We start from the raw sequence: 144179 nt of genomic DNA, 5'->3' as shown, positions 1-144179 counted from the left end.
GAGAAAATCTGTGCAGAGTATTCCAACTAATGCCTAAACAACACTCAGGGATGATCACAATAATTACTTTCCCGCACTTGGCCATCTCCATTTCTTTCTTATGGCGTTAAAAAATCCTTCTCTATATACTGCCACTGATGCGAAATTTACAACTTCCACTAGACAGGAAAGAGTAAACCATGTTGCTATGGGTTTGCAGTTACACAGAGACCTGACCAAGGAAGGATAACCCGTTGCCTTCTCTAAAGGACATGATGCAAGCAAATGGGCTTCTGTTTATTATAAATGATGATGATTTATTTTAAATTGCATCATTTTGATTCATGAGACATCAACAGATTATTATTCTGTGCATCTATATTAAGAGTCAATGACTTGAGTACCATGCACTATCTTCCTGTCTGACAGATTCTATGGAGAGAACAAGTTAAACATCTCAAGTACAATTATCTTGTCAAGGACATGTGGTTAGAAGGGACTGTAAACAGGTGAATCCAGATTCCATAGTGACACAAATAAAGACGTTTTTTCAGAAGTTGCACTGCGGCTGACGAGAAGACCGGTGCATCACAATGGTGGTACTGGGCAGGATTAATGAGTGGGGAGGATATGGAAATGTAGATCTGTGCAGGGCTATAAGTATTATGGAGTTTGTGAACAGTCCCATTCTTTCTCGCATATCAGTGAGCAATTTATAAATAGTAATTTGCTTTCTCGAATTTATCAGGAAGGGATTGTTTGATTGTAAGTGAAGACACTGATTTCCCCTTTTCCAAAATTTACCTAACATGAGCAGAAACACAGTTCAACCCGGTTTAATACACAAAGAGAATGACTTACTAGGAACACCGACTATAGCGAGGATGGGATAGTAACCACCTTGTATAATCCAAATGATATCTTCGATCCGTGATGCTAATGACATCCAAGGCTGAGAAAGGTAGTAAAGACCAAAGGATAAACTCCTGTCCATTGTTGCAATATTCCAGTCAAACGTTCTCAGATTCTGATCTGTTGTTGGAACGTTCCAGTCTATTGTTCTCAGATTCTGATCTCTCCTTCCCCTCTCTCTGGAGCTGCTGATCCCTGTTAGTGCTGTCGGTGATGCTCCTGCTAATGCAATGGGCTATCACATCGAAAACAGTCCTTATTTGAAGAAGAGGCTAATCCTCCAGTGACACATTTAGGAATCATAGCGACAAATATTAATCAAAGTCGATGAACAAATAGCTCCAGTTAACCCCTTTCAATTCAATACTGTTATTACTAAATTTCAAAATAACGTATAAAAGTTACACATTCGGAATGGGACATGTAAGGATGACTGAGGGAAGGAATATTGGAGACGGTATATTGATTGTGTGTTATCATTCAATCTGAATTGGATGTGGGAGTAATGACAGAGGATTGTCAGAACATAATTGAGTTTCTCTGTTTATAATTGGCAACATGCAGTCTGGAACTAGTGATCAGTCATTACAATATAAATACAATATTGACAGAACTTTTATAGTTGATCATCTGATAGGAAAATGTGCCTACATCAACATAGGGTTATAATAGACAAACGGCATGGAAATGTTAACAGAGAATTGTCCCTGACAAATGCAATTCAGATTGTTGCTCCAAGATCAGAGAGGACAGGTGAGGGTCATGCTGTTGATTTATTAACGCCAACCAACTGTGATGAAGTGCCACTTACTGGACTTCAATTGCAATGTGATTATGGCATGGGGGAGGATACAGAAAACAGACGGAATTGGGGGACATGGCTGCTGAGACGAGAGTGAGAGAACATGATTTTGCCCATTCATCAGTATTAGAACGTTTCTCGTCATAAATCATTTGAGGAAGAGATTCAAGTATAAATCTACAATGAGGACTGAGGAGAGCTAATATTACTAAAGTCCGTATGACCACAAGACATAGGAGTAGAAACTTGGCCATTCAACACATCCAGTCTGCTCCAGCATCAATCAGAGCTGATGAATTTCTCAAACCCATTCTCCCCATATCCCTTGATCCACTTTACAATCGAGAACCTATCCTACGCAGGCTTAAACATTCTCAATGTCCTGGCCTCCGCAGCCGTCTGTGGCAGTGAATTGCATAGACTCACAATGCTCTGGCTGAAGAAGTTACTCGTTATCTCTGCTCTAAAAAGGTCTTCGCTGTGGTCTATGTCTGTGCCTCGGATCCTAGTGTTTACTAACAATGGACACATTTTCCCAAAATCCACTCTGTCCAGGTCATTCAGTGTTTTGTAAGTTTCAGTTAGAACCCCCTCATTCTTCTAAACCCCATCGAATATCGACCCAGGCCCTCAAACGTTCCTCATATGTTAAGCTTTTCATTCCTGGGAGCATCCTAGTGAACATTCTCAGAACACTCTCCAGGGCCAGTACATATCTGCTGAGCTATAGGGCCCAAAACTGCACACAATAATCTAAATGTGGGCCTGACCAGAGCTTTTTAGTGCCTTGTAAGTACATCACTGCCTTTCTATTCAATTCCTCTCAAAATAAATCCCTTCATTGTATGTGCCTTCCTAACTACTGACTCAACTTGCACGTTTACCTTGAGAGACGCCTGTACTTGGATTCCCAAGACTTTTTGCATTTCAGACATCTGAATTTTCTCCCCATTTAGAAAATAGCCCGTGCCTTTATTCTTCGTACCAGAGTGCATGACCTCATACTAGCCCATGTTTTACTCCAACTGCCACTGCTTTGCCCATCTCCTAACCTGTCAAATCCTTCTGCAGCTTGTCTGCCTCCTCAGTGCTACTTGTCCCTCTTCATATCTTTATAATGTCTGCAAACGTAGCCAGAATGCCCTCCGTTCTATCATCTAGATCATTAATGTAAAATGTGAAAAGTTGACCCAACACTGAGTCTTGCAGAACACATTTTGTCAACGACTGCCATCCTGAGAAGGACCATTTTATTTCCACTACCTGCTTTTTGCCAAGCAGTCAAGCTTCTATCCATGCTAGCACCTTGCCTCTGTCACCATGGGCCCTTATCATAATCAATAGCCTTCTGTGTGGCACTTGTCAAAGGCCTTCATGAGGTCCGGGTAATAACATCCATTGGCTTTCCTTGTTCTATGCTGCTCGTTAATTCCTCAACAGGTTCTAGCAGATGTGTCAAGCATGATCCCCCCTTGATGAAACCATGCTGACTTTGCCATATACGACCATACACATCCAAATATTCAGAAATCTCATCCTTCCCGATCAGTTCCAGGATCCTAAGAACGACTGAGGTTAGGCTGTTTGGTCTGTAATTTTCCGTCTTCTGCCTTATTCCCTTATTAAACAAGGATTTTACGTTAGTGCTATTCTAGTCCTCTGGGACATTCCCTGATTCTAATGATTCATGAAAGATCACCACTAACGTCTCCACTACCTCTGAGCTTTCTCCCTGAGAACTCTATGGTTTAGTCCTTCTGGTCCAGGTGATCTATCCATCTCAGCCCGTTTAGCTTTTCTACCCTCTTTCACTTGGAGATGGGTGACGTACTGAGCTTTGGCCCTTCACACTCTTGAATTTTTGGGAAATTATTTATGTCCTCAGCAATTTCTTTCTTCCCAACTACTGTCTGTCCAGTGTCATTTTCCAGCAGCTCAATGCTCACTTTTGTCTCGCGTTTGCCCTTTATAAATCTAAAGAAAATCTTACAATTTTACTTGATTTAATTGGCAAGCTTACCCTCATATTTAATCTACCCCTTCCATATGTATTATTTTGTTGGTCTTTGTGAGCTTCCAAATTGTCTGGTTTTCCTCTGCCCTTCGTCACATTATATGCTTGCTCTTTTGCTTTTATTCTGTCCCTGACTGCTGACACAAACACCAATGAAGGAGTGGAGCTCCGAAAGCTAGTGTGCCTCCAATTAAACCTGTTGGACTATAACATGGTGTTGTGTGATTTTTTAACCTAATCAGCCATGGTCGCTTCACCCCAATCTCCACACCCCCCCCCCCCACCCTCCCCCCTCCCCCCACTCCTCCCCGCCACCCACCCCCAACCCCGCACCATGCTTCTTTTTTATCTTGGGAAAAATCTCTGTCATGTCTCCTAAATTACTCCCAGATACTCCTGTCATTGCTGTTCCACTGTTTTTCATGCTCGGCCTTTCTCCCAGTCAATTCTACCCAGCTCCTCCCTCATGCCTCTGCACTTGCCTTTATTCAGCTGAAATACCTCAAATTGCAGCATAAATTCAAACATATTATGATCACTGCTCCCTGTGTGTTCCTTCACCTTAAGTTCTCTTAAATAGTCTGCCTTAAAACTAAATCCAGCATTGCCTGTTCCTGAGTGGGCTCCAACACAAGCTGCTCCAAAAAACCCGATTGAAGATATTCCCCAAATTATTTTTCTTGCAAAACACTACCAACCTGATTTTCCCAGTCCACCCATGTATTGAAATCGCCCATGACTATCGTACTTTGCTTTTTTACCCATCTTTTCTATCTCCTGGTGTGTATTGTGCCGCAGCTCCTGACTACTTTTCAGAATCATGGACATAACGCCAACTATGCTTGCTTTTTCAATCTTTGGTGATACTCAATTCTACCCACTCTGATTTTGTGCCATCTGACCCTACTTAAAGTCATACAGTCAGAGAGATGTACAGCATGGAAACAGATTCTTCGGTCGAATTCGTCCATGCCGACCAGATATCCCAACCTTATCTAGTCCCATTTGTCAGCATTTGGACTATATCCTTCATACCCCTCCTATTTACATACCCATCCAGATGCCTTTTAAATGTTCGAATCGAACCAATGTCTACCACTTCCTACCAAATTGTTTCCATACACACACCACCCTGTGCATAAAAAAACTTGCTCCTTTAGTCCCTTTTAAATCGTTCCCTTCTCAATGTAAACCTATACCTTCTATTTCTCCCACACCCTAGGGAAAAGGGTGCCCCTTGTGATTTTCTAAACCGCGATAAGGTCACCCGTCAGCCTCTGATGCTCCAGTGAAAACAGCCCCAGCTTGTTCAACTTCTCCCTGTAGCTGAAGTATTCCAATCCTGGTAATATCCTTGTAAATATTTTCTGAATCCTTTCACGTTTCACAACATCCTTCCAATAGCAACGAGACCAGAATTCTTATGATTGATTTATTTTCATTCTTACTAATATGGCCACCGCTCCCCCCACGCCACCTGTCTTTTCGATAGGATGTATGCCCTTGAATATTCAGCTGTCAGTCCTGATCCCCTTGCAGCACGCCTCTGACAATTTCAATCTCTACCACAAGCTCATTTACCTGGTTTCTTATATGGCATGCATTCAGATGTAACACTCTCAGTCCTGTATTAACCGTTCCTCCTCTCAGTGTCATTTGTCTGTCCACTGTGCTTGAAGTTTGATTGCTTACACTTCCAATACACTCTGTCCTATTTGTGCCTGTGCTACAGGTTTTAATAACCCCTCCTGCGTTCTGCACTGTTCCGTCGTCCTTTAATTCGAGTTTTCTAATTTCCCTGATAACTTAAACCCCACCCAAAACCAAAGAAAATGTTGAAAGATCTGTCCACAGCCCTAGTTATGTGATTTGCTCGGACTCTGGTCCCAGCACTGTTCAGATGAAGACCAGCCCATCAGAACAGGTCCCTTCTTCCCCAGTAATAAAATATGCTTATGCAACACAAAATACAGGGACAAAGTGACTTTTCGTACAGTCCAAAATCTGGAAAATACAAACAGATAAGATTGTTAAAATACACTCATGACCTTGAGCTAAATAAATTGAAATGTGAATTCCAAAACCATGGAGGTGTTGTGCAAACTTTATCAATCATTATTCGGCCCACAGCGGAGATGCTGAGTTCCCCTATGTCAGTGATCTCCCTCACTGAGATTCTTTGGTCCACTCCCACACACAGTATCTCGGGGTGTTAGCAGTTCCTGCTGCTTGTCGCCCAGTCTATTTAATTTAATCCACCTTCTCCCTGGAACCAATCGATTGGTCGATTGTATTCTGTTTCACTGTCAGCAACCCAGCTCTGTGATGTTACTGGTGATAAATGATCTGGGAAGACAGCCAGTATCAGCACAATGCTCACAGGGTATGGCACCAGACAAAGGGTTTGCAGTCCAGGGGAATTTCTAAATAAAATTTCCATCTTCTGACTATTTTTCTCATGCTGTATCCTGATCTATCCAGCTTCACTCTCGTCTAACACCCGTTCCTCTTACTCAGTCTGTCGCTCCACTTTCAATCCGCTCTGTTGATCTCCCTTCACATTCTTTCTTTTTGTATCATTCTCTCTCTCTCCCTCTCTCTCTCTCTCAGTCTGTCTCAAATAACTCTCTGCTTTCAGATAGTACAGTTGCAGAGTTTGTGGATGTACAATGGGCTGAATTGCCTCCGTCTGTTCTGTATTAATTCTGAGGTTCTCTGACCCACAATAAAGACTTTCAGTGCCTGGAGAAACAAGCTGGTCCTGTGAAAGACACAGGACACAATCATCCATTATCTCTTCCTGTTTTCTGTCATGTAGTGCCCTGGAAATATCTGTCAAACAAAATAGATTCAAATTCAAGCAGATGTGCTGTCTCCCCTACCAGCTCTTTGGCCAGGTTGATTTTATCTGTACTACCTTCCTGATCCTAACATCACTGGCAAGTGACATATTCTAGTCTCTCCAAAATTCAAATATCTTTCAGCATAACTCCGGCAAGATATTTCCTTTATCTTGGTAAATATATTTATTAGCAATTTTTCAACCTTACAAACATATGAACTTATTGTAAAATGCAATCAATAACAATTATCAGTGTAATAAAGAGAAAAAAACACCAATTACAATACAGCAATTGTCTCCTAACTATTAACCTACCCTCTGATACAAAACAAACCCGAACACTGTGCAAAGCACCACCAATCGAAAAGAAAAAAAATCACAAAATACAAAACAGTTATGCTCGGCACAAAGCTCCCAAACAGAGGAACAGGAGCATTGTATATATATCCGTATTAACTCAGGAGACCCTCCTCCAGGGCCCAGGGCTTAACAAATCTAACCATTCTGTTTAAACAAACACCATAGTTAAGACAACTGGCAAATCCGTTTCCAAATAACTCAAGTAGTGCTGCCATGCCTTATAAAAATGGTCTGTTGTGTGCTGCACCATGTTTGTCAAAAAAGTCCAAGTGAATGTACTCCATAATTTATTTCTGCCATCCCAGTAAGCCTGGTTGGTTCTCAGACACCCAATTCATTGGAATTTTATGCAGTATGCAAGAATATTACATAGTTTCTTCCCATGCCAGTCTAAAGAAGGTAAATTCGGTAGACCTAAGAGGAGAGATATCAGGTCTAGTTTGACTTCAGTCCTCAATACCCTCCCTATCTGTCCTGCCACAGAGCTCAAGTAAACACAAAGCCTATGGCATGTCCACAAGCAATGGTTAAAAGTACTTACACTTATTTTACATTTGGCGGAAACCGAAGATGCTCCTTTTTTAAACTTTGCTAGATGTTCTGGTGTCAGATGAGCCCTGTGCAGAACATTTAACTGTGCAGCACATGTCCTATTTGAGATCTCTTGACTATTATCCCATATGTTTTCCCATGTTTCAGAAGAGATCTGGACTCCTCTCTCTTCCTCCCAGACCTCACACAACCGGTTAATATCCAGCCAGGCCCTGCCACCCAGCAGATGATAGAGGGCACTAACCGAAAGGGTGCTTGTGGAATGTAGGAACAAACTCTCTGATCGGGCTTATAGGGTTAGTGAGAAGCATAGTCTTCTTCCGGATGAAATTCCTAACCTGAAAAAAACGTAAAAGTCTCTGCTGGGCAACCCGTATTTGCAGCTCAGTTGCTCAAAAGACATCATAACCTCCCCCTCAAACAAGTCTTCCAAACTAGAAACTCCTCTCGCTGCCAATACTTCGAACCCTGACTTCATCATCCCAAGTCGGAACCCTGGCACGCCAAGTATGGGTGTAAATGACGAAGTCATAGATCACTCTGATGCATTGCCCTCCAAGCCCTGACAGTAATAATGGCAATAGAGTTCTGGAAGTGGTTCATAACTGTCCTCATCCTATCCATGATGAACGGATTCATAAGAGGGCAATTTGCTTGGGAGGCCTCAATATCCAGCCATATTGAGTTTGGATCGTTACCTATCCATTCGCAGATGCAGGACAGAAGGGAACTTCATTGATACCTTCTAATGTCTGGGAAATCAACTCCTCCCCCTCAACGTGGCAACTGCAAGTTAGTAAGTTTGATGAGGAGCCGCCCATGATACCAGACAAAGGAACTAAACCACCCCATAAGTTTCCACAACGTTGACCTGGGAAAAAATATAGGGAGCATACACAAGGTATAAAGCAAACAAGGAAGAACATTGATCTTAATGAGAGATATTCGGCCCAGCCATGAAATTGGAAGAGCCTCATATCTCTGAAGATCTCGCCTGATATTGTCGAGCAAGTGAACCAAGTTAGTCCGGAATAACAGATCAAACTTGGGGGTAATAAAAATGCCTAGGTACCGGAAATCTGCCCGTGACGACTTAAAAGGGAACTTAGGGCCACCTTCAACTTCTGGCACATCCTTAAGGCTCTCCAAAGGCATATCCTCCGATTTTGCAAAGTTAGTCTTATATTCTGAAATAGCCCCAAATGAATTGATACATTGTATCGAATGAGGTACAGAGGTCATCGGGTTCGATAGAAACCGAAGGACATCATCCACATACAGTGTAATCGTGTGTGCCCTCGATCCCACTTCCGAAGCAGTTATGTGGACGTTCTGACGAATGGCCTCTGCCAGCGGCTCTATCACCACCGTAAACAACAACGGTGAGCGGGGGCAGCCGTGCCAACTACCCCGACCAATCCTAAAATTCCCAGACTTCTCCCCATTGGTGATGACCGCGGCCAGAGGGTGGCAATATAAAAACTCCACCCATCTCGCGAAGACTGCACCGAACCCAAACTGTTCTAAGACGTAAAACAATGCGTCCATTCCACCCAGTCGAATGCTTTCTCTCCACCTAGGGAAATCACCAACCTCTGAATTGATCGTTGCTGACAAACTTGGACCACATTCAGCAACCTTCTAATGTTATGAGAGGACCTACAGCCCTTTATAAAGCCTGTCTGGTCGTTTTTATTAATATGAGGCAACACCATTTCCAATCTCAGCGCCAGGATCATGGACAGAATCTCCCAATATGAATTTAATAGGGAGATGGGCCTGTATGAGGCACAATCCTCAGGAACCTTCCCCTTCTTAAGAATTAAGGAAATATTAGCTTCTCTCAAAAATGGTGATAGGCATTCATGCATATAGGAGTGATTGGACATCTCTAAACATCAGCCCTCACAGAATCCCTTAAACTCCTTATAAAATTCACCCGGAAGACCATCAAGGCCTGGCGCTTTCACACTCTGAAGTTGCCTTGCGGCCTTCTGCATTTCCCGAACTGTCAAGGGGCTATTAAGGAAAGCGGCCTGTTCCAAGGTTACCCCTGGGAGGACAAGGTTCTTAAAAAGGTCTCCATTTTAGCCATCCTGTCCTCGCAACCTTCAGACCGATACAATTCAAAGTAAAAGTACTAAAAAGCCCCATTAATCTTTTTAGCATCGGATGTGAGGACCTCAGTGCTGCCTCTGATTGTAGGAATGGATTGGGGAGCACGCTTTTTCCGAGTCAGATATGTTAAATACTTCCCTGGCTTTTCCCCATATTCGAACAGTCTTTGTTTGGGAAAAGCAAGTTCTTTCTTTCCGTTTTGTGCCGGTATTGAATTCAAGGCAGCCCAAAGGGCGGTGATCTGCTGTAGGTTAGTGACCAAAGGCAGCGCAAAATGTGCTGCCTCCGCAGCTTTCAACTGCATCTCAAGTAGACGCTGCTGTTCCGCCTTCTGTCATTTCTGGCTAGCCAAATAGGAAACACCTAATCCCCTAGCAAAGGCCTTAGCAGTCTTCCGTAGCATGGACGGACTACTAGCCATGCCTGAGTGGATAGTCAAGAATTCCTGAAACTCCTTCAAAAAGCATTGCTCAAATTTGTAATCCTTAAGGAGAAAAGGGCCCAAATGCCGGTGCTGCAAACCTAGCCCTTCACCCTTGGTCTTTATCTCCAAATCTACTGCCGTGTGATGAGAGGTAGCTATATTTCCAATTTTACAACCCATAATCGAATCCAGAAGAGCCGAGGGAGCCAGAAAGCGGTCAATCCTCATGTGACATTTATGTGGATTTGCAAAAAAGGTGAAGTCCCTGCTGGTAGGGTGAAGACATCGCCAAATATTCACCAGCCCCAACTTCTCGCATAAGTCAACCACCTGCTTGTCTTCCGAAGAAATAGTTGGGGGACCACAAAGCATCCTGTCCACTGTCGATCCAAAAGACAATTAAAATCCCCCATAATAATGCGTCGTGTTCCAAAAGCACTCAAATTAGAGAAAGCACGAATCAAAAATTTGAGGGGATGCACTGGAGGGCAGTAGACTTCTAAAATGTCATATTCCTTCCCATGTATCAGGGCTTTAAGTATCACAAACCATCCCTGCTCATCTTTCACTGGCTCTAATAATGTGAATGGAAGAGTTTTCTGGATAAGTACCGTCACTCCCCTACTTTTATTAGTAAAGGATGAAAAGAATATCTGGTCATAACATTCATATTGTAATTTAAGGTGTTCCCCAACATCAAGATGGTTTTCCTGCAACAAAGCGATGTCAACCCTTTCACTTTTAAGGCTAGAAAGCACCTTTTTTCTCCTTTTAACAGGCAAATGACTTCCCTTAATGTTCCAGGTGCACCATGTAATAAGACACTTAGCCATATCCCCTTTCAGACAATCTTGAACCCCCTAGAGGGAGAACCCTGCTTAGAAAGAGCCGAGCATAAGTAAATAAAGACTCATAGAGTTGAAGAACTATATATACAAAAACTACTCTATCATAACTATGAACAACTATTCCTACCAAACAAACTAGAAAGAAAACCTACTATAAAACCTTGAATGGAAGACTCTTCCCCCTGCCCATAGGGTGCACTCACCCTACACACCCCCTCCTTCTCAGCTCCTTCAAACCCGGACTGTGCCCCAGCGTTAGGCCAGAAATTTAAAAAAACAAGAAGATGATCCTTAAATCAACAGAAAAAAAGACAAAGTCAGGATGAGCACTCCCCCCATCCCTGGCTTCATGTCACCCCTAGTTGTGATTAAAAGAGAAGCAGAACAAACAAAAAAGGGGGAGAGAGACAACAAAGAACATCCACAAGATTTCCCATCAGAAAACCTAGTTATTAAAATAAAGTAACAACTTATTCCAAAGTCTTTTGCCCCCTTTCCAAAAAGGAAATTAATAGGGAGAAAGAAAGGAATAGAAAAAGGGGAGAGAAAACATGGGGAAAGATAGAAAAGAGAACAAACATTAACCGTATTTTTCAGGCCAATCGTCCATTTTAAAGTGTTCACAAAGTTTTTAGCCTTATCCACTGAATCAAATGTATAGACTGAGTCCTCGTGGCTGAAACGAAGCACGTGGGGTATCTCATGGAGTATTGGATGCACAGGTTCCTCAGCATCTTTTTACCTTCATCAAAAGATTTCCTCTTTCGAATAACAGCTGCAAAGAAATCCTGGAAAAACCATGATTTTTGGCCCTTTGTTCAGCAGCACCTTCGGATGTTTTCCCACGGATCTGGAAACGTCTATGACTTATTGCTTGTTTTTATATGAGTAGACGTACACTAGGACTGAGCGGGGGCACTGCACGAGCCCTGCCCTGTGCACTGTAGCCCAATAAGCCCTTTCAGTCTGAAGCCTGCTGGACTCGACGTGAAGGCCCAAAAACTTTGACACCCAGCTTTCAATGAAACTGATTGGCTGCTCACCTTCCTCACCTTCAGGGGGCCTGGCAATTCGGAGATTTATCCTCCGACCACGATTTTCGACGTCATTGATATGGTCTTGCAAGGTCCAAACTTCTTGCTCCGGCACCTGGAACCGACTGATGAGGACTCCCTCTCAGCTTTCGAGGCCTTAGTTCGACTCTCCACCTCCTCCAGTCTCTCCCCGAGGCTCTGGATCTCCAGCTCATGCTTCTGCAGCATGGATGCGATCGGTTGGACCTGGGCAAGAATCTCCCCAAGGATTTATTCAATCGCAGCCCTAACTTTCAAGTTAACTCTCTCCATCGACGCAGCCAATTCATGTGAGTCTGTTAAGTTGCCAAGGGGTTTAGGAGAGGTTGCTGCTGCTGTAGCAGCCTCTGGAATGCCTGTTTCTGAAGGGGAGGGTCCTCCCTGCTGCTGTTTGCTTGCTCCTTTTCCCTTTGTTATCCTTCCGACTCCCAAATAGTACAAAATATGTGTTCTGTAAGGTTTTAAACTAATAATTCCACCACATAAATTGGCAAGGGATGGCAAAAAGTACCACTTGGCCTTGGCTGTTAGGCAGAGCTGTCCACAGCAGTTCAAGAGAATCACCCGCCATCTTGCCGAGTCCTATTAACTCCTCTTTAATGCCCCAATATTCACGCCCCTCGGCTCTCTGACAGGTCAAAAATCTTATCTAACTCCTGGTTAAATGTTTTCAGTGGTGCAGCTCCCCTAACTCTCTAGCACAGATAATTCCTGACATTGATGTCCCTCTGTGAGAGGTAATCACTCCCTATGCATACACCATCACCGATTGATTGAAACAAGAGACAAACACAGGGGCTCAGGGCAGAGTGAGTGGCCTTGATATCAAGGCAGTATTTGACTGAGGATGTCATCGGGACCACCTAATTATTTGAGCTGAATGGGGATCTGGTGTAACCTCCCCTCTGGTTGGGGTCTTTCAGAGCACAACGGGAGATGTTTGTGGTTGGTGGCCAGATACTGCACATTACCAAAATTAGAAGAGGCGCTCATTCAGCACCTCAAGCTTGTTGCACACGGATATCTAGAATCCGTTCATCACATCGAAACTACTGAACAAGAAGAGAGACAGCCCATTCAATCCTTTTGCTTGTTCCACAGTAAGAGGAAGGGTCTGGTCAGCACATTAAGCTGTTAATCAGGAATAGTCAGTGCTCAGTCAAACACATGAACCTGTTCCATGGGACCAGGTGGAGACCGTCCAACCCCTTGAAACACTTATCCAGGAATAGAAGGTTGTCATTGATGCTCCAATATGATAAACCAATGGAGCAGAGACTGCACTCAGAGACGGCTTCACGATGTACCTTGTGGCTCCATTGCCTGTGGTGCACATGATACTTTATCGTGGTTTGCTGGCATTGAGGAAGGAAGCGAAACATTTTGTGTCTATTCTCAAGAAGGCATCTTTCATCTCCGAGAAGACATGTCCATGTTTTCCGTGGACATCAGAAGTTGGTGGGAATAGTTAACTGTTTTCGAATGAAGGTATTGTGGCTGCTGTCGGGATTATGGCTAGCGTGACGTTCAGTGCAGGATCACATATCAACTGTACTGTATTAACGTGGGGAGAGTTTATTCGAAGGCTGGATTAGCTGAGTAAAAGAAAACATGGAATTTATCGCCGTATCAGTGTCTGTTTAGTACATCGTGAGTGACTGTCCCTTCCCCTCCAGTTTCAATGCAAACACCTCTCATTCTCTCACCGCACTAGAGATTAATCTTCCCTCACTCCTCACGGTACTACCGTCCCAGGGATTAGTCTGGTGAAACTCCATTGCATTCTCTCTGTGGCAAGGTGATCATTCCTTATAAAGGAGAAAAAAAAATCATCCACAATATCCCAAAGACTGCCTCAACAACACTCTCAAGGTTGATCACAATAACTACTTTTTCCACACTTACACATCTCCGTTTCTTTCCTGTGTCATAAAAAAATGCATTCCTTCTTGATGCACCGTGAATGATGTGGAATTAAGAAATTCCTTACATCTGTATGTCAGCATCAATACAGCAGCACTAGAGATGCAGATGGAGATGAACATCATGCTCGGGGAGAGACGAAGAAAGAATGCACTTAATATGGGGAATGGTCATCTGCCTGAATGAGAATGAGCAGAAGGCATACAGGAAAGAGTCAGAGGAAGGGATTTACCTTTCCTTTTGTTCTTTCTTTACGAGATGTGTGCAAGACCTGGTCAGGCCAACATGTTTTTCCGATCTTGTACTGAGTTGCTGGTTCACATGTTTCACAGGACGGTAAATAGTAAAACACATTGCTGTGGGTTTGCAGTCACATAGAGGTCTGACCATGGAAGGATGACCCATTGCCTTCGCGAAAGGACATGCGGCAAGCAGATGGGATTTTCATAATTAATGATGATGGCTTCATTTCAATGGCACCAATTTCCTTCATGTGATGTATCAACAGATTATTATTCTGTGTCTCCTGCCATTACATAGAACATAGAACAATACAGCACAGAACAGGCCCTTCAGCCCATGATGTTTTGCTGATAATATTTTCCCAAGGGTGCAATGGAGGCTGATATTAATAAATATTTTACTGGACAGTCAATGCGACTGTGTGATAGGTTTGAGGTGCGGAATGGTCTATGACTCCTCTCATTTGTTTTGCCCTTATTTCTGAAAAGAGGAGATAACTTGCTGTGAGGTAAACACAATTTCAAATTAAAGGGTCTCCCATGAAGATTTGAGATAACGTTGTTCCATTCTCATTCAGATTGTGCGATCCATAGTGCTGTCATCCCCAGGGAACAGTGAAGACTGGTCATTGAAGATATTCAAGGCTGACCTTAAGTGATCTTTGATGGACAGAAGAGACAATATTTAGAGGGAACAGACAAGAATGTGGTGGTCAGCTACAGTCAGACCAGCCATGATGCTTCTAAATTGTGCAGCAGGCTGAAGGTGCCAAATGGTCTACTGCTGATCCTATCCCACATGTCGACCTCCCAGTTCACATCTCGAGGCTGTTCCAGAGAGAGACAGAGAGGAAGACCCCTTTCAGCCAGTCAGAATCGTTATACTGAGTCAGGAGGAGGCAATTCTGTCCCTCTATGGAGTTACACAGGAATAGAATATAGTCATTCAACTCATTGACTAAATTACACCGCCCAGTAGAAGGCCATACAACCTTTCTAGGCAGTTACACAGGAACAGGGGAGCCCTGGTTAGCTAACCTGAAATACAGATTTGAGATAATTACTTGTTTTCAGGTTGGAAAGCTGTAACTAGTAGAATTCTTCAAGGATCAGTGTGAGTTTATCAACTGTATACACTCTAGTTTAATGCCTTGAATGAAGAGGCTGAATATATTGGAGCTCAGTTTGTTCAAACACCAGGATAAACATTTAAAAAGATGTCAAGTGGAGGCAGAGCGTCCGCAATAGGATACAGATAGGGGAGGGCAGTGAGTAAACTTGCGACAAAATAAATATCAGAACGATGTGGGTGACTGGAATTTTGTGTTTTGCGAAAATGACAAAACAGCAGCAAATAATTTAAATGGAGAGAAAATGCAGAACTTGGTAGGACAGAGGGATTTGTGTGTATTAGCACATGAAGCACATCAAGTTACTGTGAAGATGTAGCAACTGATTTGGAAGGGAAATGGAACGATGCTGGTCGGGTTTGATCTTAGCGATGTTTTCCTGCATCAGTACAGGGCATTGCTGAGGCCACATCTGATGTATTGTTGGAGGTTATGAGCCCAAAATTGAAAAAAAGCTAAATGATTTTCAAATTTTTCGAAGATGTTTCTTTTTACTTGGCCTAGTGATGAACGCATTATGCCATGAAGGATGAACAGTTCAGGACTGAGAATGAGAGATGTTCTTATTGACCATATACGATCATGAGCAGCGAGTAGCTGGTGAATACCTGATGGATATTTCATCTTGTGTGGGAGAAAATAATTGGGTATGTAATTTGAGAATAAGCTAGTTTCTGAGACAAGGTCGCTGGACCAGAAACGTTAACTCTCATTTCTCTTCAGACATGCTAATAGACCTGCTGAGCTTTTCCAGAAATTTCTGTATTGGTTTAAGATAAGACATTCATTTTAATGAAGATTTTGTGAAGACATTAAGCTTTTTATTTTTATATTGTGCAGGTACATATAAACACATCTTCACATCCAAAAGAGGCTAATTATTTGTTAATGAAATGAATCTGTATACGACAGCAGCATTGATGCACCTGCATGGAGCAGGGAATGTGATGGAGCCATAATGTTCAGACAACGTTCAAGGAGAGCACACATAGTCCAGTCTGATTTCTGATAACATTTTTGATTCAACTTAGGATGGGAAAATGTAACCTACCTGAGAAGGAACAGTCTGTTTCTCCCTTTCTCTTTCCCTTTCCCTCATCACAGCAATATGTGTGCGCTAAAACAAAAACCCCAGTCGGTTTTCTCACTCACGGTTTTCTCACTTGAAAGTGCTGTCACAGGTAGACAGCGTAGTGAAGAAGGCACTTGGTGATCTTCCCTTTATTGGTGCGTGCTTTGAGTCTAAGCGTTTGCAAGACATGTTACATCTATACAGGACATTGCTTTGGCCACTTTTTTAATACTGCCTTTAATTCTGGTCACCCTGCTGTCGGAAAGATGTTGTCAAACGTGAAAGGATGCAGAAGCGATTTAAAAGAATGTTGCAGGCGTTGGAGGGTTAGAGTTATGCGGAGAGTTTGAATAGGCTGGGACTATTTTCAACTTTTGCGGCTGAGAGGGGACCTTAAAGAGGATTATAGAATCATGAGGAGCATAGATAAGGTAAACAGTCAACGTCTTTTACCCAGGATAGGCGAGTCGAAAATTAGAAAATAAAGGTTTAAGGTGAGAGGGGAAAGATTTAACAAGGGACATGAGGGACAACATTTTCACACAGAGACTGTTGTGTGTATAGATTGAACAGCCAAAAGAGGTGGTGGAGACAGATACAGTTACACCATTTAGAAGGCCTTTGGATGGATACATGCATGGGAAGTGTTTAGAGGGATATGGGCCAAGTGCTGGCAAGGGGGATGAGATTTATTTAGGATAGTTGGTCGGTATGGACGATCAGACCGAAAGGTATTTTACCATGCTGCACATCTCTGAGACTTTATTGTCTCTTGAGTGTATAACGCAGGAACAGGAGGAGGCTATTCAGATTCTGAATTCTGTCAGTCAGCTTGTTTGCTCAATTACTGTGAGTAAAACACAGAAATACATCATTCAGATTTTGATGATGTTTTACAGAAACAGGAGAAAGGCTTTTAGTCAAGAGATGCTGTAAGGAATGGGAAGAGGCCATTCAGTCCCTCAACTCAATACCACAGGAGCAGCAGGTGAGCACAGAGATATTGGAGCCTGTTACTCAGTAGCAGGAGGAGGACATCTACTTTCACAAACCTTGTATCAGGAGGCAGTCACTCAGTTGCTCAAGATTGGGACATAGGAACAGGAGGCAGTCATTCGGCTGCTTGAGACTGGGGCACAGGGAAAGGAGGGAGTCACTCAGAGCTCGAAACTTGGACACAGGTAACTCTGGAGACTAGTGAGGCCCGAGGATCCTGTTATGCAGGAACAAGAGGAGATAACTCAGTCCCCAACAGTATGGGACACTGGGAGAGAAGCGGAGTTTTCTTGGAACAAACAGAAATATATGAATAAGTTGCATTAGTGATCCATTCAATTCTGCCCCACCATTCATAAAGACCACGTCTGATCTGATTATGATTCCCTCATTCCATTAAACCGAGACTCCCCTCTCTGCAGCCTCTGCTCCATTTGTTGGTCATGTTGCAGACCCAGATGCTGCAACAACACTCACCATCACTCATCCAGAGGGATGGATCTAACAGGATGAATCAGGATTTGAAGGGTCCAATCACAAGAATGAAAATACAAAATAAAGATATTGCCAGATGTTTACTTCTCTCACATTCGCAATCCAACTCACATAACCACTCCATCCATTATACTTTCTGGATGGAGCACTGTGTAGATCCGGCTAGTGACTGCTGAGTGCAACCCAGCAATATCCAGAATGGAACTCTGTGCAGCCCACACCAATGCTTGATCCATAATCCTGGACTAAATATCCAGCGTGGGGAGCTGTGCAGTCCGCACTGGTTCATTCATATATAAGCCCAGGCTATTGCATTGTTCGGTAACACTGTGTTAGATCACTGCCCAGTGTGGGGAAACTTGCAGCCAATTTTGGAACTGACAGGATGTGCAGTTCCAATCCATTTACAGCTCCATATCTCCACTGTACCTTGAAAAGGGGTGCTGTGTATATAAAAATCACTGCGAGGAAGAAATGCAAATGGAAACAATTTAAATACCAATAGTTCTGATAAAGACGCATATCACTCTAGAATTTAATGATGAAATAACTGAGATAATATCCAATGAGGTTTTGTGAACTAGGCAAAGAAGTAAGAGCGGGATGGTGATGTTATAGTGGTTACACTATAAGCCTCTAAATAATCAATGGGAATTAGAGGAAGAAATATGCAGGGAGACTGGCGAGACTTGCAGGAGCAATAGGATTGTCATAATAGGTGATTTTAATTTTCCTAACATAGACTGGGACTTCCAGATGATTAAGAACTTAGATAGAACGGAATTTGTTAAGTGTGTTCAGGATAGTTTCCACAAGCAATATATAGAGGGTCCTACTGGGGAAGGGACAAACTCAACCTACTGTTGGGAAATAGGGGTAGGATAGGTGACGGAGGTAAAGTGGGGGAGAATTTTGCGAAAAGTGACTAGAGCTTTATTAAATTTAAAATAGTTATGGTAGGGATAGCATTGGTACACGGATTCAAGTTCTAAGTTGGGGAAAGGCGTATTTTGTTGAAATTAAACAGGGGATTGTTAGGGATGATTGGAGTAGTTTGTTTCCAGGTAAAAGGATCCTGGGCAACGGAGCGGGCTTCAAAAGTGAGATAGTTCGAGTTCAAGGTCTACATGTTCCTGTGAGGGTGAAGGAAAAGTGAGGCTGGAAGAGAGAACCCTGGATGACAAGCGATATTGAGGCTCTGACCAGCAAAAAAAGGTGTGGCTCCGTTACAGGCAGCTGGGACCAAGGGAATCTCTGGAGGTACATAGGGGATACAGGAGTTTACTGAAGGAGCAAATCAGCAAGGCGAAAAGGGGGTATGAGATAGCCTTGGCTGAGCAGATTGGTGTGAATCCAAATTCAGTATAGTAAAGAAAAAGGACAATCAGAGGGAATAGGACGTCTAACAACCAAAATGGGCATGCATGTGTAAAATCTCAAGAAATGGTTGAGTTCCTCAATTCCCCCTCTGTGTTTATCATGAAGAAAGACATGAAGACCTGTGACCTTTGCGGCGTTAATTGTCATATATTGGGACAGTCCATATCATTAATGGTACTAATGGACATATTAGAATGCTTAAATTCAGATGAATCTCTTGGTCCTGACCAGACAAATCCAAGAACACTGCAAGAGGTGAGAGAAGACAGTTCAGGGTCTAAGGACCCGGAAGGCTGGGCCGTAACAAACATGCCCTTATTCAAGAAGGGCTGCAAATAAATGCCTGGGAAATATAGACCAGTATGCTTCACATCTGTTTTCGGTAAACCACTTGAGAAGGTTCTGAGAAAGAAGATATGCATGCATTTGGAAAGACAGAGTTTGACTTGGAGCAGTCAGCATAGCTTTGTGCGTGGCAGATCATGCCTTACACATTTTGTTAGCGTTTTTGAGGAAATGACCAGAAAGGTTGACAAGGGCAGGGTGGTGGACATAGTCTATATGGATTTCAGAAAGGCCTTTGATAAGGTTCCACATGGTAGGCCGCTCTGGAAGGTTAGATCGCATGGACTCCAATGTAAACTGGCAAATTGGCGACACAATTGGCTTGACGTTATGAAGCAAATGGCTATTGTGGAGGTATGCTTGTTGGACTGGAGGCCTGTGACTTGTGGAGTGCCTTAGGGGTCGGTCATGGGCCCATTGCTGTTTATTATCTATATCAGTGGTTTGGACCAGAGTGCACAACGCAAGGTTAGTAAGTTTGCAGATGACTCTAAATTAGGAGGCATCATTTACAATGAGGAACATTATCAGAAATTGCAGCAGCACCCTTGTCAGGTGAGGAAGTGGGCTCAGAAATAGCAAATGGAGTTTAATAAAGATAAATGTGTCGTCTTGCATTATGGAAAGTCAAATCCAGGTTGGAGTTTAATGATGAATGAGAGGATCTTAAGGAGTGTAGTGGAACAAAAGGAGTTTGGAGATCAGGTGCACGGCTGTCTGAAATTTGAGTCCCAGATACACAGGACAGTGAAGAAGGCTGTTGGGGTACACTGGCCTTCATCAGGGCATTGAGTATATATGTTGGGATGTTATGTTCCTGTTGTACAGGATGTTGGTAAGGCTGCAGTTGGAGTATTGTGTTCAGTTTTGTTCACCTTGCTCTAGAAAGGATATTATTGAACGAGAAAGAGTGTAGAAGAAATTTACAAAGATATTTCCCGAGCTAATTGGGTCTAAATTATAGGCAGAGTTTGGACAGGTTAGAACTTATTTCCTTACAGCGTAGGAAACTGAGAGGGTTCTTATAGAAGTGTAACTCTTATAAAATCATGAGCGGCGTGCATGGGGTGAATACTTCAATTTTTTCCCCAAGATTGGGGAATCGAGGACTAGAGGACATCCATTAATATTTGGAAAGGAAAAAATATATACAAAGGAACCTGAGGGGCAACAATTTTACAGAGTGTGGTACGCATATGGACTGAGCTGCCAGTGGAAGTGGTAAAGGTGGGTACAATAACAACATTGAAAAGGCATTTGAACAAATACAGATAGGAAAGGATTAGGGGGATACAGAGCAAGGGCAGGGAAATGGGGTGAGTGTGGATACAGAGCAAGGGCAGGGAAATGGGGTGAGTGTGGATACAGATCAAGAGCAGGGAAATGGGTGAGTGTGGATACAGAGCAAGGGCAGGGAAATGGGGTGAGTGTGGATGGAAATTTTGGTTGGCATGGACCAGCTGGGCTAAATGGTCAGCCATACTGGCATTCTCGTGCAGTATGACTGTAAGTGAGTGTGTTTTGGAGTGGAGACACGGTGGGGGAGACTGAGAAAATATGTCATGGAAGGATATGTTCACAGGTGTCAGAATACTGAAATGAAGCCATTTCGATAGTATCATGCAACACGGGTCAGTATTATGAAGAATTATGAGTGAAGGGGATATTTCTGTGAGTTCAGGCGATGGAGAGTTTTGGATGAGCGTTTGTTTTGCAGCTTTGTAACTGGGAGTGAGGACAGTAGAGTCTTCGCCTCACTGGGCTGAATCTACCAAAAAACAGCGAGTAAAAAATGAGGTCTGCAGATGCTGGTGATCACAGCTGGCAAATGTGTTGCTGGTCAAAGCACAGCAGGCCAGGCAGCATCTCAGCAATAGAGAATTCGACGTTTCGAGCATAAGCCCTTCATCAGGGCTTATGCTCGAAACGTCGAATTCTCTATTCCTGAGATGCTGCCTGGCCTGCTGTGCTTTGACCAGCAACACATTTGCAGCTACCAAAAAACTGTCTCAGTGACATTTTCATTGAGTGTGACAGAGGGGTTGTATGCACGAGGCCGAGCTAGTTTCCTGGTGCTATCTTACCAAACTCATCTCATTAACTACACACCCCACTCCATAGTGTCCCTCTCATACAATGCCATCCCGGTTCTCCCACCCATCATGACTGGAGGTATTCACAGTCGCCTGGATGCCCCTGGATATTCTGTGATTCTTGGCAATGATGTCATCTATAAAAGGCCAATTGTCACACGGTTGCGCTTTCTCAGTTTGGAGCTGCCCTGCACAGTTTACCCGAGCATGGCAGCTAAGGGGAAATTACACCATGGTTTGTTGACAGCAGCACGAAGGTCGCGGCGGATGGGCTAGTACAGAGGGGGACCATTCTCTTCCCAGAGGGGGCCACACCACCAGACCCATCGAGCGTGGTCTGACTTCACCACCCAGCTCAGTGCAGTATCTGCGGTCTGAAGAAATGTCCAGCAATACAGGACCTGCAACAATAACCTTCCCGGCTCTGTCAGGATAAGTCACCGTATTCTCTCTGCTCCCTCGCACTCACTGTATACCTGTTATAGCACCGACCCACGAACAAGGCTCATGCTCCACCACTCTCAACGCTGCATGCATCATCTTCCCTCTCTTTCTCTCTTGCATTTCTAATGCCCCCCACACAGTTATAGAATATTCTGGAGAATGCCAATAATGGAATGTTCCAGATAATGTTCCAACTTAACATCTGGATAGGAATAACGTGATCAAGGATGGTCAGCATGGTTTGTGAAGGGCAGGTCGTGCCTCACAAACCTTATTGAGTTCTTTGAGAAGGTGACCAAGGAAGTGGACGAGGGTAAAGCAGTAGATGTGGTGTATATGGATTTTAGCAAGGCGTTCGATAAGGTACCCCATGGTAGGCTAATGCAAAAACTACGGAGGTATGGCATTGAGGTTGCATTAGAGGTTTGGATTAGGAATTGGCTGGCTGGAAGGAGACAGACGGTAGTGGTTGATGGTATAGGTTCATCGTGGATTGCAGTTACTAGCGGTGTTCCACAAGGATCTGTTTTGGGACCATTGCTGTTTGTCATTTTTATAAATGACCTAGAGGAAGGGCTTGAAAGCTGGGTGAGCAAGTTTGCGGATGACACGAAAGTCGGTGGAGTTGTGGACAGCGAAGAAGGATGTGGCAGGTTACAGCGGGATATAAATAAGTTGCAGATCTGGGCAGAAAGGTGTCAAATGGAGTTCAATGTAGCTAAGTGTGAAGCATTTCACTTTGGTAGGAGTAACAAGAAGATGGATTACTGGGCTAATGGTAGGCTACTTGGTAGTGTGGATGAGCAGAGGGATCTTGGTGTCCATGTACACAGATCTCTGAAAGTAGCCACCCAGGTAAATAGTGCTGTGAAGAAGGCATATGGCGCACTGGGCTTTATTGGTAGAGGAATTGAGTTCCGGAGTCCTGAGGTCATGTTGCAGTTGTATAAGACTCTGGAGCGGTCTCATCTGGAGTATTATGTGCAGTTTTGGTCGCCATACTATAGGAAGGATGTGGAGGCATTGGAACGAGTGCAGAGGAGGTTTACAAGGATGTTGCCTGGCATGGTAGGAAGATCATATGAGGAAAGGCTGAGGCACTTGGGGCTGTTCTCATTGGAGAAAAGAAGGTTTAGGGGAGATTTGATAGAGATGTACAAGATGATTAGGGGTTTAGATAGGGTTGACATTGAGAACCTTTTTCCGCTAATGGAGTCAGCTGTTACTAGGGGACACAGCTTTTAATTAAGGGGTGGTAGATATAGGACAGATGTTAGGGGTAGATTCTTTACTTAGCGGGTTGTGAGTTCATGGAATGCCCTGCCAGTGGCAGTGGTGGACTCTCCCTCTTTATGGTCATTTAAGCGAGCATTGGATAAGCATATGGAGGTTATTGGGCTAGTGTAGGTTAGGTAGGACTCGGTCGGCGCAACATCGAGGGCCGAAGGGCCTGTACTGCACTGTATTTTTCTATGATCTATTATTCCCAATTTCAGGAAAACGGCTGTGCCCGAGTGTGTAACACGTAAGAGGGTGGAGTAGAGACGTATATTTTTCAAATCACACACAATTAAAATCCATCATGAGGCCATTCAGTGCTTCAAATATGCACAAACATTCATTACGTTCGGTGGTGATCTGATGGTTTTCTCCGCTCCATGTCACAGGAGCTTTCCGAGCAGACGATTCTCAGAAGTTTTTTTTACCCCGGTTTTCTTTCAGCTTGCGTTCAGATGGCATTTCGCATGGGAACGGAATCTCCGAACAATATATTTCATATACATTATAAAATCATGCAGCAGTCAGCATGCTTTCCACAGACCAATCAAAAACATGCACTTATTTTATGGTTATCAATATCCAATCACAATTAGTCATTCTGGTGATTTCACTTGTCTCACCTTATTGTATTCAGCCAAAGATACCTTCCAAACACTTGTCTCATTATAAAATACAATTTCTAGCAGAAAATATTTTTATCCTCAGCCGTTATCATGACCGTTACATCAAATATACATTTTGCCTTGTCATGAAAGTTTATCTTGCCCCTTGTCTGTGACTGATTCTATGTGTAACAGTTAACACAGTCTCCCACTCAATTGGCTGGATGGTTGGTTTGTGATGCAGAGGGAGGACACCAGCGCAGGTTCAATTCCCCACATTGACAGAGATTACCATGAAGGGGATGCTCTCTCAACCTCACCCCATCACCCAATTGGTGATCTTCAGCCTAAACCACCAATGAGAGTTCTTTGGAACTCTATTCTATCAATGTTAGCATTTTAATTTTTGAAAGAAAAAGTTTTATCGAAGAAGAGATTTTTAATGTTATATTAAACCAATAACAAAGCAACTCAAATAACTGAACAAAATTACACCCTTGTGCATGTAGATCCAAAATAAGTTAAAGTCTATAAACGGACAGAAGAAAAACAAAAATAAACAATAAATAATTCGGCTCAGCATAACACAATGATAGCTCTCATTCTTCGAGAGCATTACACATTCATATGTTCATAATTCTTCATATTTGATTCATTAGAGAATATCGTCATGGCTATATAAATGCCCTTATTACAGTGGTGGATAAACCTGTATCGCGGTAATCCAAAAAGGGTTGTCATATCTTATATAAATCTGCTTTTCGGTGCACCACACTGGTGAGAAAGTCCAAAGGGATATTTCCCATGACGAGCTTATAATGACCCAACAGACCCAGGGTGGGGGAGCTTTCAGACATCCAACACAACAGAATATATTTCCTAGCACAGGAAGTATGGGGGAGATACAATACGAGTATTTTGCATCTGTATTTACTGTTAAAAAGGATATGGAAGTCGTAAAATGTAGGGAAATAGATGCTGACACCTTGCAAATTGTCCATTTTCCAAAGGAGAAAGTGTTGGATGTCTTGAAACAGGTTCCAGGACCTGATCAGGTGTACCCTAGAACTCTGCGGGAAGCTAGAGAAGTGATTGCTGAGCCTCTTGCTGAGATATTTGTAACATGGCTAGTCATAGGTGAGGTGCTGGAAGACTGCACGCTGGCTAACGTGGTGCCACTGCTTAAGAAGGGCAGTTAGGACAAGCCAGGGAAATATAGACCAGTGAGCCTGATGCTGGTGGTGGGCAAGGTGTTGGAGGGAATCCTGAGGGACAGGATTTACGTGTATTTGGAAAGGCAAGGACTTATTCGGGATAGTCAACATGGCTTTGTGTGTGAGAAATCATGTCTCACAAACTTGATTCTATTTTTTGAGGAAGTAACAAAGACGACTGATGAGAGCAGAGGGGTAGATGTGATCTATATGGATTTCAGTAAGGGTTGTGATAAGGTTCCCCATGGGAGACTGCTTAGCAAGGTCAGATCTCATGGAATGCAGGGAGAACTAGCCATTTGGATACAGAACTGGCTCAAAGGTAGAAGTCAGAGGGTGGTGATGGACGGTTGTTTTTCAGAACGGAGGCCTGATACCAGTGCAGTGCCAGAAGAATCGGTGCTGGATTCACTACTTTTCTCATTGACATAAATGATTTAGATACGAGCGTAAGAGGTACAGTTCGTAAGTTTGAAGATGACACCAAAATTGGAGGTATAGTGGAAGCGAAGAGGGTCACCTCAGATTACAATGGGATCTCGACCAAATGGTCAAATGGGCTGAGAAAATGTCATATGGAGTTTAATTAAGATAAATATGAAGCGCTGCACTTTTGAAATTTTAGCAGGACTTATATACTAAATGGTAAGGTCGCAGGGAGTGTTGCTGAAAAAAGAGACCTTGGAGTGCAGGTTCATAGCTCCTCGAAAGTGGAGTCGCAGGTAGATAGGATAGTGAAGAAAGCGTTTGGTATGCTTTCCTTTATTTGTCAGAGTATAGAGTACAGAAGTTGGAAGATCATGTTGCGGCTGTACTGGACATTGGTTAGGCCACGGTTAGAATGTTGCGTGCAATTCTGGTCTCCTTCTTATCGGAAACTTGAAAGGGCTCAGGAAAGACTTACAAGGATGTTGCCAGGGTTGGAGGATTTGAGCTATAGGGAGAGGCTGAACAGCCTGGGGCTGTTTTCCCTGGAGCATCCCAGTCAGAGTGGTGACACTATAGAGGTTTGCAAAATTATGAGTGGCATGGTTAGTGTAAATAGGTAAAGTCTTTTCCCTGGGGTCGGGGAGTCCAGAACTAGAGGGCATATGTTTAGGGTGAGAGGAGAAAGATATAAAAGAGACCTATGGGACAACTATTTCACACAGAGGGTGGTGCATGTATGAAATGGGCTGCCGGGTATAGTGGGGGAGGCTGATGCAAGTGCAACATTTAAGAGGAATTCGGATTGGTAAATGAATAGGAAGGGTTTGGAGGGATATGGGCTGGGTGCTGGCAGGTGGGACTAGATTGGTTTGGCATATGTGATTGGCATGGATGGGTTTGACCGAGGGGTCTGTTTCCATGATTTACATCTCTATGCCTCTATGACACTATGAATTATAATAATCTCTGTTTTTGGTGCACCATTCTGTTGAGAAAATCCAAGGGGATATTCTCCATGGTGAGATTACAAAGATCCAACCGCCCCGGGGAGTTTTCAGACATCCAACACAACAGAATATTTTTCCGACCACAGAAAGTAAGGATATATATATATATATACATATTCCAATGTGCGTCTGCGAAGTATACTCTGGACATGTCCAGGAAAAGAGAAACCGGGTCCATCTCCAATTCGGTCCCCAAGACCCACTCTACCACACCTGACACAGTGCTTCAATATATATGAAAACTGCAGTAGGGCCACATGCAATAAGTAAGAGTGTCTGTAGTTATTCTGCATTTCGGACATGCTGAAGATAATCCCACTTTGAATTTTGAGAGAAAATCTGGTGTCAGATAGACCCTATGAAGAATTTTCAACTGCATGGAATGGGGCCTATTACAGATAAAATCCTTTGAGCATTTTCACAAATATTCTCCCATGTCTCCGAAGACATCTAAACCCCCAACTCTCTCGCACAGACGTCACGAAGCTGCACAGTCTTGTCTGAGGTGACACTCTCCAAATAATGATAAAGGGTACTGACAGAGAGGGTATTCTTAACAGTATAAATCAACTTCTCTATATCGGATCTATAGGTGTCTGTTAAAAGTAATGTTTTAATCAAACCTCTAATCTGAAAAAAAAACAGAAGAAGTCTCTACTAGGTAGTCCATACTTACGAGTTATTTGATCAAATGATATCATTGTTTCTCCCTCAAGTAACACGTGGTGGCTCAGTAGTTTGTACTGCTGACTCACAGCACCAGGGTTTGGTTCCAGCCTAGTGTGACTGGCTGTGTGGAGTTAGTATATTGTCAACTGTGTCTGCGTAGGTTTCCTCCCACAGTCACAAACATGTGCAGGTTAGATTATTTGGTCATTGCTAGAGAGCTCATAGTGTTCCATAATCTGTGAGTTGGGGAATTAATCAGGGTAAATATAGCATGGTAGGGAAATGGGTCTGGGGGAGTTACACTTCAGAGGTTGGAAGTGGACTTGTGGGGTCCAAGAACCTGTTTCCATACTGTAGGGATTCTACTAATTCTAAATCACCCAAGCAATGTACCCCCCTGCCTGCCCACAGTTTACACCTGGAATCCACTATCCTCGGTTGACAATGCGGTATACCAATTATGGGGTAAGAAACATGGTTTTGGCTGTATTGCCCTCAATCTGACGCATTTTCCTTCATTCTTTAACAATATTGATCATCATTAATTTATGACAATACTCTATAAAGGTTGTCATTTTATCTAATAACACGAGACTAATAAGGGTTCAAGAAGCACAATCCTCCAGGGTCTTCCTTTCAGAGAGGTATGAGCCTCTCTTAAGGATGGAGGGAGGGGTTCGTGACTGTATGAGTGACGGAAAATGTTAAACATCAGCCTTGACAATAGGTTCATATAGGAGAGCTCAATGTCTCGCCATATTGATGCCGAGACCTCAGCGGCCCAGGCACTCAAATAGGATGAGAAAAAACTTAATTGATTGTTTTTAGTCCGAAAAATCAACTCCCCACAGTTTGTGGGACAGTTGCAATTTTGTTAGCTCGATAAAGAATCGCTTCTAGTGCCAAATAAAAGAGCTAAACCAGTCATTCTTTTCCTAAAAAAAATGTTAGATTAAATTACTTACAGTGTGGAAACAGGTCCTTTGGCTCAACAAGTCCATACCGACCCACCATTCACCAAGACCCATTCCCCTACATTTATGCCATTCAACCAACAATTTAGCATGACCAATTCACCTGACCTGCATATCCTTGGACTGTGGGAGGAAACCCACGCAGGCACGGGGAAAATGTGCAAGCTCCACACAGTCAGTAGCCTGAGCCAGGAAACGAACTCGGGTTATTGGCGTTGTGAGGCAGCAGTGCTAACCACTGTGCCACTGTGCCACCTGGCCACCCACATGCGTCATCTGTTTGGGAATTTTCAAAGAAAGCATTCACATGGGGTGTAGGAAATGAGAAAGGACATTCATTTTAATAACAGCTATCTGACCTAGCCAGGATATTGGAAATGCCTCCCATCTTTGAACGTCTTGTTTAATTTTGTCAAACAAATGGACATAGTTCACGTTAAATAACTGATCAAAGGCAGATGTCATGAATATACTGAAATAGGGAATCCACCCCTGTGACCATTTAAAAGGAAACCAGGATTTGGCCTCAGTATCAGGGATTTCCATAAGACCTCCCATAGGCATGGCCTCCAACTTTGTAAAATTAATCTTATCACCCGGAAAGGCAACAAGTGATTTAATGCATTGCATCACATGGACTACCGAAAATGCGGATTTGACAAAAATACATAAGACCCTCATCTGCATACAATGTAATCTTACGAGACTTCTATCCCAATTATGGGTCGGATGGCCTCCGCCAGTGGCTCAATCACCAACGTAAACAACAATGATGAAAGGTGTCAACCTTGTCGGCTGCCTGGAGAAATATTAATATTACTGATTGGCACACAATTAGTGAGAACCGCAGTCAGAAGATCGCGGTAAAGGACCCTCACCAACCTGATAAAAACTTTACGTAGACCAAACCGTTCTAATGTACAGAAGAGATCCGGCCACTCAACTCAATCAAATGCTTGCTCTCATCTAAAGGGATCAATAATCCCTGGATAGATTGTTGTTGACACTCTAGATCATATTGATTAAACTCTTTACATGTCGGAAGTTCTGCGGCCCTTTATTTAACCTGTTTGTTCCTCTTTAGCAACGGAAGGCAGCAATGATTTCAGCCTTCATGCAAGTGTCTCAGATAGGATTTTGAAATCAACATTTAAAAGTGAGATTGGCGTGTAAGAAGCACAATCCCCCAGGGTCTTCCTTTCTTCAGCATCAGATAGGTATGAGCCTCTCTTAAGGATGGAGGGAGGCGTTCGTGACTATATGAGTGACGGAACATGTCAAACATCAGCCTTGACAATAGGTTTATAAATTATTTATAAAATTTACTAGGAAATCTGTCAGGAATATATGCCTTTACTTTCTGCAGCTGCTTCACACCTGCTGCACTGACAATGGTGCATTAAGACACACAACTTATTCAGGGGTTACTCCTGGAGACCCAGGTTCTTGAAAACTGACTCCATCTTAATCCATCTATTCTCATTATGGCAAGTCTGAAATACCTCGAACAGGAGATATTATTTTTTTTAATTGAAGGTAATTGTCCCAGTACCTTCCCTAATTGAGGTACTGGCTTGAGAGAGGCGGTCGTTTTCCTGGCTAAATACTTGCCTGGCTTATCACCATGTTCAAACTGCCTTTGTTTTGCAAAAGTAAGTTCCTTCTTGGCTGTCTGTGTGAGCGTGGAATTCACTGTAGACCGAAGCATTGTGATCCTCTGCAGCTTAGCCACTGAGGGTCTATCACAGTATGCCCTCTCGGTTGCCCTCAGCTGTGCCTCAATCCAACGTTCCTGCTTCCCCTTCTGCTGCATCCTCAAGAATAGTTATTTCCTGGGCATAAGCCTTAGCAATTTCCCATAGAATGGATGGGTTACTGGTTGAATCTGAATTAACGGCTAAGAAAGATCTGAATTAATTACAGAAATATTCAATGAACTAACTAGCCTTCAGAATAACGGGATACATTCGCCGGTGTCTCGAATCTGTTATATTGCCCTTAACCTTAATCAATAAGTATGCTCAGAAATGGTAATATTCCCAATTGTGCAGCATGCCACCTAATCTAAGATTGTTGCAGGGATGGGGAAGATATCAACCCTCGTGTGGCAGTTCAGCGGGTTAAAGAAGAAAATAAAAGCCCTACTTGTGAGCTAGATGTGCCTCCAGACATCCACCAACTCTAGTTCTGCACACAAATCTTCCAATTACTAACATTATAACGAGGATTTTGAGGGACCTTTGGACATTCTGCTCACCGTGGAGTCCATAAGACAGTTGAAATCTCCTTCTATGATAATGTGCCATGTTGCAAGATAACTGCATTTGGAAAATGCATCTACCAGGATTTTTAGAGTGTGCGCCCGGGGTGGGGGGTGGGTCGCAAATACCATTTAAAATATTGGATTATTTACCATAGTTCAAGGCGTGGGGTATTATGATCCTCCCGTGAGTATCAAATACAATCTAGTAATTTAAATGGAAGATTCTTCTTATCCAGTATGGCTTCTCCCCTACTCCTAGTATTAAAAGACGCAAAAAAACGTTCAAATTCGCACTGTTGTAACGTCAAATGTTCCTTGTCATCAAGCTGCATTTCCTGCAATAGGAAACATCCACCCTCTCTACTTTTAAGACTAGAAAGTAAATTTTTCCTCTTGACTGGCCAGTGGATCTCCTTAATGTTCCAGGTACACCATTTAAGCACATCATTATCCCCAACACACTGTAGCAACATTTGAACTCGAGAGAGGAATAACTCTAATTACTAATTAAAAAACAAAGTCTCATCGAGCTTAAAAATTACACAGTCTAAAACTATTACAACTGACAAGCTCACAAAATTAAATATATATAAAAAAAAACAACAAACTGAACAAAATCGACCGGGGAATTTAAAATGTCCACAAAGTTTTTGCTTTCTCTGCACAGTCAGACAAGTTCATGGATCCATTAAATGTAATACAGAGAACTATTGGGTACCAGTGGGAATACTGATTCCCGAGTTCCCTTACTCTTCTCTTGATAGGTGTTAGTTTTGGAAGTAGGTGAGCACTTTTGTGATAGCGATCACAATTTCTGTTATGCTTTCTTTAGTGATAGCAAGGGATAGGTGTAGAGCAATGGGCAAGAGTTACAGCTGGGGGAAAGGCAATTACGATGCGATTAGGCACGATTTAGGAAGCAGAGGAGCGAGAAGGAAACTGAAGGGGATAGGCACATTAGAAATGTGAAGCTTATTCAAGGAAAAGCTACCGTTTGTCCTAGATTAGTATGTACCTGTCAGGCAGGTAGGAAGATGTAGAGTGTGGGAGCCATGGTTTGTGAAGCAAATGGAATCTCTGGTCAAGAGGAAGAAGAAGGCTTATGCTAGGATGAGATGTGAAGGCTCAGTTAGGGCGCTTGAGGGTTACAAGGTAGCCAGGAAAGACCTAAAGGTAGAGCACAGAAGAGCCAGGAGGAGACATGAGAAGTTGTTGGCGGATAGGATCTGGGTAAACTCTAAGGCTTTCTATATGTATTTAAGGAATAAAAGAATGACGAGAGTAAGATTAGGGCCTATCAAGGATAGGAGTGGAAAGTGGTGTGTTGAGCCAGAGGAAATAGGGAAAGCACTAAATTTTTTCAACAATATTCACTCAAGAAAATGACAATCTTGTCGAGGAGAATACTTAGATACAGGCTACTAGACAAGGTGTGATTGAGGTTCACAATGAGGAGATATTAGAAATACTGCAGAGTGTGAAAGTGGATAAGTCCCCTGGGCCGGGTGGGATTTATCCTAGGTTCCTATGGGAAGCCAGGGTGGAGATTGCCGAGCCTTTAGCAATGATCTTTAAATCGTCATTGTCTACAGGACTATTGCTAGAAGACTGGAGAATGGGAAATGTGGTTGCCCTCTTCAAGAAGGGGAGTAGAGATAATCCTGTTACTTATAGATCAGTGAGCCTTACTTCAGTTGTTGGTAAAGTGTTGGGAAAGATTGTAAGGAATAGGATTTATAATAATCTAGAAAAGAATAAATTGATTATGGATAGTCAGCACGGTTTTGTGAAGGGGAGGTCGTGCCTCACAAACTTTCTTGCGTTCTTTGAGAAGGTGACCACACAGGTAGATTAGAGTAAAGCGGATTATGTGGTATATATGGATTTGAGCACCGCATTCGATAAGGTTCCCCATAGTAGGCTATTGTACAAAATGCGGAGTAATGGGATTGTGGGAGATATAGCACTTTGGATCCGTAATTAGCTTGCTGAAGGAAGTCAGTGGGTCATGGTTGATGGGAAATGCTCATCCTGGATTTCAGTTAGTAGTGGTTTACCTCACGATTCTGTGTTGGGTCCACTGCTGTTCATCATTTTTATAAACGACCTGGATGAGGGCGTAGAAGGGTGGGTTAGTAAATTTGCAGACAACACTAAGATCGGAGGAGTTGAGGATAGTGAGGAAAAATGTTGGCGGTTACAGAGAGACATAGATAAGCTGCAGAGCTGGGCTGTGAGGTGGCAAATGGAGTTTAATGTGGACAAGTGGGCGGCACGGTGGCACAGTGGTTAGCACTGCTGCCTCACAGCGTCGGAGACCCGGGTTCAATTCCCGACTCAGGCGACTGACTGTGTGGAGTTTGCACGTTCTCCCCGTGTCTGCGTGGGTTTCCTCCGGGTGCTCCGGTTTCCTCCCACAGTCCAAAGATGTGCGGGTTAGGTGAATTGACCATGCTAAATTGCCCGTAGTGTTAGGTAGGGGTAAATGTAGGGGTATGGGTGGGTTGCGCTTCGGCGAGTCGGTGTGGACTTGTTGGGCCGAAGGGCCTGTTTCCACACTGTAAGTCTAATCTAATCTAAAAAAAAAGAAGTGTGTGGTGATTAACCTTGGTCGGAGTAACAGGAATACAAAGTACTGGGCGAATGGTAAGATTCTTGGTAGTGTGGATCAGCAGAGAGATCCCGGTGTCCAGGTACATAGATCACTGAACGTGGCCACCGAGATTGACAGGGTTGTTAAGAAGGCATACAGTGTTTTAGCTTTTATTAATAGAGGGGTCAAATTCCGGAACCATGAAGTTATGCTACAGCTGTACAAATCTCTAGTGCGGCTGCACTTGGAGTATTGTGTACAGTTCTGGTCATCACATTATAACAAGGATGTGGAAGCTTTGGAACGGCTGCAGAGGAAGTTTACAAGGATCTTGCCTGGTATGGAGGGAAGGTCTTACGAGAAAAGGCTGAGGGACTTGAGGCTGTTTTCGTTAGAGAGCAGAAGGTTGAGAGGTGACTTAATAAAGACATATAAGATAATCAGAGGTTTAGATAGGTAAGCCTTTGTCCAAGAATGGTGACGGTGATCATGAGGGGGCATAGCTTTAAATTGAGAGGTGATAGATATTTAAAGTCTGGTTGAAGATTTGTAGCTCGGGTGTCCGTTGTTGTGGTTCTGTTCGCCGAGCTGGAAGTGTTTGCTGCAAACGTTTCGTTCCCTGGCTAGGGAACATCATCAGTGCTATTGGAGCCTCCTGTGAAGAGCTGCTTTGATGTTTCTTCCGGTATTTATAATGGTTCGTTCTTGCCGCTTCCGGGTGTCAGTTTCAGCTGTAGTAGTTTGTATGTGGGGTCCAGTTCGATGTGTCTGTTGATGGATGTTCTTGCTGCTTCCGGGTGTCAGTTTCAGCTGTAGTGGTTTGTATATGGGGTCCAGGTCCATGTGTCTGTTAATGGAGTTTGTGGATGAATGCCATTCATGAATGGCATTCATCCACAAACTCCATTAACAGACACATGGACCTAGACCCCATATACAAACCACTACAGCTGAAACTGACACCCGGAAGCGGCAAGAACATCCATCAACAGACACATCGACCTGGACCCCACATACAAACTACTACAGCTGAAACTGACACCCGGAAGCGGCAAGAACAAACCACTATAAATACCGGAAGAAACATCAAAGCAGCGCTTCACAGGAGGCTCCAATAGCACTGATGATGTTCCCTAGCCAGGGAACGAAACGTTTGCAGCAAACACTTCCAGCTCGGCGAACAGAACCACAACAACAGGTGATAGATATAGGAGAGATGTCAGAGGTAGTTTCTTTACTCAGAGAGTAATAAGGGTATGGAATGATTTGCCTGCAAAGATAGTAGATTCGCTCTCTTTAAGTGCATTTAAATCGTCATTGGACAGGCATATGGATGTACATGGAATGGTGTAGGTTAGATGGGCTCAGATTGGTATGACAGGTCGGCGCAACATCGAGTGCCGAAGGACCTGCACTGCGCTGTAATGTTCTATGTTCTATAACATCAAATGATTTTTTTTCAGAATCACCGCCGCTGAAAATCCTGAAAGGACATAATCCTGGACCCCGTGATTTAAAGCCATTGGATCTTTCCCCTGGGTTCTGGAAGCTTCCATTAGTCTTTGTTTATCCCCATAACTATGTAACCGCATGAGGACAGGGTGAGAACGCTGGTCTGAGCCTGACCTGTGCACCGTAACCCGATGAACTGTCTCAGTCTTCATCCGTGTCTCTTCAGTTTCGAAGTGAAGGAATCACTGCAGCCAGTTCTCGAAAAATACTGACTGGCTGACCACCTGCTGTCTGGGCCAACAGACCGACGATGTGAACATTCTTCATCCTGCCCCTGTTCTCAATGTCATCATCATGTTCAGTAAAGATACGGACCTGTTTTTCAATGATGAGGATCCTCTCTTGTGAGGAATTGATCACAGACTCTCTCATGCAGTTTGGCGCTTGACATCGTCCATTTTGTTTTCAAGGCTGTCAAGTTGCTTCTCAAGTTTTTGGAGCGCGTCTGAGAGTGGTAGTATTTCTAGCCACGGCTGAACTTTTCTTTAATCATGCCTTCAATCATTTTATGTAACTTGATGAACTCAGTGACCAAGACCTGGGTGAGTAACTGGGTCCAGGAAACGAGCAGAGTGGGTTGCAGATATCGCCTCAGGTATGCTCGATGCTTCTGACGGGTGCACCGTGTGTTACGACTTACTCATCCTTTTCCAAATTCTGTCATTTCCACTTGATAAAATGGGATTAATAAAGATTCTATCACCCTTTTAGTGTTGAATTTTTTGTAAATTGCTGGAATAGAGTAGGTTCGGGAACCACTTTGCCCGTGCTGTGATGCAGGGCCCAACAAAGAAGACCTTCTGGATCGCCGCCATCGTGGATTTCTCCTTTAACATTTTATCGATATTATCATTTTGGTTTGCATTATATTCCTGGATGTTCTGGAGAAGTGTGATTTTGTACCACTGTCTACACTTTCCCCCACACTGCAAATTGCTGCCCATTCCTCGATAATCCTTGACTCTGTTGTTGTTTATGAACCTTCTGTCTGTGCCTCAAAAATATTCAATATCTCTGCCTCCAATGCTCTGTTGGGACGAGAGTTCCAAATAGTCTCACCACAGAGAAAACAAAAATTAACCTCAAGTGAGTGTGAGATTATTTTTGTCTCCTTACCTGAGAAAGGATATAATTAATTTGGAAGCAGTTCGGAGATGCTTCACTTCATGTATTCCAGGGAAGAGGTTCTTATATTATGAAGGCTTTAACAGGTTACTCTTGGAATGAGAGGTAATGTTATTGAAACATACAAAACCTAGAGGAGAGTGGATCAGATAGATACCCACTGGGTGTTTGTATAATCCAAACTTCTCGTCATTTTTATAGAATCTCTACAGTGTAGAAGCAGGACATTCCGTCTATCATGTCCACATTGACCCTCGGAACTGTATCCCTCCTGGACTGCCCTCCCGTTCTCTATCCATGTAAACCTGCATTTTCCATCATTAACCTATCTAATGTACACATCCCTGGGCACTATGGGCAATTTAGCATGGATAATCCACTCTAAGCTGCATATCTTTCGACTGTGGGAGGAAACTGGAACACTGGGAGGAAACCCACGCAGACATGGGGAGAATGTTCAAAATCTAGGTTGTCCGAGGTTGGAATTGAACGCAGCTCCATAGCGATGGGAGGTAACAGTGCTAACCACAGATCGACCACGTGGTGCATCCGTTAGTTCTATTAGTTACGTGTGGCTGACTAAAGAAATCTCCCTGTCTTGTTCCTATCGCTGAACCTCACCCAGTCTGAGAACTTTATCATCAGCCAAATCACCAACCTGGTTACATTTAAAATTTGTTGTGAGCAGTGGAGGAGTGGGATGAGAAAAGGAAGCAGTGACACCTTCCAACCTCATTCAGAGCATGAATGAGGAGAAATTCATAAAGAGATATTTCATTCCAGTGGGAATTCTCTTTCCCAGAAGTTTGGGCTGGCCAGATATTTATATTATACCGAGGCCGGCTTTGTCTGTTTGTCTACAGACAGGTGACTCAGGGATAATGGTGCATGGAGAGCAAAGTGCAACTGGGAACGCAATGAGATGTGCCACGACCTTATTTACTGGTGCAGTAGTGCCAAAGGGCCGAATGGCCCCCTCGTGTCCCTCAGCCCTGTATTCTGCTGTTCCATTCAGCCCTTCGGACCTGCTACACAGGGCCAGATCGAGGTCAATCCCATGGTTAGGTGCAGTTGTGGAAATGTCCTTGGAAAATGTAGGCTGGGCCAGAAAGTGCCCCCACCACCCCCAATCCCTGTTTCCAGGCTTCCCCTCACTGTAACTTCTGCTCCAAATGTGGGACATATTGCAGCCACAGATATGCTGCGAATACAGCCCCATACTCCACCCAGGGTTAAAACAACAAATCCTCTGCTCTCCCTGAATGCAACATTTTACAACACGATTTCCTGGAAAATAACGCGTTACTTTCCAAAAGCAGAGCGTATTAAATTAATAAATAGGAACAGGAGTAGGTCAATCGGCCTCTCAAGCATGCCCTGTCATTTAATAAAAGTATAGCTCATATACTCCAGGGCTCAGCCCCACTATCTTGCCGACGCCTTGTATCCCTCCACACCTCTCTGGGTCAGGGAATTCCAGCCATTCACTACCTTCGGAGAGAAGACATCGGTTTGCATCTCAGATTGAAATCGATGTTCCTTATTCGGTATCTATATCCTCGAGTGCGACAGTCTGCCCAGGAATGGAAACAACTTCTCAATATCTACCTTCTCAAGCCCCTTCTGTGTCTTGTATGTTTCAGCAGTATCACTCATCATTCATTTAAACCCCAATGGTTGACCGCCTCACCATTTTAGTGATTCTCAATAACTAAACCCTTTCATCCCAGGAAGCTGCCTAATGTCCCAACCTAGTTACTTGCTGCATCAGCATGCTGACTTTATGTTTCATATACAGGAACCCTCCAATCCCTTTGTACTGCTCCTTTTCTGGAAATCCTCTCCATTAAGTAACAAACTGCCTTTTGATTCTGTGTCATCCTCAAACTCGGATGTATATTGCACTCAGTTCCCTCCTTCAGGCTGTCAGTATAGAGTGTAAACAACTGATGCCATCGGACTGATATTTGTGGTACTCCAGCATATTCCCTTATCATAAAGGTCCATTAATCCCGACTCTTCGATTTCTGTGTTAACCAGTTATCACCCCATGTTAATACAATATCCGACGTCCTAGGACTTCTGTTTTGTGGAAGAACTTTTATTTTGTAATACCTTGTTGAAAATCTCTGGAAAGCCTGGTGTCTACCAGATTCCCTTTATCAAATCCACTTGTTACATTTTCAGGCATCTCCAGAAACACTTTACATGATTTTACCGGGTAAAATATAATTTCCCGTTCACAAACCCACACTGACTCTGCGTGAAGCTTTTCTAAATGTCCATGCTAGGCAAGTTTTCCAAACTATACTAGTCCCATCTGCTTTCATTTGGCCCATATGCCTCTAAGTTTTTCCCAGTCATATGTTTGTCCAAATGAGTTTTAAATGTTGCAGCTGTACTTGCACCTCTCACTCTTCCTCTGGCAGCCCATTCCATACCCACACCACCCTCTGTGTAGAGACGTTGTCCCTTCGTCCCTTTTAAATCTTCCCTCTTACACCTTATACCCATTCCCTCTATGCCTGAACTCCCCCAGCCCGTGGAAAAGATCTTGGCTATTCACCCTATCCATTCCTCTCATGATTTTATAAATTTCTACAATGTCAGCCTGCAATCTTCTACACTCTATCTGATACTAACTTCAAGAACAAGCATTTAATGATAAGCACTGCACATTTGGAACTTTCTTCAACATGACAGGTAACCAACACTCAGCCCAAACTTCTTACTGTTATTTGTTTTTCTCCATGTTACAATACTAAGGCGGCATGAAACGCTTACTAGTGCCAGTAAGAAGTCAAGCAATTGAATTTCTTTGTCTGAAGGGTGTGATGATCACTATAGTGAATACGTATCTGTGGCCAGCCCTATATAATACCTCATAGTCAACATTCTCCCTCCTGACCTCCCTATGACCGTGTGTGGTTGTGTCTTCTTTATCTTGCAATCAATAGAGAGAACACCTTTCCCCCATTCACAACTTAATTTAAACCCGTTTTTCAGTATCTTCTCATTCACCACTGCTAAAAGCCCGTTTATCTTTTGTTACACTCTCTTTTCCCTGCAACCCACCCCGCTCTTCCGGCAAGGGATTAAAAGACCATTTTGCAATTGTATTCAGTTTTGAAGAAGTGTCACACTGGACTGGAAGCGCTAACTCTGTTTCTCTGTCTCTGCAGATGCAGAGAGACGTGCTGAGTTTCACCAGAAATGAATAAGCACAGAACAAATTTTCAATTAAACAAAGACTATGGATACTGGAAATAAGACTATAAAAATGTTGGATATACTGGGAGCTTTATAGAAGGGTCACTGGACCTGAAATTTTAACTCTGCATTCACTACAGAAAATGCTGCAACATCTTTAGAAATGTCTTCAGCAATTTCTGTTTTTGAACAATTTCCAATGATGTATGTCAAAGATGCCCAAACATCTTGTCCACCATGGAGCGCCATACACTGGGAACTGAACGCATTGTGCAGAAGTTCGTTGATTCTGAATTTGCATAAGGTTGGCATCACTGACACTATAGAGCTCTGAATCATGGTCAGGGAGAAAAACAGAGGGAAACACGTTCACTTCGAACACAGAACATGGCACTTTGGAAAGGAGAAGATTCGGATTAGTACCTTAAATGGATTGAGTTTCTGCAAAAATTTGGAGGCCTGGCACCAAGGAAAGACTTCCAGCAGAATAAGAATATGAAAATGGAAGCATTTCCACATCATAAACCAGAGTAGGTCACTGAATACAGGGCTGATGGGTGAATGGGTCTCGGTGTAAAATGGGGAACAGTCAGTAGAATTGAATTGTAAATATTCAGGCTTAAACTAGATTATCATCTGATGATGTAGATCACAGCAGCAGAAGAAGCAGAATTGTTTTCAATGACAATCTGTAACTATTTCCTCAGGATAATCCATCCGTCCACCATTACCCTCAAGCCGCTCCATGGGTCAGTGACGAGTGTGGGTGAACATGCCAGAGTCGGAATCACGTGCACCTAAACCTGATGACAACCCATTAATGCGACCACACTTGACTGGTTACACTCCAAACAACAGGACTAACATCTGATGCAGAGGGAGAAATGATCCCAAGCCTAACAAATCAGATCTAAGCTCTGTCTGCCTGTCAAATCCATGCATAAAAGTCGATGGACCATTAAATAACTTACTGGAAGAGAGGACTCCACGAATATCCGCATCCTAAATAAAGGAACAGCCCTGTCCGTCAGTGTAAAAGATGCAGTATCTGCACCATCCTCAGCCAGATGCGTTGAGTCGATTGTCCACTTCACCCTCGTCATGATGCACACAAAATTACAGATGGCAGTCACAAACCAATTCGATTCACTGCACGTGAGATGAAAAAAAACAGCTGAACACAGTAGATACGACATAGTCAATGGGCCCTGACTCTATTCCTACAATAGGACTGAAGACTTGTGCTGCACAACAAGTCCTATCCCTGGGGAACCTGTTTCATTCCAGCTCCAACTCTGACATCTCCCTGGCATTGTGGATAATTCCTCAATTATGTCCAATCCGCTAAGAGGAGAATTACTGCAATCTGACTATTTAATTGTCCTTCAGTCCCATCACGACAGTTAAATTGGTGGGAGTTCTTTTTGACAGAGCTGTCAAGCAGCACAGAAATGATCTGCTCAGTGTGGTTTCCGACAGGTCCCCATGTGGAGATGGTGCTGTTGTGGAAATGTCACTGGATTACTAATCCAGACCAGACTAATGCTCTGGCAGCTGGTGGAAATTAAAAACAATTAATAAAATATCAAGATCTAAACTCTGGTGTCAGTAATAGTGATCTTGTGTGCAACATCAATTGTAAACATCGATCTCCTTCCCCAATATACTTTCAGGAAGTGAATCTCTCATGCTTTCCTCGTCTGGCCTAAAAGTGACTCCAGAAACACAGACATGTGATAAACTCTTTAATGGTCTCTCAATCGGCCAAGCAAGACACTTAATTATATCAAACTGCTCTAAGGTCTTAAAGGATGAACCTATAACGAACACCAGGCCCCAGCCTCGTTATTAGAAAAGGGAAATAGGAAACACAATCCCGTCTAGCCTGCAGAGATCTCCTTCCTAACAGCTGAGAGCTTGTGACAATATTTGCAGAGCTTTCCCACAGACTGCACAGAAACATTGTGACAGGAGTAGGTCATGCAACATATTGAGCTTTCCCTGTGCTCGTTAATGGCCGAACATCTCCTCAGTGCCGTTTTCCCCATAAAATATTCATATCCCTTAATATGTTTAAACATTGTGAAATATAAAAAGAGAACTTCTGTAGGGCCTTCAGCCCATCAGTTTTGCTCCTCCATTCAATATACAGGCAGTTCTCTGATAACGCGTGTTGATTAAATACAATTTGGCTGCAATGTGATTCGTGCATCTTTTTCTATAAAGTGAATTCCCATTCACTGTGACGCGATTCCTTGCTGGGAAGCAGCTGAACAGCAAAACCCTGCCTCAGGATCCTCTCTCTGCAAAATGTACCAACAACGTGTTCAACTAAAACAGGAATGCAATGCGCTCACGAAGGCTTGAAACTGAGCCTGAAACTGGAAATTGTAGACTACATTTAGAAATAACTTTATTCCAAACTGTGGAGAGAATCTTGAGGAGACCTGGAATTCCCCATTGGCATCACGTGGTCAGTCAACCCCCACGTGCTTTCTGGTGAAAGGTACAGTGCTCCAGTGAGTGACTGTAGTGTGAAAGTGTTACATTTACAGCACTGTTCCATTACAGCATGTGATTTAAAGATTTATTTAGACTGTCCTAGTGTGTGTGTTGGACCAAATTTAATTTTTGGTTTTTAATTATATTTTTGGGGCTTCGCCCCGACCCTCTTTTTACCATAGACCCATTTTTAATATTGCACGATTTTCGACAACACAGTGTTGCCCAGAAACACAGCTACCGCGTTATTGGAGAACAACCTGGACTCATAGCTGATCTTCTATCTTCACACCGTATTCCTGCTCTGTCCCTGTCCCTTTAGTTTCCAGAAATCCTTATTTATATTCAGCGCCATGCCTTCCACTCTCTGGGAGAGCGTACCCCTGGTTCACCAGTCTCAGAGTGCAGACATTTATTCTCACCTCAATGCAAAGTGACCTGTCTATACCTGATATTGTGGCCCCTTGCTTTAGACATCCGAGCCAGGTGAATTACCATCCCCGTTTCCAATCTGTCTCGCCCAATCAGAGTGTTATATACTTCACTGAGATCTCCACTCATTTTCCTAAACCTAATGGAACACAAGTCCAGTCCCTGCGAACCCAGATCCCACAACAAGTCTGTCATCCCAGAGATCAGTCTGCTCATCCTTTACTGCTCTCTCTCAATATCTGGTTTGTCCTCTATTAGAAACAGAGATCAAAACTGCACACAATGCTGCAGAATGTTCGAGATGGTGTCTCACCAAGGCCCTGTACAGCTGCAGTAAGATATTCTTACTCATGTACTCAAATCCCACTGCAATATTGCTTTCAGTGACTGGTGTACAGTGAGATCCAGATTCCTTTCAATGTTACAGCTCCCCACTTGCAGGGTCTATATACACTGGTCAGCGTGCCAATGCCATTCCCAGTATTGACCCCTGGATTCAGAACTCACTGCCTTACATGGACTCGGAGGACTGTACAGAAATAAACAAAAATGCAGCTTAAGGTACTTTATACAGCAACATTTTTCACAACTGATAGTCTGCCATTCTATTGTTCCCATCAAAGGATACAACATCATATCTCTCCCATTGGTCTCCATCTGTCAGGTATTTGCCCAGTCATTTCACTTGTCTCAGTCACCTTAGAGCTTTTTTACATCCTTCTCACCACTCACAAGCTGATATTGTTTCGTGTTATCAGCAAACTTGGGAATATTGCATTTGAGACGCACAACCAAATATATGATGTGTATTGGCAATAGCTGGCGCCCAAGCCACGATCCTTGCTATATCCTCCTAGCCTACCATAAAAAAAAATTGTTTTATTCCTACTCACTGTTTCCTGCCAGCTCTGCCCTTCGAAAACTACCATGTATTAGCCCCAGTCCCACAGGATTCGAATTTGAACAATAGGCTTGTGGCTTTCTCAAAACTCTTTCTGAAATTCCACTCGTACTGCACTGACAGCTTCTACATAATTTTGCTAAAAGTCACTTTCTCAAATATGATTCCCATTTCATAAATCTCTCTTGACTTTGTCAATGCCCATTAATTTCAGTCCAATACTTCCTCTAAACTGTTTCGTTGATAATTTCATTCTATTCCCTTTTTCTCACCAGACTAAAGTTCCCTAGTATTGCTAGGAAGCTTTATTTTTTGTTTTGTTTTCCTCTGTGAATGCATAACTGAAGTATTTGCTCCATTGTTCTGCTATTTCCCGGTCCTCAATTCTCTGGTATTAAACTGCAGGAAAGCTGCACATTTTTTTTCTCTTAATTTTGCCATTGACATATTTTCAGAAAATATTGCAAGTTCTGCCTGATAAACTTTGTGAAGATATTCATCAGAAACCTATCAATTCCTATTTTAAGGTACTCAGTGATTGGTCTTCCATAGCCATACAATCACAGAAGCAAAGACTCTGTACTATCGGAAATACAGCACGGTCTACATTAGACCCACTTTCCAACACAATAACGCCCACCCACTCACCCTCTCCCGCCATCCCCTTTCTCACCTCCCTCTCACCCTCCCCTCCTTCCTTCCCCTCTCTCGACCTCTCCTCTCTCTTGCCCTCCCATTTCTCACCCTCACCCCTCTCTCACTCTCCCCTCCCTCCCCTCACTCGCCTTCTCCCTCCCTCACGCCCTCCCCTCCCTCCCTCCCCTCTTACGCTCTCCATTCCCTCTCTCCCCTCTCTCGCCCTTCCCTCTCGCCATCCCCTCCCTCCCTCCCCTCTCTCGCTGAATGAGGCCATTCAGCCCCTTCAGTCACTTACACAGGAACAGGAGGAGGCCATTCAGCCCCTTGAGTCACTAACACAGGAACAGGAGGAGGCCATTCAGCCCCTTGAGTCACTTACACAGGAAAAGGAGGAGGCCATTCAGCCCCTTGAGTCACTTACACAGGAAAAGGAGGAGGCCATTCAGCCCCTTGAGTCTATTACACAGGAACAGGAGGAGGCCATTCAGATCCTTGAGTCACTTACACAGGAACAGGAGGAGGCCATTCAGCCCCTTGAGTCACTTACAAAGGAACAAGAGGAGGCCATTCAGCCCCTTGAGTCACTAACACAGGAACAGGAGGAGGCCATTCAGCCCCTTGAGTCTCTTACACAGGAACAGGAGGAGGCCAGTCAGCCCCTTGAGACTCTTACACAGGAACAGGAGGAGGCCATTCAGCCCCTTGAGTCACTAACACAGGAACAGGAGGAGGCCATTTAGCCCCTTCAGTCACTTACACAGGAACAGGAGGAGGCCATTCAGCCCCTTGAGTCACTTACACAGGAACAGGAGGTGGCCATTCAGCCCCTTGAGTCACTAACACAGGAGCAGGAGGAGGCCATTCAGCCCCTTGAGTCACTTACACAGGAACAGGAGGAGGCCATTCAGCCCCTTGAGACTCTTACACAGGAACAGGAGGAGGGCATTCAGCCCTTGAGTCACTTACACAGGAACAGGAGGAGGCCATTCAGCCCCTTGAGTCATTTACACATGAACAGGAGGAGGCCATTCAGCCCCTTGAGTCACTTACACAGGAACAGGAGGAGGCCATTCAGCCCCTTGAGACTCTTACACAGGAACAGGAGGAGGCCATTCAGCCCCTTGAGTCATTAACACAGGAACAGGAGGAGGCCATTCAGCCCCTTGAGTCACTTACACAGGAATAGGAGTAGGCCATTCAGCCCCTTGAGTCATTTACACAGGAACAGGAAGAGGCCATTCAGCCCCTTGAGTCACTTACACAGGAACAGGAGTAGGCCACTCAGCCCCTTGAGTCACCAACACAGGAGCAGGAGGAGGCCATTCAGCCCCTTGAGTCACTTACACAGGAACAGGAGGAGACCATTCAGCCCCTTGAGTCTCTTACACAGGAAGAGAAGGAGGTCATTCAGCCCCTTGAGTCACTAATACAGGAACAGGAGGAGGCCATTCAGTCCCTTGAGTCACTTACACAGGAACAGGAGGAGGCCATTCAGCCCCTTGAGTCACTAATACAGGAGCAGGATGAGGCCATTCAGCCCCTTGAGTCACTAACACAGGAACAGGAGGAGGCCATTCAGCCCCTTGAGTCTCTTACACAGGGACAGGAGGAGGCAATTCAGCCCCTTGAGTCACTTACACAGGAACAGGAGGAGGCCATTCTGCCCCATGAGTCACTTACACAGGGATATCAAGAGGACACCATCAGTCCCTCAACGCTCTTACACAGGGACAGAATGAGGCAATCAATGCTGATTCCAGATGAAAAGCTTATGCCTGAAACAATGATTCTTCTGCCCCTCGGACCCTGCCTGACCTGTTGTGCTTTTCCAGCACCACTCCTGACTCGGAGTTCCAGTATCTGCCGTCCTCACTGTCTCCTGATTAATGCTCTAACATGATGAACACATGGAACAGAGGCTGCACAGACTGCTCCATGTTGTTCCTGATGGCTATGTTTCTGATTATATATACGTGGGACTTTAACGTGTTTTTTTCGCAGTGAGGACAGAAGCGAAATGCTTTGTGTGAAGTCTCAAGGAGGCACCTTCCATCTCCGACAAGACAGCCTGGTGTTCTCTATGTAGAGCGGAAGCTGTTGGTAATGGCTATCTGTTTCAGAAGGAAGGTATTGTGGCTGCTGTTGGAGATTGTGAACAACATGGCGTTCAGTGCAGGGTCACACAATAACTGCTTATTAATGTGGTGAGGTGTTAATTAAGGCTTAGAAACAATTAGGAAAGCCATGTTGGACTGATTAATGGACTCTCTGAGAGCAAATAATGCTGATCTTGTTCATGTTGATCTTGTCTAGTGCACGTCCTGTTCAGTGTAACCTGTATGCCTTACTCTGTCCAAGTCTATTTCCACCCTATGATCTGTCTGGCCTTGCTTACTATGATCAGCCTCCACTGCTCATAAATAAAGTGCTACCTTGTACTGACGTACACGTGACAATAAATCAAACCAATCAAACATGGGTAAAGTATGGTATTTCTCAACGTATCAATGTCTCTTCTGGAAAGAAGAGATCGCAACCAATTCTCAAGTTTCAGTGCAAGCATCTCTATTCTCTCATAGCTCTACAGATTAACCATTCTGTTTCTTCACTCTCATTTCATGATACAAACATCTGTGTCTGTGATAACGAGATTATTGCTTACAAAGGAGATCAAATCTGTAGAGATTTTCTCAATCATCTCTTGGCATGGATTCATAATTGTAGGAATATGGCTTTACTTAGATTCTTGAATCAGTCGGCACAGAGCAGTAGATGTATTCGGTATAGATTTCAGTAAGGCCTTTGATTAGTTTCCACATGATAGACTGCTCTGGAAGGTTCGATCGCATAGAATGCAAGGGGAGCAGGCAAATTGGATCCACAATTGGCTTGATGTTAGGGAGGAGAGGTTAATAGTGGAAGAATGCTTGTAGGACTGAAATCTTGTAACGATTTTTTATTCATTTTTTTTCTGGATGAGTGCATTGCTGGATAGGCAGCATGTATTACCCATCATAATTACCCACAGGGCAGATAAGGGCCAAGAACATTGTTGTGGGTCTGGAGTCACATGGAGGCCAGACCAGGTAAGGATGGAATTTTCCTTACCCGAAGGATATTAGTGGACCAGTGGAGAAACTTAGCGGTTAGTGTTGGGCCCTTTACTGTTTGTTATCTCTTACCAATGACGGGAATGAGATTGTAACAAGCATGATGATTAAATTTTCAGATGACACTGAAATATTCAGAATCGCGGACAGTGAGGAAGGTTATCAAAAAATGCAGCAAGACCCTGAAGTGGACCGAGAACTGGCAAATGGAGTTTAACATAGATAGGTGTGAGGTCTTGCATTTTGGAAAGACAAATCAAGGTAGGTGTTTCATGGTGAATGTGAGGGCCTTAACGGGGGTGAGTGGACAGAGAGACTTTGAAGTTCAGGTTCACGGTTTTCAAAAAGTGGAGTCACAGGCCGGCAGAAGGCTTTTGGCACACTGACCTTCATCAGTCAGGGGATTAATTATAGAAGTTGGGAAGTTATGTTGCAGATATACAAGACATTGGCGAGGCCACACGTGAAGTATTGTGTTCAGTTTTTGTCACTTTGTTATAGGAAGGATGTTATTAAACTAGAAGCAATGCAGAAGAAATTTACAAAGATGTTGCCACAACCCAATGGCACGAGTTAAAGGGAGAGTTTGGATATTCTCAGACTTCTTCTTTAGAGCAGAGGAGACTGAATGGGGAACTTATAGAGGGATATAAGATCACGACGGGCATGGATATGGTGAATGCTTGAAGGAAATGGACCACTTTCAAGGAAATGTGGTAGTGTGTATTGATATTTACGATGTGGAGGTCGAACCCCTCTGTTAATTAAAGCAAACACCCAGAAAAGCTCACTTTGCTGCGTAATTTGTTAATATATGATTGACAAAACGCTGACATGCCACTATTTAAAGAAAAATAAGAATTCACTTTCTTAACTTTAATAGTCATCATTAACAACAACTATTCACAAATACAGGATCCCCTTTTCTTAACTGTTGTCTATCTGACTCCACCTCGAAAAAAACGCTGTTCCTATGACCCATGTCTGAAACATTACATTCAATTAATCTCAAGACCACAGTGTCTCTGCCTCTTCCGCTGTCTTCACTCTTCCAGCTGCTGATATCCATGAGTCATATTCCTTTGATTTTAAGTGCAACTAGTTTTTACATGAAAACGTATCTGAGGGAGTGCTTTAGGTGGCCAGTTACCTCTCCGGCTCTACAGCAGTTGCTCTGCTGTTCAATGGTAGTTACTCTGCATTTAGATTTCAAAGTGCCAGGTGCATATACTCCTCACGACACATTAAATTCTCATAATTTGATTATTTCTACGTGTCGGAACAATGATATTCAAATACCATTGTCTTCTGGTATCCTGGGCATTATTTAAACTAATTCTTATCAAAACAGCAACCAAAACTCAGGTATCCATTTACCAGACAATTGTTACATTTGGAAAAGCCTGACCATTAGCTGGCAGTTCTGGCTGTACATTATATTCAGCAAAATCAGTTCTGTCTGAAAGTGACCAGACATGCTTTCAGATGCATAACACCTTCCCCCACCCCCGTCCTTTTCAGGAAAAAGAAATGAAAGTTCAGTATGAAAAGATGGCTTCATTTCTTTTCCAGTAATTCTGAATTCCAAAACTACGAAATACAGAAATAATTAATCTAACTCATATCTTTCATATTAATTCTGCACACATATGTAACATTGCAATATTCAAATGTAATCTGGACTTTTTCATTTAAATCTGCGATAACATATCTGCTATCACAATTGTATGGCCCACAACATGGATATTTTGGCAGTTAAAAGTCGATAACGTCAGACTCCAATGAAATATTTACATATTTTAGTCTTTAAATCTTTCAAAAAATTCAAAAGGATTGTAGTTTTATACATTCATCTCCGACAACCCGTTTGTCACATAAACAATCATGTATTGTTAGGCCAGTACCAAACTCAATAATCTTCTTTCAATTGTGGAGCACTTTCTTTCTGGTGGGTGTTCGGTTTCTTTTTGACAGGTAGCCAATTGGCCATTCCATTCCATTATCGTGTTCCTGCATCAATACCTCTCCAAACCCTTTATCACTAGAACAATCGCAACTTTGAAGTGTTTCAAAATATTTGGTGTAGCTAAAACTGGTGCGGTAGTTAATGCTGCTTTTGAATTCTCAAATGCCTGCTGGAACTGTTCTATACACCAACATTTTATGTCTTTTTCAGTAAACCCATCAGCAGTTCCACAACACTGCTAAAGTTTTGAACAAGCTTCCAATGGAATCCACTCAGTCCCAAAAATCGAAACTCCTCTTTCATCGAGGATGCTTGTGGAAATTCCTCAAAGCCCTTCGTCTTTGTGTTCCATGGGGTCAACCTTCTATGTACAATGTAATGCCACAATAACTTCACTTCTGCCTTCGCAAGTTCTGTTTTCTTCTCATTTATTATCAGTTTTCCTTCTTGCAATCGTGCAAGGAGCTCTGCCAACTGTAACATGTGATCTTTCCATGACTTGCTAAAGATCATTGCATCTAACAGATAAACTGCACAATTTGTTATTCTGGTCACAACTCTGTTCATGAGTCTTTGTAATGTGGCTGGTGCATTATTCATTCCAAAGAGCATCACTTTGAATTGAAGTAGCCCTTTAAGGTGACAAACGCAGAAACGTATTTCACTTTCTCTTATAAAGTTGCCTGTCGTCTGCAGGAGTGTTGTTTATCAGAACAACATTCTCTACTTCCACGCCATACACAAAAGCATAAGTCCTCCCATCTTGGTTCTGCAAATGTCCTCATACTGCTGCAATGAAAATCAACTGGGTTCATTGCTCCTGCAACAGACATCTCGCTATCCAATCCCACTCCTCAAGGACTTCCTTGTTAATTAAAGGATTGTGCGTCACATCAAACTCCATGACATCCGTATTTGATCCTCACTCTGCAGGGCAGTGACTACCAGCTGTTTCCACAGTTCCTTACCCCAATATTTGTAAGATTACAATGTATTCACATTGCGTACCTGCTATCTTTTTTATATCCAGCATTTTTACCAAACAGTTTACCTGACTCTACTTCTCCTCCATTTGGAAGGGGAAACTAAACCTGGATTTGAAGAGATTTCCCACTATTGGTGGCAAACCCACGAAAATATATAGCATCAAATTTCATACTTTGTACCTGCCACTTACTCCATTCTATGCTCTACCCTCTTCATGCGCTGTTTAACTAACTCACATACTCTAATCTCTCACTCACCTCAGATATATATTCCAAGTGTGAAATCTCCAACTTTGGTCAGTTTAATTTCTCTTTCATTAATTCCAAAAGACCTCACACTTCATGTCCGAATACTAACTCAAAGGGAGTAAATTGAGTAGATCGGGGCATCTCTAATGGCAAACAATTTAATGGGACACCTTTATCCCAATAATTTGGCCAACCCTGACAGTACGCTGTTAACATGGTCTTCAGCACCTGATGCCAACTTTCCAAGGCTCCATGTGATTCAGGATGGGACGCACTTGATTTGAAGTGTTGTATACCTAAGCTATCCATGATTTACTTAAACAGCCGAATGGTAAAGTGACTCCCTTGGACTGATGGGAACTCTCTGGGTAACCTGTACTGGGTAAGGACAGATGCGAACCCCTCCACCACCCATTTTGCTTAATAATCTTAATGGAATTGTCTGTGGTAATCTGACAGACACATCCATTATGTTTAGGAAATATTTATTTTCGCTTTTAGTTTAGAAAGAGGGCCTACACAAATAATCATAACCCACGTGAAAGGTCCGCTGAATGCAAGAATTGGCAACAAAGACTCTGGTTTTTCGTCCTGCCTGTGGCTTACCTACAATTCGGCATGTATGACACATACAGCAAAGAATAAACATGTCCTTGTGCATTCCAGGCCAGTAGAAATGATTGCATACATTAGCCTGAATCTTCCAGGTGACCTCCTGCAGGTAGTTCATGTGATCCCGGTAACACTTCCTGTCTGTATGTGATCGCCAACACAATCTGGTCAAATTTGGCCCATTTCTCCTGTGCAATAAATTGTTGTGGATTCCATTTTCATTTAGGACTCTATCTTTTAGTTGCTAACGCTCGACAATATATTCTGATTCCTTTTCTAACTCGACATCAATTTATGTAAATTTCTGTTGTCAGGCCATTAGCCTTCAGGACTAAACACCTCTGCTCATCCCTCTGCCTGATCAGGTTTTTCCTGCACTATTACATGAACAGCGGGCCAGCTAATGACACTTCCGCTTCTCTGTCTTTCTCTTTACTTTTTGCTTCTTGCTGTAACCTATGACAGTGAGATCTTGTTATTACACAGTCTGGAAAATTTCCTGGGTATTTGCCTTTTAACTCATCAAACCCCTGGTCTTCAATTGACTTCGCCACGACAAGAGGTGTCACTCCCACCTTGGATCCTGCTAAATTGTTCTCAATAATAAAGCGTTATTTCTGAAACAAACGGTCTGTCAATCACTCCCACTGTTACGTCCCCAATCTTGATTTGGATCCCTAACCCGGTCTTACACAGGGGAGCACTACATTTCTGTTTGCATTCCACAAATGATCACTCTCTCAGGTAACATGTCAGAAAGAGTACAAATACTTTCATCATTTACTCTTAGATGCTGAGAGAATGTGAGGATTACAGATACTGGAGATCACGGTTGAAAGATGTGGCGCTGGAAAAGCACAGCAGGTCAGGCAGCAACCAAGGAGCGGGAGAATCGACGTTTCAGGCATAACCCCTTCATAAGGCAACTGGGAGATGGGGGTAAAGAGTTCTGAGAGATACGTCGGTGGGTGGGGGAGGATCTGGGCAGAAGGTAACTTGGAAGGCGATAGGTAGATGCAGGTGGGGGGTGATGGTGAAAGGTCAGAGGACTGGGTGAAAGTGGATGGTAGTAGGACAGCTGGGACCCTCCAAGCACACGGCATCAACGTCAACTTAACCAATTTCCAATTCTCCCCTCTCCCAATCTCATCCCAGATCCAACCTTTCAACTCAGCATCACCTTGTTCTACTCTCCTGACAGTCCACCTTCCTTCCCACATGTCCACTCCACCCTCCTCTCTCACTTATCACGATCATTCACACTTTCATTTTCCTATCGCATTCCCACTGACCTTCCCCTCAGCCCCACTTCTACCCTCCTGGTTATCTTTTACCCCCTTTTCACCCCCGCCCACCTGCCACTTTGCAGATGATATGTCGATGTTCAGACACTGCCTTACCTGTTGTGCTCTTCCAGTGTCACAAGTTTTGAATAATAGAGACTGAGCAGATCCCGTATCTCACAGAGTTATACCTTGTTATCCTTCTCCCCTTGTTCTTTCTGAGTAAACCTTCTCCCTGGAGGTGATTTTTTTATAGAGATCAGGTACTAACTCCATACCCGTCCCCTGCCTAAGCTGAGCACTCTCCTGCAGCTCTTCAACTTTTCTTGTGGTTCCTTTACTACTTCCACTAATGCCACTGGTTTAGCCTCTTTTACCACATTTTTTACCACAGTGCCTTTCTTCAACGACTTGCATTGTGACTTTGTCTATCCCACGTATTGCAGTGAAGACAGCTTTTTCTAGTGCCCTTCTTAAACCACCTGCACTGTAATTCTATGTGTTACACTCCGGTATTGTGAAAACACCTGAGGCTTTTCACCTCCTTTCAAGCCTCTAGGGCTTATTTACTAACCGAAATAAACCATTCCCAGTGTGCTCTCGATCTTTGTTTTGTAGAGTAGGATCTTCCCTTCTCCCAATTTCTATCCCTCACAGGAGGGAGATCCTACCTGAAGCTAAATTTCAGCTCATGCACCAATGCGTATTGACCAGCCATCTCTGCCGTGCTTCTCACTTCTCGAACTTGCTGTTCATTCGCATGAACTCTGATCACCTTTGGAAGTGAGTCTTTAAATTCCTCCAGCAAAATAATCTGCCTTGTCTATTTTTAAGGCCCATGTTCATCTATCAAAATGACTATGTTTAACTCTTTCAAACTCAATCTAAGTCTGACCTGGTTCCATTATTACGTTTCTAAATCGTGCTCAATATACTGCTGGTACCAAATGTTCGCCCTTCCTCTGTCTTTCTAAACTTTATTGGCAAATTTGGAAGCATTTTCAAATCCCAGAACCTCTTTAGTAATGTCAAATCCCATTTCTCTCACTTTTCATTTAATCATCCACATGTAACCAAAACTAAACATATTTTGCAACCTAAGTTTTATTTAAAGATCTTTGACAATAATTGCCAAGTGTTGGAATCTGCTGAGACCTTTTGTTCACCTAATCTGTTCACATATGTCCCAATCCTGAATGACAAGCCCTTAAACTGTTATGACATTGACGTCGAACCCCTAGGTTAATAAAAAACAAACATCAAAAAAACTCATCTCGCCTAGTAATCTATTAAAACATGAGTGACAGAGAACTCCCAAATTCCACCATTCAAAGAAAAATAACAATTTATTGAATGAACACGAATAGTGAACATCAAACAACAACTATTCACATGTACAAGACAACCTTTTCTTAACTACTTACGATCTGACTACAACTCCAAAAATATGCTGTTCCATTAACCCACTTATTGAACATTACATTAACGTAGTCTCAACATCGCACAGTCCCTGTTGTCCTGTTGTCTTCAGTCTTCCAGCTGCTGATGTCCCTGGGTCACCTTCTTTCTGTTTTATTTTAAAGTAAATCAAGTATATTGGAAAGAATTTTTTTTTCTAATTTGAGACCAAAATGTTAGCTGTCCAGTTGGCTTTCCCATTAATTTTCAAAATACCAGGTTTATATCCTCCCCATGACATATTCAATTATCACTGTTTGATTGGTTTCTAGATGTTAAACAATAAAGTTTATCTTCCAGTGGTTTCTGGCATCCTGGGCATGATTCAAATTCATTGGTTACATTTTAAAGTAAATTTTGGAATCGCAAGTAAGAGTCACAACACTCTCTCTACTGGATGTGATAGATTAGGGGGCATTCTTCTTTCTGGCCAGGTATGTTAGATATCTACCCCGTTTATCACCAGACTCAAATAACCTCTGTTTCGCAAGGGAGATTTCCCTCTTTGTTGTCTGGGTGAGCCCAGAATTCAAACTAGCTCTGAGGGCTGTAATCTGCTGCAACTTGGTTACAGACGGTCTGGCAAGGTATGCTGTTTCAGCTGCCTTCAGGCAAGCCTCGAGCATATGCAGCTTCTCTGCCTTCTGGCACTTCTGGGTCACCAAGTAAGAAATAATCAAACTCCTCGCACAGGCCTTGGCAGTCTCCGAGACCGCCGACGTATTACTGGCTGTACCCAAATTAATTTCCCGAAAATTTTTAAATTCCCCCGAAAAATATTCAATAAACTTGCTATCCTTCAGAAAGAAAGGAGCCATGTGCCAGTGCCGTGAGTTTGTCCCATCTCCACCGGCCTTTACCTCCATGTACACTGCTGCATGGTCAGAAATGTCTCTCTTCCAAATTCTGGAGGACAGCACCGAATTCAAAAAGGTCAACAGAGCAAAAAAATGCCAATTCTCGAAAAGCACTTACGTGGCTGAGAGAAAAAGGTGAAGTCCCTCTCCTCAGGGTGGGGACAACTCCACACACTTACCATTCCCAGCTCCCTGTTCAGGTACACCAACTGCCTGGATTGCGGGGACGTACCTGCAAGACCCCGAGGCTTCCTGTCCCCTGTTTCTGTATGAAGTGCCCCAAGGGCCAGCATCCAGGAAAGGGCATCTGTTAAAAATTTGAGGACGCAGGATACATTCAAATTCTCATACATATTTCCATGTATTAAAACTTTACGAATCAAAAACCACCCATATTCATTCTTAATTTGGTCTCACAGCTGAAATAGAAGATTCTTCTTGATGAGTTAGTAACCACTCTGCTTTTCAAATTAAAGGATGAGAAAAACCACATGTCTGAACACTGAGACCGAGCGGTGAGGAGAGAAGGCAGGGTGAAGCGAGGGCTGCCGGCAAGGTAAGGGCTAAATTTATATTTGGGCAGAGGCTAAACCCGAGATACTGCGCATGTAGCATCACCGTCCCACCCCTCTACTCCCACCGGAACGGGAAGACTCAGTAAGGTAAGGCTTTTATTTTTATCTTTATCTTTCTTTTTCATATATTTAAGTGCGTTATTTGGGTTAAGTTAGTTAATATAAAGCTATGCTTCCCATAGCAGGGGACCTCAGACCGTGGCACGTGCCTCTTGCTTGAAGTGGGAGCTTAGGAACGTGTCTGACATTCCTGACTCTTTCATCTGCAAGAAGCATGTCCAGCTGCAGCTCTTGTTTGACCGCATGACGGCCCTGGAGCTGTGGATGGACTCCCAGTGGAGCATGCGCGATACTGAGGAGGTAGTAGACAGCACGTTTAGTGAACTGGTAACGCTGCAGGTTAGGATTGCTGACGGAGACAGTGAATGGGTGACCAAAAGGCATAAAAAGAGTAGGAAGGCAGTGCAGGTGTCCATTGCGGTCATCTCCCTCCAAAACAGTTCTACCATTTTGGATACTGTTGGTGAAGATGGCTCACCAGGGGACGGCAGCAGTTGCCAGGATCATGGCACCGTGTCAGGTACTGCTGTTCAGAAGGGCGGGAAAAACACTCGTAGGGCCATGGTTATGGGGGATTCTATTGTAAGGGGAATAGATAGAATGTTCTGTGGCCGAAAACAGGACTCCCAGATTGTATATAGCCTCCAAGGCGCTCAGATCAGGAATGTCACCGATTGACTACAGAGCATTCTAAAAGGGGAGGGCGCACAGCCAGTTGTCTTGGTGCATATAGGCACCAACGATATAAGTAGGAAGCAAGATGAGGTCCTGAAAGAAGAATTCAGGTAGCTAGGAGAGAATTTAAAGGGTAGTGATCTCGGGAATACTACCAGTGCCACATGCAAGCCAGTGTAAAAATGAAAGAATAGGCAGGATGAACACGTGGCTTGAGGGATGGTGTAGGAGGGAGGGACTTAAATTTGTTGGACATTGGGACAGGTTCTGGGGAAGGTGGGACTATTACAAAATGGACGGTCTACATCTGAACCAGACCGGAACCAACATCTTTGGGGCAGTTTTTGGTCTGACTGTTGGGGAGTTTGTAAACTAATGTGGCAGTGGTCTGGGAACCAGTCGAGACTGGAGATTGTAGAAATTGTGAAGATGGCATTAATTAAGGGAAGGGTAGGCAGAGAGCGAATGATCACAAATATCTAGTGGCATGAAATACGTCTACTTTCATGCAAGAAGTATAGTGTGTAAGGCAGATGAACTTAGGGCTTGTATTGGTGCCTGGGAGTATGACATTATTGCAATCACAGAGACTTGGTTCATGGAAGGACATGATGATTAACAATGAAATGTTTCAGGATATAAATGCTTCAGACAGGACAGAGAGGGAAGCAAAAGGGGGTGGGTGGGTGGGTGGGATGGAGTTGCATTGCTCGTCAAGGACGATTTCACGGCTATGCTAAAGGAGCACAATATGGAGGTCTTGGGTAGTGAGGCATTATGGGTAGAGCTGAGAAATAAGAAGGGTGCAGTTACATTGTTGAGGCTGTATTACAGACGTCCCAACCGTGAGTGTGGGGTAGAAGAACAAATATGTAAACAGAAAATGGAAAGATGTAGAGGCAATAGGGGAGTGGTGATGGGAGATTTTAATTTTCACAACATTGACTGGGATACACTTAACGTCTGGATGGGGTAGAATTTGGAAGAATTCCAGGCAAGTTTTCTCCTGCAGTATGTCAATAGTTCCACGAATGAAGGGGCCATATTGGACCTGGTACTGGGGAACGAGACAGGATAGGTGGTAGTAGTTGCGGTGGATGATTTCTTTGGGAACAGTGACCACAATTCTGTAAGTTTCAGAATATTCGCAGATAAATTAGAAAGTGGACCTAAGTGAAGATTACTAAACTGGGCCAAGGACAATTATATCAATATTAGACTGGAACTCGGAAATGTGGATTGGACACAGCTATTTGAAGGGAAGTCCACATTTGAGATGTGGGAGGCTTTCAAAGATAGGTTAAAGATAGTGCAGGATAGGCATGTCCCGTTTATGGCAAAGGATAGGAAGGGCAAGTTTCATGAACTGTGGATGACAGGAGAAATTGTGCGACTAGCAAAGAGGAAAAGGGAAGCATACATAAGGTCTAGGCAGCTAAGAACAGAACGGACCCTGGAGGAATATCAGAAGAGTAGGACAAGTCTCAAACAAGGAATCAAGCGGGCTATTAGGGGTCATGAAATAGCATTAGTGAGCAGAATTTAGAAGAATTCCACAGCAGTTTATTCTTATATAAGAAGTAAGCAGGTAACTAGAGAAAGGATTGGTCCACTGAAGGATAACGAAGGAAGGTTGTGTGTCAAACCTGGGAGAATGGATGAGATTCTGAATGATTACTTTGCATCAGTGTTCACTGAGGAGAGAGACATGATGAATGTTGAGATTAGAGATCGAAGTTTGATTAGTCTGGATCATGTTGACATAAATAGGGAAGATGTGTTGGGTAGTCTACTGGCTATTACCATGGACAAATCCCCAGGACCGGATGTGATCTATCCCAGGTTGCTGAGGCAGGCGAGAGAGAAATAGCTCGGGCCCTGACAGATACCTTTATGGCATCCTTAAATACAGGTGAGGTGCCGGAGGACTCGAGGGTTGCTCATTTTGTCCCCCTATACAAGAAAGTTAGTAGCGACATTCCAGGTAACGACAGGCCAGTGAGCCTGACTCGGTGGTGGGAAAGTTGCTGGAGAGGGTACTGAGGGATAGCATCCATTTCTATTGAGAAAAGAATGGGCATATCAATGATAGGCAACATGGTTTTGCGTGGGGAAGATTGTGCCTTATCAGCGTAATTGAGTTCTTTGAGGAAGTGACCAAGGTGATAGATGAAGGAAGGGCTGTTGATGTCATATACATGGACTTCAGTAAGGCATTTGATTAGGTTCTCCATGGTAGATTAATGGAGAAATTGAAGTCATATGGTGTGCAGGGTGTTCTAGCTAGATGGATAAAGAACTGGTTGAGCAGCAGGAGACAGAGAGTAGTAGTTGAAGGGAGTTTCTCGCAATGGAGAAAAGTGACCAGTGATGTTCCACAGGGGTCAGTGTTGGGACCACTGTTGCTTGTAATATACATAGATGATCTGGAAGAGGTCACTGTTGGTATGATTAGCAAGTTTTCAGATGACACGAAGATTAGTGGAGCAGCAGAAAGCATACGGGACTGTCAAAGAATAAAGTAGGATATAGATAAACCGAAAAATGTGTTGCTGGAAAAGCGCAGCTGGTCAGGCAGCATCCAAGGAGCAGGAGAATCACCGTTTTGGGGCCTAAGCTCTTCTTCAGGAATCGAAGATATTCCCGAAATGTCAATTCTCCTGCTATTTGGATGCTGCCTGACCTGCTGTGCTTTTCCAGCAACACATTTTTCAGCTCTGATCTCCACCATCTGTAATCCTCCATTTTCCGTTTTGATATAGATAGACTGGAGAGTTAGGTGGAAAAGTGGCAGATGGATTTCAATCCAGACAAATGTGAGGGTGATGCATTTAGGCAGGAGGAATTCTAGAGCGAATTATACAATGAATGGAAGAGCTTTGGAAAAGTTGATGAGCAGAGAGATCTGGGAGTGCAGATCCGTTGTACCCTTAAGGTTGTTGCACAGATGGATAGAGTGGTGAAGAAGGCATATAGTATGCTTGCCTTCATTGGACGGGGTATTGAGTATAACGGCTGACAAGACATTGTTTCGGCCGCATTTAGAATACTATGTACAGTTCTTGTCGCCACATTACCAAAATGATGTGAACACTTTGGAGAGGGTGCAGAGAAGATTTACGAGACTGTTGCCAGGTATGGAAGGTGCTAGCTATGAAGAAAGGTTGAGTAGGTTAGGTTCATTTTCATTAGAAATAAGGAGATTGAGTGAGGACCTGATTGAGCTTTATAAAATTATGAAGGGTCTAGAAAGGGTGGATAGAGACAATCTTTTTCCCAGGGTGAAGGATTCAATAACGAGAGGTCACACTTTCAAGGTGAGAGGTGGAAAGTTTAAGGGGGATACATGCGGTAAGTACTTCACACAAAGGGTGGTGGGCGTTTGGAACGCGTTGCCAGCAGAGGTGGTAGAGGCAGGCACGGTAGATTCATTAAAGATGCGTGTAGACAGATGCATGAGTAAGTGGTGAGCAGAGGGATACAGATGCTTAGGAATTGACCAACAGGTTCAGACAGTACATTTGGATCGGCTCCAACATTTGTTGGAACACAAATGAGAAATTCTCAAAGGGCTGTTCAAGTGGAAATTCCCTTCCCCAGAGGACTGTGTGCCTGGATGTTTGCATTTATTCAAAGTTGTTTTTGTTATGTAGTAAAATGGTGTACAGACAGAAACGTGCTGCTGTGACCAAAACCACATGGAACGGTGACAAAGTATCTAATAGCCCTCTCCTGCTGCTCAGTCCTGTGTTGCTATTTTGTATTCAACTCCTCAAGCTCCTACAAGGAGCAGATGGAGTCCACTGGCTCCATATACCTGGTCAATAGTAACACAGGATCTCATTCAGTCACTCAAGACTGTCACACATGGTTTGGTGTCAGTTGGAAAATGTTACTTGGTTCGAAAGACGCCTCTGGTCTCATTACAGAGTGTTTCCTCTCTGCAACTTGTGGTTCATTTGTTGGTGATATTATGGACCCGGATTCACTGTGAATACAGTGCCCATACCTCAACCAGAGATGACTTACAAAATACTTTACTCTCTCTGATTGCAACGTTCAATAAAAGAGCATTCTGGAAATTTACAGCCATTAATTTTGCAATTACTGAATATGAGGACAAAAGGAACAGGATCGGGAAATTCGGATGATCAAGCCATTGCATAACATCATGGCTGATCTACTGTTGACATTAACTCCTCTTTAATGCCCAATTCTTCACCCATTAGCTCTCTGACAGGTCAAAAATCCAACTACCTCCTGCTTAAATGCTTTCAGTGATATAGCTCCCCTAGCTCTCTAGCCCAGGTCATTCCTGACAGTGATTACCCTCTGTGAGAGGAAAGCACTCCCTACAAATACACCATCACCTATTGATATGAACAAGAGGCGAATACAGGGGCTCAGGAAAGAGCGAATGGCTTTGATACCAAGGCAATATTTAACTGAAGATGGCATCAGGACCACCTAATTATTTGATCTGAATGTGGATCAGGTGTGACGTTCCCACTGGACGGGGTTTTTCAGATCACAAATAAAGAGGTTTGGGGTCAGTCGCCAACAATCCTCTCAGTCCTGGGACATCTCTGCAGGAGATCCACAGGTTAGACCCCTCAGCACAAACATCTTCAACTGCTCCATCAATGTATTTTCCCAGCATAAGATCTGAAGTAGGTATGATGACTGAAGATCACAGAATGTTCAGAACATTTTGTCCCCCACCAGCTCCTGAACCATTCTGCGTCCATGTGCAGAAAGACCCGGACAGCATTCCGGTTTGTGCTGTTAAAGTGTCGGTAACATTTATGTTACAGCACGGCCAGCCATTGCACGTTTCCACAGTTAAAAGAGGAGCTCAATCAGCATCTCAAGCTGGTTGCACATGGGTATGAGCTAGCATTCAGGAACAGGAAGAGTGACAGCACATTCAATACTCCTACCTGTTACACAGGAAGAAGAGTGGTCTGGTCAGTACATCGAGCTGTTGAACAGGAACAAGCAGAGCCCAATCAGACCCTTAAACCTGTTCCATGAGACCAGGAGGAGGCTATTCATCCCCATGAGTCAGTTATACAGGAACAAGAGGGGGTCACTGATACTCTAACATGACAAACCAAGACTAACATGAAACCGAGACTGCACTGATAGAGGACTCCATGATGTTAATCATGTTTCCATTGTTTGTCGAGTGTGTGCTGCTTTAACAAGCTTGGCTGGCAGTGAGGAGGAAAGCCAAATGATTTGTGCCAAGTCTCAAGGAGGCGTTTTCCATCGCCGAGAAGACACACCCATCGTCTCCATGATGGTCAGAATTTGGTGGGAATAGTGAACTGTTTTAGCATGATGGTACTGTGGCTGCTGTAGTGATTGCAGATAACGGGACTTTCAGTGCAGGACCATACACCAAATGCACTGTGTTAATGTGGGGAGAGATTATTCAAACACTGGCCCTCTGTCTCTCACATGCGACATGGGAATTGGGTGTGGAGTGAGGGGAATATTCTCAAAGGCTCTCAAACTAACGACAATCATGTAACCCGAGTAAAACAGAAGCCATGGAATTTTTCACCATATCAGTGTCTATTTAGAACATGATGAGTGACTGTTCCTCCCCCTCAAGTTTCAATGCAAGCGCTTCTCATTCTCTCACATCGCCAGAGATTAATTTGCACTGTCTACTTATGGTACCATAATCCCACGGATTAGTCTGGTGAAACTCCATTGCACTCTCTCTGTGGCAAGGCGAGCATTCCTTATTGCCAGTCCACAATATCTCAAATACTGCCTCAACAACACTCTCAGCGATGATCATAACAAATCTTTTTTCCTCTTAGATATCTTCGTTTATTTCCTGTGGCGTAAAAAGACTTTCCTTCTCACTATCATGCTGGAAGAGTTAGCATTTTTATAATGAAGGTATAGTTGATGCTGTCGGGATTATGGATAATGTGACGTTCATGGCAGAATCATGCACCAATTGAACTGTATTAATGTTGGGAGAGTTTATTCAGAAACCTGAACCTCTCTCTCTCTCTCTCTCTCAGTCCCTTTCTCTTTCTCTCTGTCTCTCTCTGTCTCTCTCTGTCTCTCTCTGTCTCTCTCTCCCTCCCCCCCCCTCTCTCTCTGTCTCAGTTGAAATAAGGAGTTGGGGGGTTGGGTGGAACGTTCTCAGAGCATCTTAAACTATCGAGAATCATGTAATTGAGTAGGAAAAAAAGCCATGGAACTGATTACCGTATCAGTACCTGTTTAGAACATCATGAGTCACTGTCCATCCCCCTTAAGTTCAATGCAATCACCTCTTATTCTCTCACTGAACTTCACTCACTGCTCGTGGTGCCATCATCCCAGGGATTAGTCTGGTGAAATTTGAGAGAAGGTCTATCCACAGTACCCCAAATACTGCCTCAACAACACTCTCAGGGAGTGTAAAAAAACATATTTTCTCTCATTTAGACATCACCATTTATTTCATGTGCCACAAAATGCCATTCCTTCTCTATGCACTACGACTGACATGGGATTTATAAGTCCCTTAGATCTGTACGTCAGCATCAATAAAGCCAGCACCAGAGATTCCTATGGAGATGTGCATCACTCTCGGAGACAATTTCAATGACATTGAATACACCTAAAATAGGGGATGATCACGTACCTGAATGGAAATGAGATGTAGCAATACGTAAAACAGGCAGAGAAAGGGAGCTATCTTTAACTTTATTCTTCTCTCACAGGATGTATGAAGCCCTGGTCAGGGCAGCATGTTATGCAGATCTTGAACTGAGTGGCTTGTTCAGCTGTTCCACTGTACCTTAAAGTGTAACACGCATACCTATGGATTTTTAGTTTCACAACACAGGATAATTCTTCCTGCTTAATTAAAACCAGCAACAGAGAAAAGATTTTCTTCTTTTCTTCTTGGGGACTCTGCTTCACCAGTTACTAATCAATAAAGGTACCAATAGGAGAGCTACTTTTCAGGCAATCTTTGGATGCTGGTAGCTTGGCAGTTCTCCTCTCAATCGTTCAATTTTCCATGTCCTTGTACCAGCAAACTATTGGATTGAATTATTGGCAGTTAAGACTGTCAATATAATAAATTGAAACTTTGTTGGAGGTGGGTACTTTGGGATATAATTTAAAATGTTTTGCTGAATTTGTTTCTAGACAATGAGCTAATCAGTTCAACAATATGTTACATTATATCTATTTTTCAGAGCTCTTGGTGCTGTCAGGTAGTTATTGTTGGTTTTTAATTCTCTCAAAGGTACAGTACACCTACGTGTTCATCACAGAAATCACACGGAAACCTGAGGAGGGAATCATGACACATTGACTTCCCTAAATGTCTTGAGGCAAGCAGATTGTTTTTTATAACAAATGATAATAGTTGCTTTTAAACACCCCAATTTCCTTCATGAGATATCAACAGACTATTATTCTGTGGCTCTAGATTATGAGTCAATGACTTGACCACCATAAACTGTCTTCCCTTATGTGCAGAGAAAAAGTTAAACATTCTCAATAGAAATTATTTAGTGACGTACATGTGATTACAAGAAACGTGAAACTGTTGCATCCGGATTGAACAAAGGCACACATGGTTTATTCAGATATTGTGCTGAGACTGAGGACGAGACTGGGATATTATGGTGGTGGTATTGGACAGGATTGGTGAGTGGGGAGGACATGAAGATGTAAATCTGTGAAGGAGAAAATGGATTATGGAGTTTGAGAAGAGTCTGGTTCCTTCTCGCATATCAGTGAGTAATTTATAAATCGTAGTTTGATAGTTATAATATATAAGGAAATACAATTTTGTTTGGAACTGAAAATATTGACTGCCCTTTCCAAAATGTACATATCATAAGCGGAAATTCAGTTCAACCCAGTTGATTAGACAAATATAATGACTTACCAGGAACACCAACTATCGTCAGGATGGGATATTGGAACATTCCAGTCGAATGTTCTCAGATTCTGATCCATTGTTGGAAAATTCCAATCCATGGTCCTCAGATTATGAACTATTATTGTAACGTTCCGTCTAATGTTCTCATATTCTGATCTTTCCTCCCCCCCGCCCCTCTCGAGCTGCTGATCCCTGTTAGTGCTGTAAGTGATGGTCCTACTCACACTATGGGATAGCACATTGAACAGAGCCCATTTATCTTTCAACGATGGAAACTCTTCACTGGGATAATTAGGATCCACGGAAATTTACATTAATCACAGTCACTGAACAAATAGCTCAATTTAACCTCTTTGCTTTCAATATTGATTTTATTAAAATTTAAAAGAACGTTTAAAATTTACTCATTTAGCTTTGGATATGTGGGTGTGGCGGAGGGAAGGAATATTGGAGATGGTAGATTGCTTGCGTGTAATCATTCAATCTGCCTTGGATATGGGAGTTATGTCAAAGGATTGTCAGAACATAAAGAACTTTTTCCGTTTATAAATGGAAACACATAGTCTGTAACTACTGATCAGTGATTATAATGTCAATAAAATATGGAGCGAATTTTTCTAGTTCATAACCTGACAAGCAAATGTAACTTCGACATCATGAGTGATAACAGACAAGTGGCATGGATATGTTAACAAAGAATATGATGCGACACGCAATTCAGATGGCTAGTCGAGGATCAGAGTGGGCACGTGAGGGTCATACTGTTATTGTTGTCGATGTCACTCAACTGTGATTAAGTATCATGCATTGGTTTTCAATTTCAGTGTGATTATGTTATTGGGGACATGGCTGCAGAGACTGGAGGGAGGGAACATGATATTTCCCAGTCATCAGTATTGGGATGTTACTCTTTATAAATCATAAGAAAATCAAATTCCAGGATACATCTCCAATGAGGAGTGAGGAGAGCCAATACATTGGAGCAGAATACATTGGAGCAGAAATTTGGCCATTTAACACATTGAGCTTGCTCCGCTATTCAATGTTGGCTGTTAAGTTTCTCAACACCATTTCGCTTTCTATCTCTTACCCTTCATCCCCTTTATAATCAAGAACATATCTGTCTTATTCTTAATTATACTCAATGACCTGGCCTCGGCAGCCTTCTGTGAGAGTGAATTGCCTAGAGTCACCACTCTCTGGCTGAAGAGGTTCATCTTTATCTGTATTTGAAAAGTTCTTCTCGTTACTCTGTCCCCGCGTGTCCTAGTCTCCCCTCCATTGGAAATATCTTCCCCAAATCCACCCTGTTCAAATCATTCAATCTTCTGTAAGCTTAAATTAGACCTCCTAACATCCTTCTGAACTCTATCACATATAGACTCAAAGCCCTCGGATGTTCTTCATATGTTAAGCTTTTCATTCCTGGGACCACTTTCGTGAATTTTATCGGAAAATGCTCCAGGGCCAGTACATCCTTCCTGAGATATGGGACCCAAAACTGTGCACAATAATCCAACTGTAGCCTGACCAAAATCTTATAGAGCCTCAGAAATACATCCCTGCATTTATATTCAAGCCTTCTTGCAATAAATTGAATCATTTTATTTGCCTTCCCAACTGCTGACAACCTGCAGGTTTACCTTTCAAGATCCTTGGAGTAGCAATGCCACCCCCCCCACCACCCCGAGTTTTCTAAACTAGCTCGCTATTTAGAAAATAGTCCATGCCATTATTTTTCCTAGCAAACTGCATGACCTCACATTTGCCCACGTTATACTCCACCTGCCATTTATTTGCTCACTCCCCTAACCTATGTAATTCCTTCAGCAGGAGAAAGTGAGGACCGCAGATGTTGGAGATCAGAGTCAAAACGTATTGTGCTAAAAAAGCACCAGCCAGTCAGGCGGACTCTGAGGAGTAGGATATTCGACGTTTCAGTCATAAAGCCTGCATCAGGAATGAAGTGGGTGGGTGGAAAGGGGTTGAGAGATGAATGGGAGGGGCTGGGAGGAAGGTAGCTTGGAAGGCGATGGCTAAATGGAGATGAGTGGTGATAGTGGAAGGTGGAGTGGATAGATCGGAAGGAAGATAGACAGGTAGGACAGTTCAACAGGCGGTGTTCAGTTGGAGGGTTAGATCTGGGATAAGGTGGAGGGAGAGAAGATGAGTCAACTGGTGACATTGCTCTGGATACCGTGTGGTTGAAGGTTTCCAAGGTGGAAGACGTCTAGAGTGTAGCAGTGGAGGAAACCAGGAACTTGCATGTCCTTTCAAGAGTGGTAGGGGGAGGCGAAGTATTCAGCCACAGGTAAGTGGGCTGGTTGGGTGTGTGACAGAGAGTGTTCCCTGAACCGTTCTGCAAGTTGACATCCTGTCTCCCCAGTGTAGAGGAGACCAGGAGCAACGGACAGAGTAGATGAGGTGTTTGGATGCATCTGCCTGATGTGGAAGGATCCTTTTGGTCCTTGGATTGAGGTGAGGAGGAAGTTGTTGGCACAGGTTTCATAACTCTTGCAATGGGCAAGGGAAGGTGCCGGGAGTGGAAGGTGGCTTGTTGGGGTGTGGGAGGGAGGAAGCGTGAACCTAACAAGAGAGTTGTGAAGGGAAAGGTCTCCGGAGAATGCTGATAGGGGTGGGGAGGGAAGTATATCTCTGGTGATGTGGTCTGACTGTCGGTGGAAGAAATGCGGAGGATGATGCATTGTATCCTGAGGTTGGTGGTCTGGAAGGCGAGCATCAGAAGTGTTGCTAGAGGGTGCTACTGCACCCTCCTGCAGCCGAACCATCTCTTCAATGCTACCTATCCCTCTATTCCATCCTTGCATTGTTTGAAAATTTAGTCGGAATGCACTCAGTTCCTTCATGTCGACCTTTAATTCACAGAGCAAATTTTGTAGTCCCTACACTGAGTCTTGAGGAATACCAATTGTCATTGGATGCCGTCCTGAGAAGGACACTTTTAATCCCCACTCTCTGCTTTCTGTCTGACAGCCATGCATCTATCCAAGCTAGCACCTTGCCTGTCACACCAGGGGCCCTAATCTTTCTCAATAGCCTTCTGCGTGGCACCTTCTCAAAGGAATTTAGAGAAGCTGGTTGATAACATTTACTGGATCTCCTTGGTCAACTCTGCTCTTTACTCCCTCAAAGTATTCCAGCAGGTTTGTCAGGCATGACGTCCCATTGATGAAACAATGCTGACTTCGCACTATTTTGCTAAATACTTCCAAATATTCAGAAATCCCATCCATCACGATGGATTCCAGGATGTTACCCACAAACAAGGTTAGGCTAATCAGTCCGTAATTTTCCATCTTCTGCCTAACTCCCTTATTAAATGGAGTGTCACGTTAGCAATTTTCCAGCCATTCCTGATTTTAGTCATTCCTGAAAGATTACCACTTTCACTTTCACTACTTCTTCAGCTATCTCCCTTTCAATGCTGGGGTGTAGTCCATATGGTTCAGGTGATTTATCCAAATTCAGGCCATTCAGTTTTCTAGCATGTTCTCCTTGGTGATGACCACCGTACTCAACTCTCACTCTCACTCTCACTCTCTTCAATTTTGGGGAAATTACTCGTGTCTTCCAACATGAACATTGATGCAAAGTTCATCATTCATTTCTTTGTTTTCCACTACAGTCTCTCCAGCATCATTTTCCAGTGGTTCATATTCACTTTTGCCTCTCTTTTTCACTTTATATATCTAAAGATCCTCTTCCAGTCTCCTTTGTATTACTGGTTAGCTTACCTCCATATCTAATCTTCTCTGTCCTTTTTTTGCCCTCTGTTAGGCTTTGTAAGTATCCCAATTCTCTACTTTCCCACTGCCCCTCACCACATTATACGCTTGCTCTTTTGCTTGTATGCAATTCCTGACTTCCGCCGTCAGCCCTGGCTGTCTCATCCTCCCTGAACCATGCCTCTATTCCTCGGCAAGAATCCCTGCTGTGACTCCTGAATTAATCTTGGAATCTGTTGCTATTGCTGTTCCTCTGTCTTTCATGCTTGACCACTCTTCCAGTCAATCCTGCCCAGCTTCTCCCTTATGTCTCTGTAGTTGCCTTAATTCAGCTGAAATACTGTTACCTCTGATTCTATCTTCTCTCTCTCAAATTGCAGAAAAAATTCAACCATGTTCTGATCATTGCTTCTGAAGTTTACCTTCACCCTAATCTCCATTATGAATCCTGTGTCATTAAATCCAGTATCATCTGTTCCCGAGTGGGCTCATCCAGAAGTTGCTCCAAAACGCCATCTCATAAACATTCCTAAAATTCCTTTACTTGCGAACGACTACCAACCTGATATTACCAGTGCACCTGCATACTGAAATCACCCATGATTACTGTACTTTGCCATTCCTTCACATCTTTTCTATCTCCTGATGTATCTTGTGCCCCAGCTCCTAACTACTCTTTGGAACCCTGTACAAGACTTCAGCTGTGATTGCCTTACCTTTGTGGTTCCTCAATTCTACCCACGCAGATTCTACACCATCTGACCTTTCTTCCTTTCTTACTATTGTTTTAATCTCATTTCTTACTAATATGCAAATTCAATCCCTCTGCCCACCTGGCTATCTTTTCGATAGGATAAATATCCTTTCATATTCAGATCCCCTTGAAGCCATATCTTCGTGATGCCCATCGCTTTATACCTGCCGATTTAATTCAATGCGACAAGCTCATTGAGCTTATTCCTTATACAGCATGCGTTCAGTTATAACCCCTTCAGTCCTGCATTAACCGTCCCTCTTCTCATTTTCGTTCATTTGTGCAGTGCGCTTGAAGTTTGATATATTAAACATTTCCAAATGCTCTATCCTATTTGTGCCTGTGCTGGAGGTTTTAATAACCTCTCCTGAGTTCTGTACTCTTACCTCCTCTTTTAAGTTAACTTTTCTAATTAAACCCTATAACTACACACACACACACACACACACACACACACACACACACACTCTCTCTCTCTCTCTCTCTCTCTCTCTCTCTCTCTCTACAGCCCTGGTTAGGATTCACTCGGACTCTGGTCCCAGCACGGTTCAGATGACGACTGTCCCATCGGAGCAGGTCCTTCCTTCCTCAGCAATAAAATGTATTTATTCAACACAAAATACAAGGATAAAAAAGCTTTTCTGTACATACCAAAATATGAAAGCTACAAAAAGGCAATATTGTTAAAATACACTTACTTCATATAAATTGTAATGTGAATTACAAAACCATGGAAGTGGTGTGCAAACATTATCAATCATTATTTGACCCACAGCTGAGATCCTGATTTCCCCTCTGTCAGTGATTCCCTTCACTGAGATTCCACCTCTCCCTGGAACCAATCTTTTGATCTATTGGATTGTGTTTAGCTGTCAGCAACTCAGCTCTGGGATGTTATTGGCGATAAATGATCTGGGATGACAGCCAGTATCAGCATGGTGCTCACAGGGTATGGCACCAGACAAAGGGCTTACCGTCTGTGAGGCATTCTAAGAAACGTTTCTGTGTATTTCTCCTCATGCTGTTTCCTGATCTAACTTCACATTCGTCTGACACCCCTTGCCGTCACTCACTCTGTCGCTCTTTTTTTCACTCTGTTTATCTCACTTCGCGGTTTTTCTTGCTGTGTATTTCTCTCCCTCTCAGTCTCGCTCCGATCATTCCCTGTATTTTCAAGTTGTCAAGTTGGAGAGCTCACGGACGCATATTGGGCTGAATGGCCTCCTACTGTGTTGTATTAATTCTGAAGTTCTCTGACCCACAGTAACAAATTTTGGTGCCTGGAGAAACAAGCTGGTCCAGTGAATGACACAGTGGACAATTAACCATTATCTTTTCCTATTTTCTGACATGCAGCAACATCGACATATTTGTTCAAACAAACAAATTCCTCGTATTAAAATCAGCACACTTCAGACTGCCTGGCCATTGTGTTCAGTACACTCTTTTTTTTGTTGGTCTTAGCTGGATTGGGATTAGACTCCAACTTCTCCTCAGTCACTGTACCTGTGGACCTACTGCTGTGGTTCCACACACCCCTCCCCCAAGCCGCCAAACGCTAGTTTAAACCCTCGTAAAGGACAATAGCAAACCTGCCTGCCAGGAGGTTGCTGCCAGTGCAAAGCCATCCCGTCCATCTTGTTTATATCCTACCAGCCTCGGAATCTCAAAGATCCACTTATCAGAGATAGTTATTAGTTCAGTGCATCCCGTCCTTCTTGTGTGTATCCTACTGACCCGTGAATCCCAATAATCCACATATCGTAAATTGCTGCCAGTTCAGGTTCATCCCGTCCTTTTTGTGTATATCTTCCCGACTCGGGAATCCCAATGATCCACATATCAGAAGCGCTGCCTCCCCGATCAGCAGTTTGATAGTGTATTTAACTGTGTTACCTTACGATTCCTAACCTCACTCGCACGTGACATATTCTAATGTCTCTAAAATTCAAATATCCTTTCAGCACAACTCCAGCAAGGCCTTTTCTTTAAACTGGATAGACTTGACAATAAAAACTTAAGTGTGACGTCAGGAAAGTTAGACCACTGAATCAGTCCAATGACCACCGGATCTGATACCTATCCCCGCCACCAAGCCTGTTTGACAAGGCATACATATGGACCATCTATTTGCAGATGGACGAGGATAAACAGAAGATTAGAAAATGTTAGAGCAGATGGATGCAATTCAGCCTGTTTAATCAGCTTTGCTATTCAATTAGATTCTAATTATTCTGTTCCTTTCAATGGCAGGGTCTTTACCCTGCATCCCCAGCGGGTCAGAAAGTTCCCAGTGTCGTTGTGTGCACAGTCCTGCGAAGGGAGTATCCATTGCCAGGCAATGTGGTGTGGGGAGTCCCAGGGGTGGCACAGGGAAAGGCTGCATGTTGTGACGATGGATTGAGGGAACTGAGAGGGATGCAATGGGCATCCACGTACATTGCACTCAGATAGGTGGCTGGGCAAGTTTCCTAATCACCCAGAGGAAACCGCGAACTACGGCTGCTTTTACAAAAACCTGTCACATTTGCTGCATTTCTCCATCGAACAAAAGCAAAAATACTGTAGATGTTAGAAATCTGGAGCAAACACAGAGACGTATTGTGGAGAGAGAAAAGAGTTACTGCTCCCAATGCAGGCACGGGGTGAATGTACAAAGTCCACACAGACAGGGTCCAGAGATTGGAAATGAACCCAAGTCCCGAGCGCTGTGAGGCAGCATTGCTGTGTCACCATGCTGCCCAAAGATGGATAATTGGGGATAGTAAAGTTAAAAGCATAGGTACTGTTCTCTGTGATCGGGATTAAGAGGTCTGAAGGTTGTGTTGCCTACATGGTGCTCGGGTTTGGGATATATCATCTCTGTTGCAGAACTTGGAGCGGGAGGGGAATGATCCAGTGGTCAGGGTCCGTGTAGGTAACAACAGCTGTGCAAACAAATGACAATGAGAAGAGCGACGGGTAATACAGGACGGAACTATTATATCGGAATACATGTAGTATAAGGAATAAGGTTAATGAGCTTGTGACTCATCCATAAATTGGCAGGTACGATATAGTAGGCATTACAGTGATATCGCTGCAAGAGGATCAGGATTGAGAGCTGAATATTCAAGGATATTCATCCTGTCGAAAAGATAGGCAGGTGGACAGAGAGATAGAGTTGTCTCAGTATTAAGAATGGAATTGAATCAATAATTATTAATAAGAAATTTAATAAGGTCAGATGGTGTAGAATCTGTGTCGGTAGAATTGAGGAATCAAAAAGGTGAAAAAATGCAGTTGGAGTTGTATACAGGGAGCTGGGGTGTAAGGTACACTAGGAGGTAGAAAGATCTGCAGGAAAAGCAAAGTTACAGTGATCATGTGGGATTTTATCATACAGATGGACTGGGAACTCAGATTGATAGTGGTTGGCAGGAAAATGAATTTGTGGAATGTCTACGAGATGGCTTTTTGGAGCAGCTTGTGCAGGCAGACTAGATTAGGAGAGTTTAAGGTGACAGTGATCATAATATGTTTGAATTTACTCTGCAGTTTCAGACAGAGAAGTTAGAATCAGAAGTAATTGTATTACAGCTGAATAAAGGCAATTACACAGATGAGTGAGGAGCTGGGTAGAATTGACTGGGAGACGGGCCCAGCAGGAAAGACAGTGCAACATCAACGGCAGGAGATTTTCGGAGTAATTCAGGATACAGCAGAGATTTATCCTGAGGAAAAGGAGGCTTGTATAGGGAGGATGGGACAACCACAGCTGACGAGGGAAGTCAGGTACAGCATAAAAGTAAAAGAGAAATGATATAATGTGGCAAAGTGCCGTGGGAAACCTGAGGATTGAGAAGCTTACAAAGACAAAACAGAGGGCAAACAAAATAAAATAAGGAGGGAGATTATTAAATATGGGGGTAAGCTAGCCAGTAAAATAAAGGAAGTCTGTAAAAGATTCTTTCCATATATAAAGTATAACACAGTGGCAAAAGTGAACATTGGACTCCTGGAAAATGAGACTGGAGAGATGGTAGTGGGGAACGAGAAAGTGGTCAAGGAACTGAATAATTACTTTGCATCATCTTTCGTGGTGGAAGGCACGAGTAATACCTTAAACATTCAAGAGATTGAGGGGCCAGAGCTGGGTATGAGCCTCCCACCATGGAGAACATGCTAGAAAACATGTAATGGCCCGAAGGTGCTTAAATAACCTTGACCAGATGGACTACATCCCTGTATTATAAGGGAGATAGCTCAAGAGGGAGTGGAGGCAATCGTGGTGATCTTTCACAATCACTAGAGTAAGGAACGATCCTAGAGCACTGGAAACCTTATCACCCTTTTTAACAAGGGAGTAAGGAAAAAGACAAAAAAAAACCCACCATGAATAGTTTAACCTCTGTCATGGGTAAAATCCTGGAATCCATCGTGTAGGATGAGATTTCTGAATAGTTGAAAGTGTTTGGTAAAATAGGGCAGAGTCGGCATGATTTCATCAAGGCAAGTTAATGCCTGACAAATCTATTGGAATTCTTTGAAGAGGAAATGAGCAGCTCGACCAAGCACAGCCAATGGATGTTATCCACCTGGAATTCAAGAAGGCCTTTGACAAGGTGTCACAAAGGAGATTACTGAGTATGATAAGGGTCCGTGCTGTTAGAGGGAAGGCAGTGTCATGGATAGAAGCTTGTCTGTCTGGCAGAAAGCAGACAGTGGGGATAAAAGAGCACTTCTCAGGATGGCAGCCGCTGACAAGTGGTGATCCAGAATGCTCAGTGTTGGAATCATAACTTTTTACTTGTTACATTAACAATCTAGATGAGGGAATTCAGGGCACTCTGGCTAGGTTTGCAGACGATACAAAGGTAGGCAGATGGACAGGTCGTATTGAGGAAGCGGAGAGGCTGAACGAGGATTTGGACAAGTAAAGAGATCGTCAGATGCACTCCAACTTTGGAAAGTGTGAGGTTGCACAATTTGGCACAAAGAAAAAAGGCATGGTCTATATTCCAAATGGCGAGAAAATTCAGAAATCTGAAGTGCAAAGAGACTTGGGAGTTCTAGTGCAGGGTTCTCTCAAGGTCAGCTTGCAGGTTGAGGCAGTAGTTAGGAGAGCAATTGCTATTATGATTGGGAGCATTTACTACGAGAAGAATTGAATATAAGAACTGACTGTATACGGCTCTGGTCAGACCACATTTGGAGTATCATGATCATTTTTGAGCTCCATACCTCAGGAAGGATGTACTGGTCCTGGAGCGTGTTCAAAAGATTTTCAAGAGAATGGTCATAGGAATGAAAAACTGATTGCATGATGAATGTCTGAGTACTCTGGGTCTATACCTGATAAAGTTTGAAAGGATGAGAGGGAATGTAATTGATATAGACAGGATACTGACTGACCTGGAGAGAGTGGATCTTGATAAGATGTTTCCATTGGATTAGAAACCGCGGGCACAGCCTTAAATGAAAGGGAATACTTTTCAGAACAGTGATAAGGAGAAAGTTATTTAACCATAGAATGGTGACTCTGAAATTTATTGCCATAGAAAGCTGTGGGGTCAGGCCATTGAATATATTTGACACGGAGATAGATCGTTTTTGATTATCCAGGGGATGAAGGGTTACAGGGAGAAGGTCGGAGAATGGGTTTGAGAAACCTATCAGCGATGATTGAATGACAGAGCAGACAAGATGGGCTAACTGTCCTAATTTATGCTCTAATGTCTTATAGTCTTCTGGTCTAAACCTTAACGGAGTACCTTGCATCTCTGAGAAGATAGATTCATGTTCTTCATGAAGGTCAGACGCTGTTGTGAATAGTTAACTGTTTTAGAATGAAGGTATTGTGGCTGCTGTCGGGGTGGTGGATAATATGACATTCAGAGCAGGATCACGCACCAACTGCACTGTATTAATGTGGGGAGAGTTTATTCAAAACTTGGATCTCTCCGTCTCTCTCAATTGGGAGTAGGGGTTGGGGTGAGCGGGCGTAACGTCCACCCCGGCACTTAAACTATCCCGAATCATGCATCCTGAGTGAAATAGTAGTCATGGAATTTATCAGCTTTCCATTGCCTGTTTCGAATATAAGGAGTGATTGTCCATCCCTCTCAGGGTTCAATGCAATCACCTCTTATTCTCTCACAGCGCTGGAGATCAATCTTAACTCACTCCTCCTAGTGCCATTATCCCAGGGATTATTCTGGTGGAACTCCTCTTCACCCTCTCTGTGGTAAGGAGATCACTCCATATAAAGGAAAGAAAATCTGTCCACAATACTCCAAATACTGCCTCAACGACACTCAGGTTTGATCAATATAATCCTTTTCCCTCACTTAACTGGCTCCATTTCTTTCGTGTGACACAGGAAACCATTCATTTACAATGCACTGCCACTGATGTAGAATTTTAAAACATCCTCACATCTATAGGTCAGCATCAAGGAAGCCAGCACCAGAGGTGCCCATGGAGATGGACATCACTCTTGGGAGAGACTCAATCACAAAGAATACATCTAAAACAGTGAATGAGTACTTACCTGAATGGAAATGAGCCGTTGGAATATGGGGTGCAGGCAGAGGAAGGGAGCTACCTTTCCTGTTGTTATGCCCTCACGGGATGTGTGCAGCCATGGTCAGGTCAGCATGTTATGCCGATCTTGAACTGAGTGGCTGTGTCAGCTGTTCCACAGGACAATAAATAGTAAAACAAATTGCTGTGGGTTTGCAGTTAAACAGAGACTTGACCAGAGAAGGATGACTCACTGCCTTCTCTAATGGGCATAAGGCATTCCGATATCAACAGATTATCATTCTGTGGTTCTGGAATACTAGCCCATGACCTGACCCACCGTACACTCTCTGCCCATCTTTCAGATTTTGTGCAGAGAACAAGTTAAACATCTCAAGTGCAATTATTTTGCAATGGGCACGTGGTAGGAATGGGACTTGAAATAGATGTATCTGGAATTAACAAAGGCACAAACGATGTTTAATTCAGGAATTGAACTGAGGCTGAGGAGGAGACTGGGGCGTCTTAATGGTGGTACTGGACAGGATTGGTTGTGGGGAGGATGTGGAGATGTACACTTTGCAAGAGAAAACGAATCAAAGAAGTTGAGAACAGTGTGTTTTACCCTCGCGTATTGCTGAGTAATTTGTAAATAATAATTTGCTAGTTATAATTCTTAAGGATTGGAATCTTTGATTGGAGCTGAAAACGTTGGCCTGCACCTTTCCAAAACCTGCATATCATGAGCATCGAATCCGTTCAGACCGTTTCACAAAACAGACAGAGTGACTTACCAGGAACACCAATTGTAGCAAGGATAGGATAGTAACCAGCTTGAATAACCATCAGTATATCTTCCATCCGCGATGCTAATGATATCCAAGGCCGGGAAAGCCAGTAAAGACCAACGGATAAACTCCTATCCATTGTTGGAACATTCCAGCCTAATGTTCCCAGATTTTCATCCATTGTTGGAACATTCCAGTCTAATGTTCCCAGATTTTCATCCATTGTTGGAACATTCCAGTCTAATGTTCCCATATTTCCATCTCTCCTACCCTTCTCTCTGAAACTGCTAATCCCTCTTATTGCTGTTCGACATGCTCCCGCTCACACTATGGGATAAAACGCTGAAAGCCTTCCCTTATTGATAGAAGAGAGGAACTCTCTAGGGACGCATACGATCCATGGAGACTGTCATAATTACAATCGCTGAACAAATAGCTTCAGTTAACCCCTTTGAATTCAATGCTACTTTATTAAAATTCAAAATAACGTTGAACATTTGTGCATTCTTCGTGTGATATGCGAGTGTGACTGAAGGAAGGAATGTTGAAGATGGCAGATTGATTGTGTGTAATCTTTCAGTCAGCCTTGGATATGAAAGTAATGCTAGATGTTTAACGGAACATCGACATGCTTCTCTGTTTATAAGTACAGAAATGAATCCCGTAACTACTGATCAGTCATTGCAATATCTGTAAAACATTGAGAAAACAACTATCATCCATGATCTGAGAGCAAAATGTGCCAAAAAAACGTGGGTTACAACAAACAAACGGCATGGATACGTGAACAGAGAATTGCACATGACAAATACAGTTCAGATTGTTATTCCAGGATCAGAGACGGCAGGTGTGGGTCATGCTGTTGATAGAACATAGAACATAGAACATAGAAGGATACAGCGCAGTACAGGCCCTTCGGCCCTCGATGTTGCGCCGACCGAATCCTACCTAACCTATACTAGCCCAATAACTTCCAAATGCCTATCCAATGCCCGCTTAAATGAACATATGAAGGAGAGTTCACCACTGATACGGGCAGGGCATTCCATGAACTCACAACCCGCTGTGTGAAGAATCTACCCCTAACATCTGTCCTATACCTACCACCCCTTAATTTAAAGCTATGTCCCCTAGTAACACCTGACTCCATTAGCGGTAAAAGGTTCTTAGTATCTACCCTATCTAAACCCTTAATCATCTTATACACTTCTATCAGATCTCCCCTAAACCTTCTCTTCTCCAATGAGAACAGCCCCAAGTGCCTCAGCCTTTCCTCATACGATCTTCCTACCATTCCAGGCAACATCCTGGTAAACCTCCTCTGCACTCGTTCTAAAGCTTCCACATCCTTCCTATAGTATGGCGACCAAAACTGCACACAATACTCCAGATGAGGCCTCACCAGAGTCTTATACAACTGCAACATGACCTCAGGACTCCGGAACTCAATTCCTCTGCCAATAAAGCCCAGTACACCATATGCCTTCCTCACAGCACTATTTACCTGGGTGGCAACTTTCAGAGATCTGTGTACATAGACACCAAGATCCCTCTGCTCATCCACACTACCAAGTAGCCTACCATTAGCCCAGTAATCCATCATCTTGTTATTCCTACCAAAGTGAACGACTTCGCACTTAGCTACATTGAATTCCATTTGCCACATTTCCGCCCAGCTCTGCAACTTATCTATATCCCGCTGTAACCTACCACTTCCTTCCTCACTATCCACAACTCCACCGACTTTCGTGTCATCCGCAAACTTGCTTACCCAGCTTTCAAGTCCTTCCTCTAGATCATTTATAAAGATAACAAAAAGCAATGGTCCCAAAACAGATCCTTGTGGTACACCGCTAGTAACTGCGCTCCAAGATGAACATAATCCATCAACTACTACCCTCTGTCTCCTTCCAGCCAGCCAATTCCTAATCCAAACCTCTAATGTATCCTCAATGCCATACCTCTGAAGTTTTAGCATTAGCCTACCATGGGGAACCTTATCGAACGTCTTACTAAAATCCATATACACAACATCTACTGCTTTACCCTCATCCACTTCCTTAGTCACCTTCTCAAAGAACTCAATAAGGTTTGTGAGGCACGACCTGCCCTTCACAAAACCATGCTGGCTATCCCTGATCACGTTATTCCTACCCAGATGTTCATAAATCTTATCCCTTACCATTCTCTCTAAGACTTTGCCCACCACTGAAGTCAGACTCACTGGCCTATAGTTACTAGGGCTATCCCTACTCCCTTTCTTGAAAAATGGGACCACATTCGCTATCCTCCAGTCCTCTGGTACTATTCCCGTTGACAATGACGACATAAAAATCCAGGCCAATGGCTCTGCTATCTCCTCCCTAGCTTCCCATAGGATCCTGGGGTAAATGCCATCAGGCCCAGGAGACTTATCTATATTCATCCTTTGCAATATTCCCAAAACCTCTTCCCTGCATATTTCCAGGGCATCCATTCTAATTATTTGTGATTCCATATTCACATCAGCAACAGTGTCCTGTTCCTGAGTGAATACTGATGAAAAGTACTGATTTAATATCTCTCCAATCTCCTCCGCCTCCACACACAACTTCCCACTACTATCCTTGACTGGACCGATACCTACCCTAGTCATCCTTTTATTCTTGACATACCTATAGAAAGCCTTTGGGTTTTCCCTAATCCTACCAGCTAAAGACTTTTCATGTCCCCTTCTCGCTTTTCTTAGCTCCCTCTTTAGCTCCTTCCTGGCTACCTTATAACTCTCAATCGCCCCTACTGAACCTTCACGCCTCATCTTTACATATGCCGCCTCCTTCCCTTTCACAAGGGACTCCAATTCCTTACTAAACCACGGCTGCCTCACAAGGCCCTTTACACCATGCCTGACTGGTACATACCTATCGAGGACACGCAGTAGCTGCTCCTTGAACAATCCCCACATCTCATTAGTGTTCTTCTCTTGAAGCCTGTTTTTCCAATCCACACAACCTAAGTCATGCCTCACTGCATCATAATTTCCCTGCCCCCAGCTATAGCTCTTGCCCTGCTATCGATGTTATCGATGTTAAGGAACTGTCAAGAAGTGTCATTTAATGAACTTCGATTACATTGTGATTATGATATTGGGGAAAAGACAGAAGACGGAGAGGGCTGGGGGACATGGCTGATTAGACAGGATGGAGGAACAGTGATGTTCCCCATTTACCAGAATTGGAATGTTACTATTTATAACTCATATGAAGAACAGATTCAAGCATACATTGACAATGAGGAATTAGCAGAGACAATATTAATGAAATGGGTTTATGCAATATAAAATACAGGATAAAAATGATTTTCTGCACACACCAATATATGCAAAGTACAAAGTACAAAATACACTCCTGATATTGTGCTATATAAATTGAAACGCGAATATGTGAATTACATCACTAGGAAAGTGGTGTGCAAACTTTATCAATCATTATTTGACCCACAGCTAAGATCGTGATTTCACCTCTGTCAGTGAGTCCCCTCACTGAGATTCTCTGACCTAGTGTCTCATACAGTATCGGTGTGGGCAGGAGTCGGGGTCGTGGAGGCGGGTGGTGGTTATTGTTTCCTGTTGCTTTTGGCATAGCCTATTTAAAAGGTATGCTTTCTCCATGGAACCAATCTATTGGCCTAATGGGTTCTGTTTAGCTGTCAGTAACCCAGCTCTGTGATATTGTTGGAAATAAATAATTTGGGATGATAGCCAGTATCAGCACGGTGCTCATAGTATATAGAGCCCAGACAAAGAGCTTGCCGTCCAGAGGAATTTCTAAATAAAGCTTCTAACTTCTGTCTACCCATATTTATCTATCGTAATGCAGTCTGCCGATCCATCTGACTTCACCCTCATCTAACACCTCTTCCTCTCGCACTCAGTCAGTCACTCCCCTTTCAATCCTCTCTCTTTATCTCTCTTCATTTGCTATCTCCCTGTTTATTTCTCTCTCACACAATCTCTCTTCACACACTCTCTCTATCTCCAATTGTGCAGTTGGAGAGATTGTGAATCCACGATGGGCATATTAGCCTCCATCCATGCCATAATAATTGAGGTTCTCTGACCCACAATGAATATTTTCTGGACTGACATGCTGGTCCGGTGACAGGTACAGTGCACAATCACACATTATCTTTTCCTGCTCGTCTCTGGGGTACAGCAGCCTTGAAATGTCTGTTGAAAAAAAGACTGAATGAAATTCGAGCAGTCGAGAAGACGTTCATGAGTGTTTTACTCGAGTGATGGAGAGGGATAAGTGTGCACTGCAGGGCAAGAGTTATAGTTGGGCACAGGGAAATTATGATGCGGTGAGGCATGACTTAGGATGCGGGGATTCGAAAAATAGGCTTCAAGGGAAGAACACAAATGATATATGGAGATTATTCAAGGATAAGCTAATGGGTGTCCTTGATAAGTATGTGCCAGTCACGCAGGGAGGAAAGGGTCTTGTGAGGGAGCCTGGTTTAATAAGGAATTGGAATCCCTTGTGAAAGGGAAGAGGGCGGCCTATGTAAAGATGAAGCGTGAAGGTTCAGTTGGGGCGATTGAGAGTTATAAGGTAGCCAGGAAGGATCTAAAGAGAGAGTTAAAAGCAGCGAGAAGGGGACATGAAAAGGCCTTAGTTGGTAGGATTAGGAAAAACCCAAAGGCTTTCTATAGGTATGTCAGGAATAAAAGGATGACTAGGGTAGGTATCGGTCCAGTCAAGGATAGTAGTGGGAAGTTGAGCGTGGAGGCGGAGGAGATTGGAGAGATACTAAAACAATACTTTTCATCAGTATTCACTCAGGAACAGGACACTGTTGTTGATGTGAATTTTGAGTCACAAGTGATTAGAATGGATGGCAATGAGGTATGTAGGGAAGAGGTCTGGGGAATACTGGAAAGGATGAAAATAGATAAGTCCCCTGGGCCTGATGGCATTTATCCTAGGAATCACTGGGAAGCTAGGGCGGAGATAGCGGAGCCATTGGCCTTGATTTTTATGTTGTCGTTGTCTACGGGAATAGTGCCAGAAGACTGGAGGATAGCGAATGTGGTCCCCTTGTTCAAGAAGGGGAGTAGGGATAGCCCGAGTAATTTTAGGCCAGTGAGTCTCACTTCTGTTGTGGGCAAAGTCTTAGAGAGAATTGTAAGGGATAGGATTTATGAACATCTGGATAGGAATAATATGATCAAGGATAGTCAGCATGGTCTTGTGAAGGGCAGGTCGTGCCTCACAAACCTTATTGTGTTCTTTGAGAAGGTTACCAAGGAAGTGGACGAAGGTAAAGCAGTAGATGTGGTGTATATGGATTTTAGCAAGGCGTTCGATAAGGTAACCCATGGTAGGCTAATGCAAAAACTACGGAGGTATGGCATTGAGGGTGCATTAGAGGTTTGGATTAGGAATTGGCTGGCTGGAAGGAGACAGAGGGTAGTAGTTGATGGTACAGGTTCATCTTGCAATGCAGTTACTAGCGGTGTTCCACAAGGATCTCTTTTGGGACCATTGCTGTTTGTCATTTTTATAAATGACTTAGAGGAGGGGCTTGAAAGCTGGGTGAGCAAGTTTGCGGATGACAAGAAAGTCGGTGGAGTTGTGGACAGCAAAGAAGGATGTGGCAGGTTACAGCGGGACATAAATAAGTTGCAGAGCTGGGCAGAAAGGTGGCAAATGGAGTTCAATGTAGCTAAGTGTGAAGTTATTCACTTTGATAGGAGTAACAAGAAGATGGATTACTGGGCTAATGGTAGGCTATTTGTAGTGTGGATGAGCAGAGGGATCTTGGTGTCCATGTACACAGATCTCTGAAAGTAGCCACCCAGGTAAATAGTACTGTGAAGAAGGCATATGGTGTACTGGGATTTATTGGTAGAGGAATTGAATTCCGGAGTCCTGAGGTCATGTTGCAGTTGTATAAGACTCTGGAGCGGTCTCATCTGGAGTATTGCGTGCAGTTTTGGTCGCCATACTATAGGAAGAATGTGGAGGCATTGGAACGAGTGCAGAGGATGTTTACCAGGATGTTGCCTGGTATGGTAGGAAGATCGTATGAGCAAAGGCTGAGGCAGTTGGGGCTGTTCTCATTGGAGAAAAGAAGGTTTAGGGGAGATTTGATAGAGGTGTACAAGATGATTAGGGGTTTAGATAGGGTTGACAGTGAGAACCTTTTTCTGCTAATGGAGTCAGCTGTAACTAGGGGACACAGCTTTAAATTACGGGGGTGGTAGGTATAGGACAGATTTTAGGGGTAGATTCTTTCCTCAGCGGGTTGTGAGTTCATGGAATGCCCTGCCAGTAGCAGTGGTCATTTAAGCGGGCATTGGATAAGCATATGGAGGTTATTCGGCTAGTGTAGGTTAGGTAGGCTTCGGTGGGTGCAACATCGAGGGCCGAAAGACCTGTACTGCGCTGTATTTTTCTATGTTCTATGAGTGTGTATTTCAATCAGGATTTAATGAAGGATGAGATTCCAGAATAACATAAGCAATGAATGAAAAACGGTGTATCACACGAAATGGCAGCTGGGTACAACATGTGGTTCCAAGTAGGTCTCATGGTATTACCAATAGATTATCAGTCCAGAAAAATCAGTTCGTGTTCTGTGGATCCAAGTTGAATCCCGCCACTGCAAACGCTGGAAATTCAATTCAATAATGTAAAAAATATCCCTGGAATTAAGAATCTACTGATGAGAATGAAATCATTGCCAATTGTCAGAAAAATCCATCTGGTTCAACAATATCCTGCAATGAAGGAATCATCCATCCGCACCTGGTCTGGCTGACATGCAACTGCAGACCCAAAGCAACGTCACTGACTCCTAATCACCCCCTGAAATGGTCTAACTAGTCATTCAGTTGTTCCAATCGCTACAAAGTTTCAAACAAATGAAACGGGATGGACCACCTGGCATCGAAATGGGCACTGGAAAAGGCAACATTAGAAACATCACTGTAGAACCTGCAAAGTCTTCGTTACTAACATCTGAGGTCTAGTGCCAACATTGGAACAACTGCCTTACAGACTAGTCAAGCAACAGCCTGACGTAGCCATACTCACGGAATCACACCTTACGGAAATAACAGAAATTAAACATGGGCAAAGGAGTTTCTTACTGATTACAACGTAACGTCGTTCCTCAGCTGAATCAGTCCTCCTCCATGTTAAACAACACTTGGAGAAAGCACAGACTGTGGCAAGGGCACAAAATGTCTTCTAGCTGGGGGATTTCAACGTCGACTGTCAGGAGTGGTTTTGGCAGCAGTACGACTGATCATGCTGGTAGTCTCCTAAAGACACAGCTACCTAATTGGGTCTGCAGAAGGTTGTGAGGGAATGAACAAGAGGGTAAGAAACATACCTGAACTCATCCTTACCAATCTACCAACTGCAGATGTATCTGTCCATGACAGTATCGGTAAAAGTGACCACCACACTGTCCTTGTAGAGACGAAGTCTGTTGTCTCCATAAACTCTGCTGTGTTGTGTGGCACTGTCGCCGTGCTAAATGGCACAGACTTTTAGCAGATCTAGCAACTCAAGACTGAGCGTCCACAAGACACTGTGGACCATCAATAGCAGCAGAACTATACTCCAGCACAATCTGAAACGTCACTGCCCAGCATGTCCCCCACTCAACCATTACCATCGAACGAGACGATTAACCCTGGTTCAATGGAGAATGCAGGAGAGCATGCCACGAGCAGAACCAGGAATATATAAAGATAAAATGTTCATCTGCTGAAGCTTCCAAACAGAAATACTTGCGTGCCAGATAGCATAAACAGAAAGGGACTGACAGAGCTTATCGATGCCGCAACCAATGCATCAGAATTAAGCTCTGCAGTCCTGCTAATCCAATCGTGAATGGTGGCGGATGATTAAACAACCCACCGGAGTAGGAGTCTCCACAAATATCCCCATCCTCAATGATGGAAGAGCCCAGAACATGAGTGCAAAATATAAGGCTGAAGCTGTCGCAGAAATCTTCAGTCAGAAGTTTTGAGTGGGTGATCCATTTCGGCCTCCTCCGATGGTCCCCATCATTACAGATTGCAGTCTTCAGCAAATTCGATTAACTGATATCAAGAAACGGTTGAAGGCACTGGTTATTGCAACGGCTATGGGCCCTGATAACATGCTGGCAATAGCCCTGAAGACTTGTACTCCAGAACATCCCGCTCCCCTAGCCAAGCTGTTCCAGTATGTTTACAAACCGACAATGGAGAAAAACTTCTCAAGTGTGTTCTGTACATAAAACGCAGGACAAATTCGACACGTGCAAATACAGCCTTATCAGTCTACTCTCCATCATCAGTAAAATGATGGAAGGTGTCATCAACAGTGCTAACAAGCAGCACCTGCTCAAAACTAACCTGCTCAGTGACGCCTAGTTTAGGTTTTGCCAGAATCACTCAGCTCCTGACCTCATCACAGCCTTGGTTCAAACATAGAAAAAGGAACTGAATTCCAGCCCTTGACATCAAGGCTACATTCTGCCAAATGTGACTTCAAGAACCCCAAGCAAAAACGATATTGCGGGCCAGCATTCCATTATTGGAGTCATACCTGACAGATAGGAAGATGGTCATTCTTGTTGGAGGTCAGTCATCTCAGCTCCAGAACATCTCTGCAGTAGTCCCTTCGGATAATGCCCTAGGTCCAAACATCTTCAGCTGCTTCAACAATGACCTTCCTTCCATCATAAGATCAGAAGTGGGGATATTCGATGATGATTGCACAATATTCAACATCATTCGCAAATGCTCAGATACGGAAGCAGGTCATGCCTAAAGCAAAAATATCTGGGCAATATCCAGGCTTGGTCTGGCAAGTGGCAAGTAACATTTGCGCCACATAAATTCAGACAATGACTGTCATAAATAAGAAACAATGTAACCACTTTGTATTCAGCAGCATTATCATCACTAATCTCCCCCACTATCAATATCCTGGGTGTATCATTGACCAGAAACAAAACTGGACTCGCCACATGAATGTAACAGCAGATCAGAGGCTAGGAAACTGCACGAGAAACTCACCTCCTGACTTCCCATAGCCTGTTCATTATCTACAAGGCACAAGTCAGGAATGAGATGGAATATCCTCACTTGCCTGAATGAGTGCAGCCCCAACAACACTAAAGAAGCTTGACACAATCCAGGACAAAACAGCCCATTCGATTTGCACCACATCCATCACCCCTACAATTCTTCTAAATTCCATCGAACACACACACTGCCGCTCCAATGACAAGCCGTCATCCCCAGGATCAATCACCTCCAACACCAGCAGATCTTTCTCCAGAGGTAGTGCCAAAACAGCTCATAATTGTCCAAATGCCGTCTGTCCATAGCCCATTGCATTCTCAACAGTATGCCTCCCGTCTTGCTTCCTTGGTCTCTTGAAATGAATGCGATCATTGCTTTTGCTTTCCTAACTGCCAACTGAACATGCACGTTAACCATAAGAGAGGACGAGTGCTTCAAAATCCGTTTGGGCTTCAGATTTAATGGATCCTATTAGAACATAGTGTATCCACTATTACGCCTACCAAAGTGCATATTCTCACACGTTCCCATATTGTGTTCCATCAGCCACGTGTTTTCCCACAGTCCAAAACTGTTCAAGCCTTTCTGCAGCTTCCCCACTTCCTCAATATCACCTGCATACTTAGCAAAACTGCCCTCAAGTCTTTTGTTCAGATTGTTCATATATAATACATTTCCTGGTTCCCTAAGTACCGTCCACAATCTACAAGACGCAACAGTCTCGGTGCTTGATTCCATTCAGGGTGAAGCAGCGGCTTGACTTGAATTACACCTGTAAAGTCTTCACTCCCTGCACCACTGACTCTCAGTTGAAGCGGACCCAACCCCCTTTTCTTGTGAGTTTACTTCATTATGGCGCACAATCCCAGCCTATTGATGTCACTCCGTCTCAACACTAACTGAGTGGTGCTCACACCAACCATGTCACTGTGTATTGATGACGATGAAGGGAGGTCGACGAGGGGATGTCTATGATGAATAACTGTGTGACTGCAAGGCTGAAACCTGCCCCGACAGCCTCGGATGTACCTGTGCCCGCTCTCAACGCTGCAGGCATGATCAGTCTTCCTGCAGGTCAAATCAAGGAAAGCGCCGGGCCTTGATAGTGTTCCCGGCTGAGCACTCAGATCCTGTGAGGACCAACTGGCAGAGGTATTCACATACAACTTCAGCCTTTCCCTCCCACAAGTTCAAGTCCCAATCTGCTTCAAGAAGACCAACATCAACCTTCATCATTTTGCTTCCAATTAAACCTGTTGGATTATAACCTGGTGTTGTGTGATTTTTAACTTTGTACACCCCAGTCCAACACCAGCATCTCTAAATCATAACATCAACCTTGTAAGTGAGAAAGCTCATGCTTTAATGACTTGATGATTGTCGCCCAGTGGCTCTAACCTCAATAAACATGGAGTGATTTGAAAGGCTGGTTATGGCCCACATCACCTCCAATCTCCCAGCCTTACTTGGTCCCCTATAATATGCCGACTGATGTAACGGGTCCACAACAGAAGCCAGATCCCGAGCCCTGCACTCATCCCTAGGACATCTGGACAACAAACACACATGAACCGGACTCCTGCTCATTGACGCCAACTCCACCTTAAACATCATTATTCCCTCCAGACTGATCTCAAAATTCCTTTACCTTAGTTGCCGCTCCACTCTCTGCAACTGACTTCTCTGGTTTCTGACCCACAAACCACAATTAGTGAAGATAGGTATCTGAACCTCCGCCACAATAACATTCAACACTGGAGCTCCTGGAGGATGTGTCCCTCAGCCCCTACTGTACTCCCTGTACACACGCAGCTGTGTCCCTCAGCCCCCTACTCTACACCCTGCACACACACGGCTGTATCCCTCTGTCCCTACTGTACTCCCTTCACACGCGGCTGTATCCTCAGCCCCCTACTGTACTCCCTGCACACACAGCTGTGTCCCTCAGCCCCTACTGTACTCCCTGTACACACACGGCTGTGCCCTCAGCCTCTACTGCACTCCCCGTACACACACAGCTGTATCCTCAGCCCTCTACTGTACTCCCTGTGCACACACGGCTGTGTCCTCAGCCCCCGACAGTACTCTATGTACACACACGGCGGTGTCCCTCAGCTCGCTACTGTACTCTCTGTACACACACCGCTGCATCCTCAGCCCCCTACTGTACTACCTGTACACACATGGCTGCGTCCTCAGCCCCCTACTCTACTTCCTGTACTATCCTCAGCCCTCTACTGTACTCCTTGTACACACACGGCTGTGTCGTCAGTCCGCTACTGTACTCCCTGTACAGAGACAGCCGTGTCCCTCCGCCCCCTACTGTACTCCCTGTATACCGGCGGCTGTATCCTTAGCCCCCTACTGTACTCCCTGTACACACACGGCTTTGTCCTCAGTCCCTACTGTACTCCCTGTACACACACGTCTGTGTCTTCAGTTCCCTACTGTACTCCGGTACACAAATGGCTGTGTCCTCAGCCCAATACTGCACTCCCTGCACACACACGGCTGTGTTCCTCAGCCCCCTACTGTACACAATGTAAACCCATAGCTGCGTCCTCAGCCCGCTACTGTACTCCCTGTACACTCACAGCTGTGTCCTCAGACCCTACTGTCCTCCCTGTACACCCACGGCTGTGTCCTCAGCCCCTACTGTACTCCCTGTACACACATAGCTGTGTCCTCAGTCCCCTATTGTACGCCCTGTACACACACGGCTGTGTCCTCAGCCCCCTACTGCTCTCCCTGCACACACACGGCTGTGTCCTCAGCCCCCTACTGCTCTCCCTGCACACCCACAGCTGTGTCCACATCCCCTACTGTACACAATATAAACCCATGGATGTGTCCTCAGCCCGCTACTGTGCTCCCTGTACACACACGGCTGTGTCCTCAGTCCCCTACTGTACTCCTGTACACAAGTGGCTGTGTTGCCAAATTCCAAGCAATGCCAACTGTAAGTTTGCTGATGACATCACCAAAGCAGGAGGGATATCAAACAGCGATGAGTCTGAACACAGAAAAGAGATAGTGGGTTTGGTGGCATGGTGGAATGATAATAACCTCCCTCTCAAATTCGGCAAAAGTAAAGAACTGATCATTGACTTTAGAACGAAAGGAGAGGAACAAGCCACTGTCTACATCAACGTTTGAGAGAGTGCAGAGCGTCAAGTCCCTCGGAGTGATGATAACTGGCAGCCTACCCTGGACTTCTCACATTGATGTGACAGTCAAGATGGTTCAAAAACGTCTCTCCTTCCTCACTTGGCTCAGGATATTTAGCATGCACTACTTCTACAGATACACTATTGTGAACGTACTGTCTGGGTGCGTAATGGCCTGGTACGGCAACACTGTGCCCAGGACCATCAGAAACTACAGAAGATTGTGTTCACAGCCCAGACTATGACGGACTCCAATCTCCCAATAATTGACTCTATTTACACGGCTCGTTGCCGCAGAAAGGCTGCCAACATCTATCCAAGATTACAGAGGGAAGGGAGAGAGGGAAAAAACTAGGGCCTTAACAGATACCTTTGTTAAATCCTTGAACACAACTGAGGTCGTGGAGGACTGGAAAGTTTCTAATCCCCTTGTGTAAGAAGGGTAGCATGAATAATCCATTTAATTATAGACCGGTGAGCCTGACGTCTTGGTAGGGAAGCTGCGAGAGAAGATACTGAGGATAGGATCTATTCTCATTTGGATGAACATGGTCTTATCAGTGAGAGGCAACATGGTTTATTGTGGTGAAGATCTTGTCTTACCAACTTAATAGAATTATTTGAGGAAGTGACAAAAGTTGATTGATGAGGGAGGGTCTGAAGATGTCATGTACATGGACTTCAGGAAGGCGTTTGATAAGATTGCCCATGGTCAGGTTATGGAGAAAGTGAAGTCACATGGTGTCCAGTGTGTGCTGGCTACATGGATAAAGAACTGGCTTGGCAACAGGGGACAGAGCGTAGTAGGGCAAGCGAGTTTCACAAAATGGAGAACTGTGACCAGTGTTTCTCCATTTAAGATGTTTCGGGAAATATACATGAATGGGCAGGGAGCATAGGGATACAGACCTTTAGAAAATAGGAGACAGATTGAGATAGAGGATTTGGATCGGCGCAGGCTTGGACCGCCGAATGGCTTGTTGCTGTACTGGAATGCTCTTTGTTCTAACATTATCAAAGACCCATCATATGTCTGTAAAGATCTCCCACAACCTCTTCCATCAGACTAAAAGATACAGACGCTTGAACACACAGAGCAGCTAGTTCAGTAACAGCTTCTTCCTGGCTGTTATTAGACCGATGAATGGATTCTCTAACCTCAGGTAATGCTGATTTTGTCCATATTGACCTCGCCTCGCGCACACCCTGTGCAGGGTAACCTATATGCCTCTCAGACATGTTTTACAGCCATTGTTCAGTACATCCATGCTAACCTTGATCCATGGTCTGCCTGGATATCTTAGCGCAGGACAAAATAAATCCTCACCTCCCTACCCCAAGCTCCCTCCAGTGTTCACGCCCAGGTCTCTCCGGTCCTCACTCCCAGCTCCTCCCATTCCCCCCAACTCCCCTTGACCCTATCCCCAGCTCCCTGTGACCTTTGTCTCTCACTGTTTCCCTCACACTGCCTATTTCCCTGTGTTTTCCTTTTCCTTGACTTCTGTTTCTTTCCCTGAACCTATTATCTTCCCTTCTCCCTGCACATGTGACTGTTTGTTTCCTCGTTTTGTTTCCTTTCTCTCTTTGTCTGACTGTCCATCTGTTTCCCTCACTGTGTTCTCTCTCTCCTTCCCTTTGTTTCTGTCTCTTTCTTCTTCGTTGGCTTCTCTATTCGTTTGAAGCAGGCGATGGCTCATTGGTTCAATGTTGGCAATACAATGCATTCAACAAGGTTTTGATATAGAAGACATAATTTAAAATTACCAATTAAATTTCAATTGTTGTCAAAACAGCAACCAGAACGTGGGTATCCAGTTAGCAGCCAATTGTTACATCTAACTATTTTGAAACCGCCCGTCTCCCAGTGCTCTGCATACTGGCAACTCAAAGCATTCTATTCTGGTGCATAATGACCTGACATGGTAACTGCTCTGCCTAGGACCAAAATATACTACAGACGGTATTGTGCACAGTCCAGACCATCACGGAAGACAACCTTCCGTACATTTATACTTGTCATTGTCGCAGAAAGGCTGGCAACATCAAAGATCTCTCTCCCAAACTGGTAATGATCTCCTACAACCTCTTCCAACAGGGAGGATACACAGAGGCTTGAAAACATGGACCAGCACGCTCAGGAACACTTCCTTCCCTACCATTATTAGACTGGCAAATTGACATCTCTCAATATTCAAATAATGTTAATCTTTCTAATGTCGATCTTACTTTGCACACCTCCTGTGAAGCTGTAATCTTGTATGCATCACTCTGTCCAAGGATCCTGTGATCTCTGTTTTCTTGTTTCCTATCATGTGCCTGCACTACAATAAAAACAAACCTTTGCATTGTGCATTTGACTAAAATAAATGAAACCAAATCAGATCAAACACGTGGACTGCAGTAGCTCAAGATCTTCTCAAGGGCAACTGGAAAAAAGAACTCATGCTGCCCCAGTCAGAGATACCCATATCTAATTAATGGATATAAGAAGATGACCACACTTAGGGGGGACAGACAGAGGGAATCAAATTGCTTTAAACATGATCTTAGATATATACAGGGTTCCTTCACTATTTGCAAGCAGTGTGTTCCTACGAAACCGTTGGCAAGCTGATATGGTGTAAAGTGCAGTAACACTAATTTATATAGGAAAAAATTCGGCTTGCTTCATAAAAGTGAAAATCCTGTTCGCATACATGTTGGTTAGTGAAACAATGTCCTAATGTAATTCATTTAGAAAGGGAAGTGGCGAAAAGCAAACTTTTGAAAAGCGGTGGATACCTGGTTACTTTGGAGCTGATGCATCTGTTACTACAGTGAGATAGTGCACTGAATGAAGGGTCTTACTCAGAGAAGAGGGAACCCCTCCAGTGACACAGTTACATTGCATGGAACTGACATCAATCACAGTCAGAGCAAACAGTCCCTGCTTCCAATACAAAACATTCAGTTCACTATATAACTGGACTGGACTACATGTTGATATTGCTGGCTATTGGTCACATCTCCCATCACCAATTGCTCTAATGAAGTCAGTTGTGAGGGAGAATAAGAATATTTTCTTTTCATAGGCGACATAATTCTGCTCTGTTGTCCGTTTACGATGCTATAACTATCTCTCCAAAAATCCCTCCACCCCCCAAGATGTTGTTACTGTGCTGATCTCTCTGCCACTGGAACAAACGCTAGAGAGCAGACTGTCACTGGGCACAGCCGCCCTGAACATAGATAGCAAGTGTGGACTTCTCCGAATGTTCCTCTCACTGCTCTAATAAGGCAACTTTGGAACTTCCATAGGGAATATGCTTCAGTAATTTATTTACATAAATTGACAGACTGCTAAATGCAGTTTTATTTGCTGTAAACTGCACTTTTACGCATTTTGGCCTCAGTCCAAAACTAAATGCAATAATTACAATTAACGTATTCATTTAGACTTTGCAGGTACTTGGACTCCTCCACCGGCAGAACACAACTACACGACGGCTGGAGGAGGAGCGCCTCATCTTCCGCCTGGGAACCCTCCAACCACAAGGTATGAATTCAGATTTCTCCAGCTTCCTCATTTCCCCTCCCCCCACCTTGTCTCAGTCGGTTCCCTCAACTCAGCACCCCGCCCTCCTAACCTGCAATCCTCTTCCTGACCTCTCCGCCCCACCCCACTCCGGCCTATCACCCTCACCTTGACCTCCTTCCACCTATCCCACCTCCATCGCACCTCCCCCTAGTCCCTCCTCCCTACCTTTTATCTCAGCCTGCTTGGCTCTCTCTCTTATTCCTGATGAAGGGCTTATGCTCGAAACGTCGAATTCTCTATTCCTGAGATGCTGCCTAACCTGCTGTGCTTTGACCAGCAACACATTTGCAGCTGTGATCTCCAGCATCTGCAGACCTCATTTTTTACTCTTATGAATTAATGAGTCAGGTTCGAGTGAACATGATATTGGCTGCGAGATTGGGCAGAATGGGAGCAGTGGCTGTGCAGATTGCATGGGGAATACAACGATATTCCCCAATCATCATCGCTCTTTCTGACAGACAGAATTAAATCTAATGCATAACAAGGAAACAGCCAACGTTTGGAAGATGCAATGCTGAATGACAATGTGAACTAAAAGGATAATATTAAATGTGATAAAGTGAACTATATTTTATATACACACGTTTAATCATTGGGAATACAGATTGAGTAGGGTCACTGATCCTGAAACATTAACTTTGATTTTTCTTCACAGATACTGCCAGACCTGCTGAGGTTGCCCTCTAAGTTCTGTTTTTCTTTTTGTTTGAGATTGATCATGTTGTTCATATCTGGCAGAATACTTACAATTAAAAGCAGACGCTGGTAAGAAAATGTGGAGGGCAATGGGGACAGTACGGGAGACTAACAGTAGAGATATTTTCATTCCAAACTGGAAGAGACAATGGGCTGCGTTTCCCCCACTTTTGCTGTAAATAATTCTATGATATGCAATCAAAGCCTTTGCAGAGGGGGTAGACAAGCCGGTTCAACGAAGGCCACAGAGTGTTCCACCATCAATAATCTATTCCTATGATCACATGAAATTTCACCTGCCTCTAAAATGTCTTTTCAAACAAAGTGGAGTTCCTGAGATTTACAGGATATTCAGTAAAATATTCTTTTATCCTTTGAATCTTAAAGAAGAAACAGATTTCGGCCGTAACACAGGTGACATAGACACACCAACTATAATAGGTACAGGAAAGAACTATATTGTCCATATGTAACCAAATTCAGCATGTAGCACTGTAAAAAACATGAAATATAGTGATACGAAAACATGAAATACAAACAGAAAATGATGTTCGAAGCACAACAGATGAGGAAGTATCTGCAGAGAGAAACAGAGTTAACATATCGAATATGATGTGACACTGTTCTGACAAAGTAACATTGAAATCAAAGGTAATTCTGTGTATCTCTGCTCAGGGAGTGCCAGACCTGCTGAGTTTCCCTCTATCAATTACTTTTTCTTTCTGACATGTGACAAATTGAATAATCTGAACGATATAAGCAAAGTTGCTATCTCAGTTGAATCGCGAGTATTTTTTATGGACATTAAATGAGAAATTACAATGTTCCTATGTTTGACAGAGCTCTAAATATCCATGACGTTTTGCATTGTGATACAGAAACATCGTGAGACATTGTTGAAACAAAAACAGAAGTTGCTGCAAAAGGTCTGCAGCATCTGTGCAGAGAAATCAGAATTAATGTTTCTAGATCAGTGGCCCTACATCAGAACGGATGGTAGCTCTGAAAATGTTGATTAATATACAGCAGAGGCTGAATAGTTGTTAACGGAAACTGTTAGTAGCTAACAATAAGGGGTGAGTAATGGAAGGCTACGTGAGAACTAGGTCTGGTGTATGGGTAGGGGGCATTGAGGAGTCAGTCCCTAAAATTATTGACCATTATTTTGAGTCTGAATGGCTGCAGGGTCCACCCGCGGAAAATGAGGTGTTGTTCTTCCAGCTTGCGTTGAAATGTCCTGGAACACTGCAGCAAGCCTGACGCAGAGATACTGGCCAGGGAACAGGATGGGGTATTAAACTGGAAGGCAACTGGAAACTCAGGGCCTTTTGAAAGGTACAGCTTGGATATTCTGTGAAGTGGTCACCCAGTCTACCTTTAGTTTCCCCAATGTAGAGCAGACCACAAAGTGAGCAGCGAATGTAGTAGACCGGACTGTGGCAAATGTTGGTCGGATGCTGCTTCACCTGGAAGGAATGTTTGACCCTTTGATAGTGACGAGGGAGAAGATAAGTGGGAAAGTGTAACATCTCCAATAGGGGAAAGTGAAGTGTACCTGTGGTGGGGGCTAGGGGACGTGGGGGGGGGGGGGAGGTGTGGGCAGTGAATAACGAGCGGACCAGGGTGTCCTGGAGGAAATGGTCACTTCAGAAAGTGGAAAAGGGAGAGGAGGCAAATGTGTGCCTGGTGGTGGCAACTCGTTGGAGGTGGGAGAAATTAAGAATTTTGATCTTCTGCATGTGAATTCTGGTGGGATGGTAGGTAAGGACAAGGGGAATTCTAACGCTGTTGCAGCAGGGAAGAAAGAGGCTGAGGGTAGAAGTGCAAGAGGAGGGTCAGAACTGGTTCAGGGCCCTGTCGATAACAGTGCTGGGGAATTCTCCGTTGTGGAAGAAGGTGGATATTTCAGAGGCCACACTTTTGAAGTTGACATCATCAAAAGCAATGCGGTAGAGACGGAGGAACTGGGGGGATCGAATAGAGACTTTACAGAAAACAGGATGTGATGATGTATACTTCAGGTAGCTGTGGGAGTTGGTGGGTTAATACGGGATATCAGTGACCCGTCTATCCCCAGAAATAGAAGCAAAGATGTCGAGGAAAGGAAGGGATGAGTCAGAGGAACACCAGGTGAAAGTGAGGGAGCGGTGCAAATTGGAAACGACGAACTTTTCCAATTCTGGACAAGAGAGAGGAACAGCAGCGATGATATCATCCATGAATCGGAGAAAGAGTTGTGGATGGGGGCTGGAATAGAACTGGAACAAGGAATGGTCTATGTACCCCATGAAGGAACAGAGGTAAGTTGGGCCAACTTATGTATCCATGCACCCCCTCTGGATGAGAGGAACAGGCTGAAGCAATGGGTCTGCCCAGGAAGTTCTGTCTGTGGATTTTCAGGAGGAGATAAAAGCGAACTCTGCTATCAGTGGGCCATCAGCTTCGGGACTGTTCGGGGTGAGTGTGTGTGTGTGTTTGGGGAGTGGTAGGGGTCGAGTGGGTGGGAATCTCTAGATGAAATGTGGTCAGATTTAGTCAATAAAATAGCCCGATGCGCCATGGTAGGGTTATGGACCAGCAGGTGATATGTGGAGATGTGTGAGAGCTGGCACTCAGCCTCTGAAATGTAGAGGTGAGTCCAACAGTCTACAGCAGCACCACCCTTATCGGAACAGGCTGAATAACATAGTCAGGATTGGATCGAAGCATACAGCGTACAGTCTGGTCAGAGTTGATAGGTTGGATAGGGTGAGGGGGATACAGAGAATTTAAGACAACCAAATTCACATGGAGCGTTCTCAGTGAACAGATTGAGTTCAAGTAAACGCCAGAGGAATGAATCCAGGCGGAGGGAGAGTGTTGAGCTGGGCGAAGGGTCTATGGGATGGGGAGTGGTCTCTTGCCCAAAGAAATGGACACAGAGGAGAAGATGGTGGAAGAGGAATTCAACATTATGTCGTTCCTGAAATTCATTCAAGTGAGGCACAGAGGGATAAAGCTGAGACCGTTGCTGAGTACAGAACATTCAGCATTAGAGAGTGAAAGGTTTGGAGGGATGGTGAATACACGACAGGCTTGGGGGAGGGGATGGAGTCAGATTGCAGGGCATGGGTGGGTTTGCAGGTTCCACAGCCTCATAGGCATCTCTGGGTTATTCTGTCTTGTGGGCCTCGTACATCTGGTGAGCATGGCAAATGAGCTGGAGAATGAAGTAGATTTGGAGAATGGTGCAGCCTTGAGCCAATGTGATGTGATGCTTTTGCACAGAGAAAATGTTGATCTCAGTGGCAACGACACCACACGATCAGTCCTCAGAAAGTAAGTGATTGAAAATAATCAGAATCGTTATCATATTATAATGCTCTGATTTCATTGGGGTGACACTCAACCAGCAAGGTCTTACTTTTCTGAGGCTTCAGACCAAACTGTGAAAACTGAATGTATCTTGAAGTTATTAATACGACAAATCCATCCATGGTTTTGGAAGGCACTAGCAAGTGCAGAGTTTATTTGTCATTCCCAATAGCTCTGGGGAAGGTGTCATTATTCATTGAGGAAATTGCCAGCACAGAATTTCCTCTGATTTCCATTAACCACAGTTTGCTGAGGGTGAATGATGCTACATGAGTCAAATGCTACTTTGATGGCAAGGAAATTTACTCTGATCTCACCTCAACTGACATTGGAAAATCAGTTAAAATACCAAAGAGAAAAAGGCTAGAACACGGCTTATTGAACAATGTGGTCACTGTCCTCGCAACGTTTAAGGGCAAACAGATGCATGGACTTCTGATTCTGAGGAGAGGTGTTTCCTATTTGGGTCGAGATTGTTTGGCTAAGCGCTGTGACAGAGAGACAGAAAAAAAAAGTTCCACTCTGTATGGGGGAAAAAAACCCACCCTATTCACGGTGCATTGGACAATGACAGACATACACTATTAGACACTGGGCATTGATCATCTCAATCTCATCATTCTCTGATGGTCAATAGCAGCACAGAATCCAGGAGCTCCTATCACCCCAGTTGGAAAGCAAAAAGGAGTAAGGGATGGTCAGGGGAAGTGGGAGTAACTAGGGAATTGGTGTAACTTACAGTGGGATTGGCAGAAGAAGGGTGTGATGAGATATCATCAGTTGAAGAGTATATGGCAGCAGAAGGGGTATTTCAAGGGAAGTAGGAGTGTAAAGAAAGACTAGGAAGGGGAGGAAGAATGGCTAATGAAGTTTTAGTGACTGGGTAAAGCTTGTTTTTGAAAAAGTGAGGTTGGGTGAAAACCACCACTGTTCAGGAAAATTAGGAACTGATTCCATTGAAAACTAAAATTTGATGTACTTCTTTTTCTATCACTTGCTTCTTTATCAGATTGTACATTCACTCCGTAGTTTTGTATCTCCATCAAATGCGGGTGACGTGTTTTTCTTTCTCCCCTGGTGATGTTTCTCAACATTTTTGAATTTGTTTTAACAGTATGTCTTTGCTTCCAATTCCATGAGAATATCATTTGACCTCCTGAAGTTTGTCCATAACATAGAATTTCATTGAATATTTATCCTCATCACATTAACTGATTCAATCAATAAGTCTGTGTCCATCCTGCAGATGAAAGATTTCTTCAGTTCTGACTATTGTTACAAAGGACAGTGCCACACAAAAGGCTAATGTTCCAGTGCAAGGTGCCAAACCGTAGTTCATCCTAATTTGGTACACACTTTATGAATAAGACATTCTGAGGGACAGAGTGTAAAAGGTGAATTTAATTTTGTGTCGAAAATGGTATTTGCACCACGCTCATAATAGGTGTTAACTACGTCACTCTGTACATACCCCAAAATAAGAAAAACAAGAGACTGGAATTCTTAATTATTCTTCTGTGAATAACATCTGGAGAATAGGAAGGAAATCAAGGTTTGTTTGTGATATTCATAAATGATGATGGTGAGAATGTGGAAGATGGATGGCAGTGAAATGATAACTAATGTTGGGGAAGACACAAAGATTAGCTGGGTGCTTCACAGTGAGGAGGAAAGAGTTAGGCTACAGGACGATATAAACAGATGATTTCTATATCCAGAATAATGGCCGATGAAGTTTAACACTGATAAATGTGAGATGATGCACATCTGAATTAACAAGACAAGTGAGTACTCAAACTCTGAAGGGCGAAGGCTAAACTTCCTCCTTTTTTCTTTGCAGCATAGAAGGTTGAGTAGGGAGCATGGTACAGGTATACAAGAGCAAGAGGATGAACAGACATCAGCTGTTTCCCTTACTCAAAGGGTCAAAAACAAAGGGAAACATACTTAAAGTGAAAGGCAGTGGATTAAGAGAGGGTTTGTGGAGTCTGTATTGAACTGAGAGGGTGGCACAGACACAGAATATAAAGCTCCTGCGTGTGGAAACAGGCCCTTCAGCCCAAGAAATCCACACTGACCCTCCAAAGCATAACCCACCCAAACATGTTCCTCCTATATTTACCCCTGACTAATGCACCTAACCTACACAACCTTGAACACTTTCGGCAATTTAGCATGGCCAATTCATTTAACCTGCACATCTTTGGATTGTGGAAGGAAACCAGAGTACCTAAACGAAACCCACGCAGACAAGGTGCTAAATTCATACAGGCAGTCATCAAAGGCTGAAATGAAACCTGATTCCTCAGCGCTCTAAGGCAGAGTGCTAACCACTGAGGCGCTGTTCTGTCAAGGGTGATATGTGTCTGGAATGCATTGCCTAGGTAGGTGATTGATCAGGTAATCCCACAAACTTTTCAAAAAGTTGGATATGCACTTGGTGGTGCAGGCTCGCATTTTCATTCAATTATTCTATGTGGTGGCAAGCCACGAACACTCAGATATTTTCCGAGGCAATAGCTAATGGCAGTTCCTAGCTTGTTCCATTGACTGTACTCAGTAAGTGAAACTCCAGTGAAGTGCTGGTGTTATCTCCCACTTTCTATTTAAGTGTTTCGGTTTCCTTGAGTTGGTGATGTAATTTTCTGTGTCGACGATGACATTTCCGGCCCTTTTTCTCAGAGGATGGTAGATGAAGTCAAAATTGATGTATTTGTTGATGGAGTTCCGGTTGGAATGCCATGTTTCTGGGAATTCTGGTGCTTGTCTCTGTTTGGCCTGTCCTAGAATGGATATACAGACCTAGTCAAACTGGCATACTTCCTCATCAGTACGTAAGAAATTAGTGTTGGGGTCATGTCTTTTGTAGCTAGTTGATGTTCATATATCCTGGTGACTAGTTTTCTTCTTGTTTTTCCGTTGTAGTGTTTGTTACAGTTATTGCAAGGTTTATTGTTCCAGGAGCAGAACAGACAAAGATGTGAATTTATTGCGGTGGTCAAAAGTATGAAAAAAGTTGCAGAGTAGAAAAAGAACACTCTATTAGTTGGGATTACAGCATCAAGGAATTCTAATTTCAAGGTTTACAGCAAAAGAGCTAGGAGTGAAATAAGGAAAAACGTCTTTATTTAGAGAGTTGTTACGAATTGGAATTGACATGGCTGGGAAAGTTATGGATGAAGATTCGAAAGACAACTGGATATATATTTGGAAATTATGAATTTAACGGGCAACAGAGAGAGGGCTGGCAAATGGGAGGTGCTTGGGAGACATTTTTGGAACTGATGCATACATAATGGCCGCTGCCCTCCTTCTGTATTTTAAAACTTTGTACTCTATCATGTGCCAGCTGTGAATAACAGTCAGTATCCAATTATTTCACTGTGTAAATGCTCGTAAATATGTGATTATTTGGTGCAGCATAAGCATTTAAAATGCAAGTATTGCAAGGTCAGCTTCATTATGAAGTCTAATTATTACTCAGAACATGAATATTTTACATGTTGTATTCCAATTACTAAAACAAATATATCATGGTTTTGGCACAAAACTCTTTGGAAAGCTTTGACTTTTCACTGACACGATATTATGTTCGTTGTTTTTTTTTACAGTCCAAATTTCATATTAAACATCATACATTCTAAAAAATGCAAGTTTTCAAATTATTGTTCACGGAAATTTGGTAACACAAATAATTTATTTAGTTTAATATACACAGTCCATGTTTACTTATTACCATTTTTAAATTGCTGGCAAATAGCTGAAGATCGTACATTTCAGTGAGAAATAAAACTGATTGTTTACATATAAATGTATAAAAACGCTAATTCTATCTGTACATTCAATCGTTTGCTCAATCTGAACATGTTATCATTCAGAAGCCAACCACTTTAAAAATATTGGAGTGGCAACACATTGCTTTGAATCCTGACATTGAATATCTCATTCTGATCACCACAAGAGTTATGTTCTTTCTTCGATAAAATAAAATGTACATACTATATTACTGTGTTAGAAAATCTTGACAGACGTTTATATTTTAGTCCCAAAAATATAGCATCAACATAATTGATTTAAGAGATTATAGTTCAGTTGAATGATTATCGTTTACATCTTACTTTTGCCCAATTCATGAAATATAGCAAACATCCGCTTATTGTTCGGGTCAGTCAACTCAACACCTTGCAATGAACTACACTGAAAATTGCTTCCAATAGATCTGAAATCATTTACAGTGTTATTGGACCTCACAGCTGCCTGTGATACAGAGAGACTCAGTGGCCTGTTCCAAAATCTGTGCATAGAGCTTGTAACCTGGTTCAGGGCAGTCAGCCAAACATTACTTCAAAACAAATAATTTGGAATCTACCTTGGCAGGGGGAGAACCCGCCAACAGACATTAACAAATTGACAATCTATTACAATCCCATGTGTCTCACAAAGAAACCTCTAAATCCATATCTAATAAATGTCACCTTCACATTCTCCAGTATCAAAATAAAATTGTACATCTCTGTGAATGGTCAGAGATTACTACATGGGTCACACAGTAGAATGGATGTGAAGTAACCAGCAGCAAACGGCAATCCACAAATCACATTAATAACTGAACTTGGCGGATTCTGTCTGGTTTAAGTAACTACACATATTATACTGACTTTCAGGTGACTGTAACAATGCACACCATAACTGGAGGTTTTGGCCTTACACCCCTCCAAAGCTTCCTGATCTCACACACATCACTGCCTCACGCATTCAACAATTGATGAGAATCCACAACCTGGGTTAAACTGGAAAGATAGAACAGTGCAGAAAATTGCAGGCCATTCGGCCCTTGACGTTATGTCGACCTTTTATCCGACTCTAAGATCAGACTAATCTACATACCTTTCGGTATACTATCATTCATCTGCCTACCCAATTAAATATCGCTCATATAGCTGACTTTACTACAACTGCTGGCTGTTCATTGCACACACCCTCCACTCCCTGTGTAAAGAAACTACCTCTGACATCTCCCCTAAACCTTTTTCCAATTACCTTAAAATCATGCCCTGTCGAGAGCCATTTCCACCCTGCGAGAAGGTCTCTTGCTATCCACTCTATCTATACCTCTCATCATCTTGAACACTCCTGTCAAGTCACTTTCCATTCTTCTTCGTTCCAATGAGGAAAACACCCCAGCTCCCTCAAGTTTTCTTTGTAAGACATGCCCTCCAATGCAGGCAGCATCTTGATAAATCTCTTAAGCAACCTCAGCAAAGTTTCCACATCTTTCCTATAACGAGGCAACCAGATCTGGTCACAATATTCTAAGTGTGGTCTCCCCAGGGCTCCATAGAGTTGCAGCGTAACCTTGCAGCTCTTAAATTCAATCCCTTAGCTAAAGAACACATCACACACCTTCTTAACAACCTTATAAACATGGGTAGCAACTTTGAAGGAGCTATTCCGTGGACCATTAGATCCCCCTGTTCCTCCACAATGTAAGAATCCTGCATTCAATCGTGTCTTCTGCATTCAAATTCGACATTCCAAAATGAATCGTATCCCAGTTTTCCATATTGAACACGATCTGCCACTTAGCAGCCGAGTCCTGCATCCTGTAAATGTCTTGTTGCAAACCAGAACAGACCTCCACACTATCCACAATTTCACCAACCTGTGTTACATCATCAAACTTACGAACCTTCCCTTCCACTTCGTCATCCAAGTCATTTTTCAAAATCACAAACTGCAGAGGTCCCAGAACTGATCCTTATGGAACACCACTGCTCACCTGTCTTCTATGGGCGAGCCCATTCTGTATCCAGACAGATAGATCTCCCTGTATGCCATGCCTCCTTACTTTCTGAATGAAACTACCACGGAGAAGCTTATCAAACACCTTGTTAAAATGCATGCACTCCACATTCACTGCTTTACCTTCTTCAGTGTGTTTAATCCCATCCTCAAAGAATCCAATCCCTCACAAAGACATGCTGACTATTTCTAATCAAACTATGATTTTTTAGAATCCTCTCCAATACGTTGGCCAATACAGATGTAAGACTGACTAGTCTGTCGTTCTCAGGACAATCCCTGTTCCGTTGCCTGAACAAGGGAGTAACATTTACCAACCTCCAATCATCGGACGCTACTCCAATGGAGAGTGAAGATGCAAAGACCATCGCCAAAAACACAGAAATCTCTTTTCTCTCTTCCTGTAGTAACCTAGGGTGTTTCCCATCTGGCTGAGGGATTTATCTATCCTTATGTTTGTACTTCAATCAGTCTGTATTTCACCTCAACTTGTTTACTCCCTGTCCAACCAACTGATTGACTGCTTTCCTTTTCGGGCTCTGTCCAGTGCAGCCTTCCTGAGCAAGTATGGATCCCAATATCCGGTGTATTATGTAATGGAAAACAGGGGAGTGCTTTTCTCATGAAGGGCAGATGCCAAAACTTTGACTCTACTGTTCTTCAGATGCTGCCTGAATGGCTGTGCTTTGCCAGCGCCAAATTTTTCGACTCTGATCACCAGGATCTGCAGTCCTCACGTTCTCCATCACTGAGGGCTGTCCTCTCTGCACACTGAGCAGGGAACTAATCAGCAGAAACCGGTTGTATTTAGAGCTGACTGTTCAGTTCTGGAAAGCTGCATTTGATGAACACTTTTATTAAAAACGAAATTATAATTCAACAAATTTTCATTCAGTCCCAGAGTTCCAGTTTTGGTTCATGAATTGCACAGCTTGATAACGAGCAGTGAATGACTGAAAAAAACTCCGAGGTACAGAGTATTCCAGGTGATGTATTCCAGGTCGGGTGTGCTTTACCTTAATGCTGCTAATATTATCAGACAGACAAATATGACAAGGAAATGAGGTGACATGTGGAATTGTGACATTTTTGCCATTACAGAGCTGTGTTTGAGGGAGGTCATGGCTAACAACTCAATATTCTGTGGGATCAGAACTTTTGTCAGGACAGGAGAGAGGGTAAAAGAGGAGGTAGTGGTGCCTTATTAATTATGGAGTCAGTTACTGGCGTAAGAAGGGACGATATCTTGAAAGGATCTTCTAATCAGGCTTGGTGGTTAGAGCTCAGGATCAAAACCATGACAGAAACATTGGTAGCGATATATTGTAGACCCACAGATAAAGGAAAGTACGGGAGCAGGTATATAACCAAGTTATTGAGTTGTGTAAAAACAATAATAGGGTCATTATATTCAGACATTTCCGGGCGTGGATACGTAGGTGGGACTGGGATATTATAGCCATTACAGAAACATGGCTAAGTGATGGATAGGACTGACAGCTTAATGTGCTAGGGAACAGGGGCTTTCGGTGAAACAGAGATGGTGGAAGAGGGGAGGGGGAGTTGCATTTTTGATTAAAGGGAGTACCACAGCAGTAATCAGAGATAAAATAACTGATGGATCACCCAGTGAGGCTTTGTAGGTGGAGTTAAGAAATAGGAATGGAATGGTGAGGTGATTGGGGTTGTAATATAGACCCCCAAAGAGTCAACAGGAATGAGAGTAACAAATATGCAGGGAGAGAGGGGAGACCTGCAGGAGCAGTAGGGTTATCATAATACGGGATTTTCATTTTTCTAATACAGACTGGAACGGCCAGAGCATTAAGGGATTTGATGAGATAGAATCTGTTAAATGCGTCAGGAAAGTTTCCTCAAGCAGTATATAGACTTTCCTACTCGGGAAGGGGCAAAACTCGAAATTTTCTAAGGAAATGGGGTGAACAGGTGACTGAGTTAACAGTGGCGTAGCACTGTGGGACCAGTAACCATATGTCTATTATTTTTCAAATAGTTATGGAGAGGGACAAAACTGGTCTATAGGTTCATTTTTGAACTCAGGGCGTGGATAGGTAGGTGGGACTGGGATATTATAGCCATGACAGAAATATGGCTAAGTGATGGAAAGGACTGACAGCTTAATGTGCTAGGGAACAGGTGCTTTAGGTGAAACAGAGATGGTGGAAGGAGTGGAGGGGGAGTTGCATTTTTGACTAAGGGGAGTACCACAGCAGTAATCAGAGATAAAATAACTGATGGATCACCCAATGAGGATTTGTGGGTGGAGTTAAGAAATAGGAATGGAATGGTGAGGTGTTGGGGTTGTAATATAGACCCCCAAAGAGTCAACAGGACTGAGAGTAACAAATATACAGGTAGAAAGGGGAGACCTGCAGGAGCATTAGGTTTATCATAATACAGGATTTTCTTTTTTTTCAATACAGACTGGAACGGCCAGAGCATTAAGGGATTTGATGAGATAGAATCCGTTAAATGCGTCAGGAAAGTTTCCTCATGCAGTATATAGAGGGTCCTACTCGGGAAAGGACAAAACTCGAAATTTTCTAAGGAAATAGGACAGGACAGGTGACTGAGTTAATAATGGGGGAGCACTTTGGGATCAGTAACGATTGTTCTATTAGTTTTCAAATAGTTACGGAGAGGGACAAAACTGGTCTACTGGTTCATGTTCGAACTTGGGACGTGGCTCAGGTACAGACAGCTGGGATCAAGGGAATCCCAGGAGATATATAAGAGATATAGGACTTTACTGAGGAAAGAAATCAGTAGGATGCAAAGGGGGCAAGAAAGAGCCTTGGCTGAGAAGATTAGGATGAATCCAAAAGGTACTTTAAATATATTAAAAGAAAAAGCAATAACTGGAGAGAAAATAGGTCCCCTGGAAGACCAATGTGGACAAGTATGTGTGGAACTATAAGAAATGGGTGAAGTTCTCAACGAATATTTCTACTCTGAGGGGCAGGAGAATCTATGTTTAGGACATAAGCCCTTCATCAGGAACGTCCAAAACATGGATTCTCCTGTTCCTCTGATGCTGCCTGACCTGCCGTGTTTTTCCAGTGCCACACTTTTCGACACTGATCTGCAGCCTCTGCAGAGCTCACTTTCTCCAAGGGCAGTAGATTTAGTCAATTTGGATTTCAGTTACACCAGAACAGAATGAGGCTTTTTCGCCCCTGGAGCCAGATATACAATTACAGGAGGAGGCCAATAAACCCCTCGGGCCTGTAAAACTGTAACTAGATCATGCAGCACCGTATCCAGTTACATAAAAACAGGATCAGTCTATTCAGTTACTTGAAGTCAGTAACACAGGAAATGGAAGAGGCCACAAAGTGACTAGACTATGGGGTATACTGGAATAAAACCAGGTTACACAGCCCCTCAGACCTGCCCTCCCATTCAGTAAGTCAGGGCTGATCTGCACTCGGCCTCAATTTCTCTTTTATGCCCAATTCTTTGTAGTTCTCGACTCTCTGATGGGTCAAAGTCCACTGACACCCACTCGCATCCCCAAAACATTTCAGTGATTTGGCCTCCCCAACTGTCTGGTCGCAACCATTACCACCCTCTGAGAGAAGGAAACACTCCACACACATATACCTTGGACTGTTGACATGGATAGAAAATATGAACACAGCGTAATGTGACTGGCCCTGATATCATGGCAGTATTTGGATTGAGCGAGATGTCAAGGAGACTGAACAAAACTTAACTTGATGGGAATCAGTTGTAAACTCCCCACTGGTTGAATCATTCAGAACACAATGGGGCTGGTGAACATCAATCCTGCCAGTCCCTGGATAGCCCTGTGGGCAATCCTCAGGGTAGCTTCTTTGGCACAAACATCTTCAGCTGCTTCATCAATGTCTTTCCTTCTGTCATACCACCACGGGTGGGGATGTTCTGTGAAAATTATACAATGTTCAGAACAATGAGTCACCTCCTAAGGTACTAAAGTATCAAATCTGGACAACATTCAAGCTCGTGCTTTTAATGTATATGTAACATGAATCAAAAGCACTGCTGGACACTAAACTTTTCCACGATTAAAAGAAAGAGGAAACCCTTCAGCAACATTAGCTGAAGTAATATAAGAAAGCCATTCAGCTCATCTGATCTGTTGGATAACAAGAGGCACAATGTGTTCACTCACTCCTGCCTGTTACACAAGGAGACAATTTCTAAAAAAACAGTAGATGTTGGAATCCAAAACACACACGCAGGAATCTGGAAGAACAAAATAAGCAAGGCAGCATCAAGACTTTGACAAGTGTACGCCTTGGATATAACCCTTCGTCAGGACTCTTGGTGGAAGTAAGGGGGTCTATAGACAAAGGTGAGGGAGGAGGAGGCAGATTGGCGAGGTGGGGATAACTGAACACAGATAAAGGGTATCGGCGTTTTGGTGATGGGAGGGCTGAACCAGTTGGTAGCTAGACAAAAGCTTGCTCAGAGCAATGGAAGGGAGTGGAGGGCCTGGGAAGGGAGTCGGGGGATTTGAAGGGAGGCTATTTGAAATTGGAAAATTCAATGTTGAGTCCCTGGGGTGTAGGCTGCACAGGTGAAAGATGAGATCTTGTTCCTCCAAATTATGGTTTGGTTCATTGTGGCAATGGAGGAGGCCAAGGATGGCTATGTCGGAAAAGGATTGGGAAAGATAATTGAAATAGGAAGTGACTGGGAGGTGTTCCATTCCACCTAACGACCCTACCTTTCAACTCCCAACCGGAATCATCACTCCCATCGCCCAACCAGGTTGCACCCACCACTTGTGTCCACATAGCCGTAACTTACCGTCCTCCGATCTCCCCACCCCAACCACCCCTTCCCTCTTTATCTGCAGCTCCCCCTACCCACCAACGCAGTTCTGAAGGACATTTATACCTGAAATGTTGACTTTCCCAGCTCATGATCCTGCCTAGCTTGCAGTACTTTTGTCTCCTAAAACTCAGGAAGATCGAGTCTAGTCAGCACAACGTGTTTGTAGGCAGGAACCATGGGCTTCCCACTAAAGTCCTTGAATGCCTTCCCTCTGGCCAGGAGGAAGACATTCAGTCCCTCGAGACACTGACACATGAACAGAAGAGGCCATACAGTCCCTCCAAACTGTTACACTGAAATAGGAGGATGTCATTGTTGCTGCAACACGACAAACCAATGAGGCATAGACTGCACTGACAGACTGCTCCATGTTGTTCCTCCTGGTTCCATTGCTAATGGTACTCACGTGTTATGTTAACGTGGTTTGCTGACCATGAGGAGGGAAAGTGATTGGTTTGTACCAAGTCCCAAGGAGGCATCTTCCATCTCCGAGATATTACGGACTAGGCTAGAACACTCAAAACATATTTAGGCAGGCAGCCCAGAGCATACCTTTGCAATTTGTTTCGGTAAGTGTATAATGAAAATTACCTGGAGTAATTTAGCTAGGTTGACTACTAGATTTTAAAACAGACAAAAACTTTATTCATAAAATTAAACAATAAAACTCAAAGAACAGAATAAAGAATACGACAGAATTCTACCTTTTCAACTAGACTTAATTATGCTATTCTGAATATATATAATAGTCCCAATGCGCAAACTCCCAATAAAAAACAGTATAAATGGGACACATGCTTCTAGGTTGAAGCTGAAGGACAGAAAAGAGAGAGAGTTTCCACACAGCTCCCAGGTGAACTTCCCAGTTCAAAACTCTACTGAAAACTGCTCAGCTCAGCTAGTACAGCAAAAATAGCTCACCACTCTCCGTTCATTATACTGGTCACTTATAAAGCATGACCACTTTGGCCTGAAGTCTCATCTGTTTCGATAAAAACAAAAGGCCTCTGAAAATCCTTTTCATCTCTGTACCAAACCAGACTGATCGGAACTTGGCCTCGTTTTATTGTACCTTTGAAAAAAATCAAGGACAGAGTCTCCTTGAGCCAAGGATCAGCTTTTAGACAAAAAAGGGACTTGCTTTGTGATATGTCTCCTCCCCCTTAAAAAAAACCATGGATGCTAAAAGATGGCTGCATTTTTAACCCTTCAAACCCAGTTAGTAGTCTCAATGCAGACAGATACACTATACTAACTGTAAACATTCAAACACAAACCTATGCAAATTCAGGCCGCGGTACACCCACCATCGAACACCTCCATATCTCATTCGAGTCTCAATAACTCATCAGCATGCACGTTTTCACGACCTGCCATGTGCACAGTTGTCAGATTGAATGGCTGCAGCAACAAGCTCCATCTAAGCAATCTGATATGTTTGTCCTTAATTTTTTCCACAAATGTCAATGTATTGTGATCAGTGTGTACGATTGTCTCAGATGCATTGTTGGTAATATAAACATAGTTATAGTGTAATGTCAACACCAAGTTTAAAGTCTCTTTCTCCACCGTTGAACATTTCTGTAGATGAACGTTCGACTTCCCAGAAAAAATACCCGATGGGTCTTTCTATTCCCTCAGCATCCTCCTGCACCAACACCAGACCAATACCCACATCACCGGCATCGATAGCCACCTTGAAAGGCTTCATGTAATCTAGTGTAGCTAATACTGGGGGCAGTGGTTAACACAGTTTTTAAGCTGTAAAATGCTTTGACAGTCCTCTGTCCACTGAGAGTTCTTGCCCTTGACAATTTGGTGAGTGGAGCAGCCGCACTGCTTAACGTTTGGCACAAACTTTCAGTAAAATCCACTCAATCCCAGGAACCATAGTGCTGCATATCTCTTTTTGTCGAAGGTGTGGAACATTCCCCAACTATTTTTATTTCATATCTCATGAGGCCATTTGTCCATGTCCAACAACGCGACACAGGACCGTGACTTGGGCTTTCTCAAATTCACTTTTAGCTAGGTTTACCACCAAGCCTGCCTTCTGAAGTTAATTGATCAAGTCCGATAATTGCTGTAAATGTTCAGTTCATGAGTGATGAAAAACCACCACGTCATCAATGTACACCACATAGTTGGGTAATCCGGAAATGACCTTATTATCAGTCCCTGAAATGTAGCTGGATCGTTTTTCATAACAAATGCCACAACTTTGAACTGATATAGTCCATTTGGCATTATGAAAGCCGAAATTGCCTTCGCTGTCTCTGGCAGAGGTTCTTGCCAGTAGCCTCTGAGCAAATCCAACTTAGAAATGTAAGTAGTTTCTCCCACTATGTCGACACAATTCTCCAAATATGGAATTGGATATGCATCAGGCTTTGTAACGGCATTGACTTTGTGATAGTCCACACATGACCGTTGGGTACCATCTGGCTTTGGTACCATGACTATATGTGAACTCCAGTCACTGTAACTCACTACGATCATGACATCTTGAATCGTGTGCTCTATCTCCGTCTGAACTCTTTCAGGTAACTTTGCTTTTCTTGCGTAAGGTAACTCAATAATTTATCCCAATTATTTACAACTTTCTCATCGTTCAATTTGATTTGAGGAATGTCCAATTCAGAATCCTCTGAACTTGGTTCTTCCTTCTGTGCTGTAATCATGAACACCTTATCGTCTTGCTTTCCTTACCTAACAAAATACCTTTTGAGCATATTCACATGACAGACTCTGTGGACTCATCCTGTCTGGAGTCCGTACCAAGTAGTTCACCTCATTCAATTTCTTCCCAATTTGATATGATACATTAAAACTTGCTTCTAAAGGCTCAACTATTACTTGAAGTAACACCAATACCTTATTCCCAAATGCAAAATTGCGAATTTATGAATTCTGATCCACTTCCTGTTTCATTGTATGCTGCGATACTTTTAAATGCTGTCTACCCAACTCTCCAGCTCTATTTAATCGTTTCCTAAAATTTGACACATCGTTCAAATGGGTGGTCTCTGAATTCTGAGTTATTAATTTCTCCTTAACCAATGGTAATGGTCCTTTTACTTCATGCCCACAAATTAATTCAAATAGTCTGAATTTGGTCAATTAATTCTGTGCGTCTCTGATCACAAAGAGTTCAAAAGGAATTTCCTTATCACATTCATCTGGATAATCCTGACCATAAACCCTCAACATGGTCTTCACTGTTCGATACCATCTCGCTCATGCTCACTGTGATTCCGAATACTACGTAGCAGATTTGAATTGCTTTATTCCCAAGTTACCCATCACCTGCTTGAAAAGTTCGGATGTGAGTTTGATCTGTCTGGATCTCTATTGGTAGTCCGTATCTAGTTAAAAAATAAGCATTTTTTTTCTACAACTCTTTTAGCTGTAATGCTGTATAATGGGTCTGCCCCTGGAAATCTAGTCAACACATCCATTATTGTTAATAAATACTTATTCCCACTTTTTTGTTGAGATAGGAGACCTACACAATCTATCAAGACATTCTCTTTCTTGTTAAATATCTTTTGATATAACTTCTATAGCTCCTCATCGTTCTGCTGTAATTCAATCAACTTAGCAGAGCTAAAGATACGTTCATGTTTTCCTACTTGCTCCTTCTTTGTTCCACTTATCTGATCAAAAAGAAACTTTCGGATAATTCTACGTCAGCTTCCTTATCTCTGCCTTTATCCCGCTTCAACCTGTGCATCTGTGATCTTCTGATCACGCAATCAGGGAAAATTCCTGGATAAACATTCTCCAGGTCTTCAGTTGCCTGCATCTCCACTGGTTTGTCAACTAGAGTAGGCAGCAGGCCTACCAGTGAATCAGCTATATTATTTGCAATGACAAATTTTATTCCGGGAGCTGAGAGTTAGTGGTCCATTACTCCTACCACACATTCTCCACTCTTCTCTGGACTCTTCAGCCTCATTTTACATAACTGAGCACTTTTTGCCTCATTATGAATTCCTGTTCCCAGCACATTTTCTGGTAATAGTCTCTCAAGAGTGCATAAAGCTTCACCCCTCAGCATTACAGATTGAAAGGATGCTGTGTCAATTAATATTGGAGCCTCCTTACCTCCTTACTCCTGGCCTATGTGAATAAACTTTACCCTTTCTTGTAAGTTTTTTTAGCACGTCCACTGATCATCTTGTGCACTCTGAGGCAGTTGCCTAACTTCCCTTATGCTTTTTGTTACGAGTCCAACTAAACGTCCAGCCTTGTCTGTTATCGTACATCTGGTTTTCTCCCAGCCCACCAACACTGTGATTTTGTGTGGCCCACTTTATTACAATGAAAACACCATAGTGTATTAAATTCTTTGTTCCCCTTAAGGTTTTCTTTATTACTGTGGTACATTATCCTTATAATCTACACTGTGATCTTCCTTTCCCTTTGCACGTGAGGATATCTCTTTGCTCCAATTCCTGTACCTCAGATTCCAGAACTGGTTCTGGAAGCAAAACCAAGTTTATGGACCAGTTCATAATCATCAGCCATTTCAGCAGCTACCATTGCTGCTTACACTCTCTGCTCTTCCACCTGAGTTTGCATTACTTCAGGTAGTGAATTTTTGAATGCCTCCAAGTACTAACCTCTCTAAGGGCATTATATCTTTGCTCGAATTTTAAAGCTCATATCCAACTATAGAAATTAGTCTGTTTGATCCTTACAAACTTAGTGTAGGTTTGACCAGGATTCCTCATGAGATTCCTGAAAGTTTGTCTATGCAGACAACATGTTTTTTTTTAACCTCTTCAGACTCCCCAGATACCTCCTCTGATAGGGATGTGAATATCTCACTAGTCCTACCTACAAGTTTCGTTTGGATCAACAAAACCCACATTGCTTCTGGCCACTGCATTTGTTTAGCCAACTTTTCAAATGAGATGCAAAGGGCATCACATTTTTTCTCATCAAATTGAGGCAATGCTTGAACATACACAAACAAGTTCTCACTAGGCTTCTGACGACTAGAGGCTTGCTCACCCTCACTCTCTTCCTTAATAAGCGCACCCTCAGCCGTTATCTCCAGCCTTTTACACTGACTTTTCTTTTTAAGTGTCAGTTTTTGCTATTCAAAAGCTGTCTATATCTCTCTCCCCTGTGCTCTCTCTTTTGCCAATTTTTTTACTCTCTGTTCTCCTGCTCTCTTCACCCGCCCCCGCCCCCCTTCTGCATTTTATCGAAAGATAAATGTTTCAATTTGGCTGCCCTTACCTTACCCCTTGACGTTAACTCAAGATGTTTCATTTGCAACTGAATTACGACCATAAGACCAGAAGACATAGGAGAGGAAGTAAGTCAATTCGGCACATCGAGTCCACTCCGCCATTCAATCATGGCTGATGGGCATTTCAACTCCACTTACCAGCGTTCTCCCGTAGCCCTTAATTCCTCGAGACAACAAGAACCTATCAATCTCTGCCTTGAAGTAATTTAGCGTCCCGGCCTCCACTGCAGACTGTAGCGATGAATTCCACAGGGCCACCACTCTCTGGCTGAAGAAATGTCTCCGCATTTCTGTTCTGAATTTACCCCCGCTATTTCTAAGGCTGTGTCCACGGGTCCTAGTCTCCTCGCCTAATGGAAACAATTTCCTAGCGTCCACCATTTCAAAGCCATGTATTATCGTGTACGTCTCTATTAAGTCTCCCCTAAATTTTCTAAACTCCAATGAATACAATCCCAGGATCCTCAGCCGTTCCTCATATGTTAGACCTACCATTCCAGGGATCATCCGTGTGAGTCCCCGCTGGACACGTTCCAGTGCCAGTATGTCCTTCCTGAGGTGTGGGGACCAAAACTGGACACAGTACTCCAAATGGGGCCTAACCAGAGCTTTATAAAGTCTCAGTAGCACATCGCTGCTTTTATATTCCAACCCCCTCGAGATAAGTGACAACATTGCATTCGCTTTCTTAATCACGGACTCAACCTGCATGTTTACCTTCAGAGAATCCTCGACTAGCACTCCCAGATCCCTTTGTACTTTGGCTTTACGAATTTTCTCACCATTTAGAAAGTAGTCTATGCTTTTATTCTTTTTGCCAAAGTGCAAGACCTCGCATTTGCTCACGTTGAATTCCATCAGCCATTTCCTGGACCACTCTCCCAAACTGCCTAGATCCTTCTGTAGCCTCCCCACTTCCTCAGTACTACCTGCCTGTCCACCTAACTTCGTATCATCTGCAAACGTCGCTAGAATGCCCCCAATCTCTTCATCCAAATCATTAATATATAATGCGAAAAGCTGTGGCCTCAACACTGAACGGGACACCGCTCGTCACCGGCTGCCATTCCAAAATAGAATCTTTTATCCCAACTCTCTGCCTTCTGTCAGAAAGCCAATCCTCAATCCATCCCAGTAGCTCACCTCGAACACCATGGGCCCTCACCTTGCTCAGTAGCCCCCCATGTGGCACCTTATCAAATGTCTTTTGAAAGTCTAGATAGACCACATCCACTGGGTTTCCCTGGTCTAACCTACTTGTCACCTCTTCAAAGAATTCCAACAGGTTTGTCAGGCATGACCTCCCCTGACTAAATTTATGTTGACTTGTTCTAATCAGACTCTGCTCTTCTAAGAATTTAGAAACCTCATCCTGAATGATGGATTCTAGAATTTTACCAACAACCGTGGTTAAGCTAATTGGCCTATAATTTTCCATCTTTTGTCTTAATCCTTTCTTTAACAAGGGGGTTACAACAGCGATCTTCCAATCATCTGGGACCTTCCCTGACTCCAGTGATTCTTGAAAAATCTCAACCAATGCCTCCGATATTTCCTCAGCCACCTCTCACAGAACTCTAGGGTGTATCCCATCGGGGCCAGGAGATTTATCAATTTTAAGACATTTTAACTTTTCTAGCACTCTCTCTTTTGTAATGACAACCATACTCAACTCAGTCCCCTGACTCCCTTTAATTGTTGGGATATTACTCATGTCTTCCACTGTGAAAACTGACGCAAAGTACTTGTTACGTTTTCCTGCTATTTCCTTATATCCCATCACTAGGCTTCCTGCATCAGTTTGAAGTGGCCCAGTGTCTACTTTTGCCTGTCGTTTGTTTCTTATATATTGAAAGAAACTTTTACTATCATTTCTCCTATTACTGGCTAGCCTACCTTCATATTTGATCCTCTCCTTTCTCATTACTCTCTTTGTTATCCTCTGCTTGTTTTTGTAGACTTCCCAATCTTCTGATTTCCCACTATTCTTGGCCACTTTATAGGATATCTCTTTTTCTTTAATACATTTCCTGAATTCCTTTGTCAGCCATGGTTGTCTAATCCCTCCCCGAATAATCTTTCTTTTCTTGTGGATGAACCTCTGTACAGTGTCCTCAATTATACCCACAAACTCCTGCCATCTTTGCTCTACTGTCTTCCCCGCTTGCCTCTGCTTCCAGTCTATTTTTGTCAGTTCCTCTCTCATGCCCCCATAATTACCTTTATTTAACTGTAACATCATTACATCCGATTTTGCCTTCTCTCTTTCAAACTCCAGACTGAACTCTACCATATTATGATCGCTACTTTCTAAGGGTTCCCTTACTTTAAGATCTTTTATAGAGTCTGGTTCATTGCAAAGCACTAGGTCCAGAATAGCCTGCTCCCTTGTGGGCTCCATGACAAGCTGTTCCAAAAAGCCATCCTGTAAGCATTCCATGAATTCCCTTTCTTTGGATCCACTAGAAACATTATTTACCCAGTCCACCTGCATATTGAAGTCTCCCATGATCAATGTGATCTTGACTTTCTGACATGCCTTCTCTATTTCCCGGTACATGTTGCGTCCCTGGTACTGACCACTGTTCGGAGATCTGTTTTTTTTTGCCTGTGTTTTTCCTCAATTCCACCCATACAGACTCCACATCATCCGACGCTATGTCATTCAGTGCCATACATTTAATTTCGATCTTAAGTAACAAGGCAAACCCACCCCCCCTGCCGACTTCCCTGTCTTTTCGATAAATTGTAAATCCTTGGAGGTTTAACTGCCCGTCCTGACCTCTCTGTAACGATGTCTCTGTGAAATCTACCACATCATAATCATTCACTATGATCTGTGTCATCAGTTCATCTGGTTTGTTATAAATGCTACGAGCATTCACGTAAAGTGCCTTAATGCTAACTTTCTTATCATTAGAAATGTTGGAAGTCATATGATGTCCTAAGTTATCCTTGCTTTTTTCTGCATTCCCAGTCTGCCTCAATTTTAAATCCGCCTGGGCACATGCTACCCTGCTGCTTGCATTTCCATTTAACGCCATACTCCCTGTCGCTTTCACTTTCGCTTCCCCCCAACTCAGAAGTTTAAAGTCCGACTGACCACCCTATTTATCCTCTTCGCTAGAACATTGGTACCTGATGGGTTCAGGTGGAGGCCGTCCCAACGGTACAGATACCCCCCTGTTCCAAAACTGATGTCAATGCCCCATGAAGTGGAATCCCTCTTTCCCACACCAATCCCTTAGCCACGTGTTTCCTTGCCTAATTTTCTTGTCCCTATGCCAATTGGCACGTGGCTCGGTCAGTAATCCGGAGATTATGACCCTTGAGGACCTGTGGTTCAATTTCTTGCCTAGTGCTTCGTAATCCCCAAACAGGTCCTCCATCTTGCCATCTCTGATTCTGATGGTTTCTCCAGCAAGTTTAATTAACGAGTTACTGCTGTAATTATCTCTCCTCTCCTCACAGAAGCAGCCAGTTCCAATTCCAGCTTCTCAGCTGATTCTTGCAACTTTGTCTTATTCACTTTTCGTAAAATTTCCAAAGTCACTGCATGCACACCCAGGAAACTTTGGGTGACTGAAGTAGCCATTACTATTCGAACCTTTGTCAACCCAATCAAACAATACCCGAACTAAAGACACTAGCACCTCCCACTCGCTGTTGAAAATCAAGCAATAAGCCCCCAGTCTGTTATGGGCGAGGCTAGACCACTCAAAACATTCTTAAGCAAGCAGCCCTGAGCATAACTTTGCAGTTTGTTTTGGTTATTATCCAATGAAAACTACCCGGAGTAATTTAGCTAGGATGATTTAAATCAGACAAAAACGTTATTCACAAAGTTACACAAAGAAACACAATGAACAGAATAAAGAACCCCGACAGAATTCAACCTATCCAGCTGGACTTAATTATGCTATTCCAAATACACACAATAGTCCCAATAATCAAACTTCCTTGAAAAAAAAGGTAATAATGGAGCGCATGCTTCCAGGTTGAAGCTGAAGGACAGAAAAGAGAGAGAGTTTCCACACAGCTCCCAGTTGAACTTCACAGTTCAAGACTCAACTGAAAACTGCTCAGTTCAGTTCAACTCAGCTAGCTCAGCTAAAAGAGCTGACCACTCCCCGTTCATTATACAGGTCACTTCTAAAGCATGACAACTTTGCCATGTAGTTTCATCTGTTTACATATAACTAAAAGGCCTCTGAAAATCTCTTTCGTGGCTGTACCAAACCAGACTGATCATAGCCTGGCCCCGTTATACTGACCCTCTGAATAACATCAAGGACAGCGTCTACTTGAGCCAATGAACACTTTTAGCAAAAAAGAAGTCAGAGAAGACTGGCTAGTGTTCTATATGGAGGTCAGAAGCTGGTGGAAATGGCTAATACTATCAGAGTGTGGCTGATGACAGATTTGTGAACAATATGACGTTCAACACAGGGTCACATCCCAACTGTACATCCAAACGGTGAGACTTCATTCAGAACCTGGATCTCTCTCTCAACCAACATGGGGGCTGCATAGAGCTCTGTAAACTATCATTGAGTCATAGAATCCCACAGCACAGAGAGAAGCGCATTGTCACAAACTGGTTCATGCTGATTGAAATGTCCATCCATGCTAACCCCATTTCCCTATGCTTAGTCCATATCCTTCTAAACCTTTCCTAACTATACATTTGTTCAAATGTGAAGACACGTATCATGGAAAATATGTTATATCTAGTGCTATCTATATTTTTTTTGGAAATAATGAGTGTTGATTCATAACACTCCAGTGTTACTGCCATCACGTTTCATTCTTTTTGTAACGTTACAGATTAAACACTCGTTTCCTTCACACTCTTCTCATTGTATCATCACCGCAGGGATTAGTCTGGTGAAACGCCATTACACCATCTCTCTGTAGCTAGGAGATCATTGATTATAAATGAAAGAAAATACTGTCTCAAGTACACTCCTCAACTGCAGGATGGTGTCTTCACACTTATATTTTAATCATTTTGTAATGAACGATGCTACTCATTAATTGCTCTGATTATTTGCTGAGTCATAGATTCACAGAGATGCACAGCATGGAAACAGATCCTTCGGTCCGACCCCTCCAGGCCGACCAGATAACCCAACCCAATCTAGTCCCACCTGCCAGTACCCGACTGCTCTGTACGAATTCTGCTAGTTCTTATGATCAAGGACATCCAGATCCTTTTCACCAGGAGGACTTCCCATCATCTCGCCTTCTCATAAAAACAAAATACGAAGGATGGCATTTTTTTGCCAATCATATATTTGCCTTACGAAGCAAAGTCACACCAACCGCAACATCTCTGTTGCTATTGGAGTTGATGGGAGATACTGAGGAGGTGATGATCTAGCTGTGTTGTCTCCGAATATTAATCCAGGGAATCAGGTATTGACCCAGACACCGGATCCGAATCCCACAACGGCAAATGTTGGAAATTGAATTCAATAAATATCAGGAATTAAGAATTTAATGAAACAATTAAACCATTATTGATTGTCCTACCTAGCACCCTCATGCCCTTCAGGAAATGAAATCTACAATCTTTAGCTGGTCGGGCTTACATGTGACTCCAGACCCACAGCAATGTGGTTCACTCTGTTTTGCATTTTGAAATAGCCAAGCCAGCCACTCAGTTATATCGGTTACTTCAAAACCTCAAAGAAAAGAAACCGCATGGACCTCAGCACTGACTACTTACAGCCCACGGACTGCAGTGGGTCAGGAAGGCAGCTCACCAAAAACATCTCAAGGACAGTGGGGAAAGGGAATCAAATATTGGCCCAGCATCCCATTAATGAATAAAGGAAGACGATCCCACTCAGGGAAGAGAGAAAAACAGGCATAAATAACTTTAAGCAGGAGCTTTGACATATACCTTACATGGTCATAATTAACAGTATTATGGGAAGAGGAGAAACATAAGTAAGGTTTAATTTTATTTTTTATTTCCATCCCAGCTGATCATCAATAATCCCTTTGTTTGCTTCTATCTCTCTATCTCTCTCTTTCTCCATCTATTCAAATCAGTCCTTCTCCCCTTCATAACAGATGTCGGTGTCACCAACATCAATCACGCTATTTCCCAACTGTGTTCAGTTCTGATGTATGGTCATTAGAATTGAATTGCCAATTCCATTTTTCTCTCGACCCGACGTGGCAGATGGGCTGCCACATCTGCTCAGTTTGTCTGGTACTTTATCGTTCGTTATTGTTTCTGACCTGTTGCATCATTCTTTGCTTTCTTTAACCTTTAATTTTGTTATTACTTGGAATGTCTGCATGTTGGAATGTTGACCGACCCAAATGTCATTTACTGCAAGGTCATTCTTTCAGGCAGTACAGAACCAAGCACATTGCTGCGGGTCTCACATCAATCTTAAGCCAGACCAGATAATAACGCAAGATCTATTTACCAAAGGACATCAATGAAATAAATAAACGTATGGACAAAATGCTGTAAATGCTATGGTTGCCATTCCCAATTCCTGTCTTTTGTATTTACTTTCTGACATTGTCAGTGGTAGAATGTGGAACAGTGTCTTTCTGTGTAATAACATGTGCATCTGAATTACAATTTTTCCGACATTACTGCTCTGAGAGAGTGTTCCTGTCATTAAGTTATGTTAGAGACAAGAACAAAGTTTTGATCGAAATATTTGCAACTGAAAGAGTGCTTATAGGAGAGGTGGAACCATAACGACTGACTTTTATCAAAGCATAGATAATGGTTTATTAAGCGTCAGTTTGAAGCCAAGATGGTGACTGGGCATATAATCGAGCTGGTAGTGGATAGGTTTTGTGATGGACAGACTACAGAGACATAAATGAATTTTATTTATTTAAATTTGGTATTGTGAACAGTCTCGTTCTCAGATGTTTTGAGGGCTATTCTGAAATTTGGGGATAATCAATGAAATTTGCATTTGAAACTGAAGACAATAGTTTTCGTATTTGTCAAATATAGATAACAGAAATAGCAAAGAAGTTCGCCATGGTTGAAGAGATTAATACATGGATAGAGATGAAGAAACTTACCAGGAACACCAACAATAGCGAGGATAGGATAATAACCCGCCTGGATAATCAGCAGTGCACCCCATATCCGATGTGGTAATGTTGACAAAGACCAGGAAAAATAGAAAAGACCCCAGGATAAACTCCTGTCCATTGTTGCAGCATTCCAGTCTAATGTTCCCAGATTCTGATACATTAATGGATCATTCCAGACTATTCTCAGATGTTTAAATCTCCTTTTTCTGTCTCTGCAACTGCTGATCCTTTTGAGCGTTGGAGTTGATGCATCTGCTGCTAAAATGGCATAAACTATTGCAAGAGGCCCCTTACTAATAAGAGACGGAAAACATCCAGTGACACAACTCGGATCCATGGAGACTAGCATCAATCAAAGTCACTGAACAAACAGCTCCATTTAACCCCTTTCAGTATGGTTCCTTCAGTTCACAAAAACTACTGGACTGGATTGGATGTTGGCACCGTTGGCTATTGGTCACATTTCCCATCACCCATTGCTCTCGTCAAGTTAATAGTGAGGGAGAATGATGCTTGGTTTCTTATCGCAGGCTAGATGATTCTGCTGCATTGTTCGTTTGCAATACTGTCACCTACTGAACGTCCCACCACCACCACCCACAAAAACCAGAATCTACATGCTGTTACCGTGCAGATCTCTCCTCGACTGGAACAGGCATCAGCCAATATATTTACAGTGGATATATTTGCACTCCAATACACAGGAAATGTGCATTTGCCTGGGCATTCCTTTAATTGATCTAATAAGACACTTTTGTATCTTCAACTCTCAATGTGCTTCAGCACTTTTTTTTTATATAAACTCACAAACACCTTAACACACTTTATAAAGCACAAGTTTCTTCACTTTCTCCTCATGGTAACATCATGCCAGGGTTTAGTCTGGTGAAACCCCTTTGCTGATTAAACCTGTACACAATACATCTAACAGTCTCTCAACAAAACACTGTCATTGGGAAAGATACATTTACTCTGGTACTTTAATCATTTTGCATGAAGAGCCACATATTATTTACTCCCTGATGCGTAAAAATTCTGTTTCTGACTTATGACCAAGCACATCCAGGTCTATTTCAACAACAGTACTTCCCAACCTCTCACTATTTAATGAACATAAATGTGAATGATGATATTTGTTGTTCATATCTGAACTATTTTATATTTTGTGAAGAGCTATTGCGCAAACACTGATACTTCTGATACCCCAAAGCCTTCACTCCAGATAATTATACTACTCTCTTCATTCTCTCGATTATCCAACTTTTAATACATTCGGTGTATTCCACCCCTACCTACCTATGGACTCTAACATTCTCTACTCACCTGTATTCAACCATGTCAAACATCTGCTGAAAATTCAAATACTTCATTCCCAGTGGTTCTCAATTGTCGATGTCACAACGGACAACCTCCACAAAATCCAACAGATTGATCAAAGATCAAGATCATTTCCCCTTCCTGAATCTCGATTGACTCTACCGAATCATATCATTATTTTCCAGTGTCTAGTTGTCACATTCCTCACAAAAGGTCCCATTGTTTTTCTCACAGCTTACATCAAGCTAACCACTGTTTAGTTTGTTGTTTGCTCTCTCCGTACTGTTTTAAATATTTAGGTTTACAATCACTGCTTTCCAGTCCAGAGGATCCTTTCCAGAATCTAGCCAGCTTTGATGAATAATCAGTAATTCTTTCACTAGCTCTACTGCCACCTCCTCAATACTCTGGGATGTAGCTCATCAGATGCAGCAATATAACAACATTAAATTCAATGAGGTGCACTGTACTCTCTATTTACAAAGCTTCCCTTCTGTGGAGCCTCATCTCCATTTGTTTGCCATGGAATCAGACACTCTGTAAATGCAGTGTATAGAGTCGGGTTATCAGACGCAGCAGCTGGCAATACAAACCCGAGATAAGCATCCACAGAAATTCCACTGATTTTCCAATGACAGAAACAAGTCAATTCCCCACACGCATGGTGCACGGGTTCAGTATTGAAAACTATCTCCACTCCTGAGTTTCTCTACCTGGCTGAGAAAGCCGTTGCATCTCTGCACAGTTCCGCAGTAACAGTTTCTCTCCTCAAAGACGCAGTTGACAATGTAACATTACGTTTCTCTGTATCTCAGCGACTATAAGGGCAGCACCAGTATTGGTAATGGATTTGATCATGACGCTCAGAGAAGAGAGACAGAAGGAAACTAACTCCCTATAAACAGGGGCATATCTAAACGGACGTGATATTCAAGAATATAGGAAATGGGGAAATGTGAGAATAACTTGCCATTTTGTTTTTCTTTTAGTTCATCATCAGCAATCCATCTGATCACTTTTCATTTCTTTTCATCTCTTTTTTGGCCATTTCTCCGTCCATTCAATTTAAAACTGGCCCCCACCGCTCTCTCCAACCCAGCCATCCCTGTTTCCAGGATAAATAATATTGTTTCTCAGTTTGCATTCAGTTATGAAACAGGGTTACTGGACTCAAACTGTTATCTGGGTTGCTCCTGACAGAGGCTGCCATACATGCTGAGATTGTCCAAAACTTGCAGATGCTGGAGAATTGTATTTTCGATCTCTAGCATCCACCGTTCCTTGGTTTATTTCAACTTGAATGCTGTTGTTTCACGGGATGCCAGCAGCACGGGCAAGGGCAGCATTTGTTGTCCATCACTAATTGTCTGTGACCACGCGGCCATTTGTCAAGAAAAAAGGTAGCCAACAATTTTGTTGTGGGTCTGAAAGTCACACTGAGTTCAGACTGGGCAATAATGTTAAGTTCCTTTACCAAAGAATATCAGTGAAATAATAAGAATAAATCCTGATGGTTTCTGGTTTCCATGAGCGAAATTAGGTTTCATTCCAATTTTTGTCATTCGAATTTAATCTCTGACATCGGCTATGGTAGGATTTTAAACACTACCTTGGAGTCACAGCCCATGCCTCTGAATTACCTGTCTAGTTGCATTATCACTCTAATACAGAGTCCTCATTCCCTAGACGGTATTTCCCAGTCCATGCCAGAGAGAGATGGCGGAGAAGTCAGATTAACTACCAACTATTAAAAGGATTTTGGGAAAGAAGTGAAAGGGAGATTGAGAGACAATTTCATGTAAGGTCACAGGTTTGAGAATGCTGAAATGAAGACAGTTCGACTGCATTCTGCAGCATGAGCCAGTATTCCCAGGAATGATAGGTGAAGGGGATACTGATGTCAATACAGATGATGGAGAGTTTTGGATGAGCGTTTCTTCTGCAACCTTGTAACTGGGTGTGGGGTCATAGAGCCTTCAACACATTGGTCTGAATCTAGCAATAAATAATCTCAGCGCCATTTTCATTGAGTGTGACAAAGGGATTGTCTGTACGAGGCTGAGCTAATTTCCTGGTTTTATCTTATCAAGCTCACCCCATTAACTAACCACCCAATCTCATAGTGTTCCTCTCATTCAATGCCAGCCCGATTCAATGCCAGAGAAGAATACTAATGATATGTGGAGATTGTTCAAGGAACAGCTACTGAGTGTCCTTGATAAGTATGTACCAGTCAGGCATGGAGTTAAGGGTCTTGTGAGGGAGCCGTGTTTTAATAAGGAATTAGAATCCCTTGTGAAAGGGAAGAAGGCGGCATATGTAAAGATGAGGCGTGAAGGTTCAGTTGGGGCGATTGAGAGTTATAAGGTAGCCAGGAAGGATCTAAAGAGAGAGCTGAGAGCAGCGAGAAGGGGACATGAAAAGTCCTTAGCTGGTAGGATTAGGGAAAATCCAAAGGCTTTCTATAGGTATGTCAGGAATAAAAGGATGACTAGGGTAGGTATCAGGCCAGTCAAGGATAGTAGTGGGAAGTTGTGCGTGGAGGCGGAGGAGATTGGAGAGACACTAAATCAATACTTTTCGTCAGTATTCACTCAGGAACAGGACACTGTTGCTGGTGTGAATATTGAGTCACAAGTGATTAGAATGGATGGCATTGAAGTATGTAGGGAAGAGGTTTTGGGAATACTGGAAAGGATGAAAATAGATAAGTCTCCTGGGCCTGATGGCATTTATCCTAGGATCCTCTGGGAAGCTAGGGAGGAGATAGCAGAGCCATTGGCCTGGATTTTTATGTTGTCATTGTCAACGGGAATAGTACCAGAAGACTGGAGGATGGCGAATGTGGTCCCCTTGTTCAAGAAGGGGAGTAGGGATAGCCCGAGTAACTATAGGCCAGTGAGTCTGACTTCTTTGGTGGGCAAAGTCTTAGAGAGAATTGTAAGGGATAAGATTTATGAACATCTGGGTAGGAATAACGTGATCAAGGATAGTCAGCATGGTTTTGTGAAGGGCAGGTCGTGCCTCACAAACCTTATTGAGTTCTTTGAGCAGGTGACTAAGGAGGTGGACGAGGGTAAAGCAGTGGATGTTGTGTATATGGATTTTAGTAAGGCGTTCGATAAGGTACCCCATGGTAGGCTAATGTAAAAACTACGGAGGTATGGCATTGAGGGTGCATTAGAGGTTTGGATTAGAAATTGGCTGGCTGGAAGGAGACAGAGGGCAGTAGTTGATGGTATAGGTTCATCTTGGAGTGCAGTTACTAGCGGTGTACCTCAAGGATCTGTTTTGGGACCATTGCTTTTTGTTTTCTTTATAAATGATCTAGAGGAGGGGCGTGAAAGCTGGGTGAGTAAGTTTGCGGATGACACAAAAGTCGGTGGAGTTGTGGACTGTGAGGAAGGATGTGGCAGGTTACAGCGAGATATAGACAAGTTGCAGAGCTGGGCAGAAAGGTGGCAAATGGAATTCAATGTAGCTAAGTGTGAAGTCATTCACTTTGGTAGGAGTAACAAGAAGATGGATTACTGGGCTAATGGTAGGCTACTTCGTAGTGTGGATGAGCAGAGGGATCTTGGTGTCCATGTACACAGATCTCTGAAAGTTGCCACCCAGGTAAATAGTGCTGTGAGGAAGGCATATGGTGTACTGGGCTTTATTGGCAGAGGAATTGAGTTCCGGAGTCCTGAGGTCATGTTGCAGTTGTATAAGACTCTGGTGCGGCCTCATCTGGAGTATTGCGTGCAGTTTTGGTCGCCATACTATAGGAAGGATGTGGAGGCATTGGAACGAGTGCAGAGGAGGTTTACCAGGATGTTGCCTGGTATGGTAGGAAAATCGTATGAGGAAAGACTGAGGCACTTGGGGCTGTTCTCATTGGAGAAAAGAAGGTTTAGGGGAGATTTGATAGAGGTGTACAAGATGATTAGGGGTTTAGATAGGGTAGACACTGAGAATCTTTTACCGTTAATGGAGTCAGCTGTTACAAGGGGACACCGCTTTAAATTAAGGGGTGGAAGGTATAGGACAGATGTTAGGGGTAGATTCTTTACACAGCGGGTTGTGAGTTCATGGAATGCCCTGCCAGTAGCAGTGGTGAACTCTCCCTCTTTATGGTCATTTAAGCGGGCATTGGCTAGGCATTTGGAAGTTATTGGGCTAGTGTAAGTTAGGTAGGATTCGGTAGGCGCAACATTGAGGGCCGAAGGGCCTGTACTGCGCTGTATTTTGCTATGTTCTATGTAAAGTGAGGACTGCAGTTTCTGGAGACCGGTATTGAAAAATGTGATGCTGGAAAAACACAGCAGGTCAGGGAGCATCCGAGGAGCAGGAGAATCGAAGTTTCGGGCATAAGCCCTTCTTCAGGACGGTTATGAAATACAATTTTGACTAGTTAACGTGTATCCTCAGCCGTTATCTTGACCGTTAATTGAATAGTACCACTTTCCTTGTTAGGAAAGTTTCTCTTGCCCTTTGTCTGTGCCTGTTTCTGTCTGTAACAGTTACACAATCTCCTATTCAGTTGCCTTTACGGCTGGTTTGTGATACAGAGGGACGCCAGCAGCGCAGGTTCAATTCCTCATACTGACAGAGTTTACCATGAAGGGTACGCTCTCTCAACAATGGGCAATCTAGCATGGTCAATCCACTCTAGGCTGCACATCTTTCAACTCTGGGAGGGAACTGGAGCTTTGTGGGGAACTCACATGGATGCATGGAGAATGTTCAAACTCCACATAGAGCGTCACCTGAGTTTGGAATTGAACCCAGCTCCTCGGTGATGTGAGGCTGCACACCACATATCCATCATACTCCTGAGTTAGTTCTATTAATTACTTGTACCTGACTAATAAAATCTAACTGACTTGTTCTGATAACTGAACCTGACCCAGTCTTAGACCTTTATCATCGGTCATATCTGGTTTCATTTAAAATGTGTTGCGAGGAGTGGAGGAGTGTGACTAAGAAGGAAGCAGTGACACCCTCCAACCCCAGTCAGATCCGGAGTGAAGAGAAATTCACAAAGTGGGAATTCATTAAACTTCACACAAGTTTGGGATGGCTGGATCTTTATATAAATCGAGGCTGACTTTGTCTGTATTTCCATAGTCAGATGAATCGGGGATAGTGTTGCAATGAGAGAAAAGTGTAGCTGGGAACACAATGAGATGAGCCATGACCTTATTGACTGGTGGAATAGTGTCAAAGGATCGAATGGCCCCCTCATGTCCGTCAGCACTATGTTCTGATGTTCCATCCAACCCTTTGGTCCTGCAGTACAGGAGCAGATTGAGGCCAGTCCGATGGTTAGGCATAGTTTTGGAAATGCACTCGGAAAATCCAGGCTGGGTCAGGAAGTGACCCCCACCAAATCCCTCTTTCCAGGCTTCCCCTCTCTGAAACTTCTGCTCCAGGTGTAGGTCGTGTTAGAGACCCAGCTTCGCTGTGAATACAGCCCCCATACTCCACATAAAGTCAACGCTGACAAATCCTCTGCTCTCCCTGATTTAACATTTTACATCATGACTTCCAGGAAAATAACCAGTTATTTACCAAAAGCATAAAAAAGAACGTAAGAAATAGTAACGGAGTCCGGCTATTTGGCGCCTCTAACTTGCACAGCCATTCAATAAGATCATGGCTGATCTACTCCAGGGCTCAACTCCACTTTCCTGCTAACCCCTTGTATCCCTTAACTCGCTGATATGTCAAAAACCAATCCACACCGTCTGTAAATACAATCAGTGAACCAGTCTCCACAACTCTCTGCGTTAGGAAATTCCAGCCATTCACTACTTTCTGAAAGAAGACAATTCTTTGCATCTCAGTTTGAAATCGATATTCCTTATTCTGTATCTATGTCCCAGAGTGAGACACTCTGCCCAGGCGTGGAACCACATTCTCAACATCGACTTTGTCAAGCCCCCTCCGAATTTTGTCCATTTCAATAATGCCACACTCATTCAGTTAAACCACAATGAATAATCGCCTCAGCATTTTTGATGTGTTCAATAAATCAGCACTTTCATCCCAGGAACCAGTCTAATAAACCAACATTTCCGCATCAGCATGCTGACGTTATGTTTCATACAGATGAACACTCCAATCCGTTGTACTGCTCTTTTATTGGGAGTCCTCTGCATTAAATAACAGCCTGCCTTTTGGTTCTCAGTATCATCCACAAACTCGGATGTATATTGCACTCAGCTCCCGCCGTCAGGCTATCAGTATAGATTGTAAGCAGCTCTTGCCATCAGACTGATATTTCTGGTATTTCAGTAGATACATGTTTTCATAAAGATCAATGAATCCTGACTCTCAGATTTCTAAGTGTTTACCAGTTGTCATCCCATGCTAATGCATTATCCATCATACCATGAACTTCTGTCTTGTGTAAGATCCTTTATTTTGTGATACCTTGTGGAAAATCTACGGAAAGCCTCGTGTCTATCATTCCACATTTATCTAGTCCGCTTGATACATTCTCATGGATCGCCAGAAAAACCTTGCATGATTTTACAGACAAAATATACTTCGCGCTTAACAAGACCATGCTGACTCTGTGTGATGCTTTTCTAAATGTTCTGCAGTCCCTTCCTTAATAACACTCTCACAGATTCCCAGCAATAATGTTGAGGCTAAATGGTTCCTGCTTTCAGTCTCGCTTCTTTCTTGCAGCCAGGCGCCACATTGGATTGACTCCAGTTTCACTGGGTCATTCCTTTAATCCAGTGAGTTATGGAATATTTCACACAGAGCCACCAGCCACCCTGTGACCACTTCTTTCAAAACCAGCTATGAATTGTTGATGAACTGTTTATCCTTGGTCTTATCTATTTAAGAAATGCCTTGTTCCTTCTGTTAGAGAGAGTTCAAGAACTTATCTCCTATTACCATTTTGTTTACATCATTAAAATATTAACAGCACCTTCACCTGTGAGGAACTATGTAAAATACTGTTGGAAATGATCTGTCTGTTCACTGTACCCAGTTCCCCAGTCACATCCTCCAAATGTCCTCAATAACCTTTCCTGATTTTCGTTCTACCAAAGATCACACACACCTCTTGCACTATTCTTATATAAATGGAAAAGCTCGTGCCACTTGTTTTTATATTTCTTGCCAATGTGTTTTTATCACATCTTTTCTTTCCTGTTGTTTGCTTTCTATATTCATACAGTTACTTCGTGCACAAACACAATTTTTGGTCCAACTTGTCCATACCAGCCAGGTTTTCCAATATAAACTGGTCCCATCTGCTTGCATTTGGCCCAATGCCTCCCATTCATATGTTTGTCCAAAGTCTTTTAAATGTTGGAGCTATACTTGCATCTGCCAGTCTTCCTCTGGCAGCTCATTTCATAAACATCACCCACTGTGTAAAAGAAGTTCGCTCTTCCTCCCCTTTAAATCTCTCTCTTAAACCTATGCACTCTATGATTAAATTTTCCTATCCTGTGGAAATGATCTTGGCTCTTCATCCTACCCATGCCTCCCATGATTTTATAAATTTCTACAATGTCACCCCTCAACCTCCTAAACCCCATCTGATACTAACTTCAAGAACAAGCATTTTAAAATAAGCACTGCAAATTTGAAACAATATTAAAAGCAACTGGTAAACAGCACTCAGCCCAAACGTCATTCTATTATTTGTTTGTCTATATGTTACAATACTAAGGCAGCATGAAAATTTTACTAGTGCCAATAAGACGCCAAGTACCTGCGTTCCTTTGTCTGATGGCGGTGATGATCTCTACAGTGAAAATATATCTCAGGCCAGATCTATATAATGCCACAAGTTTAACATTCTCCCTTCTGGCGTCCCTATGACCTTGTGTGGTTGTTTCTTCTTTATTTTTGACTCAACAGAGAGAACCCCTTTTCCCCGGTAACATCTTAATTTAACGTCATTTTATATCATCTTCTCGTTCACTCTGCTAAAAGCCTGTTCATCTGTTCTCACACCCTCGTTTCCCTGTCACCTACCCCGCACCTATGCCAAGGGCCAAAAATGCCAATTTTCCAATCCTTTTCAGTTCTGACGAAGCATTACACTGGACTTGAAACGCTAACTCTTTTCCCCTATCTCTGCGGATGATGCCAAACCTGCTGAGTTTCTCCAGAAATGAAAAGCAGAGAAAAAATTTTCAATTAAACAAATAATTATGGATAACGCAAATATTTCTGGAGAAAATGGGAAGGGACACTGCGTCCGAAAGATGAACTCTACTTCCACGCCAAAAGATGCAGCCAGACCTGCTTAGTTTCTTCAGCAATTTCTGTTTTTGAACAAGTTCCAAAAATGTACATCAAATCTGCTCAAATGCCCTGCCCAGCACGAAGCGTGGTACATTGGGAAGTGAACGATAATGCAAAGTGCACAAGTTCATTGGCTCTGACACGACATAAAGCTGGCATCACTGCCACGACAGACCTCTTAATCATCGTCAGGGAGAAAAACAGAGGACAAAACATTCACTTCAAACACAGAAAATGGCATTACAGGAAAGAAAATGATTCAGATGAGTATGTTAAAGTATATGAGTCATATAACAAATTGGAGGCGAGACATCAGGCAGAGGCCCTCAGCAGAATGAAAATATGAAACTGGATTTGTTCGCACATCAGAAGCCAGGTTAGGTCACTGAGTACAGGGCTGATGGGTGAATGGGTCTCGGTGTGAACTGGGGGAAAGTCAGTAGAATTGATTTGCAGATATTGCAGCTCACACTGGGTTATTATGTGATGCTGTAGATCTCAGCAGCAGTTGCAGCAGAATTGCATTCAATCACAATTCATAACTATTCCCCCAAGATAATCCATCAGTCTACCATTGTCATCAAGCCGATTGGTGGTTCAGTGACGAGTGTCGGTGAACATACCAAAGTCAGAACCATGTGTATCTAAACCTGATGACAACCCATTAAAGCTACTGCACTTGACTGGTTACATTCCAAATAGCAAAACTACCATCTGATGGAGAAGGGGGTAGTCAGCCCAAGACTAACAGATAGGGTCGAAGCTCTGCATTCTTCCCTCATTCAGTCATCGATGTCGATGGACTATTAAACAACTTACTGGAGGAGATGACTCCACAAATACCTCCATCCTAAATAACTGAACAGCCCTGAATATCAGTGTAACAGACAAGGATGTGGTATCTGCACTATCCTCAGCCAGAAGTGTTGAGTCGATAATCCACCTCACCCTCCTCACGACGCCCACAGAATCACAGATGCCAGTCTTCAACCAATTTGATTCGCTGCACGTGCCATGAAAAAACAACTGAACACTGTAGATACGACAAAGGCAATGGGCCCTGACACCATTCCTACAATGGGACTGAAGACTTGTGCTGCACACCAAACCGTGCCCTTGGGGAGGCTCCAACTCGGACATCTGCCTGGCCACGTGGAAAATCACTCAGCAATATCCATTGAGTCATAGAGTCATTGAGATGTACAGCATGGAAACAGAACCTTCGGTCAAACCTGTCCATGCCAGCCAGATATCCCAACCTAATCTCGTCCCACCTGCCAGTACCCGGCCTATATCCCTCCAAACCCTTCCTATTCATATACCCATCCAAATGCCTCTTAAATGTTGCAACTGTACCAGCCTCCACCACATCCTCTGGCACCTCATTCCATACACCTAACACCGTCTGCATGAAAAAAATACCCCTTAGGTCTCTTTTATATCTTTGCCCTCCACTCTTCAGGCTCTCTGCCTGTAGCCCTCATGAAGTGTTTTTGCCCGAAACGTCGATTTTACTGCTCCTAGGATGCTGCCTGAACTGATGTGCCTTTTCAGCATCACTCTAATCTAGACTCTGGTTTCCAGCATCTGCGTCCTTGTTTTTATTCCCTTACCCTAAACTTATGCCCTCTAGTTCCTGACTCCCCGACCCCAGGGAAAGGACTTTGTCCATTTATCCTATCCATGCCCCTCATAATTTTGTAAACCTCTATAAGGACACCCCTCAGCCTCCGACGCTCCAGGGAAAACAGCCCCAGCCTGTTCAGCCTCTCCCTATAGCTCAAATCCTCCAACCCAGGCCGCATCCTTGTGAATCTTTTCTGAACCCTTTCAAGTTTCACAATATCTTTTTGATATTAAGGAGAACAGAATTGCACGCAATATTCCATCAGTGGCCTAACCAAAGTCCTGCACAGCCGCATACTTAGTCCCATAACAGGGGAATGACTACAGTCTGACCATTTGCTATGCCCTGAACCCCATCGAGATAGTCACATTGGTGGGAGTTCATTTTGACAGAGCTGTCAAGCAGCACAGAAATAACCTGCTCAGTGTGCTTTCCGATAGGTGGAGATGGTGCTGTTGATCAAATGGCACTGGGTTACTAATCGTGACCAGGCTAATACTCTGGCAGCTGGTGGAAGTTAACAATAATTAATGAAATATCAAGATGTAAAATCTGGCGTCAGGAACAGTGACATTGAAGCCAATGTCGATTGTAAACACCAATTTGCTTACCCAATGTACTTTCAAGAAGTGAATCTCCCCTGTTTTAATGGTCTGGGCTAAGAGTGACTGCAGACAGAACAGCCATGTGATAAACTCTTCAATGCTCTCAGAAACAGCCAAGCAAGACACTCAACTATATCAAACTTCTCCGAGGACTTTAAGGATAAACCCGGACAGAGCACCCAGCACCAGTCTCGGCTTTGGAAAAGTGAATTGGAAACACAGTCCTGTCACCATGCAGAGATATCCTTCCTTACATCTGAGGGCTTGTGACAACATTTACAGAGCTTTCCCACAGACTGCATAGAAACATCGGGAAATGTGGAGGTCTTTAAACACATTGAGTCTTCTCCATTCTAGTTCATAGAGAAAATCTCCTCAATGCAGTTTTCCCCACACAAGATTCATATCCCTTAGTAGGTTTAAACATCGGGACATACAAAATAAAAATTAGTGTAATCCCTTCAGCCCATCAATTTTGCTCCTCCACTCAATATACAAGCAGTTCTTCAATAATGTGTGCTTATTAAACACAATTTGGCAGCAACACGATTCATGAAATGTGCACCCTTCTTTATAAAGGGATCTCCCGTTCACTGTGACATCATTCAATCCCCGGCACTAGCAGAACAGCAAACCCAACCTCACGGGCCCTCTGCCTGCAAAATGCACCCTCAATGGGTTCAGCTAAACCAGAAATGTAATCTGCTCTGCCTGAAACTGGGAAATGTTAGCGAGGTTTGAAAAGATTTGTAGCTCAGGTTGAGATTATGGATGTATGAACCTTACAACTCAGCGAGCAAATCTACATCCAGAACTGGGAATTGTAGTTGACATTTAGAAGGAACTTCTTTCAAACCAGGGAAAGAATCTTGAGGAGAAATCTTGGGACGACAGAGTGGCTCAGTGGTTAGCACCATGGACCCGGGTGCAATTTCCACATTGGGTTAATTTATGCGTGGAGTTTGCACATTCTCCCTGTGTCTGCATGGGTTTCCTCCAGGTGCTCCAGTTTCCTCCCAAAGATGTGCTGGTCAGGAGAATTGGCTATTGTGTTAGGTTTGTTATTCAGGGGTAAATATTTGTTGAGGAATGTGTCTGGGTGGCATGGACTTGTTTTGCTGAAGGGCATCTTTCCTTACTGTCGGGAATCTATTGTAACTGGAATCTTGCAGGACCGTCATGTGGTCAGTCCGTTCGCGTGCTTTCTGGTGAAGAACTTGGTGAAAGGTAGAGTGCTGTAGTCAGTAACGGTTGTGTGGAAGTGTTACATTTACAGCACTATTACATTGCAATATATTGTTTAAAGATTTAAATAGACTGTGCTGTTGTTTGTGTTAGGCTGACTAATTTTTATGTTTTGATTTTTCCTGACATTATTGGGTCTTCACCTCTTACCCTCTTTTTCCCATAGCCCCCATTATTTATATTGCACCGCTTTCTGTAATAGTGTTCCACAGGAACACAACAGCCGCATTATCAGAGAACAACCTGTAATGATCGCTGATCCTCTATCTCCACACCATATTCCTGCTATCTTCCCATCCCCTTCGTGTCTAACAATCATTATTTATATTCAGTGCCCTGTCTTCCACGGCCTGATCTGGGAGAGAATTCCCCAGGTTCACCAGTCTCTGAGTGCAGACACTTTTTCTCATCTCAATGCAGAGTGGCCAGCCTGTACCTAATACTGTGGACCCTTGTTTTAGACGTCCCAGACTGGAGAATCATCATACCTGCTTCCATACTGTCTCCCCCATCAGAGTTTTATATATTTCACTCGATTTCCTACAGCTCATGGTATACAGGTCCAGTCACCCCAAACTCTGCTCCCACAACAAGCCTATCATCCCAGAGATCAGTCTGGTCATCCTTCTCTGCTCTCCCTCAATGTCAAATTTGTCCTTTATTAGGTAAGGTCACTAAACCTGCACACAATTCTGCACAATGTTCGAGATGGGGTCTCACCAAGGGCCTGTACAGCTACAGTGAGACGCTCTTACTCCTGTACTCAAATTCCCAAGAAATGATGGCCAACGCACCACTTGTCTTCTTAACTGCTTTCACCATCCATAATCAAACAATCACAGAAGCAAATACGCTGTTCTGTCAGACAAGCAATACGATCTACATTAGTCCCACTTTCTTACATGAGATCTGTAACCATAAATGTTATGATACTTCATGCACGTTTTAATGGCTGTGCGATTATACATCACAACCATCTTCTCAGGAAGTTTGATCCTGACTCCAATACCCTCTGGGTGAAAAACAATCCTCATATCTTCTCTAAACTTCAACCCCTTCACTTTAAAAATGTGCTCTCTTGTTCTTGTCCCTTTGACTAAAAGGAGCAGCTGCTGTATAGCCACCCTGTCCGTGCCCCTCGTAATCTTGCCCTTCTGAATCAAGTTCCCCTCAGCCTTCTCTGCTCCAGTGGAAACAACCCGATCTTATCCAGCCTCTGTCCATAGCTGATATGCTTCATCCCAGGGAACATCCTGATGAAGCTCATGTGCACTCCCTCCAGTGCAATCACATCCTTCCTGTAATGAGGTTCCCAGAACTGCTCACAGTTTTCCATCTGTGGCCGAATCAAAGTTTTGTGTAACTTGTTATAATCTATGTCTGAATGATTAAAGGCTATGCCGACAGTCGCATGTGACTTCTGAACTAACCTATTACTCTACCTAGTGACATTCAGGCTTGTGTGGAGAAGCACCCTCTGAGTTTCCTAGTGTGCTGCCATTCATTGAGTCCTCCCCTGTTTGGTCCCTTCTTCAAAAGTGCATCCCCTCATAGTTATCAGGGTTACATTCCATCTGCCATTGCTCTGCCCATCTGACCATTCCATTTATATCTTCTTGTAACATAAAACCTTTCTCCTCACTGTCAATCCCCTGGACAATCTTTGTGCTCTGGCAGGAGACAGAGAGTACTGGTAGAAAGCTGTTTGTGTGATTGGTGACCCTGCGTATCACAGGGACCAGTGCTGTGTCCCTTATTATTTGTGTATTTAGAAATGATGTAGATGTGAATGTGGATGGAGGGTGCGGTGGTGAGAGTGTGTTACAGAAGCTGGAATCTGTACTGAAACCAACACATGCTGGAGATAACAGTGACTCAGACATCATCCATGGCGAGAGAGCACAGAGCCTTTCATCGCCTATATTCTGATTCCCTTCAAACAAAGTAAACTGAAGTTTTAACTTCTCCCGTTTGTGTATGTTCCTCCCAATACAATTTACTTCATTGTTGTAGGGCTAACTTACTGAATGAATTCTTTAAAAAATCCTCCTGATATCCAGCTATACCACATCCACTTGTTCTCCATTGTTTAGATCGTCAAGGGACATTTCAAGCAAACGTTTTGTAAATGTTGCCTTCCTTTTCAGAACTCTAGCATCATTCTCCCGACGTTTGCTATAACATTCCAAGTGTCCAATATCACATTCTTTATAATAAATTGCGACAGATTCTCTACTGTGAACAATAAATTAACTGGTCTGTAGTTCACCATTCTCCCTCTTCTTCACTTTGTAAATCCTTAGAATGCATTTATAACCTCCAAATTGAATACACAAAAATACAGTGATTCGCAATGCAATTATTTTGTCCATTTCTGCTTTCTCTGAAATTCTGGTATGAAGTACATTTGGTCTGTCAGACTTATCAATATCAATACTCAAGGACAGTTTTCAAACTGTACCTTGTCACTGATATGAACGATTTTAGTCTTAAATTACACAAGTCCCATGGTCACTTGGTATTCCCGAGAGATTTTCTGGACCTTCCTCCGTGAAGACAGATATAAAGTAATTGGTTAGTTTCCCTATCATTTTTCTGTTCTCCACAATAAATTATCCTGTCCACACATTCACACTTCCACATTTGACCTTGCTTTTATTTTCCATACAAATATTCAGAGGTTTTTCGTCAGGCATTTTGTTTTGGGATGGTTTGTACTGCTGCTCTCTTCATAATTTACTTATCAGTTTATCAGCCCCCTTTTGTTGCGTCCACAATTTCAATGAATCCACAATTGATGACCCTTCTCTAACGTACTTCCATCGATCTAATGCAATTCTTAACTTTTTTTGTTCACCATCGTTGAGTCACCTTTCACTTTTGCGATTAATGCCTTGGAACAATATATGTATATTGTAGATCTTACAGTGTTTCTGTAAAAAGCAGACATTTCTTATCTTTCATTAAGTCACTTTAATGCACTTTTCAAATTAACAAATACCAAGTTTATTCTCGTATCTTAATGGCTTGCACGACTCAGGTGTATGCTCTTAATATAAGAAAAAAAAACTGCTTGTATTCAGCCGTCATGTAAAATGCCATTTATTAAGATCACTATTCCCCAAAGCTCCTCTACAACAAAGTCTTCGATTTGTTCTTCTGATCACACAACACCAATTCCAAAATTGCCTGATCAACAGCTCGCTGCTCAATATACTACTAAAGCAACCCGTCTCAGAAATGCTCATGAAATCGATTTTCCCTGCACTAACATTCACTTGAGTAAACACTGGTGACATGTAGCTTGAAGCTGTTCATTATTACTGCAGTACTCGCAAACCTGTATGTCTAATTTCCTATTTTATAGCATACACAACCTTTGCATTGCAGCTTTCACTTTGATACATAACTCTCATGAAGGTTTGCTTCTCCTTGCTGTTTCTAAGATCCACCTTACCAGTTTCTGTGGAATCTGAGTGACGTGGGGTCTGGCGAGGTTAATGGTAGATTCAGACAAGATGTTTGGCGAGGCATATCTCAACATGGTTATTAGCTCACCACATCTTCCCCATTCTTTACAAGCGTCATTCTGAGATTTTCTCCAGATCTCCCGTTATGCTGGTGGAGTAGAGAAGGACAATGATCTTTGAGCAAAGCTGTGTATTCCCCAGACAGCTGAGACTGCTCTAACCTGGATGGGAATTTTACAGCAGGGTGGTAAAGTGTTCCTGTTGCTGTACAGGGACTTAGTGAAATCACATCTGGAGTAGTGCACACAGATTTAGTCTGCTCGCTGGGGAAAGGATGTTGGAATGAACTCAAAGGTTGTTCCCTCAGCTGATTGCTGGAACAAAGATTTAAATCATAAAATCGCTGCAGTGTGGAAGCAGGCCATTTGACTCATCGACTCCACACTGATCCTCCGAAGACCATCCCATCTAATCCCACCACCCACCCCACCCAATCTTGCAACCTAGCATTTTCCATGACTGTTTGAGGGGAACACATGTTCAGAATAAGGACATTCCCGTTTCTGCCTGAGACAGGGATGATCGTTTTTCTTTAGGGTTGCGAGATTTGTGGTGTTCTCATGCCCAAGGAGCAGTGAAGACTGGGTTACTGAAAACATTCATGGTGGAGTTCCATAGATCTTAGATGAACAAGAGAATCCATGTTTATTGGGAACAGACAGGAAAGTGATGTTTAGTTACAATAACATCAACCATGCACATTCTGAATGATGCAACAGGTGCGAGGGGCTGAATGGCCAGCTGCTGGACCTAACCCATGTGTTGTTCTCTCAAGCAATCGGTAATGTTACAGAGATAAAGGAAGATTCCATTGAGCCAGTCAGCATCGTTATAATGAGACAGGAGGAGACCATTCTGTCCTCTAAGGATTTATGCAGGAATAGATTGATGTCTTTCAGCCCGCTAAGTATATTTCACAGCATCAATGAGGCCATCCAAACTTTCCAGCCTGCTGCGCAGCAACAGGGGAAACCCGGCTAGCTACCAGGGAATAAGCATTTGGGATAAATGTTTATTTTCAGGTTGAAAAGTTGTAACTTGGTGGAGTGCCTCAGGGTTCAGTGTGAGATTATCAACTATTTACAATCTACCAATGATTTGGATGAGCAGACTGATTGGAGTGGAGCTCAGTTAGCTCATTCACGAAGATAGTCATTTAACTTGACATGGAGACTCTGCAATGGGAAACAGACAGGGGAAATTAGTGAACAAAACTTTGGCAGAAAACAGTATAATGTCGGTTAAGTAATGTCAGTGTTGTGTTGAACAGAAAAAATAACAGTAACCTACTTAAATGGAGAAACATCGATGAACTCATTGTTACAGAGGGATTTGTGTGTCCCGGTACATGAGTCATATAAACCTAGTCAGCAGATTCAGCAAGTGATTAGGAAAGTGTATCGAATGATGCTTTTCATGCAAACGTTATTGGGTATAATCATTGGGATGTTTTACTGCGTCTGTACATGGCAATGCTGAGACTACATCGGATATCTTGTTTGGAGTAATGAACCCCTCAACTGAAAGAAAAGCATGTAATTGTTTTAGAAGCTTTCACAGATGTTTCACTTTACTCCTTGCTAGAACGAAGGCCTGATGGAATCATAGTGTCATACAGCATGGAAACAGACCCTTCAGTCCAACTCATCTGCACCGACCAGATATTCCAACTGATGTAGCACCATTTGCCAGCATTAGACACATAACCATCGAAACCCTTCCTATTCATATACCCGTCCATTGTCTCTTAAATGTTGCATTTGTACCAGCCTCCACCACTTTCCCTGCCAGCTCGTTCCATACACGCACTGCCCTCTGCGTAAAATAGTTATCCTTCAGGTATCTTCTTAATCTTTTCCCTCTCACCTTAACTCACTACCCTATGCTTTGGACTCCTCCAGCCTTGGAAAATAACCTTAGCTGTTCCCCGCATCTGTGCCCCTCATGGCCTCTGCAAGGTCAGAGCTCTTCAAGCCTGAGAATGAGAGATGTTCATATTGAACCATATAAGCCTGTGAGGAGAGTGCATTGGGACGTAGCTAATGGATAAAAGAATAAAACTTAGCATTCAATTTTAGAAAGCAATATATTCATTTTAACACAGGTACTATGAGGACATGAATTTATTGTACAAAAATTATGCAGACACATATGAACATACCTTCAAATTATAAATTACAAATCATTCCAAAATGGAGCAGATAACAGGGATGGAGTCATGCAATCAGGGGAATGTTCAACCAGACCTTATATATGGTGTTCGGGTCACATTATTGCATGTTTTAGATCAGGCAGGGAGAAAATATCATCTGTCGTAAAAGCAAACGGTCATTGCTCTATCTCTACTTGAACTTCTCTACAGCAACAAATGCGAGCTGAAAACCAATCAGCCATCTTTAGCACTCTTTGAGCGTTCCTTTTGAGGATTCACTGGAATGTCTCCACTGCCTGCAGAAAAGGGAATTCAGCCAAATCCAACTGTTCCAGGAAGAAACCCCAATGCTAGCAGTTTCTGTGAGGCAGAATCACTTCAGAGACAGATTAACAATGGAACATTTTCAATTTTGCTTTGTCATGATATCAACTGTTATTCGGACAAAGTGTGTGCGTGTATTTCTGTGTCTCAGATTTATAGAAAAATAAATGTTAATGTACATATTGTCAATGTCCAAACTGTATGTCATTTATGTATCCATCGTAATTCGAGTAACTTTGCTTTGGTTTTGGATTAGTTATTTTTTGAAATTAAAGAAACCTGTCTGACACGTTCCTAACATTTAACCTGACCCAGTATGAGACGGATATCAGTTACCAAATTACACACTTAGTTACACTGATAATTTGTTGTGACATCTCGAGGAGTGGGACTATAAAAAGAAAGAATGAATCTCTAAACTCAGTAGGAACAGGGATAAGGAGAAATTCTCACAAGGCCATTGAGTGGGAATTTTCTACCCTATAGATTTGTGACACCTGTGTGTTTGCACTTATTCAAAGATGTGTTAGTTAAATATTTGAAGGGAAAGTGACTCAAAGAAAATGAACTGCAGATAGGAACGAGGGGCTGAGACTACAATCTGATCAGCCATAATCTTAGTGCCTGCGGGGTCAGGGACCCACTCCAGTTCCTCAGTCCTCCTTGCCCCATTCTATTCAGCCCCTCAATCTGCTACTCAAGATCAGTTGGAGACCACTTGCTCCTTCTACCTGGTGCACAGAAAAAGAGGAGACCATTCAGCCCCTGAATCCAGGCATGATTTGGTGTGGATTGGAAAACATTCTTGCCAAAAGAGTGGATGTTACTGTGAAACAGTCCCCTCCACTCTCTTTAGAGAAGTTCCCCGGTTCCATTTATTAGTCATGTTGTTGACCCCGATTCACAGTGATTAAAGCTCCCATACTGTACCCAGATATTGCTCACAAAATCCTCTGGTCTCTTTGACGACAACATTCCTTCACAGGACTTCCAGAAAAATAACAACGATGAAACTTTCCATAACAGAATGCAAGAACATAAGAAGCAGGATAGGTCATTCAGCTCCTACAGCCTGTCTTTCCCTTTACTAGGGTCATGGCTGATCTGCTGTCGGCCCCAACTCCCGCAGTGCCTGACGTGTCAAACATCCATCCATCCCTGTCTTTCAAGTATCTCAGTAATCTATTTCCCCTACCTCTCTGGAATAGAGAGTGCCGACGGTTACTCCCCTCTGTGAGAAGGAAACATACCGCATACATACACTGACCTTCTGACATCAACGAAACATATGAACACCAGGACAGAATGACTGGCCCTGATAACAAGGCAGTATTTGACTGATGATGGTATCAAGGAACCTGACGAAAATGGAACTTTATGGAGATTAGGAGGAATCTCCCCACCGGTTGGAGAGTTTCAGCACAAAGAAGATGGCTGTGGTTCTTGGACATCCACCACCTCAGTCCCCGGACAACTCTGCGGGAGATCCACAGCACAAGCATTCTCAGTTTCTCCTCAATGTCTTCCGCCCCATCATAAGCTCAGAAGTGGGGAAGGTCAATGAAGATAGTGGGCGGCGCGGTGGCACACTGCTGCCTCACAACGCCAGAGGACCCAGGTTCAATTCCAGCCTCAGGCTACTGACTGTGTGGAGTTTGCACATTCTCCCCGTGTCTGCGTGGGTTTCCTCTGGTTGCTCCGGTTTCCTTCCACAGTCCAAAGATGTGCGGGTCAGGTGAATTGGCCATGCTAAATTGCCCGTAGTGTTAGATAAGGGGTAAATGTAGGGTTATGGGTGGGTTGCGCTTCGGCGGGTCGGTGTGGACTTGTTGGGCCGAAGGGCCTGTTTCCACAGTGTAATTAATCTAATCTCACAATGTTTAGATTAATGTGTCCTCCCTCAGCTCTTGTCGCAGTCTGTATCCATGTGCAGCAAGACCCAGGCAGCATTCAGGCTTGTGCTGTTAAAATGTCGGTAACATTCATGTAACAGTACTGCTTGACACTGTGCATTACACAGTAAGGGGAGGGGTCATTCAGCACCTCAAGCTCACTTCACAGGAATGTGAGGAGGTCATTCAGCCCATCAACACTATTGGATAAGAATAGGGATAGCCCATTCAATCCATTCTGCCTATTACACAGAAAGAGAAGGAGCCCAGTCAAACACATTGAGCTCTTAAACAGGAACCAGGGATTGTCCAATCAGGCCCTTGAGCTTCTCACCTGACACCAGGAGGCGGCTATTCAGCCCTTCAAGCCCCTTGTACAGAAATAGAAGAATGTTATCGACTCCCCAACATGACAAACCAATGAAGCAGAGACTGCACGGATAGACTGCTCCATGTTGTTCCTCCTGGCTCCATTGCTAATTGTACACAATTGATATATCAACTTGGTTTGCTGACGGTGACGAGAGAAGACAAATGTTTCATGTGAAGTCTCTGAAAACGTGGACTGGTGTTCTCTGTGGAGGGCAGAAGCTATTGGGAATGGCTAACTCTTTCAGAAGTAAGGCATTGCCTCTGCTGACAGATTTGTGAACAATGTGACGCTCAGTGCAGAGCCACACGCCATTTGCACATTGAGGTGGTAAGAGTTCAGTCAGATCCTGAAACAGTCTCTGAATCAACATGGGAGCTCCACAGAGCAACATAAATGTCCAAGAAGCACGTATCATGGGGAAAATGCAATTTCTCATGCCAGCAATGTCTTTAAATGGAAATAATGTGTGTTCGTCCATGATCTTCAAGTTTCAACGTAGTCAACTCTTATTCCCTCACCGTGCTGCAAAATAAACATCCATTTCCTTCACGCTCTCTTCATGCTACCGTCATCCCAGAGATTATTGTGATAAAATAGCTTTGCACGGCCTCTGTGACAGGGAGATCATTGATTTATAAAGGAGAGAAAGTATCTCCACAATAGCCCAAGTACAGCCTCAACAACACTCCACAATTCCTACACATGATGCATTTTGTAATGAAGACTGCCATTTCATTTTTTGTCTTGATTAATGGATGCACTGCATGAATCCTGTTTGTGACTTATGACCAAGGACATCCAAGTCCTTTATTGCCAAAAACACTTCCAAACTCTCACCTTCTAATAATTACATGAAAAGGACTGTATGAGTTGTTCACATTCAAATCACTTCTTTGTGTTACAAATACCAGTGTTCCAAGCACTGATGCATGTGATACCCAATCAGTCGTGGCCTTCTGTCCAAAGGAGGAAACTAGACTCTGTGTTCACTCCATCATCCAATTCTCAATCCATGTAGGATATCTCCCCCTTACCCAAAGAGTGTAACTTTTTTCACTCACCTGTGTGTAACCGTGTCAACCTTCTTCTGAAAATTTAAATGCACCGTTCCCACTAGTTCTCACTCGCCAATGTCACAACCAATATCCTGCATAAACTCCAGTACGTTTTTCAAAGATAGCTTTCCTATCCTGATTCTAGTTTGATGCTGCTCAATCATATCATTCTTCTCCAATGATCTGCTTATGATTAATTACAAAAAAAGTTTATAGTTTCCTCACTCGTGACATAAACCTATCCTCCAGTTGGTTTTGTGTTTTCACGCTCCATCCTGTTGTAAATATGTGTGGCTTTAATAGCTGCTTTCTAGTATGCAAGATCCTTTACAGAATCTATAGAGCTTCGACCTTTCTCATATAATTAAGGAAAAGGCAGGAAAGAAGGAAGCCATTACTTCATCGTGTCTGAACCAGCTCCAAAAAGAGCTATCCAAAATCTCAATTCTCCAACCCTATCTCTGTAGCACTCTAAACTCATCATTCATCTGGTCCAGCAGCTTACCAACCTTCAACGCAATAAGTTTTTTCGAGTACTTAAACTTTACTAATTCAAAATTTCCTGAAGTTCCTCGCTTTCGCAGTCACCATGTTCTCCAATACTTCCAAAAAACATTCTGTTGCGTCTTCTGTTTGGACAGAACCAATACGTTCACCTGACTGGACAGAGATGGCCTCTGTCATATCGTGAATACGTGAGACTCTGGCATAATGGATATGGCCCCCATTCCTGTCTGACAAGTTCCAGAATCAAAATGGTTGATGGACATTTTGAGTACAGTCCTCTCCCGAGGTTTTGACTGCACAGCTCTGATCTCCTCATTGTTGAAATTAACTGGCTTAACTCTTTGCACCTGGAAAAGGTATACTATTGGGAAATATTTGTGGAAACCCCAGTAAGGACAGTGCAGTGTCCTGATCCTCCCTATACAGTTTCCGCAGACCCAGATACACTGTAAAATCTATCCCCATACCTTGCACAGAGTAAGAACACCAGGCTCTCTGGTCTCCCTGAATGAATGCAGCAGCTGACAACACAAATCTAAGAAAAACATCCAGAGAAGCTACACTGACTTTCTAATGTCAGGTGCAAGTCAATACTTACATATATGGCAAGCCCACTCAATGTATAAAATGCCTATCTCTCCTCTGTTCCTATTCCTGGCTGATAAACTGTTACATTTCTGTGCCGTCCCTGAAATATGAATAGTTCTGCTTTCCATGTAAATAGTTGACAATGTAACTGCACAATTTTCTGTACCTCAGTCACGATAACAGCAACACCGCTATTGATGGTGGAGATGCTGGGAGGTGATGGTCTAGCGGTATTTTCTCTAAACTATAAATTCTGAGATTTCTACAAATATTTCCCAATGGTATGCCTTTCCCAGGTAATGACCCAAACTCGGACATCAATCCTGCCACATCAACGCTGGAATTTGAATTCAATAAAATATTTGGAATTAGCAATCTAATGAAATATTAATGATTGTAAAAATTAAGAACATCTGGATCACTAGTGTCCTTCCGGGAATGGAATTTCAGTGGTCTGGCCTACATGTGATTCCAGACCGTCAGCAGTGGTAGATTCCCAAATGCTCTTTGCAATGGTGAAGTCTGATATTCAGTTATACACTACGAGCTCTCAAAGAAGTGAAACCAGACAGACCTGAGCACGGCCGATGTGCAGTGGCTCAGAGATGCAGTTCCCAGCACTTTCTCAAATCAACTCGGAAAGCGAAATAAATGCTGGCCCAGCCAACAACACCCATGTCCCATTAATGAAGACAAGAAGATGACCACACCCAGCATGGAGAAATGGAGGGGGCAGAACTCCACTGAATCATGATACTCAGGAATTTGGGAAAAGGTGAAAAATAAATGATCACCCAATTTATTTCCATAACAACTGGTCATCCACAGTCCCTTTGTTTATATTTTTCTATGTTTGTATTTCTCCTTATATTCAACACAATCCACAAACTCATATTGCACTATTTCCCAGCTGCTTTCATGTCTGATGCATGGTGAGTGGACTCAAAATGCTAACTGTGTTATTTCTCTCGACAGAGACTGCCAAACCTACGCCGTTTACCCAGCACTCTGTTTCCGTTTGGTTCAAAACCCCAGTATCTTTCCTTGTTTGATTTAACCTTTATTTTTGTTAATGTACGGGACATTGGCCCATCGAGTCCACACTGACCCTCTACATAGCATTGCAACCAGACCCACCTCATACCGCATTCCTGCATTTCCCATGGCTAACCCGCCCCCTACTCTGTCCCTGCATCTCACATAGATAACACACCTAGCTGCATATGATGAGTAATTTTGCATGGTCAATGTACTGAACCTGTGTACACTATGGGAGGAAAGTGAACCTGACAGAGGTGTATAAGAGAATGAGAAGTATGAATAGAGTGAACAGACAGCAGCGGTTCCCCTGAGTCAAAGGGTCAAAAACAAGGGGGAGCAGGTTTATAATGAAAGCCAAGACGTGAAGAGAGGATTTGTGGAATCTGTTTTGAACCCAGACGATGGTTTGTGTCTAGAATGCATTGCCTGAGAGGGGTGATAAGGAAGGAAACCTCACAAACTTTATGAAGCACTTGTATCAGCATTGAATGGTACAGACTCGTTGGGCCTTGTCTTGAATACATGATTCCATGTGGTGGCAGCCATGAAAGCTCTGATGTATTCTGAAGCAGCAACCAATGAAACTTGTTGGTTTGTTCCATCGAACTGTGCTCAGTAAGAGGCGAGATTACAAACCATTGTCATCCCATGGAGTATCAGTACTTACTCAACCCAGGACAGCCCATACATTTCTGAAAACATCCATGTTAATTCACACGTTCAGTGCAAGAATCGTCCAACGACAGCAACAGCATTATTTCAGCTGTTTGACACCATTATTTTAAGGACACCAATAACATAGAGACAGGTTTCACTTCCTTATTATATAGACTTCTTGTGTAAGGTTGTTATTTCTCTGAAGAATGATAAATTCCTTCTCATATGTTTGCATTGACAAAGAGTTCGTTTTCCTACGAGCTGTTCCTCACAATATGGCGGCTTGTGTAACACTCCATCCAAAACCAGTAATCTTTACTCACTGTTAAACTGGCACATGAGATGCGCAGCTGGCACTCGCTCTCAACAGCCACTTGGATGGACCAAAACCAACTGGACTGGAACGTCTCAAGGGAAATTAATGCTGGTCTAGCTCCATACAAATCCCAAATAAACTAAAAAGTCAATTCGATTTTTTAAATAATTATCAAACAATGAGGACATCTTATTGATCCAATGAGTTTGTCGCTGTCGTTAAAGTTATGTGATGTATTTCTGTGAAACCATTTCGTGCATATATTGAAAGAGAAAAAGCTCAGGTCACAGAAACAAAGTAACGCAGCATTTAACCACAAAATGCCAGGGAATAGTCGGCTATAGATCTACAGGTAACTGGGAATAACGTAGCTGGTGTTTTCTGGCTGGCATAGATGTATTGGACTGAAAGACCTGTTTGTATGCTTTATGAGTCTACCACTTTAATTGTTGGAAATAGAGAATGAAATCTTATTATTTCGGCACCTTGTGAGCATCAAATAATGAGGAATACAATCTCCAAGGGCACACAGGATTTGAAGGTATATCATTCCCCCTTCACTATCAAATTGTTGAGAACCCCGTTTCTCTCTTTGTTACATACCTGTTAGTGTTCCTGCGCCATAGGAACCCCAGGGGTCTATCACCATATTCTCAGTAGAAATTAAACAGTCAACAGAATGCTGGCCTTGTAATGAAACACACCTCACAAGAACAACTGAATGGAATCAGCTCTATTAAAGTTATCCATTCAGCCCAATCTGATTTCTAAAGCAGTTTCAAGTGAGGCTTTCCCTTTGCCCTATACTCCTGACCTCTCTACAACATCATGAATCTTTCCTGAGTGCTTTTGAGTCCCATTTAAAAGTCACATATGGAAAGCTATGCCCAAAA

The sequence above is a fragment of the Hemiscyllium ocellatum genome (genome assembly GCF_020745735.1).
Source record: "Hemiscyllium ocellatum isolate sHemOce1 chromosome 17 unlocalized genomic scaffold, sHemOce1.pat.X.cur. SUPER_17_unloc_2, whole genome shotgun sequence".
NCBI classification, from domain to species: Eukaryota; Metazoa; Chordata; class Chondrichthyes; order Orectolobiformes; family Hemiscylliidae; genus Hemiscyllium; species Hemiscyllium ocellatum.
Note: the sequence above shows the minus strand (reverse complement) of the source record.